The sequence below is a fragment of the Sciurus vulgaris genome (assembly GCF_902686455.1).
Source record: "Sciurus vulgaris genome assembly, chromosome: 1".
In the NCBI taxonomy this organism is placed as follows: Eukaryota; Metazoa; Chordata; class Mammalia; order Rodentia; family Sciuridae; genus Sciurus; species Sciurus vulgaris.
Genome location: NC_136461.1, coordinates 118419824 through 118564002, shown reverse-complemented (window position 1 = coordinate 118564002; position 144179 = coordinate 118419824). Strand labels below are relative to the sequence as shown.

General features: G+C 39.7%; 2 protein-coding genes and 1 long non-coding RNA gene across 3 annotated transcripts; 2 read left to right on the top strand and 1 right to left on the bottom strand.

The window, feature by feature from the left end:
* Positions 1 to 7445: 7445 nt before the first annotated feature.
* On the bottom strand, positions 7446 to 11608 carry LOC306658315. Its single transcript, XR_013763025.1, has 3 exons — positions 11450 to 11608; positions 10628 to 10774; positions 7446 to 7736 (listed from the first exon to the last, which is right to left on the bottom strand). It is a non-coding gene; the product is annotated as an uncharacterized lncRNA (long non-coding RNA).
* Positions 11609 to 21309: 9701 nt separating this feature from the next.
* Positions 21310 to 33899, top strand: CD5L (CD5 molecule like). Its single transcript, XM_079125666.1, has 6 exons — positions 21310 to 21492; positions 24604 to 24630; positions 27819 to 28142; positions 30115 to 30456; positions 31230 to 31550; positions 33369 to 33899. Exons 1-6 carry the CDS (start codon positions 21462 to 21464, stop codon positions 33371 to 33373), a joined length of 1050 nt encoding a protein of 349 aa, XP_078981792.1. The 5' UTR covers positions 21310 to 21461; the 3' UTR covers positions 33374 to 33899.
* Positions 33900 to 54404: 20505 nt separating this feature from the next.
* LOC306665089 (Fc receptor-like protein 5) lies at positions 54405 to 118672 on the top strand (the record flags this gene model as incomplete). The annotated part of the gene is given in 22 exon segments (XM_079146360.1): positions 54405 to 54459; positions 59299 to 59319; positions 61535 to 61819; positions 62922 to 63209; positions 63368 to 63646; positions 63935 to 64051; positions 65116 to 65143; positions 66114 to 66196; positions 66816 to 66887; positions 67123 to 67154; positions 68397 to 68464; positions 75115 to 75209; positions 97752 to 98069; positions 98270 to 98333; positions 98335 to 98552; positions 99355 to 99642; positions 100792 to 101070; positions 101755 to 101871; positions 114099 to 114126; positions 115098 to 115183; positions 115421 to 115486; positions 117478 to 118672. Coding segments are annotated over 22 exon segments (2967 nt in total). The 3' UTR covers positions 117558 to 118672.
* Between the last annotated feature and the right edge of the window lie 25507 nt (positions 118673 to 144179).

The window sequence follows — 144179 nt, the reverse complement described above, 5'->3', positions numbered from 1 at the left end:
TGTCTTAACATGGCAAATACCATCACATGGGCAAAGGGCATGACAGAATGACAAGAGGAGGGAAAAAAGAGATGACCTTGCTTTATAACAACTTGCTCTTGAGAAAACAGATCCATTTCAGTGAGAACTAATACAGTCTCACAAGAAAACATCAATGACTCTTAAAGGCCTAATAACCTCTTAAAGGCCTATCCCCCCAGTACTCCTACATTAGCAACCAAATTACATGTTTTGACAGGAAAAACTACATCCAAACCATAGCAATATGTTTGCAGGTTAGCAACTGTCTGTCAATTACTGTGCTAGGTTCTATAAAAAGAGCAAAAGAGAGGTATGACTGAACCCTGACTTTTGCCAAGATAAATAATCCTTAGGGAAAGGCAGAATCTTGGCAATGCTATAGTTTAGGTGACAGGAAAAAATTAATTATTTATAATCCCCTTATGATTTTCAGTGTAAATAAAAAATTCATCTTTCTTTAATATGCTTGAAAATGTTGCACTTATTAAGGGCATGTAAACCTGGCTTATCAGTTATCTATTCTCATGGAGCCAATCACTTTGAAGTAATCACTGTTTATTAACTCTTACAACAACCATTGTTTATTTAGTCCACAATTTTATAGATCAGCAATTTGGACTGGGCTTAGTTGAACAGTCCTTGTCTTAGGTGGGCTCATTCTTGCATCAACAGACAACTGTAGGACAGTTGGGTACCTCTGTTTCTAAGGAGATGGCTGACTGTCACTGGGGGTAAGAGTGGTGGGCCACAGGTCTCTTATCATCCATCATCCAACTCAGTGTTATTCCCACATGACAGAGTTCTCCAGAGCAGCCCTAAATGTGCAAGTACCACTTACAGCATGCTTATTACCATCCATTGGCCAAAGCAAGTAATAAAGGCAGCCCAGATTCTGGGGCTACAGAAAAACTCCATTTCTCAGAGGGAGAAGCTATCAAGACAAATGCCAGGATAGGAAGATTTGTGCCCAGTTTTGCAATCCACAATAGGTGACAACTAACGTTGATGAAAAACTATCTGTCTCTCTGTCTATCCTTCTACCTACCTATCATCTACCTATCTACCCAAGCCAGGATCAAGGTCAATGCTTATTTTCACCATATTGCAAATAAGAACATTAGGGAGACCCAAAATGTCCAAGGAGTATTTATTTTGCCATTTGTCGTGGGTGGAAGTGATATAATTCTTCTCTATTTTCCTTACAATATAACCAATAACAACCACTTTGTTCACATAAAATGTTAACTGTGATTTTACTGTGCATAGTATTGAGGTTTTGGCAGTCCTAGGAAAATAAGTGCCCGTCCAAACGTGTAGGAAAATAAGTCACAGACCATTTATGTAGCAAATGTTCAGAGATTAGGAAGCTGCTTTCTGCGCTCATGAACTTCTAGACATCTAAGAGAAGGCCAAGAATTTCCTAAAAATGGATTTGTAGTAAAGAATTCCTTTTAAGAGGGTTTTTATGTGTTCCATTTTCTCTTACCATCTCTCCTCAAACTAAATGATGGAGGCTGCAGAAAATCTCTTTGTGTGCAAAGATGAACACATTTTTTCTGCAGTTGAGAAGGCCCTGGAAATGCTATCTGACTTACATCTGAAAATGTCTGAATATGAGCAAATGGCTTGGAGTTCTCTCTAATAGCAGCATGAAAGCACAGCCAGTACATTCAGAGTGTGGCAGGAAAGATAGATGTTTCCTGTGTCCACTGTGAACCAGATGGCACCATCTTGAAGGTGACCCTGGGCGCAAGATTGTGTAGAGGATGGGATAACCTCCACAGAGATCTTATCACCAGCTTTTTTACCTTTATTATTTCCTTCATTCTACTATTTCGACTTTACATGAACTTTTGTAGATATTGAATTATAGATCTTTCTGTTCAAGCATTTCAAGCTATGAAAATTTCCTCTCAGCTCTACGTTAGCTGCTATCCACAGATTTTGACATGTGCTTTTAGTTTCTAATTCCCCTTGAGATTTTTTTCTTTGATTTGTGGCTTATTAAAAAGTGTGAATTTAATTCCAAAATATCATGAATTTTTCATTTATCTTTTCACTCTTGATTTCTAATTTAATTCCTTTGTGGTCAGAGAATTTTCTTTATAATGATTAAAATCCTTTGATGCCCATTTTATAGGCTATAAAGAGAATATGCCTTGAATATATTCTCTATATACTTGAAAAAAAATTCTGCAATTGCTAAGTGCAGTGTTACATAACATCTATTAGATCAAGTTAATTAGTTGAGTTGCTCACATCTTCTATATCCTTATTGATTACTTCGTGCTTTTTTACATAAAGTAATTAATTTTGTGGAGGTGGGAGAAAGGAAGATGATCCAGCAGAGGGAACAGCAATTAGGTTCCAAAAAGGAATGACGTATGTAAATAGACTTCTGTTCAATAACTCCATAGAAATGCCAAGTAACTGAATCCTACCAGGAAATGTAGGTTAACTTCTCAACCAAGAGATTCTTCAAATTCTATACACAATCCAGCTTCTCCACAGATGTCTACTGGCTCTCCAGTCTCGGTACACATAAGCAGAGCTTGAGATAGATAGCTCTCTGCCCTTCATCTGACCCTGTTTATGTGCCTGTCTCATTAGAGTGGTAACTTTCTCCAGGGTAGGGACTCATCATACTCTCCATAGAATTGCCACATCTTGGCATAATTGAGGGTACCTAGTAGATTCCCAATAAATGCTGAGTGAACTCATGAAACTCTGCTTACTTACCTAAGTCATTGGCCATGACTCAAACTATTTGACTCATTCAAAATCTTTATCTATTGAGAAAATTTGGGCAGTTTGTCAGATCTATCAAAAGACTGATCAAAATGAAACTATAATACAATTATAAACATTCATGTTCAATTAAGAGAGCTAGACTCCAGGCCTTGCAAAGAAATTGGACCCAAGCTCCAGGAGGTACAAGTGGAAGAGTCAGGTGGAACTAGAACTGCTTCTCTGCTCTTTTTCCCCCCTCATTCACAACAGGGGCAGTCTCAGGGACACTATATACTGTTGTGTGATTTGTGCCCTGTGCATCTCCTGTGTGGGTTGGGAAGGTGCCATTCATATTATGCTCAATGGGACTGTCTCCCTGGAGTTGTACTGTACACAATGACTGTATGGATGGCCTAGGAACAGGAAAAAATACCCAGCAGAAGCCTTGCCTGAGTAGGAGAACAGCTCAGCTTTCTCTTTCAAGGAAAAAAAAATAAAAGTTTTGTCTGTATCAGCAGAGGGCAGTGTACTCTCACCAATCCTTGAATTTAGGCAGGGCCAAGCTTAGAAACAAACATACCATCCTACCAGCTATGGAAGATTTAACGTTGATTCAGAAATATGTATGTGTTTTTCTCCCATTGTGAAAAACGTCAAACACTTTAAATTTTATTTGTTAGATAATAGGTTACATACTTACATAGTTTTGAATTAAAAATGTATAAGATGGCATGCACTCTTATCTTGAACTATTTAGTTCCCACCTTTGGGAGCAAACTGTCTTATTAATTGCTTAGATAATATTTTGAAGAACTTTTATGCATAAGCAGCTAAGGACACACATTTTCTTCTCTTACCTTTTAAAAATGGTAATATGGTTATGGTAATAGAAAATCTCTGGGAAAAATCCACACACATTGTAGTGTTTCTTATTTTCTTTCAACCGTAGCTCTTAGAGATCATTATAATTCAGTACATAAATTTTGCATTCATTTTTATATCAGAATACGATTTCATTGCACAGGTGTAACAAAATTTATTTAACCTTTCCTCTGATGATGAACATAAAGGTTATGTCTACTTGTTACCTGTTTTAAATAACAATGCAGTGAATAAGTTTGATTATTTGCTGACTGTCACATGAACTCCATTAGGGAAGGGGTTTTGTCTGTGTTATTTGTTATTCATTATTCAGTGCATGCAGAAGTACCTAGTGCATAAGTGGATGATCAATAAATGATTATGGAATCTACCCATTATTTCACATGCAGACACACATGTACACACATCCATATTTATCTATACCTGGATCTGTTTTGATAACAATGTGCCTATTCACCCTCTATCAGAGAACTCATAATCACACCAAGAAGTTCCCTTATATCCTTTCTGTGTAGTACACATTCCTCACCCTGGGAGCAACTTCTTTCTGACTCTTTATTCTCTTTCTGATACTATAAATTAATTCCACTGATGTTGGATATCATATAAATTGAATCATACAGCACATTTTCTTTTGTTCTGGTTTATTTCAATTCATAAAATGTTTGTGAGAATCATCCATGTTTTTACATGTATCAGTAACTGCATTTTTTAAGTTGCTGAGTACTGCATTGCAGTATGAATTTATTACAATTTATTTATATCTTGTTGAGCATTCGGGTAGTTTCTAGTTTGGAGCTATGATGAATAAGGTCATCATAGACATTCTTGTACAAGTATTTTTGAAGGCATATTTTTATTTATCTGGGATAAATAACTGGGAAGAGAATTTCTAGGTCAGGCAAGTCTGTTAACCTTGAACTTCAACTTCCTCTTCTGAAAGTCCTTGTAGCTTTAATGTTACTGTTACTATTCCTACTATTATTATTATATTAAGTGTGAAAGAGACCAAGTTTCATGTTTTCCATATACATAGGCAGTTGATCTGACACTATTTGTTAAGAAATCTTTTTTCTTCTCATTGCATTGAGTTTATACCTTGTTTTTTTTTTTAATCAACTGATGGTATTTCTGAACTCTCCGTTGTGTTCCATTGATATGTTTGTTATCCTTGTGCCAATGCCTCATACTGTCTTCTTTTCTCAAAATTATTTTGGATATTGGAAACCTTTAAATTTATATAAATTTTAGAACACACTGTTTGACATGTTCAAAAAAACATATACTGAAATATCAATAGGGATTGAATGAAATCTTTTGATAAATTTAGAGAGAAGAGACATTTTTAACATTGTTGAGCTGCCCACCCATTAATATAGTATAAGTCTTTATATATTTAGGTCTTTAATTTCTCTTAGAGATACTTTATAACCTTCAGTGTAGAGATTTTATACATATCTCATAAGATTGGTTCCTGGATACTTAATGTAATTTGATGCTATTTTAAATGATGTAATTTTGAAATGTTATCTTCGATATTTTCCCTAATATTTCAAGAGTCATTTGATTTTGTATTTTGGTCTTGAGTCCTCCAGTCTTGCTAAATTATTCATTTTAGAAGGTTTTCCCCATAGACTTCTATGAACATAACCATGTTGTCTTCAAATGCTTTTTTATTTTTCCTAATTTTTATGCCTTTTATCATTTTTGTCTTATCATATTGCACTGGCTAGGGCAGATGATGCAATGTAGAATAAAACCAATGAGGCAGAGTTCTTTGATTCTTTCCTGATCTGCATATATTAATATAGGATAACATTGTTATTCTTTATTAACTTAAGGAGATGTCTTTCATTTATAGTGTATTGAGAGTTGTTTTCTTTTGCTTTAATCACAGATAGAGGTTGAATGAGTGATCAAGAAGATTCCACTCTATCTATTTGTTCACTTAGAGTTTGTCGGTATAACGAATGCTTAAATTATGTTCTGTGAACTATATGCAAGCTACCTCTGTGAGCAACCTTACTGGTGGAAAGAGGTCAACAGACCTTAGTAGAGTGAGTTTTGCTTGTTCATTATACCAATTACTTTTCAAATGAGAAAACTGGACTCCATTGAGATTTTTTAACTTATCCAAGACCATATCCAAGACAAGTAAAATAAATATTTCCATACAATAGCTGTTAATACGTGGTATAATATCTCTGGAGGAAGCAATGTAAAAGCAGGCAAGGCTGAAATACACATATAGAAGAGAGTCAAAAGTACATATTGGTGGACACTTTCCCAGAAATCTGTACCAATGCTCCACTTTGCCTCCTGCTAGAATTTGGCTGTTATACTGAGCAGTTAAGGCAAAGCCAGGTAGATTCACTTGTGTTGTGCATTGTATACCAAGTTGTGGGTGATTGCTACCACAGTGTGCTGGAAAGAATCAAGATCCAGGGCTCGAGATGACTGTGCCACTATATCATGGTGTGACCTCTGCCAAGTCATTATATGTCTCTGACCCAGTTTCCCCTTGGAGAGAAAGGACTTGAATGAAACTAAGAACACTTAATCAATGATTCACAGGCTAGAAGCCACAATCAGGCTCCCTTCAAAAGGGTGCAGAATAGTTAGGAATGATCAATAGGGAGGACTCCTTGCCTCAAAAATCTCTTACTTTTTTCCTCTCTCCTCTTCTACCACCCTCCAAATTTCGATAGTATTTTCCTTCATTCAAGGCTGAACCCTGTTCTTCTTCAAATGGAGAGATAAATCCCGGAACCAGTTGATTTCTAAGTTTTCTTCCAACTCCAATTCTGAATATATGGAAGGATCTTCCCTTTGGGTCTTTTAGAAGGCTAGAAATTCTGTTGGTCATTTCAGTAACTTTACTTATCTTACAGTAATAAAGATGAGGATAACAAGTAAAACATCTCTAATCCAAAATTCCAAAATCTGAAATGCTCCAAAATCTAAAACCTTTAGAGCTGTGACCAATGCCACACATAGGAAATTCTACACCTCTTTTCAGGTGACAGGTTGTATATGTGCCTGCATTTTGGCCGCCACCTCTCACCTGAAAACAGGTTTCAGCCAAAATGTAGGCACACTAAAAATACTGTATAAAATTACCTTCAGGATATTAGTGTAAGGTATATATTCATAAATTAATTTTGTGTTTAGACTTGAGTTATATCCCCAAGATCTCTCATTGTGTATATGAAAATATTTCAAAGTCCAAACAAATCCAAAATCTGAGACACGTCTGGTCCCAAGCATTTCAGGTAAGGGATACTCAGCCTGTGCTGTGAAGTTTAAGTGAGTTGATTCATGCAGAGCTTTTAGAGTAAAGCCAGGCACCTGTTATGGACTTGATAAATATTTGTTATTTCTACTACTGTCTGCTTCACTATGACTATGATTTATTCATCAGGTTATGGTTCCAGATTTGCCATAGAAGAAACATAAAAGCCAAAGAAGAAAGTCTACTGGAGTAGGTGGAGTCCAACCAGTCCTTGGGGACACAGGTTGTTGGATCTGAGCTTCCACAGGTGGATCCTGCCCTGGGTGTGGCTCCAACATTGCTATGCCTCTGTCTAGGTGAGACTCAGGCCTTAAATGGACATTACTAACTCAAGATATGATTGTCAAAGCCCCCAAGTTTGGGCAGGATTTGGTGAGATCTGAAGTCCATTTGCTGGCTGAATTATGCAAGGTAGGCAGCACAGAACCTTAGAAATGTTCTCCATACAAGTGGGGAAAAGACTGCCCTGTTGTTACCGGCTGCCAAAAAACATCAACACCATTTCATGTGCATTTACAATTCAAATCATCATTCCCTGAAAGGATAAAAATGGTGTGTTTCTTTGAGTAGAAATTTCCCCCAAGATTTCCCTGGTAGTAGTTTTTTGTTTAATTGCAGAAACATGTAAATTGCGTTGTTATTCTTAGTTACCCAGATGAGAAGACAGTGTTCACTGCTGGTTTGCTCTCTGACTTTCAGATCAGACCTCTGCAGATGTGGCAAAAGTGGTGAATCTTCTGAGAGGGATTCAGGCTTATACTTTTTCTTTCATAAATAAGTGATGTGTGGGGTCTCCACTGCTAGCTCCAAACTGGAAAGAATAAATGTGTGATCAGAAAACTTTGTTTCCAGACCCCCACTGTCATGAGTTATGTCTCCCCACAAAGATATGTTGAAGTCCTGACCCCTGACCCACAGTCTTGCAAAGTTAATTAAGTTAAGATATCATTAGAGGGAAGCCTAATTTGATAGGAATTGTGTCCTTATGAGAAGGGGACATTTGACACAGATGGCAGGGAAAACACCAGGTGACAATGGAGGCAGAGACTGGAATGGTACATTTATAAGGTGAGAAACTCTTGGAGACACTAGATGCCAGAAGAGCAAGAAAGGATCCTCCCTTAGAGGATCCAGAGAGAGCATGGCCCTGTCAACACCTTGATCTTGGACTTCTAATCACAGAACTGAGAAACAATAAATTTCTATTTTTTTTAAGCCACCCCAGCTTGTGGTACTTTGTCATAGCAGTCATACGAAACTAATACACACACCGTCCTTATCCTGGGTCTCTTTACTTGCTTAGTTCTTCTTTATTTAAACCTTTCTTTGAAAAGCTCTTATCTGCCCCAGAGCCTCAGAAAAGAATGGAAACTAAACCTCACTTACAGTGAGGTAAGTGATCAAGAAATGACATGAAGTGGTAGCTCTCTCAGGCCACTGGCTTCTGAGTGTTGCACTGCTACACCAAAGCAATCAGTGGAGCAGTACACACATTACCTGGCTAGGAATCAGTTGACCCCTTTTGGTTTCTCAGTTTTTTAATCAGTCAAAGTTACATAAACTCAAAGATGTCTTTCAGATTTGACACGTTGATTCTTTGAGTCTATAAATGAAACTCCAAGAGTGGACTTTCAGATTTTTACCTTGATGGAGAGAATGATTTTTCTTTATCTAGGGCCTTCTGGCTCTTTTGACATCATTTTCAGTTGGTTCTATTATTTATCAGTTCAAGCCCTCAGTGTCTTTCTCCAGACTGTTATAATATTCCTTAAGGATATTACTTCCCTTGATTCTCCCTACAATCTGCCAAAGTTATAGTCTGGCTTAATTTGCATAATTTCTCTCTGAAGTCTATCACTAACAACTGTAGAGAAATCAACAATCAGAGCCCTTATGGAAGACTCTGTGGTGTTTGTAACCTAAGCTTTCTTTGTCTCCCGAGACTCCTTCCCCACCACATCCTTCACTTGACTCACATTTCTCACCTCCTCCTTCCTTATACATGCTTAAGCCTCCGTCCTGTGTGATTTGGATAAGGCCCTTCCTCCAGTGTGGAATACCCTGCTCTCATGTCACCCTATTGCTATTCTACCTATCCTTCAATGACAACTCCTAATTAGACTCAATGCCCCATTCTCTGTTTTGCACAAATACTTTTTAGCAGTGTCCCAAGTTTTCTTTTGCTATAATTTGTTATGTATGAGCCCAATCTTATCCACTATCTGTCACCTCCTTGAGGGCAGATTTGGTATTATGTTTATCTTTGTTCCTCTGTATTACCCACTGTACTGTCTGGAACATGGCATGTTTAAATCAACCTTCACTAATATGCATTAAATTTGCCAAATGCAGTCAGTTTTATCAGGTAGTCAAATGAAATGTTCTCATTGACCTGGAAAACTGTTTATTATATTTCTTAGCTAAAATCTACCAACAACTAAGCAGAAATAAACACAAGCAAGTCACAGAGGTCATAGATTTAGAAGTCTCACTACTTTTGTACCTAAACTTCACTTTTTGACTTTTCCCTGGATTTGAAAATGGGAGTCCTGCCTCATCATCTCTCTACCATAAGTCTGTGTTCATGAAGCTTCTTTGTGACTCTGCTTAGATGCTGTCAAAGCCAGAGGCTGGAGAACTGTGATGCAATGCTGCCATCCTAATCTAGGAGACGTAGGTTGGAAGAGCAAACTCTAAGCTCTGTGCCAGCCAATCTGACATCAGTTTCTAGAGAGTGTAAAGAGGAAGCAGGACAACTTAGGACAAAGTTCAGCTGAGCTGAGGGACAGACATGGCCCCCAAAACAGCATTGATGTTCAAAGTCTCTGAGCATGGGGCCCTCTGAAAATTTCTTCAATCTCATAAAAGTTCCTTTTGGGCTCAGCTCTTCTTTCTCTATTCTTATAATAAAAAAAAAAAAAAAAATGGTCAGGGCTGGGGTCGTAGCTCTAGCTCTGTGGCAAAGTGCTTGCCTCACATGAGTGAAGCACTGGGTTCTATACTCAGACCCACATAACAAATAAAATAAAGGTATTGTGTCCATCTACACTTAAAAACTCTCTTTAAAAATATGGACAACTTTTCCTATAAACACAGAGTAGCCGATTTTCTCAAATTAGTTGGATTTTCTAGAAGCCCAATATTTGTCCCTTTCTACTTGAGAACTCTCACTTATCTCATCTATAAGACACACAGTAAGAACAGAGTAGGGAGGTCGTTTGGTGAGGGAAATGCCCACCTTTGTCTCTCTTCATCCTCCCCTTCTTTCCATTCCCACCTCAGGCCTGGGGAGGCTTCATCTTTGAAGAATATGTATTTTTCTCACTAGGTTCCCAGCTGTGTGCCAATCTAAGACAGATTACTGTCTCACATAGTCACACCCAAGGAGATGACTGTCCTTGCCACATCCATCATGGCATCTGCAAGGCAGCACCATACCCTTGCCACATTCATCATGGCATCCACAAGGTAGCAGGTACAGAGGGTACTGAATAAATGGGCCAAGACAGAGCATGTCAGAGACCCAGGACTTCCAGGGATCCAGTAGGAGCACAGAGAGAATGGGAAAGCCTGTGCCCTGGCAGAAGCCTGTGGTTTGGGTAAAAAGACTACAGAGTATAAAACAAAGAATTATAATTTGAGGCAAATGTAGCTCTAACACATATGGGCAAAATATCCCAGTAAAAGATTGGACAGAATTACTCAGAAATAAGCAGATTCCAATCCAGTGTGTCCAGGGTTGAAATCAGGCTACCCAACTGCCAGGAACACAAGAGGAAGCTGCCTGCCCACAGGCCCCTCCATGCCAGAGGAAGGCAGCCCCTGTCAGATTCTCTCTTCTACTTCCACCTGTCATTTTAAGAAAGAAAACAAAGATAAAACAAGTCTTTGGGGCATTTAAATTTGGAATTCACTGAATATGTATGCAAAAGAGACTGAATTTGGATAAAAGAGACCATTTAAAATTAGCCAAGTCTAAGGTATATTCAATAGGCAATCATTTTCTTTTATTTAAATATTTAATTGGCATACATTTTCTTAAGACATCAGCAAGGGTAGAAACTCAAAACTAAGATCTACTTGGCCACAGATAAAAACAAAAGTTTAAATTTTTTGTACATCTGAGTTGTGAATAAGCAAAATATAATTTTACTCTGTCTTCTGCATATATCTGATATTAATACTCAAGGTAACCTATGAAATATCAAACCACAAATATTTACAAAACAAACATTTATTAGCCTAAGTTAGTTTTATTTTTATCTTGAATGGGAGTCCCACTATTATCTTCTTGTACTTTGTCTCCTTTTCACTTCCGTCACCTGGATGGTGGCCATCTCTGCAGCAAATGCTGTTCTCATACTGCCCAACTGGACACAGGACTTGTTTCTTTTTCTCATTCCCTAAGCAAACATCCTTTTCACCAAGCTGTATAGAGTATATTTGGTTTGCTAAAGTTCAGTCTATCGAATTACTTGGTAGGATGTAAACAGAAAGCAATTTTATTATTTCCCAATAACTTACCTTTTAACTTGTTTTGTTAAGTCATTTTATTTTCTATGACTAGTTGAAATCTCAAGCAAATGTTATAAGATTCCCTATCACTTTCAGGCATTAATAGGTAGACATCTCAAAATATGAAAGAATGAAGAGAAAAAGAAAGGAGATGAGATGAAAAGTAAGGGAAGGGGAGGGAGGGAAGAGGAAAAAAAAAGAAAGACAAAAGAGTAAGGCTGGTTCCTTCTAAAACTCGACCTCCCCAGTGACAGCCCCTTCTTTGCCCTCTTTTAGCTTAGGGCTGACTTCTGCTTGGAAACCTGAAGCAGGGAAAGAGGGGGTGCTGTTCATTTCTTCTCTTTTTGCTTCACTTCCTTCCCAACTCATGATCTGCTATTTGGTGGAGGTTCAAGAAGTGGGGACAGGATGGGAGTGTCCTCAGTGAGGGTCAGTTACAGTGGGCTGGTGCCCGCCCCCCGGCAAGGTCCACATCCAATGTCTGCCTCTTCCTCTTTCAGTCTTTTTGCAGCTTCTTTAGAGACTTGTCCACATGAACCTGCAGGTCCCAGATGCAGTGATGCCTCCCTTGCTCTCCTGGGTCTTCCTCGCTCCTGTGGAGGTCCCTTCCTAGATGTCTTCTCAGTGCTGTCACCTTCAAAATAATCCAGTTGGTACACGTGAAACCCTGAAAAACACACAGATTTCCCAGCTGAAATCTGAGTGCACGGGTTGCTTCCAGTACAGCTCCAGCCAGCTGCTCAGCCTCAGACATTTGCAGTTATGAGCCGAGGACCAGTCCACAGCCCTCCAAACTCCAGTGGACACGTGTAAAACTTTCTGATGGATGTTCTGAATTCCTCTCTTAGTTTGGGGGAATGAAGAAGAAAGTACACCGTACACTAAAAACTCAAATTAAAAATTTAAAGAAAATTTTACTTAAAAATTTAAAGAAATTCTTTGTTACAAATTTCCTATTACTTGATGAATTTTTGGCTTTGTATTATAAAGCACAGATGTGCAAGAGAGGCTAGTAAAGATGGCAGTAACCAGTTTGACTCTTTAATTATGTCTTGCACAAATGTTCTGTCACTTCTTGTTCCAAGTCTTGGTGCTTCTGCCCAAACTGAGATCCTTTGACTTATGACTAAGAGACACTAGTAAAGACTTTATAGTGGAGTTACGAGAACAGGTCAAGAATCTACGTTACTGGGGGCTGGGATTGTGGCTCAGTGGTAGAGCCCTTGCCTAGCATGTGTGAGGCACTGGATTCAATTCTCAGCACCACATAAAGTGAATAAATAAAATAAAGCTATAAAAAATACAATAACATTAAAAAAAAAAAGAATCTACCTTAGCTCCTCACAACAGTGACAAACATCAAATAAATCCCCATTAAGCATTTCAATTCTTTCCAAAGTTTATCTTCTCAGTTTCACTGAAATCAAATCTTGATTCTTTTCCTGCAAGATATAAGGTATCAGTGTCTATTCTTAGGTCTGTGTCTGAATCTATATCTAAATTTATGTATAGCTACAGAGATTTTTATCCCATGCCCCCACTTACAGATAGGACTTGTATTACTGTGCTAACTTTATGCCACTATTTGCAACTTACTGGTAATTTTCAAGTGACAAAGGTTAGTTAGTGGTGTATTACATATACAATGGAATATTACTTAGTCTTAAAGAAGAATGAAATTATGGCATTTGCTGGTAAATGGATGGAGCTGGAGAATATCATGCCAAGGGAAATAAACCAATACCCCAAACCAAAGACTGAATATTTTCTTTGATATGTGGATGCTAACACACAATAAGGGCTAGGGAATAATAGATGTACTTGGAGTTAGACAGAGGGGAGTGAAGGGGAAGGAAGGGACCTGGGGGTAGGAAGGACAGTAGGATGAACTGGACATTATTACCCTATGTGCACACATGATTAGACCACCGGTTTGATTCTACATAGTACTACCAGAAGAGTGAGAAGTTGTACTCCATTTATGTATGATGTGTCAAAATGCATTTGACTGTTATGTACAACTAATTAGAACAAATAAAATAAATAAAATAGAATAGAAGTTAAAAATAATAGAAATTATGTTAAACCAGTTAAATATCATTATATTATTTATTAATAATATTATTAACTAAATTGTGCATTAAGTATTAATATTAAACAAATATTAAATATGGATGCTGTATTAATAATTATAGGAATACAACAGGAACTATGGATACAAATTTTTCTTAAAATTCTTAAATTTATACTGTAACATTGAAAATATGGTACTTGGGTCTGGAAAGAAAAGATTGTGATTGATCTATGTCTAAATCATATCCTCCTCCTTCCTAGAGCCAAGGACAGTGCCTGATACAAAAGAGATAATTAGTAGCTATGGTTAAATTAATAATGCTTCATTGAAAATTTCATTACCAACTTGAAGAGTACTGAGAATAAAGCTGACAGGATGTTCACAGCCTGCTGTCCTTCCTCCTTTTCCTACATGCTTTTATATCCACAGACCAATCAGCATAAAGTTAGCACAAGTCCTATCTGTAAATGGAGGCATGGGATAAAAATCTTCCTCTGCTGAGGAAATCAAATGGGAAGTACTGTCTATTGGAGTCTTGTCAAGACAGACCAGATGATGCACTCCCAGGGTGGGGCTACTGCAGAGTTCAGTGGGGAGTTTCAGCAGCTGGGACTTAGCTCTAATAAGGTTGGGTGGTAACTATTCTAGAGAGATTAGATTAGCAGATCTAGATTGGAACCAGGCAGATGCTGATCTCTGCTGGGAGTCTGGATCTCAGGAGCCTCCCAAGAATTCTACTGCCAGAGGAGGGGAGCCATCCTCCATAGGTCTCCAGCATTCCACTACCCATGAATACAACCTACCATGGCTTAGTCCCCAACTGCACTCACACCCACCTGTTCAGTTTCCCCACCCTCTTCAGTGGTCACTGAATGGCCCCAGATTCAAAGGGCAGTAAGTTGCACTCCTCTCAGTATCTCTGACTTGAATCCCCATGGGTACGATCTTCTCTGTGCCTGTTTCACTCGTGTTCTTCTAGGTACACCATAGGCCATGCAGTAGGGGCCTCCTGGGACAATATGGTGATGTTTGCTGTGATCTCCCAGGCTTTTGCGGCAGCAAGCTGCAGCGTGACCTCCTCAGTGTGGCTCCTGCCCCAGTTCTCCACTTGCCAGTTGAGAAACACAGACACTTGTCAAATACCAGTTGACTGTGCAGCCTCTGGATCAGCTAAGTTCAGGCTGATTTTCTGTATAGGTTTTGCCATACCAAATTTGTTCATTGTGTTTCTCTGCGTGTGTTGTCCCTCCCCTCTGCAGTGAACCAGAATTGCTTGGCTGTTGCCACAACCAGCTTGGTTCCAATGTAATCTTTCTTGTTCTTTGTTCAAGGTACACCAATTTCGGAGTCTCTAAGAGACTCTGTCCAATACTGAATTCCAGTGAGTTCTGTCTTTCACCCACTTCACTGAGAAGTAGCATTCTCACAGCTTGATTTCCAAGCCCTGGAGCAACTGGAAATTCAGCCTTCCTCTAATCCATCATGTTGGATTCTTCCTCACCTACACGCTTTTAGACATCTCTATCTTCTCTTCCATTTCCAACCATACTTGGTTAATAAAAACAGAGTGAGGAGTTGGAAAGGGAAACTATGTTTCTGCCCAGGTCATGTGCAACAGGAATAATGCAGAGATGGAAGGGGATCTGCAGAGCCTAAAGAAGAGGAATCAGGGCTAGGTAGAAGAGAGATGGCCCACTTGGTCACACAGTTAGGAAAACCATCATACCCTGGGTGAAGAGGGATTGGAATTTCACAGTTCAGTATTCCCAAGGTTAGAGAGGAAGCACCCATAGGGGTGAGCTATGCATGTGACTCCTTAGGGAACTCTCGTTTCACCATTGGAACACCCCTCCCCCTACTCCAGGAAGGGGCAATATAGTGCAGTGATGTCCAGTAACCTCAGGGACACTTCCCAGTCTTGGGCCAGCTTCCCAGAAAGCTCCTTTTCCCTCTCTTCTCATGGCCCTACACTGAACCATTTATTCTGACATGATCAGAATAAAGACTTTTAACTTGGGGCTTTATCTTTCATTAGGTCAAAGTTTAGAGCAGCCCTGCCTTGGAGCACACAGGACCTGTGCAAGGCCAGGTCACCTTGGAAAGCAAGCCAGCTTCCCCTGCTTGGTGCTTCTGAGGTGTCAACATGTAAACTATTTGCTGTGCTGTCACTTTTGAATTTCCATTGAAAAGAGGAACATGAATGTGGATTAAGCAAGATCAAATTAGTTTAATGTGTATTTAGTAAAAGGCAGAAATGAAAACTGATCATCCTAGCAAACAGAAGTGTAAATTCTATGCAACAAGAGTGCCAAGAAAGGGCCAAAGTATCTTGTTTGAGGTCACACAGCTAGGAAGTGACTGAACTACAATTGGAATTGAGTCTCCTACCTCCAAAGCCCAGGATCTTGGCCTCTGTGCTTAATGCTTTCGTTTAAGGATAATCCCAGTTAAGTCTGGAAAAGTACAACTTGAAGTCCAGGATAGAACACGCTGGGGACATAAGGACAGTGAAGGAAGTTTTAGTGCCAGCAGAACATAGACAGCTAGCTGGATGCAAACAGGGTAGCCAGACTGATGGGTTTCCTCCCTGTGGACTCTACTCTCTGCACTACCATTACCTATCCTCCCTCCTCTTGGACCCCTCATTGCAAATACATGATGAATAGGAGACAATTATGAGTTTCTTGTGCCCCCGAGGGAGACCACAGTCCTGTCCTGTCTGTTCCTCATTATCCACAAGGGCCTCCAGACTGACAAAGGCCATTGCTGGAGTTATTTTTTTTTTTTTCAATTTATTTTTATTGTAAACAAATGGGATTCATGTTGTTTCTGTTTGTACATGAAGTACATTTACATAGGGTAATGGTGTTTGATTCATTCTGTTATTTTTTCCTTCCCCCCACCCCTCCCACCCCTCTTTTCCTTCTATACAGTTCCTCCTTCCTCCATTCTTGCCCCCCTTCCACCCCCCATTATGTGTCATCATCCACTTATCAGCAAGATCATTCATCCTTTGGTTTTTTGAGATTGGCTTATCTCACTTAACATGATATTCTCCAACTTCATCCATTTGCCTGCAAATGCCATAATTTTATTATTCTTTATGGCTGAGTAATATTCCATGGTATATATATACCACAGTTTCTTTATCCATTCATCAATTGAAGGACATCTAGGTTGGTTCCACAATCTGGCTATTGTGAATTGAGCAGCTATGAACATTGATATGGCTGTTTCTCTGTAGTATGCTGATCTTAAGTCCTTTGGGTATACGCTGAGGAGTGGGATAGGTGGGTCAAATGGTGGGTCCATTCTAAGTTTTCTAAGGAATCTCCACACTGCTTTCCAGAGTGGTTGCACTAATTTGCAACCCCACCAGCAATGTATGAGTGTACCTTTTTCTCTACATCCTCTCCAACACCTATTGTTGATTTTATTCTTGATAATCGCCATTCTAATTGGGGTGAGATGGAATCTTAGGGTAGTTTTGATTTGCATTTCTCTTATTACTAGAGATGTTGAACATTTTTTCATATGTGTGTTGATTGCTTGTACATCTTCTGTGAAGTGTCTGTTCATTTCCTTAGCCCATTTGTTAATTGGATTATTTGTATTCTTGGTGTAGAGATTTTTGAGTTCTTTATAGATTCTGGAAATTAGTGCTTTATCTGAAGTATGAGTGGCAAAGATTTTCTCCCACTCTGTAGGTTCTCTCTTCGCATTGCTGATAGTTTCCTTTGCTGAGAGAAAGTTATTTAGTTTGAATCTATCCCAGTTATTGATTCTTGCTTTTATTTCTTGTGCTATGGGAGTACTGTTGAGGAAGTCTGATTCTAAGCAGACGTTGAAGATTTGGACCTACTTTTTCTTCTATAAGATGAAGGGTCTCTGGTCTGATTCTGAGGTCCTTGATCCATGTTGAATTGAGTTTTGTACTGCTGGAGTTTTAAAAAGTCATTAGAGCCTCTTTCTTATGAGTGATTAGAATCTTTTGCAATAAACAACCCTGAAATTTGATAATTTAAAATAATAATAATAATCATAATCAACCAGTCATACGTAATGGCGTGCCTATTAATAGGTCATGTGATTGCAATATGTACAGTTGCAAAAAGCTATGGTCACAGTGACAACGCATTCTGTCTTCAGTTTTTTCTCACCATGAGTTAAAAAATGTTTTCAGTAGTTTCCATATATAATTGGTATTTTCTCAGCAATTCCACAGAATACATTTATTCTAAATGCCTGAAGACTGCTCATTCTCCGAACCCCAAGTCCCAGATCTATTCCTCATAATTTTGAACTCTCTTACCAACCTGGTCACTATGTGGGAAGTTGACAGGTTTAAAAATGAGAGAAACAGAAGGAAATCAATGCTGTTCTCCATCTGTGTCCATAAACACAGGAAAGAACAACCAAACCACCAAAATCATGTTTCTGGATCAATTGCTCATAGAAAATGACTGCAGGAGCAGTCCAATTATTCTGGTAAACATCTCAGGAGCAGGAGCAGGGCCAAGAGATGGCATGCATTTCTAGTACCTCTATAGACTCAGAGATGTTCGTTACCTAATCATTCATTCATGCATTCATTGAGCCATCAATCATTTAGTGCACACCAAGCACAGGGAATATTAAGACGGAACAACTCAGATATTCTCAACTGTTCTCATGAAGTCCACTAACAATGAACACTATTATTTGTCAAGGGATTTCACTTTGATGCCAGTTCAGCTGGACATGGAGCTTGCCCTTCATGATAGTATCACAGAGAATGTCTTCAGTTTCTGATGTGTGACATATGTTGATGTCCTCCAGACAACTGTCTACATCCACACAGCTTTGGGCTTCCCCAGCCTGTGTCTCCTCTCCCAGCTCCCTTGTCTGGGTAAATATCCTACTGATAACCTCTTCTCCAGTCCTAAACCCCTTCATTTCTGAAACTTCCATCTTACCTCTCTTCCAGTCTCCTGACTGAGCCTTGTCATGGCCCAGATTTGCTCCTCCTCTAAAACCTGGAATAGTGTTTTCCAGTCTCCCAGCAACTTCCCATACCTGACCTTCCTAACACTCTCCTTTCCCCCAGTCTTTCCTGATTAAAGTCCTCTTTTCCAGGACTTCCGTTTGCCCTTTGTATGAACCCACCTCCTGAGCTTCTCTAATCTTTGAAACCACTTGAGATGGTCCCTCAGCTTGAAGCTCTGGCTTTAAGAGCCTTTCACAGAGCAACCTGAGAGGATCTCACAACTGGGCACACTAATGCCACCCACAATACAGGTTTTTCGACCCAATGCTGAAAAGTGGATTAATTTTTCCTTGTCTTTATCTAGGACCCCTTTTCCTCTGAGTGCTTATTTCAGACCTTCACTACTTTTTAGAAGCGTCTAGCCCCATACAGACTCCCTGGCTCACATTAAGTAACTTACTTTCCCATTTCACCCCCAAACTCTGTGACTGTTGGGCAAGTCTCATACCTTCTGTTTGAGTCCTCCTACTGGGTCACTAAGTGTCCACATCCATTCCAGGTCCTCCTATGCGCTGTAGCCAGAACATAGGCTCTGAAATGCATAACACCCTTTAGTGGCTTTGTGTCCTCTGGGATTGTATCCCTTCCAACTGGAAAAACTTCCCTTCCTTAATTTTCTTGACTCTGTCAGTAAAATATTTTATTGGGGCAAAATGCTTTGTCTCCCCCTCCCACTTCTTTCACTCAATTGTCCAAGTGAGATGGGGGGGAATCTATTCCCACATCATGAGACCTGTTCTCCCCAGTGGACTTTTTACTCATAGGTCGAATTGATACTGCCGATTACCTTGATGAATCCTGCTTCCTCAGGTTTTTAAAGTATAAGGTCAGAGAAGCACACAGAGGCAAGTGTAGAGTAGAAAGTAAGAAGCTTTATTAAAGAAAAGTAAAAGCAGACGTCTCCCTGGTGGAAGAAGAGGACACAAATGCTGAATCCATGGGATGAGCAAATCTTGCTCTTTTTATAGGTTTTGTTCTCCTGTTCCTTCCACCTTATCTCTTTCCTTCCTGCCTACGTGACTAGGCCCAGTTTTGCAGATGAAATGCAAAAGGTGAGAGGCAGATGGGCAGGGGAAGGGCCAAAGTGATTCAGGCAAGTAAAGGCTGGGTGGGACATTAATTAGCAACTCCTTACCTGTAGTCCTCCATAAGGGCAGGTAGATTTGATAATCAATGGGCTCCAGAGATCCTTGACATTCCATTCTCCCAGGGGCAGTCTCCAACTCCCAGATGCAGATAGATGACTTTCATGGCTTCCATTTCCCCTATTTGACCCAATTGCCTATTTCTACACTAACTGCCTGTGCTCAGTTCTTGCTTCAGTACGAAGGCTTCCTTCCTTCAAGTGTGAAGTCAGTTGTCCACATGAGGTTCCTAAAGGTTGGAGGTAAATGCATAGGATGTTGAATTCTGCTTCCACCTAATTTGGCTTTATTAATAGTAAAGCTGCTATTTTTGAGCCTCTTCTAAATTCTGTGTCTGCTACTGCATCACTACAAAAACTACAGAGGGAAGATTGTGAATAATTAGCATTTACAAACCTATTCCTAATAGTCCTTCCATAACACCACTAAACAATAACCCATGACTCCTGACCACCAAGCAGGCTGTGATCCATTCATTCCAAACCACGTGTCATTAGATGAATAATGCTGCTTTTTGCATCTGCATTGCATTCATTTGTATATTTTTCCTTTCTGACAATATATTCTACTCACCTTTAACTCCTGCTCTTTGTGAAGTCTTCTTTAATTAGCCCCAAGCAGAGGTAGCCATATTTTCCACTGCGTCCTCAAAGTATCTACTTTCCAGTCTTACAGTAGTTTTTACCTGTGATTGCAACTCTGGTGTGCCGAACTATACCTCATTCATCCATATACTCCCTCTACCCATCATGTCACCTGGCACTCACAGCTGCTCCAAACATTTTCTTGAACAGAAGATAAGCAAATAAGAAGTACAGGCTTAAAAATGAATGCCTGCAATGAACCAAGCATTGTACCAAGTGACCTGAATATGACAAAGAAACTAAGATGTTTCACTGCAGAGGAAAAATTACCCTGCTTGAAATCACAGGGGCTGTGTTAGCACATGAAGTTGAATGTTTAAGCTAGAGTTGAATAACTCTTCAAGCACAGCTGTACTTAATGATACAACAAGGCAGAGGGGCCTGGCAATACTGAGGGTCTTACTCTTCAATCTCTTTCCATCATAGATGAAAAGATCACTTGAGCTGAGTTTAGTCATTGGGATGCCCATCACCACAGACACCTATTGCCACTCAGTTTTGAAAGATGTGCACAAGCACAGAGGAAGAGCAGATCTATGTATCGGACCCTCTGGCCAGCATGAGGAAAGCTGGCATGAAGGTAAGAAAGCTAGCTCTGTAGGCACTCATCGACACCTTGACTCTATTATGGCCTATGGGATGAAGCTCCAAGGGGATCTCTGCATTTATTTTATGGCCTCTGTCTTCCATATTTGTTAGGTACTTCTTTATGAAATAAATCTAAACTGTCCTATTTCCCCAAAAATGATCCTTAGAGACTAAGCATTATCTGGTCTTCTAATGAGAGATAACCACATTTGGGCACCTCCCTTTTTCTACAGAAGGTGAAGAGGCAGAAGTAGAGATGGCTGGAGCTCAACTTGCAACAGAACTTAGACATGACAGACTGTTTGTTTCAACATCTTTTTGCCAGTTACAGTCATATTCCTTCCTCTAGAACATGCTGAATTCAGCAAGTTCAGTTCTATCATTTGTGTCCCTTGAGTCCACTGGTTTCTGGTCATCCGATAAAACTCCTGCAGCACACAGGACGTGCCTCTCTTCCTACTCTGAGCACACTTGTGGCCAAAGCTGAATATTGCTGCCCGGGGGGCCTCTTAATAGCCGTGTTTCATCATCTTCAGCTGCCTGAATGATGGCTTTGCTATTCTTCTTGATCCTTGGTGAGTACCTCTGCTCATCCAGGTTTAAATTTTAGGGTTTTCTGGAAATTTTGTTAGGAGAATCTTTTCCCTGCCCAGATTCAAATATCTTTGAAGGAAGCTTTCTCCTTTGTTTCTACATCTGGCAACAATCTAAGCCCTAAAAAACCCTTACTCCCTACCCAATTGTTAATATATTTTAATTGCCAGATTTTTTCTATCTCCCTATATTTAGACCAATAGATTTATGACATTTTATCCCATTTCTCTTTTCATTGTTTCCCCCAAATATATTATCAATAAGAAGACAAATGAATGGAATGCTCAGTAGCAACAGGTAGATAGTACAAGGAAAGAAGGTACCGCTCTAAGACAATCACATTTCATTGATCATTTTGTCTGGTTTCCTCTGAAAAGTATTTCACATAATGTTTCTCTGATTTTCTTCAATTTCTGATTGCCTTGGTGAGTCTACAGATTAGCATGGATAATCTGGAGGTTTTAGTCCTGGCTCTTTGATTCTTTCCTTCCTTCCTTGTACAGGGAATTGAACCCAAGGCCTATGCATGCCTGACGAACACTCTGCCATTGAGCTGCATCCCCAGCCCTCCTGGCTCTTCAATTTCTTAGTTGTGTGAATTTGTAGATTATCACATGTCTCTGAAATCTTTCTCTCTAATCTATGGAGTAAAACTAATGTTTCTCAAGTTTTTTTTTTTTTTTTTTTTTTTTTTAAGGAGGTGTTTCATAAGATAATTAATATGGGGCATCTGACAACATCTGATAAAGCTCTACCCTAATCAGTCACACCCATTTTTATTGTCTTGAAGACCAAGGCATTACTGAATACCACATAGCACTTCAGTTTAGCACTCATGTGTCTAGTGCTTGCCATATTTAACATCCCTACATTTCCCACTGCTCCCGACAGCTACTCCTGCCTCTCATGATGCACTGCTGGCTCTCCCAGGCTCACCTGTGGTCCCTCTCCTCCATGGAGCCTTTGTGGTTTGCAGCTGCTGTTGCAGCTATTTGCCCTGCTGAGGAGCTCCCAGTTACTCATTGGCTACACCACATTTGCACCTGCACACTGGGCTTGACGGGTTCACTTTTCTTCTCATGTGTACTTTTGTGGGGGAGGTTATGCATCAGCTCACATATGTATAATATCTCCCTTGAGTTTTGCAGAGTTGTAGACAAGACTTCACCGAATCTGAGAGTAGTCACATTTGAAGATCAAGGGAATGGGATTCACAAGAAGGAGTCTGGAAACTAAGAGAAGGAAATATTGCAGGGATAACCACTGAACTTTTTGGATCTGCCTGTAAAACTGTAGGATGGAGGTCCAAAGATACTCTTTCAGAAACCTATAAGAGAGGGTGTGGGTGAATTCTACAGTAGCACATACCAAGGCCTCAGGGACTACTGAAGGTCACAGGGTTCAGGATTCTTTACAGCATGAGGAGGGAACCTAATGGACAGAAAAGTCCAACTGTACAGAGATCTCATAGGAAGAAGCCCCATATTCCAAAGACATACTGGTGCTAAAAAGTAGAGATTCCAAACAAAACATTGAGTTGCTTCTGACCCATTAATCTATAATCAGGGGTCAGTAAACTACAGCCTACAAGTTGAGAATGCCTTTTATATTTTTCAGTGGTGGAGAAAATTTTTAAAAAACTAATATTTTGTGACACATGAAATTTAAATTTGTGTCTCTTTAAGTTAAGGTGCATCGGAACACAACTATGTTCATTTATCCACATATACATGGCTACTGTCATGTTATAAAGATAGAGCTGAATAGCTGTGTCAGAGACCCTATGGCCACAAAGCCTGAAATATTTACTCTCTGGCCTTTTAAAGAAGGAGTTTGCAAACCCCAATCTGAACGCAGTGTCAGTGAACACAGGCAGATCCTGCCACTCTCCTCCCCTCTCTGCACTGCCTGTCTGGTACCTTTACTTTCCCCACCCATCTTCCCAGGGGCCTCTGGTGCTCTTTTCTCCTGAGCCAAGAGGCTGCATTACCACACTTCTACTTCAGGCAATTATAACCCATTAATCTGATAGGCCAGAAGAGAAAAACAAATCTATGCACACCTGGGGTTAAACAACATCATGTGAAATGGGAAAGGGCCAGATCAGTTGTCACAGAATTGGTCTCTGTGGTTTCTAGTCAGTGTCCAGTGTTCTTTTTTTTTTTTTTTTTTTTTATTTTTTTTATTTTTTTTTATTTTTATTTTTTTTATTGTAAACAAATGGGATACATGTTGTTTCTCTGTTTGTACATGGCGTAAAGGCATACCATTTGTGTAATCATAAATTTACATAGAGCAATGTTGTTTGATTCATTCTGTTATTTTTTTCGCTTCCCCCCACCCCTCCCACCCCTCTTTACCCTCTATACAGTAGTTCCTTCCTCCATACTTGCCCCCCTCCCTAACCCTAACTCTAACCCTTCCCTCCCCCCCATTATGTGTCAACCTCCACTTATTAGCGATATCATTCGTCCTTTGGCTTTTTGAGATTGGCTTATCTCACTTAGCATGATATTCTCCAATTTCATCCATTTGCCTGCAAATGTCATAATTTTATCATTCTTTATGGCTGAGTAATATTCCATAGTATATATATACCACAGTTTCTTTATCCACTCATCAATTGAAGGGCATCTAGGTTGGTTCCACAGTCTGGCTATTGTGAATTGAGCAGCTATGAACATTGATGTGGCTGTATTTCTGTAGTATGCAGATTTTAAGTCCTTTGGGTATAGGCCAAGGAGTGGGATAGCTGGGTCAAATGGTGGTTCCATTCCTAGTTTTCTAAGGAATCTCCACACTGCTTTCCATAGTGGCTGTACTAATTTGCAGCCCCACCAGCAGTGTATGAGTGTACCTTTCTCCCCACATCCTCGCCAACACCTGTTGTTGTGTCCAGTGTTCTTTGAGACCAGTTTTCAAAGGATGCTGTGACCCAGGACGAGAAGGTTACAAATGGACTGATCTCAGAGGTTCTATGTCTATGGCCCTAAGTTTGGCAAGGACCTTCTAGAGAGTTCTGTGTTTTGAATAAAACCCTGGGAATTTACTCAATGACCTCACTCATTTCCTCTATTTTTTTCCCCCCTCAGCCATCTGCACTGGACCTGGCCTCTTAGGTAAGACTTCACTGGGGCTGGGGGAGATTCCTGTAAGGGAGCCCTCTAGGATTAGGAGAGGAGAAATTCTGAAACTTCTTGGGTTATGAAGAGAGACTGTGGTTCAAAACATGCTGAGTAACTTTCTTTTCTGGTTTCCCATCCCACCCTGTCAGTCTTGTGTAGGTGAATTTCCATTTCCAGAACACAGAATGGTGTGAATGCTTTTATCCAGCAAAGAATCTCTCTCCCTGCTTGGCCTCTGTGGCCAGAGGAGCTTGACCAGCAACCAAATACAAGATAGCTTGATTTCAAGCCCAGAGGCATTTCACTGGGGCATAATTGGGGGATGAACTTCTTGTGCCATGGTGGATTCCAGCAAACCCAGGTCTTCCTGCCAGACTTCCTGGCGCTTTTGAATTAGAAATGCATCAGCTTCTGTGTAGTACATGGCTTCGCCAGAAGAAGGCAGGATGGAGCTCTGCTTCTACCAGCTGCCTCCTGGAGGAATCTGGGCAATACACCATTGTGCACCCAAGGAGAGGATGGGGCTGCGTAGAATGAGTATGTGGGAGTGGAAGACCATAACCGTCCAAAGTCAAGGAGGTTGTTTGTGGATTATCAGTTGCTTTTACACTGTTCCTCTAGTCTATGCTTTCACTGGATTGTAGCAGCTTTACCAGAGAGAGGCAGCTACAAAATCCTATTGGTGTGGCAGATCCTATGCCCTGATGGATGCAATTTGATTTCTTAGAGTGCTGTTTCTGGGATCTTGTCCAGAAACTCAAATTACTTGGTCTTTCTTCTTGGTCTCCAGGGCTGTCCCTCACAGTCTGTGCAGGAAGACAGCTGTTCTCTTCATAGTCTCCCCCTACTCTGGAATGTTGCTCCTCCACCCCTGGGTCCTGCTCTCAAGCTCTGAGCTGATAAAGTAGACTAAACGCCCTGCCTTGGGCACAGCTGAGCTGACGAGGCCCTCTACTCTTCTCTTTGCCTTTCACATCTTTTCTCAGTTCTTCTAATTCCTCAGGCTGAATTCCTTTTGTGCTTATTCTTTTTTTGCTTATTTCTTCTTTACTTGGAACAGCTCTTGTTTTCTACTGCATAGAAAATGGAAATTCATTGAAAGTGAGAATTTTACAATCAAAAATAAAACAAAATAACCTGTGCCTGATTCTGATAGCAGCTTCTTTCCGGAGTACATAATAATGACAATCCAAACTCTAATCTTAGAGTTTGTTAATCTAATCAACAACCCAAAAGTCATTTCTGGGTGACTCTTTTGAATTATAATTTATTCAGATATGTAAGCTTTAAATTCAAATGTGCAAAAGTAGAAACTTTTAAAAAGTTTTTTATGATTAAATTTTAATTTCTGTCTCAAGTCTCCATTTTTTTTTTTTTTAAGTACTAGGGATTGAACCCAGGGATCTGTAGCTGAGCTACATCTCCATCCTTTTAAAAATTTTTTTACTTGTTCTAATTAGTTATATATGACAGTAGAATGCACTTTGATACATCATACATAAATGGAGTATAATTTCTCATTCTTTTGATTGTACATGATATAGAATCACACTGGTCATGTAGTCATATGTACACAGGGTAATATGTCAGATTCATTCTATCCTTCCTAACCCTGTAACCCCTCCCCTTCCTTCACTCTCCTCTACCTAATCCAAAGTAACTCTATCCTTCCCTAGAACCCCCACTTTTTAATTTTTTGTGGGGGTACTGGGGGATTGAACTCAGGGGTGCTTTACCACCAAGCCATGTCTCACTAAGTTGGTGAAGGCCTTGCTAAATTGCTGAGACTGGCTTTGAGCCTGAGAACCTGTTGTCTCAGTATCTCAAGTCACCTGGATTACAGGCGTGTGCCACCATGCCCAGCCTTTTTAAAATTTTGAGATGGGGTCTTGCTAAATTGCTGACTCTGGCCTGGAACTTGACATCCTTCTGCACAGCAACCCAAGATACTGGGATTACAGGTGTGTGCCACCATTTCCAGCTAATCTCCATTCTTTATACCCGCCCCCAAATTAAGGAAATGAAGCAAAACCAAATCAATAAACCAGACAGAAACTTCTCAATGTAGTTTAAAAATCAGTTCATATTGGAGTTTTCTTACTTAACAACTACTTCTGGGTTGACTTCAAGTTCTGGGGAGTTTGTGTAGCGTTAAGCAGGAAGTAGGAAATCTGGTCCTCAGGAGTCATGGTCTATACACGGAGGCATTTGGGTCATCCTACTTGGCCCACATTGGCCCACATTGTTGTTCATATCCCATTAGGACACAGACCACCAGTCCAAATGTGACCTTTCCTGATACACCAGACATGTCTCTCAGTTAATGATCCCATTTCACAAAGCTGTGGCAAATTCAGCCCTCTGCTATCTTGCTTTGAGGCTGCAGTAGACTTGATGAGATTGTTTCAAGCCTCTAAATACAAGCTTTTTGAGGGCAGAAGTCCTCTCTGTCTTGTTCATCACTGTTCTCTGAGTTCATAAAGTAATACCTGAAACATAGTAAGTGTTCAGCAGATATTTGATGTCCGATGAGTTCTTCCCTAGCCTCTCTGCACAGACATTTCTCTTCTACTTCTGTGCTGCAGTGGAAGGGAAAGAATTTCTCTTAGTATTTTCCATACCCAGAATTCTAATCAGGAAACAGAACTGAGTACTTGATTCCTCAGAACTTATCTGGAGGCTCTGTGGTACCTCTCTCCTACTTGAACCCTAGAATCCTCTAGTCAAATTTTTGGAGCTGTTCTGTCCTGGGCTTTCACTATTGGACAGTGTGGCCAGAGGAGCATCACTTCCATGAAGATCCTTTCCCTCATTTGTGGAATACAGGGGTGGATGTGATGATCTCTATAGATGGTTCTGGCTCTGACCATCAGAGTCTCAAAACTGCTGGATCTTCAGCCAATCTTTCCCTTAATCTTTAATGTGACAGGCTATAGTCATGTCTGAGTACTTGAAGTAGAATTTCTTGGTAGGGTGCAATTAAAAGTGCAGTAGCACCAGAACTCAGAGATGGGGTCCTGAAGCATCTCTCCCTCCCCTTCTTTTCTGACCCCTCCTTTCTAGTCCTCCAACTTCCCCACACCCTCTGTCAAGGATGAAAGTGTTCCAGATTGACTGAGTATGTCCCTGAGCATCCTCTGTGCTCCTCCCAGATCTCTAGTTAATATCCCATCTCTTTTCAGAGTCTCCATCCAGAGTGCGACTGGTGGGAGGTCCCCACCGCTGTGAAGGGAGAGTGGAGGTGGAACGGAATGGCCAGTGGGGCACTGTGTGTGATGACGGCTGGGACCTGGAGGATGTGGCTGTGGTGTGCCGGGAGCTCGGCTGTGGAGCGGCCAGGAAAACCCCCAGTGGTGGTTTATATGGGCCATTGACAGAAAAAGGGCAAAGTGTCCTCATCCAAGATGTCAACTGCAATGGGATGGAAGACACCTTGGCTCAATGCGAGCAAAGTGAAGATGTTTTCAATTGCCATCATGAAGAGGATGCTGGGGCATTATGCGAGAGTAAGTCTGGCAAGGTTCAAGGACCATCTGCCAGCTGCCCATACCCCACATGGCCACTCTTGTTGGTTTTTATTCCCTGCCATGGACTTTCACACAATGGCTAATTGCCTTCCCATCCCTCACGTCTCACCCTCACGTCTCACACTTTCTAACTATAAACCCTGGGGAGAGACAATATCCTCACCTAGAATGTTACTATTACTTGGTTGTATTAATGCTTTTTTTTTTTAAGTTTAAATCAAAATGAGAACACGTTTCTCTTATTTACATACATGAAAAAAATATGCACAGATCCTGCAACCACTAAACATTCGTGTATCTTCTGTCTGGAGCTGGGTCTGAAGTCGTAGGTGACGAAATGTGCTCATGTGCTCCCAAGATGTAATGTGTGCTTTTATTTATTTATTTATTTTTTTCTTTTTTTGGTGGTGCCAGGAATTGAACCCAGGGCCTTCTACATGCAAAGCAAGCACTCTACCAACTGAGCTATATCCCCAGGCCTGATATATGCCTTTTTGATAGTTCTAGTTCTCAAGAAGTCTACCTCTGGTCAGGTGGACAGGAGATGCTCAGAGGAAAGCAACACAATCTCAGACAGATAGATGATAAACTGATAGACACATTCATAGATCTGTATTCCTTTACTCTCATATATATATATATATATATATTTGCTTTCTATGTATTTTTAATATTTTCTGCCTCTCTGTGTAGCCTTTTGCCTCCTGTGATTTATGAGAGGCTAGTCTATGTCTGCTCCTTCTTTGTCTCCCCACAGAATTTATCAGAGAAACAATCACTTTTTGCCCTTATTCTGTATCTTAGAAAGACTGAGGATTGGTGAGGGTAGGAAGCACTTATCTGGAATACTTGATTAATGTCAACATTGAACCAAAGGGTTTTTTTTTCCTACTTAAAAACTTTAAAAAAGGTTTTTTTTAACTATTATGTGTATATAATTATATATGGAATTATCTGTAATGTATGTATATGTACACATTTTACAGATATATGTGTATACATATATAATATATAAATATTTATATATAAATAGATGATAAATATATTTAATATATAAACAAGCTATTTAATATAGTTATGACACAGAACACATACATTATATATTACATATCATTATAATTACATATAATATATAAATACCAATATTTTTATATATTAATTGTAATATAAGTTCATTATATATCATGTATAGTGTAATTATATATATACATATTTTATCTATGTCTAATATATTTAATATAAATGCATTGTTTATACATAGATTTATATATTATAATCATAATATATATTAAAATATGGTATATTTTAAAATCTTACATATTTTATATATAATTATAATATAGAATGCATTATAATGATGTATTAAAATATATATTATATATTAATAATATATAATTTATTTTATAATTTAATATATAACATATATGATTTAATATATAAATTATATACTTGAATATATATTCTATTTCTCATATATAAAAAGGACTGGGGATATAGCTCAGTGGTAGAGTGCCTGGTTTCAATCCCCCATACCAAAATATATATGCTATATTTTAATATATAATATATCATGCATTTATAATATAATCTGCAAAAACATATTATGATCATAAATATATATATTATGATTGCTCATATAACATTATTAAAATAATTTAAATAATATATATACATTTATTCTGCCTCTGTCTCTCGTGAAGAACAATGAGAAGGTGAATGTGAAAACAATATGAAAGAGTACAATGCTACAGAATGATAATGACTCGACCTGGGATGAGAAACTGCATTCACTCCATTGATTTGCTCACTCATTTGTCAAAGAGCAGTGCTTTGCCCTCTAGCATACATTGTGCTAAACACCAGGAGCAGAGCCCCATGTGCAGTGAACCCCCTTTTCTGGGAACGCCATGAGCTTGCAGGGAGTGGACACTTCCTCTTTTTTTCTCCACAGACCCAGAGAGCCCTTTCTCTCCAGTTCCAGAAAGTGTGCGGCTGGTTGATGGCCCTGGGCGTTGCAAGGGGCGAGTGGAGGTACAGCACCAGGGCCAGTGGAGCACCGTGTGCAAAACAGGCTGGAACCTCCGGGCCGCCAAGGTGGTGTGCCGGCAACTGGGATGCGGCAGGGCCCTCCTGACCCAAAGCCACTGTAACAAGGCTGTCCAGGGCCAAGGACCCATCTGGATGAGTGAGATATCCTGCTCAGGACGAGAAGCAACTCTTCAGGATTGCCCCTCTGGGCCTTGGGGGAGGCACAACTGCACCCACGAAGAGGACACCTGGGTGGAATGTGAAGGTGATGGAAATGTGATGCTTATACATTCAGAGTCCAGGTTTATTCATAGATGTGATTCATGGAATTCCATTCAAACATTAGTCACCAGAACTACTCATGTGCTAGAGGATTATGGCAAACTTATTGTGCTGTCAATTCTTTTCTCTTAAAATGGCAATTATAATAACTGCCTTTTAGTTCTGGGCATGGTGGTTCACACCTGTAATCCCATCTACGTGGAAGGCTGAGGCAGGAGGATCCCAAGTTCAAGGCCAACCTGGGCAACTTAGCTCACTGTCTCGAGATAAAAAGTGAAAAGGACTTTGAATGTAGCTCAGTTGTAGCGCACCACTGGTTCAATCCCCAGTAACAAAAGAAAAAAAAAAGAAAAAAGAACAAAAAAAGTTTTTTTAAATAACTGCTTTTGTATGTGAAATACTTAAAATGTTTTAAGCAATATTATGCATTATATTAATATGAACTGTTAATATCCTGAATTATATGATAGAGCAGAGCAATTACTCTGTATCTGTTGAGTTCTTCAATTTTTAAAAAAAACTAACAGAAAGTCAATCAGAAATATTAGATTTATAAAATAGGTGGGGGAAGCAAAAAAAGATTACTTGGGCCACAGGGACTGAAACTTGATGGAGCAGGGGAGAGCAACTGCAGTCACAGAAACACACGTGGAGGGTTCCCAATGTGCTGATGGAGTTTGGTGAGGATGCAGATGATCTTATTTTTACTCTTTTCCCTTTTTCCCTCCAACTCCAACTTCCTCTTCCATCCTGCAGATGCCTTTGACCTGAGGCTGGTAGGAAGAGATAATCAATGCTCTGGGCGACTGGAGGTGCTGCACAAGGGCATGTGGGGCTCTGTCTGTGATGACGGATGGGGAGAAAAGGAGGACCAAGTGGTGTGCAAGCAGCTGGGCTGTGGCAAGTCCCTCTCTTCATCCTCCAAAGCCCGGAAAACCTACGGCCCTGGGGTTGGCCGCATCTGGCTGGATGATGTTCGTTGCTCAGGGCAAGAGCAGTCCCTGGAGCAGTGCAAGCATAGGTTTTGGGGGTATCATGACTGCACCCACAAAGAAGATGTGGAAGTGATCTGCTCAGGTAAGGCCTATAGACGGAGTTCACAGGACTGGCCTGGAGAACAATGAAGGCAGAAGGGTTTGTAGGGTGGACTCTGGGGATAAGGGTGGCTCCCTGTGCTGCAGAGCTGCTCACAATCATTACTTACTCTGTGTCTATTTGCAGGTATAGGGCTGAGGCTTTCTGATATGGTGTTTTTGTTTTGATTTTGTTTTTTCTTTTTTCTGGAGGAATTGGGCTAAGATATAGTAAAAAAAATATAGTTTGTGTTTTGAAAATTATTTGATCAACATCCTTATATTAAGTGTGAATAAAGTTATGAGAGGATATAAGTAACTTTTCAAAATCATCAAGGCATGGTGGTGCATACTTGTAATCCCAACAGCTCCAGAGGCTGAGGCAGGAGCATCGTGAGTTCAAAGCCAGCCTCAGCAAAAGCAAGACGCTAAGTGACTCAGTGAGACCCTGTATCTAAATAAAATACAAAATAGGGCTGGGGCTAGGGCTCAGTGGGCCCATGCCCCTGAGTTCAATCCTTGGTACCCTCCCCACCCCCCAAAAAATCATCAAAATTGTTTTCAAATCATATAGCAGAACTACAACAACCCATCTTTACTTTCAATCCAGGATTAGTTCTCTTACATGACTTCAATCCTCAAATGCTAATTCTATGGCAGATGGTCCCACCTCATTCTTTTGATTGTTACTCCCCAGATTTTATTTTCAGTGTCAGCGAGGCTATGGTAGGGGGCACTTGGAGAATGTCCATGAGAGTCTTATTGGAGAGGATAAGACCTGAAATAGACCCCTTTAGGGAGTATGGAGCAGGAAGCCCTGTCCCAACTTGGGCCCGGGAGTTCAAGTGTAGCCTCTGGGTGGCTGACTTAAGAGAGCCACAAATCTGAAGCCCATTCATGGAATTAGGGAGGAGACCCCACTGTGCAAGCCTCCTTGGCTAAGCTACTAACTCTGCAACTAGGTAAGAGCTGATATTTAATCAAGAAATGTGGGGAACAGTTAATGCCAAGGAAAGGATAGATTTAGTTAATAGGCCAAAGTTTAAATCTTGCTGTTGCTACTTTGAAATTGCTAAATTTTATGTAGCATCTAAATTACTCTGAACCTCAGTGTTTTCATCTGTAAAAGAGAAAGACACTGTCCCTTTACCTCAAAGACGTTTGTGTGAGAATAAGACATGAGTACAGTTAGCCTTCTGTTTCCATGGGTTTCATCTCTGCAACTATGAGCTGAAAATACATATCTGATGTGTCACCAGTTTTATTTCTGGTACATTTGGGCCATTTATTCCATATTGATGTTCCTTTGAAATATAATGAAGGATTCAACTAGCCTATTGAAAAAAAGAAATTACCTCCATCCTGAACAAGTACAGGATTTTCTTATCATTATTCCCTAAAAAATATAGTATAGTGTAACAATTATTTACATGCCATTTACATTGTCGTGGGTATTACAAACAACCTAGAGATTTAGAATATAGGGGAGGATGTGCTTCAGTTACATGAAAATTTTTACAATATCATTTTACATAAGGGTTTAGAGTCACCTGTGGCTTTTTTGGTATCCTTAAGGCACCAATTTTCTGTGGTTACAGAGGAACAACTGAACTGTTTGTGCCTCACATGGGAGCTGGTTGAATTTGTCCCTGGATACTGCATCAGATTCTGACCCAGTTGACATCAGTGTGGGATATCTATGTAGCTTAGCTCTTTCCTATTCTGAGCACCAGTCTGCTTCCTTAGCTAATTTAGTTTGAATAGAACAATTCCTTCCAGACCTGTCCCCATTCCTTACTGCATATTCCTCTTCTCTTTACAGGATAGTATCCTGGCCTTGATGCTTGACCTGGTTCCTGCTGGTCCCATGTGCCCCCTGCTTGTCCCCCTGGGCCCTGATTATCCTAGTGGTCATGCTGGGCCTCAGAGTTAAGCCACCACCCTCCTTCAGTCTCCCGGGAGTCTGAATGCCATGGAGACACCTTGCTCTCTCAGGGTAGAGCACTCGATGTGATGCCTTGAGACATGAGTTGTTGAGTTTCCCTGCTGGGAAAGATGAGTTTAGCTGCCCCAGGCTCTCCGCTCACACCTTGGCATTGGTCCTGGCCTTCTCTGCCTCTTCTCAACCTGCCTGGAATCCTCAGACCTACCACTCTGTCCAAAAGTGCAGGCCCTTACTAAGGCAAGATGAAAGGAAGGAAACAACTGAGGGAAAATTTTAAAGGAAGTGTGTGTAGAAAAATTTTTGGAACTGGGGTGGGGAGGGTGTGACAGAGACTTTTTGAAATCTTCTTCTCAAGCTTCAACAGATCATAACAATAACCCCTCTCACTTCTCTGCCAGCTCTTTAAGAGCGTAGCAGAGTAGCAATCTGTAGTCCTGAACTTTTTCACAACGTCACAAAAAAGATATTTCACCTTCTGACTGTTCCCATAAAATACTTCTGTCATCTATCCTGGTACAACCTGCCAATGCAGTTGGCATTTAACAAAAGGAATCTCAGAAATGCATTTTACTTTATCCAAGAAAAACTCTTATTGGTTTCTGGGAAAAGGTTGGGAGAGAGGCAGACAGAGGTTGGGAGAGCTACAGTTGTGTCTCATGCCAATCAGAAAGTTCCATTTTCATTTTATTAATGGAGATATGTAAACCTAAGGTATGTAATGACACTAAGGAGAGAATCAAGATTTAACTGTAAAAAATCAGCAACTGTGGACTCAGAGGCTAAGTTCATACTTACTTTATGGTGAGGATTACACTGTGTAATAAACCAGATCTTGCAGTTACCACAGTTGTCTGGGTGATGTGCTCTTTCTGCTCATGGGAGGCAGGTATGTCCTGCATTTTAGGCAGGATTAGGTAAAAGAGAACCTGCCTGTAAATGCAACCACATGTGTCATATAGCTCTCCTCTGGGTGGGAAACTTTTCTCCTCTGTCCTGCTCCAGCTTGAAGCTAAAAGTCAGTTCTGCCACTCTTGTACTTTTTGAGAAAAATATTTTATTTTGATTAATGTGTATTAATTGTACTTATTAGTGGACTTCAGTGTGAAATTTCAACACATGCATGCAGTATGCACTGATCAAATCCAACCTCCCTTTTATCCACCTTCCCATCCACTTCCCAACTTTTAGTAATCACTACTTTACCTTCAGGTCAACTGTTTTCAGCTTCCAACCTAAGAGAGAACATGTGGTACTTTTCTGTGTCTGCTTATTTCACTTAACATAATGTCTCCTTGTTCCATGTATTTTGCTGCAAATGACAGGACTTTATTCTTCTTTATTACTGAATAATACACTCTTCTGTGTGTGTGTGTGTGTATTTGCATATGTGTGTGCGCACATGCACGTGTATGCCATATTTTCTTTAACCTTTCATCTATAAATAGGCAACTAGACTGATTCCATATTTTAGCTAATGTGAATGGTGCTGTATCTCGTTGGTATGCTGAGTTCATTTTCTTTGGCTATATACCCAGAAGTCAGTAGCATTTTTATGTATCAATAACAAACTTGCTGAGAAAGAAATAATGAAAGCAATCTCATTCATAATAACTACAAAAAATAACTTTAACCAAGAAAGAAAAACATCCATATAATGAAAAACACAAAAACCATTGAAAAAAATTGAAGAAGACACAACAAAATGGAAAGACCCCACATGTTCATGAACTGGAAAAATTAATATTGTTAAAATGACCATAATACCCAAAGTGATTAAAGATTCAAAATACTAGCCAACATACACAGCAAAGTTCCAGTGACATTCTTCATAGAACTAGAAAAAATAATCCTAAAATTCATGTGGCAGCACAAAAGACCCCAAACAGCCAAAGCTATCAAGAATAAAAGGGAAAAGGCAGGAGACACCATAATACCTGATTTCAAAACACACTCTGAAACAGCATGGTACTGGCATAAAAGTTCCACTTTTGCACTCTGACTGACACATGTCTAATAATCTGACTTTGATGTCATGTTTTCTAATCCAAAATCTTGTTTTGCTTTTCTTCAAATCAGTGTAAGCATATTTCTAACCTAGAACCACACTGCACTCTAGTACCTGATGATGACTAATTCTACTGGAATAATTCAATTATTAAGACAAAAGAGCAAGTGGGAGGAGAGTACAGTGGAATAGAAGGAGAGTGGGAAGGCAGAGCCCAGCACCTGAATGGGAGCCAGGAGACAAGGCTGTGATTCCTGTCACTATCTGTCCTAGAGTACTCACTCATAGTCCTAGGTTTTATCCAAGCATACAAAAACACTGAATAGAGAAAAAATTCTGGCATGGAATTTCAGGATGAAATAGTGGGGTCTCATAAAAAATAAGTCTCCAAAGAAGTACATGGAAGTGATACCATTTGGTGACAAAGATTTGCTCATTCATTATGTTGAAGGTATGCTTATCATGTTTATTTTCTGCCTTACTCTGATAAGAAGTGTCAGAGAGGCTACTAACAGAAGGAAGCTAGAGTCTTCCATATAGGTTGTGGGATTCCATGACTGTTAATGATACTGGAGAGTGTTTTTGCCTCCCGACTAACTATTCCATTGTAGTTCAAATTGTTAAATGAATATTTAAGAACTAGCATGGGAAAATAAGTAGAGAAACATAGTTTCTTAGAAAAGAAAAAAATAGAAAACCTAAGCAGACATTTTGGGATCTATTCTGTTACTCAAATATACTTTTGTCTTTACATGATCAGCTCTTACAGGTCTTCCTAATTTTCCCTACAGACTAAAATCCTGTACCTCTAATCTATGAGCGTGCTAAACTGCCTTGATTGAGTCATTGAAAAGTATCTTTATGCTTAGTGGAGAAGAATGTTATAATTTCACAAAAATAATTTTGGTTTCCTTCTAATTTCTACAATAAAATTTGTTTAGTAAAATTCCAACCCATAAGACTCCTGGGAACCAACCTTAAAAATGCTTGTGCCAGAGACAGTGTTTTAGTTTTTTTTTTTTTTCCAAAAGACCTGACAGGAATAATTTTAGAGGAGGAAAAGTTTATCTGGGGTTCATGGTTTCAGAGGTCTCAGTCCACAGATGGCCAACTCCATTCCTCAGGGCCCAAGGTGAGACAGAACATCATGGCAGAAAGATGTAATGGAGGAAAGTAGTTGGGAACATGACTTCAGGAAGGAGAGAAAGAGAGAGAGAGAGAGAGAGAGAGAGAAAGGGGAAGAGAGAGAGAGAGAGAGAGAGAGAGAGAGAGAGAGAGAGAGAGAGAGAGAGAGAGAGAGAGAGAGAGAGAGAAAGACTGTCCTTAGCAGGGACAAACTATATACCCCAAAGGAACCTCACAATGACCCACCTCCTCCAGCCACATGTTACCTGCCTACAGTTAGCATCCTGTTAATCCCTATCAGAGAATTAATGCACTGATTAGGTTAAAGTTTTCATAACCCAATCATTTCACCTAGCATTTTCTTTCTCACACTTGAGCTCTTGGGGGACTTCGTAGCTAAACAATAACAGAGTGAATCTCACACTGAAAGCAAGATCCAATGGCATCCTGAGAGAGTGTTAGAAATTCTAATAAGAATGTTATCATCGTTGGAGGAAACTAAAAAGCTGAAAAATAAAGCTGGTGCTGGCCTGCAGCACTGCGCAAAGAATATCACTGCCCGGTCTTGGTGTCCAATGTGGAAATGGATGAAGTAGTCCATCAGAGTTCAAAGAGACGAGCATAGTGACACTACTGTGAAGGCTCACACGTAGTCATGTTCTCTTCTTCCTGGACACGCCACTAGTCTAGCTTCCCTGCTTTCTTGAATCTAGGTGGCTAGATGTTAAGTTCTCACAATGGAAGTGATTTGTGACATATTCACATCAAAACAGTTGGCAGACACTTCCCTTCACCATGAACTTTCTCTCCCTGTCTGCTGACTGACTGGAGAGAATTCCAAGTACATATAAGGGAGCTGAGCCCAAAGATGGAGGAGTCTGATCTCTGAATGAGTAGATGAAGCCAGAGTATCTCACCCAAACTCAGCCAACTGTGACACTAAGAGGAAAGAGACATGGTTTGTAATAGACCACTCAGAGATCAGGATGGTATATTTCCAGTATGTATACCAGCTTACTCTAACAAAGAGATAAAGATTTTTTGAAAAATCAATTGCATTGCTTCAAGGCTCACCAAATAACTTTCTGGTCATCATTTGACTTTCTTGAAAACCTGTAAACATATTTGCTAATCAGGAAATGTGATACCATTCCTATTTATATTTTCACTATAGATTAATTATATTTTTGATACATATTTATAGGTCTCCTAAGTCCACTAAAAACTATACCAACTACGTCCATGGAGAGATCTTCACAAATGCTTTTAAACGACCCAGTCCTCCCTCCTGGCAACAACTGGTTGATACCAAGAGTGGGCATCCATCCCAAGCTGGATCAATTTGTCCTTTCCAGGAACTGGGAACTGTGACCAAAATTAGATTCGTTTCTACAAGTAGCCAAATCTTTAATAGGTTAGCCTCAGAACTGGGGGAGGACATTCCTCACATTCTACATGGATCAAAGAACCAGAGGAAGTCTTTTCACAGAGATAAATAATAATGAAATATGTACAGAGAGCAACATGCACTAGAGACACAGACATCCTGGACAGTATTTCCATTTCTTTTCTTTTGCTAGGATTCAACAGCATTCTTGGCATTATGTTCTGTGCCAAATGGCTGGCTGTTTATAGTAATTTAAACAAATTTTTTTTGAGTTATGCTGGTTTTTGTGCTTCCAATCAAAAAAACCACAGCCAGTTTACTTATTTTTAAGTTAATAAAGTCATAATTTACCTATCTTTTGTAAGGTTGATTGTATCAACCCAGTTACTAGGAATAAATAAATTTCCATTACATTTATAAAATCAAACTTACAGATCTGAAAACATGAGAAACAGAGTCTACAATAGAGGTACCACTTCAAGATGTTATTCTTGAGTGCCCCTGGTTGTACAGAGGTCCAATCTATCTGTTCTACATAGGTGAAATTTGAAGTTCATCACCTCCATATTAAAAATAAATTGATTAAAGATCCAATGAAGTTGGGTTATAGAAACTAAACAACTCAGAAGCGACATGCTTTCTGCCTCTTCTGTTGGAAAGGTTCTCTTCAACTTTGCTATCTGGTGAACTTCAAGAGTGATTAGAAGTTGTAGTAATTTAAATTGGGTAATTAGAAGTTGATGTAATTTAAATCAGGTTACAAAACTTTGCTTAGATTCCTCTGAAAGCTTCCCCTTGTGCAAATGTCCTACTTTGGCTTAAGAGCCTCTGCATGACCTGCCCCTGCCTACTCCCCCAATCTTATCTCCTACAAGCATGCCTCATTTTACTGTGCTTTCCTTTATTGTGTTATCCAGATATTGTTTTACTTTTTCTTTGTACAAATTGAAGATCTGTGGCAACCCTGCATTGAACAAGTTCATTGTTTTAATTTTCCCAGCAGCTCAGATGATCGTTAGCATTTTGTGGCAATAAAGCATTTTTTATTAAGGCACATCCATTGCTTTTTAGACATACTTGCTATTGTATACTTTTTTTTTTAATAATGTATTTTTTTATTGTAAACAAATGGGATACATATTGTTTCTCTGTTTGTACATGGCGTAAAGGCATACCATTTGTGTAATCATAAATTTACATACAGTAATGTTGTTTGATTCATTCTGTTATTTTTTCCCTTCCCCCCACCCCTCCCACCCCTCTTTTCCCTCTATACAGTCCTTCCTTCCTCCATACTTGCCCCCCTCCCTAACCCTAACTCTAACCCTAACACTAACCCTTCCCTCCCCCCATTATATGTCATCATCCACTTATTAGTGATATCATTCGTCCTTTGGCTTTTTGAGATTGGCTTATCTCACTTAGCATGATATTCCCCAATTTCATCCATTTGCCTGCAAATGCCATAATTTTATCATTCTTTATGGCTGAGTAATATTCCATTGTATATATATACCACAGTTTCTTGATCCATTCATCAATTGAAGGACATCTAGGTTGGTTCCACAGTCTGGCTATTGTGAATTGAGCAGCTATGAACATTGATGTGGCTGTATCTCTGTAGTATGCTGATTTTAAGTCCTTTGGGTATAGGCCAAGGAGTGGGATAGCTGGGTCAAATGGTGGTTCCATTCCAAGTTTTCTAAGGAATCTCCACACTGCTTTCCAGAGTGGCTGCACTAATTTGCAGCCCCACCAGCAATGTATGAGTGTACCTTTCTCCCCACATCCTCGCCAACACCTGTTGTTGCTCGTATTCTTGATAATCGCCATTCTAATTGGGGTGAGATGGAATCTTAGGGTGGTTTTGATTTGCATTTCTCTTATTACTAGAGATGTTGAACATTTTTCCATATGTTTGTTGATTGCTTGTAGATCTTCTTCTGTGAAGTGTCTATTCATTTCCTTAGCCCATTTGTCGACTGGATTATTTGTATTCTTAGAGTAGAGATTTTTGAGTTCTTTATAGATTCTGGAGATTAGCGCTCTATCTGAAGTATGATTGGCAAAGATATTCTCCCACTCTGTAGGCTCTTTCTTCGCATTGCTGATAGGTTCCTTTGCTGAGAGAAAGCTTTTTAGTTTGAATCTATCCCAGCTATTGATTCTTGCTTTTATTTCTTGTGCTATGGGAGTCCTGTTAAGGAAGTCTGGTCCTAAGCCGACATGTTGAAGATCTGGACCTACTTTTTCTTCTATAATCTGCAGGGTCTCTGGTCTGATTCCGAGGTCCTTAATCCATTTTGAGTTTAGTTTCGTGCATGGTGAGAGATATGGGTTTAATTTCATTCTGTTGCATATGGATTTCCAATTCTCCCAGCACCATTTGTTGAAGAGGCTATCTTTTCTCCATTGCATATTTTTGGCACCTTTGTCTAGTATGAGAAAGTTGTATTTATTTGGGTTTGTGTCCATGTCCTCTATTCTGTACCATTGATCTACCTTTCTATTTTGGTACCAATACCATGCCGTTTTTGTTACTATTGCTTTGTAGTAGAGTTGAAGAGCTGGTATTGCGATACCCCCTGTTTCACTCTTCCTGCTAAGGATTGCTTTAGCTATTCTGGGTTTCTTATTCTTCCAGATGAATTTCATAATTGCTTGCTCTATTTCTGTAAGGTACACAATTGGGATTTTAATTGGAATTGCATTGAATTTGTATAGCACTTTAGGTAGTATGGCCATTTTGACAATATTAATTCTTCCTATCCAAGAACATGGAAGATCTTTCCATCTTCTAAGGTGCTCTTTAATTTCTTTCTTCGGTGTTCTGTAGTTCTCATTGTAGAGGTCTTTCACCTCTTTTGTGAGATTGATTCCCAAGTATTTTATTTTTTTCGAGGCTCTTGTGAATGGGATAGTTTTCCTAATTTCTCTTTCTGAAGATTCATCACTTATGTATAAAAATGCATTGGATTTATGAGCATTGATCTTGTAACCTGCTATTTTACTGAATTCACTTATGAGTTCTAAGAGTTTTCTGGTGGAATTTCCAGGTTCCTCTAAATATATAATCATGTCATCAGCGAACAGGGATAGTTGAGTTCTTCTTTTCCTATTCGTATCCCTTTAATTTCTTTGGTTTGTCTAATTGCTCTGGCTAGAGTCTCAAGAACGATGTTGAATAGAAGTGGTGAAAGAGGGCATCCCTGCCTTGTTCCAGTTTTTAGGGAGAATGTTTTCAGTTTTTCTCCATTTAGAATGATATTAGCCATGGACTTAGCATAAATGGCCTTTACAATGTTAAGGAATGTTCCCACTATCCCTATTTTTTCTAGTGTTTTGAGCATGAAGGGGTGCTGTATTTTATCAAATGCTTTTTCTGCATCTATTGAAATAATCATGTGATTCTTGACTTTAAGTCTATTGATATGGTGAATGACATTTATTGATTTCCGGATGTTGAACCAACCTTGCATCCCTGGGATGAAACCCACTTGATCATGGTGCACTATCTTTTTAATATGTTTTTGTACGCGATTTGCTAAAATTTTGTTGAGAATTTTTGCGTCGATGTTCATTAAGGATATTGGTCTGAAATTTTCTTTCATTGATGAGTCTCTGTCTGGTTTAGGTATCAGTGTGATATTGGCTTCATAGAATGAGTTTGGGAGGGTTCCCTCCTCTTCTATTTTATGGAATACTTTGAGAAGTATTGGAATGAGCTCTTCTTTAAAGGTTTTGTAGAACTCGGCTGAGAACCCATCTGGTCCCAGACTTTTCTTTGTTGGTAGGCTTTTGATGACTTCTTCTATTTCAGTACTTGAAATTGGTCTATTTAAATTGTTTATGTCCTCCTCGTTCAGTTTAGGCAATTCATATGTCTCTAGAAACCTGTTGATGTCTTCGAAATTTTCTATTTTGTTGGAGTATAGATTTTCAAAATAGCTTCTAATTATGTTTTGTATTTCAATCCTGTCTGTTGTGATATTTCTTTGTTCATTACGAATTTTAGTGATTTGGGTTTTCTGTCGTCTTCTCTTTGTTAGTGTGGGTAAAGGTTTATCAATTTTGTTTATTTTTTCGAAGAACCAACTATTTATTTTGTCAATTTTTTGTATTGTTTCTTTTGTTCCAATTTCATTGATTTCAGCTCTGAGTTTAACTATTTCCTGTCTTCTACTACTTTTGGTGCTGGTCTGTTCTTCTTTTTCTAGGGCTTTGAGCTGTAGTGTTAGGTCGTTTATTTGTTGAATTTTACCTCTTTTATTAAATGGGCTCCATGAAATAAATTTCCCTCTAAGTACTGCTTTCATAGTGTCCCAGAGATTTTGATATGATGTTTCTTTGTTCTCATTTACCTCTAAGAATTTTTTAATATCCTTCCTAATATCTTCTGTTATCCATTCATCATATAATAGCATATTGTTTAATCTCCAGATGTTGGAATAGTTTCTGTGTTTTACTCTTTCATTTATTTCTAACTTCAATCCATTATGATCTGATAGAATACAAGGCAGTGTCTCTATCTTCTTGTATTTGCTAACATTAGCTTTGTGGCATAATATATGGTCTATTTTAGAGAAGGATCCATGTGCTCCTGAGAAGAAAGTGTATTCGCTCTTGGTTGGATGGTATATTCTATAAATGTCCGTTAAGTCTAAATTATTGATTGTGTTATTGAGATCTATGGTTTCTTTGTTCAATTTTTGTCTGGAAGATCTGTCCAGTGGTGAGAGAGGCATGCTAAAATCACCTAGTATTATTGTGTTATGGTCTATTTGGTTTCTGAAATTGAGAAGGATTTGTTTGACATACATGGATGAGCCACTGTTTGGGGCATAGATGATTATGATTGTTATATCTTGCTGATTTATGCTTCCCTTAAGCAGTATGAAATGACCTTCTTTATCCCTTCTGACTAACTTTGGCTTGAAGTCCACATTATCGGAAATGAGGATGGATACTCCAGCTTTTTTGCTGAGTCCATGTGCATGGTATGTTTTTCCCCATCCTTTCACCTTTAGTCTATGGGTATCTTTTTCTATGAGGTGAGTCTCTTGTAGGCAACATATTGTTGGATCCTTCTTTTTTATCCAATCTGCCAGTCTATGTCTTTTGATTGATGAATTCAGGCCATTAACATTCAGGGTTATTATTGAGGTATGATTTGGTTTCCCGGTCATATGATTCATTTTTAAATTTTATTTATTTATTTATTTGACACAACTTGGTTCCTCCTTTATTTGACAATTCCTTTAGGATAATTCCTCCCTTTGCTGATTTGCTTCTTTGTTTCTCATCTCTTCCTCATGGAATATTTTGCTGAGAATGTTCTGTAATGCTGGCTTTCTTTTTGTAAATTCTTTTAGCTTTTGTTTATCATGGAAGGATTTTATTTCATCGTCAAATTTGAAGGTAAGTTTTGCTGGGTATAAGATTCTTGGTTGGCATCCATTTTCTTTCAGGGCTTGAAAAATGTTGTTTCAGGCCCTTCTAGCTTTTAGGGTCTGGATTGAAAAATCTGCTGATATCCGTATTGGTTTCCCCCTGAATGTAATTTGATTCCTCTCTCTTGCGGCCTTTAAAATTCTGTCTTTATTTTGTATGTTGGGCATTTTCATTATAATGTGCCTTGGTGTGGGTCTGTTGTAATTTTGTATATTTGGAGTCCTATAAGCCTCTTGTACTTGATCTTCCATTTCATTCTTCAGATTTGGGAAATTTTCTGATAGTATTTCATTGAATAGATTGTTCATTCCTTTGGTCTGTTTCTCTAAGCCTTCCTCAATTCCAATAATTCTCAAATTTGGCCTCTTCATGATATCCCATAGTTCTTGGAGATTCTGTTCATGATTTCTTTCCATCTTCTCTGTTTGTTCAACTTTGTTTTCAAGGTTAAATATTTTATCTTCAATGTCTGAGGTTCTGTCTTCCAGGTGTTCTATTCTATTGGTTATGCTTTCTATGGAGTTCTTAATTTGGTTTATTGTTTCCTTCATGTTAAGGATTTCTGTTTGGTTTTTTTCAATATCTCTAACTCTTTATTGAAATGATCTTTTGCTTCCTGTATTTGCTCTTTTAACTGTCGATTGGTGCGATCATTCAATGCTTGCATTTGCTCTTTCATCTCATCATTCAGTGCGTGCATTTGCTCTTTCATCTCATCGTTTGCTTCCCTGATCATTTTAATTATGTACATTCTGAACTCCTTTTCTGTCATTTCTTCTGCCATGCTGTCATTGGGTTTTATTGATGTAACATCTAGATTTGTTTGCGGCATTTTCTTTCCTTGTTTTCCCATATTATTCAGGTATCAGTGGACTGCTGAGATATTGCAGATTTCCTCTATTGACTTACAATGTCTTTGAAGATTTCTATATATATATCCCCTCTTAGCCTTCAGTAGGCTGAAGTCTTGGAGAAAGTTGATAATGTGGTGCGCCACAAAGAAGCTGCCTCTCTAGGAGTGGTGGCCTTCAGGTGGGGTATATTCCCTGCTAGTGGGCAGAGATGCCTCCACTTGTTGACCAATGGTCATCTAAAGGGGAACTAGGCTGCGGGCTGAGGCAAGGCCTGTTTGGGCCTGTGTCTCTGGTTTTACCGTCCTTGTGGGGAAACCTCACCCGGCAGGGAAGACTCACCCGGTGGGGAGGTCTCGCTGGTCAGTTCCCCTCCTAGAGGTTCCCCTCAATTTACAGCTACCGCCTGGGCTGGGCTGCCGTCCTCTGTAAAGTTCCCAGGGGCCCGGCCCTACCTCTTGGGCCTGGGAGCCTCACCCTTCGCAGATGAATCTCCTTAGGCTGCCCCTCCTCAGAGAATCTGCCCGCAGGCCTGGAACCTTCGCTCCGCCCTAAGCGTGTCTCTGTGCGGCTCTTCCACCAAGAAGCCGCCTAGATCCTGGGACCCTGCTCTGCACCTAATTGCCTGGCTATGCGGCCCCTCCTGTGAGCAGCCACCTGGGGGACCCGTACAATTGCTCTGCGTACCAGAGACCCGCCGCACGCCTCTTCCTCCAGACAGCCGCCCAGTATTTCGGTGGGGTCACTAGGAGTCCAAGAAACTCACTGCGTGCCTCCTCCTCCCACCAACCACCCGTAGCCCTGGGCAATCAATCACTCCGAGTCGAAGTGACCCTCCCCGTTCCTCCTCCTCCTCCAGGTAACCCCCCGCTTGTTCAAGAGTGGTCGCTCTGAGTGACTCTGAATCCACGTGACCCTCTGCACGCCTCCTCTGGGCAGCCGCCTGGACCTCTGGTGCAGCCACTCGAGACCAAGCGACCCACCGCGCTTCTCCTCCAGGCAGCCCCCCTGTGTTCAGGAGCGGTCGCTTGAAGTCCAAACAACTCACCACTCGCCTTCTCCTCTGAGCAGCTGCCTGGAGCTCTAATGCAGTCACTGCGAGTCCAAATGACCTGCCACGCTCCTCCTCCTCCTCCTACTCCTCCGGGCAGGCCCCGGTGCTCAGAAGTGGTCTGAGTCCAAACAGCTCACCACGCCACTTCTCCTCTGGCAACCGCCTGTAGCTCTGGTGTAGTCACTCTGAATCCAAGCGGCCACGCTCCTCCTCCTCCTCCTCCTCAGGGCAGGAGTGTTCAGAAGTGGTCGCTCTGAGTCCAAACAGCTCTCCTCGCTGCTCCTCCCCTAGGCAGCCGCCGGAGCCCCAGTGGTTGCTCCGAGTCCCAGCGCTGTGCTGAGCGGCCTCCTCTCCAATGCTCCCAGTTGTCCGAGTTCACTGCTCCAGCGGGAGGAGGGGCGTCTCGCCAGCAGCTCTACTTCACAAAGTTCCCTGCGTTCTGGGACTACCGCCCCATCCGGGACGCCTCCCCAATGGGAGAGACTCACCCGGCTCCTTTCAGTTGGTCCTAAGTCTCTCAATATCTCCTCTTTTGACTCCTGAGTCCTGGAGCAACATGAAATGCAGCCACCCTCTAGGCCACCATCTTGAAAACCGCTATTGTATACTTAATAGACTACAGTATAGCATGACCATAACTTTTATATGCACTGGGAAACCAAAAACTTCATGTAACTTACTTTATTATTACTTTTTTTATTGTTGTGATCTGAAACCAAACCCAAACTCTCAGTATCTCCAAAGTATGCCTCTTCTATCAGCTCATTCCAGTCATATGGGTTTTCTATCCCTTACTAGACACACCAGATTTACTGACCTGTGGTAAATCTTCCAGAGGAATAGGTTTGGGCAGAGCAACTATCAGAAGCTCTGTTTGAACATATTGAGTCTGATGCAGATTAAACCTCCATGTGGAGATGTTCATTAAAAGTTTAGGGGAGAAGTTTGACCTTGCAGATTAGAGTCTGAGAAATCTTTGTATTTACATGGTATTCAGAGTCACAAGACTGGGGGACTTCAGTTACAAGAAAATGATTGAGACTGAAAAGAGAAGATCCAAGGACTGAGCTGAGCCCCTGGTCATCACAACATTCAGCTTGGAGTCCCTTAAGGCATGGATTTAGGTGCTAGATTTTAAGTAGATAGTAATTCCAGGAAATACTTATGAGGGACTGAGGAAGTGAATAGGAAAGGAAAAATAATCCAGGGAAGTGAGCATTAATGAGCTGGTTACTCCTGTGGAGAACTGGGTCTTCAGCACACTGGAAGTCTTCTGAGGCATTGTGTAGAAATTATTATTATTATTACTATTATTATTATTATTTGTAAAACATGGAATTTTTAAAAAATTAACTATCAATGGATATTTTATTTTATTTTATTTATATGTGGTACTGAGTATTGAACCCAGTGCCTCACAGCCAAACAAACGCTCTACCACTGAGCCACAACTCTAGCCCCAAAATTATTTCAAAATAAACTACACCACTGTCTTTTCTGGGTCTACAGATCCTGCGACTTCTCGGCCTCCATAATTTTGTAAACCAATTCCTAATTTCTTGATTTTTCTGATCACCCCTTCAAAGCATTAGCTGGTATTTTGTGTTCTGGTATTTGGTAATAATGGCTATACACTTTCCTTAGTTGGAACACTAAACCTGAATAGTTAGTCAATAAAAATTTTAACTTATTTTTTAATGTTCAAAAATATGTATTTATACACATACGGCAAGCTACTCCAGGCAGGACCACTAGTGGCCCAGATTTCAGGAATGGAGGTTTGGGTTACCCTGCCAAGAACCAGCACCAGATGAGGTGCTTATTGAAGGCAAAGGGCATAAAGACTGGGTAGAGCAAGGAAGTAACTATAAATACCAGCTATGACCATGTGACCAGTTACTGAGCTGGGGAAGATAAATGTTTTGAACGCTCCCTCTCATTTTGTCATGAATATGTATTCGTGTGTGTATGTGTGTGTGTAAGAGAGGGAGGGAAAATAAAGATATTTGACATATACACAGTATCTCTGCTTTCCTATCATTCTTATTCTTTTATCCTGTAACACAAAATGTATTACTTATTATCACAATATTTAAGTATAGTTGAATTTGCATGAAGTTTTAACTCACTCAAGGACCTTACCTCCTCTTTAGAGTTAGAGGCTAGAGTGTTTTCAGTTTTTTGCAAAATACTTTTATCATGTTAGGTAGAATGAGGGCTTCATTATTGTCTTTATTTAGAGATTAAGTAAGGTTTAAGGAGATGTGCAGCTAAATTGACAAGGGGTAGACTTGTAGTGGTTGATTTTATGTGTTGACTGCTGAGAGTCATGGGGTGTCCAGTTGTTCAATTAAACTTTATTTCTGGATGTGTCTGTGGGAATATTTCTGGATGAGATAAGTATTTTAATTGGAAGTTTCCATAGAGCAAACTGGGCTTCTTAAAGTCCTTCCCTAAACTCATGTTTTCAAAGACATTTCCCCTCTCTCATCAGATAATTAGGGACTACCTCCGTTATTTTCTTTCTTGTACTTTGACCTTGCCAGAGCTAATCTTATGTGTTTCTGGTATGAATTCATCAATCAAGTAAGATGTCTCCTTGATGATTTTTTTCCTGAGATATGTAGTGAAAAATCCCTAACTTTTATGGAAATATGAGAAGTGGAGAATATGTAGTCCCTACAGTACATAGCAGAGATCCAATTTTAAAAAGACTAATACTATTTTGGAAATAAAATCAAAGTGATAGCGCATGCTAATGCCCAGCTACAAATGCATTGTGCGATTTTGGTAACTTTGCTATGCTAACAAACCTCACTGGCATCTCATGACTCATAAAGTAAACTTTCATTTTTTGCCCAGGCAAATTGAGTGCTGCAAATCAGCCAAAAGTTTTGATGAACTCTGCTGGCCTAAGTTGGCTTGGATCTAGGGTGTGGTATCTGTTCAATTTTCATCTGGATTGAAGCAGCAGCCAAGCCAAACCATGCAACTTCAAGTCGATGTCTCGTTGGATGCATCAGATGCCTATACCAAGGCATCTTTTTTGCCCCAAATATGTTTCACAGCCAAGCCAAAGGTCAGTGAATCAGGGACATATATTTCTCCTAAAGAATACTTGAGAAGGTCATCTGACAATGAGAAAACATGTGTACTTCTTTTATAGGAAGGGGGCCAGTAGTTGGGAGCAATAATTTAATCTATTACAGTGCTGAGAAACCAATTTCTACTCTGAGTCACATTTTATCCATTCAAAAATTATGGGACAGTTCATTAGCTTCTGTATTAGGATTCTTTGGAGAAACATAACCAATAAGTATATATTTACAGTAAGCTCCCTATATTCATAGATTCTGCATCCACAGATTGAACCACCAGTGGATGCAGGTTAAATCTGCAATTGAAAGATTCAGAATAAAAACTTACATCTGAACTGAAAATTGCATCTGTCATTGTTCCCTAAACAATATAACTGCTATTCATATTCATATAGCATTCATATTATAGTGGGTATTATAATCCAGAGATTTTAAAATATAAAGGAGGCTATATAAGGTTGTATGCAAATACTATGCTATTGCATACAAGGGATTTAAACATCTGTGAATTTTTGTATCCATACAAGTCTGGAATTAAACCCCTATGGATACTGAGGAACAACTGTATATATATAGAGAAGGTTTGTTTCAAAGAATTGTCTTATGTGATTATGGAGGCTATTAGGTACAAAATCTGCAGGGTGGGTCAGCAACTGAAAATTAGGGATGAGCTGATGTTGCAGTTCAAGTGTGAAGGGAAGTCTGCTGTCACTGGGGGGAATGCCAGTCTTTTGTTCTTTCGGGCCTCCAACTAATTACATGAACTTCACCCACATTATGATGGTCAATCTGCTCTATCTGATGTCCACCAATCTAAATGCTAATACCAACTGACAGTTCATTAGCTTCTGTATTAGGGTTCTTTGGAGAAACATAACCAACAGAGTATATATTTACAGTAAGCTCCCTATATCCATAGATTCTACATCCACAGATTAAATCACCAGTGGATGCAGATTAAATCTCCAATTGAAAGATTCAGAATAAAAACGTGCATCTGAAATGCAATCATGGAAATATCCAGGATATGTGACCACATATTCGGACACCACAGTTCAACTGAGATAGCATATAAAAGTCACATCACAGCTTCCCCTGCAGCAGGCAAGCCCCAGCTTATGAGATAAGGTCAATGGTACCTCGTTCTCCAGACTCTTGTGCCTCAGCTTAGACTACCTCTGTGTTCTTATCACTGAATCATGGAGCAAAAGGTATGGCTCTTCCATGGACCCTTCAGATACATCTTCTGATGAGAATTCTTATCCTGATTGTGGGCCCCAGGGATGAACTCTGCTCACAGTCCTCTTCCCTGGGTGATGCTCTTATACTTGTTACCCCCAGAATCAGATTTTATCTCCATTTACTTCATCAGAATCTTAAGCAACACAGTTTCCTCTTTGTATAATTTATTTCATTTTCTCTAGAAACTTTTTATCCTGTTTGAAAGCTATGATGGATACACTATCCTCTAACGTGATAGCTACAATATAATATACCAGGCTTGGCTGGAACCTCTCTGGGCCATTTCTTCAAGCTCCATTTTGATGCCAAAGTCAGATAAAAACACTGCAAGAAAAGAAAGCCACAGAACAAATTTATTTTTTTGAATAGATATATTTTTAAAATCCTTAACGTAATGCTATGGTTTGAATATGGTTTGTCCCCTTTTTAAAACTCACGTTGATTTTTAATCCCCATCATACAGTATGAAGGAGGTGGAAACATAATCTAACTGTGCTGTTTAGAGTTGGGGTCTTTGAGAGGTAATTAGGATTAGATAAAGTCATCAGCATGGAGCCCCTTGTTGGTTTTGTAAGAGGGAGAGAGATCAGAACACACACACCTGCACTCCCCATCTCTTGCCATGTGACATTCTGCACTGCCTCTGGATTCTGCCAGCAAGAAGGTTGTCACTAAATGCAGCTTCTTGACGTTTGGCCCTCCAGATTTGTGAGCCAAAATAAGCCTCTTTTCTTTATAACTGTACAGTCTGTGGTACTGTGTTATTAGTAGCAGCAAACAGACTGAGACACACAATATTAGCAAAACAAATCCAACAGTACTTAAACAAGACAAGGTATTAAATCTAAATTACATTTATTCCAGGATTGCAAGGTTTGGTTGATATTTAAATATCAATATAATTCACTCTATTATAATAAGCTGGGGATGAAACTCAGTGGTAGGGCACTTGCTTAGCATGCACAAGACCCTGGGTTCAATATTTATCACTGCTCTGATAGAGAGAGAGAGAATACACACAGATGTATACACACACACATATATGTACAATTCATCCTATTATCAGAATAAGAGAGATAGTCAATACCTGCATCAGAAATTATTTGACAAAATTTTGAATTAATTCATGATGAGAACTTTGAATAAAGTAGGAATACAAATGAACTTCCTTAATTTGATATTTGAAGTCTATGAAAAACCCACAGTCCATATCACATATAGTGGTGATATGTCCATCTTTGGAACAAGACAAAGATGTCTGCTTTCACATCTTCAATTCAACATTGTGCTGGAAGTCTTAGCTCAAGCAAAGAGGCAAGAAAAGTAAATTTAAAGGGACACAAATTGTAAACGAATGATTAAGACTGTCATTATTTATAGATAGTATGGTCATATATGTAAAGATCCTAATGGAATCTACTATAAAGCTTCTTGAAGTTAACAAAATGGGAGGTTACAAAACGAATATACAAAATTAATTGTACTTATATATACCAGCAAGAATTAGAAATTGGAATTTATAAAACATTATCAGTTGTAATATAATCAGATATGAAAGACCTGGGGCTACCTTAAATAAATTTTGAAAAAAAATGTATATTGAAAATTGCAAAATACTGAGAGAGATGTTAAAGAACATCTGGATAAATAGACAGCTGTGCCTTGCTTGTGGGTCAAAAGGCTCAAAATAGTTAAAATGCGAATTCTCAGTCCAATATGGTGGGGCATGCTTGCCGTTGCAGTGACTAGGGAGGCTGAGTCAGGGCGATGGCAAGTTTGAGGTCAGTCTGAGCAACTTGATGAGACCCTGTCTCAAAATAAAAAGTAAAAAGGGCTAGGGATGCAGCTCAGTGGTAGGGTGCCCTGGGTTCAAACTCCAGTATAGAAAAAAAGTTAATTCTCTACAAATCTTTCATACCCAAGGGAGGCAAAGATATCTAAGGAATATCAAAACTAATAGCAAAACTAGCTATCAAAAAAATAGCAAAACTAGTATGAATCCTCAGAGGAAAAAGAATCAATAACTTGAACTTTATCAAAATTACAAAATTCTGCTCTTTGAAAACCAGCATTAGGAAAATAAGAAGTCAATTCGCACACTGGTCCACAATATTAATGATGTATATATCTGACAAAAGGCTCTTTCCCAGATTATACGATGACACAATAATTGGGCAAAAAGCTGTATTAAAAATAGGAAAATACTTGAAGAGATACCCAAAGAAAGAAAACATATAAAGGGCTAATAAGTATGTGAAAAGTAATCAGCTTGATTGGGCAAACAAGAAATGCAAACTGAGCTTACAAGTTATGCCTGTCCACGTACCAGGAGGACTAAAGATGAGCTGGTCAGGACGTGGGGTTCACATTGTTACTGGGGTGCAATCACTTACGGAAATAATTTGTGGTTTTTTAAAATTAGACGTATTATAACTCAACAATTCCACTCAAATATTTATCCCATGAACTTGTACATGAATGGTTATAGCTTTATTAATAATATATGGATGAGCCAGGTGCAGTGACGCATGCCTGTAATCCCAGCACTTGAGAGACTGAGACAAGAGGATTGTGAGTTCAAAGCCAGCCTCAGCAATGGCAAGGTGCTAAGCAACTCAGTGAGACCCTGTCTGTAAATAAAATACAAAATAGGGCTGGGGATATGGCTCAGTGGTTGAGTGCCCCTGAGTTCAATTCCCAGTATGACCCCCATAAAAAAAAAAAAAAAATCAATCTCGAAAATACTACTCTAAGGAAAAGAATGCAGAAACAAGCTGGGAGCGATAGGGTCAGTGCACCCCTATAATCCCAGTGACTCAGAAGGTTAATGCTGGGGGATTACAAGTTTAAGGTCAGCCTGTCTCAAAAAATAAAAAGGGTTGGGGATGTAGCTCAGTGGTAGAACCTTTGCCTAGCATACACAAGGCCCTGAGTTCAAGCCCCAATACCACAAAAATAAACTAATCAAATTAAATTAAATTAAATTAAAAGGGCTAGAGATGTAGCCCAGTGGTAAGGTTCCTTGAATTCCATCCCTAGTATGGGGGCAGGGGACAGAGAAGAATATAGGAACAAAATAATAAACATTGTACATTTCCATTTGTAGTAGAAAAGATTTGTCTAATTACAAATCTAATCTGTAGTAACAAAAAGCCGCTGATCAAGAATCACACAGTTCTGGGAGCAAGCCATGTTGAGATGATACTTTCTAGTAGTGATTGTGATTGTACATATGTCAGTGTATAACTGTCGAAAACCATTCCGTCACCTATTTATTATGGGTTTCCTTTGGTATATGTTAATCGAACCTCAATAAACTGATTTTTAAGAAGCCTTTAAGTCTGTGGAGAAGGAGAGAAAACATTTTTAACTGCAGAAGTCGTGAAGTCACTAGAGCAGGACAGACATGACCACAGGAGAAGAGATGCAAAGCAGTGTGTGCAAAAACTGCTTTTCATCCTGGGTTTACCCTAAGGACTCCACAATCTCAAAGAGGAGACTTTTGTGTTGGCCCTGACACTTTAAATGTGGAGTTCTTATCTCCACACAAGTTTCTCAAGCCTAGAAGTAAAGCTGTGGGCACACCATCTTGTCTCAACCATTTTCCTGGGACCGTTAGTAGAGTTCCCCACATACTCTCTTTTCCTCCATTCTTGCACATCACTGACCACTCTTTTTTTTTCCCCTCTATCTTCCTCTTTGGATTCCATACCTGGACTCAGATATTATTACTGGATAACACCTTTCCATGTCTCTTAATGGCTTAACTTCCTTTTTTTTTTTTTAGTCTGGTTATTCTTAACCCTAGATACTCAAAGATTCAAGAAATTGAAAATTAAGATAGTTTATTCTGTAATCCTTAAGCTGAATTACATAGGCTTCAGATACCAAGACTGGTAGTTCAATGTGATAGAGAAAGCAATGAGAAGGATAATAGATATGATGATTTGGGGTGAAGAAAGGAGAAATATCACAAATGCCAGTTAGAGTAAATGGTGATCTCTTCTCAAGTGTTCAGAGGCTAATTTGCATATGCCTATTTTCTGTATTTTTTTCATGTTCTGTAATATTTTGTTATGAATTGTAATTTCCCATGATTTTGTTTTTCAGCTGTTTCATGCTCATTTGTTGGTACAACAAAAGTTTAAGTATGAAAACTTGTAAGTGCGAATAGCCTGACCCTGTACAGATCATCATATGCAATGACTGTCAGATGTAGCCTGGTGGCAGCCCCATCAATCCTAGCTTAATGATGTTTGCCTAGTGTGACTTTTCTAGAGACTGCTGAGAAAGAAGGATGTGTGGATGAGACTGTGGAGGAGACGTCTTTATCAAAGATGAAAGTGACTTTGCATTTCAGCAGGTCTGTACCTTGATGGGTCTCATCAAAGTCAGAAACTGTCTTTGAGATACCTGATTTCTCAGAGAAGGCTCTCATATGTTGATGTGTAGTATCTCTGAGTTATGGAATTGAACCAAACTACAGAAAGGAATATTTTTAATTTTTCTCGGCCTTCATAGGAGAATTGATTCTGGCAATTAGAGGGCTCTTCTTCCTTCTTCTATTTCTGTAAACGTGTGCTGAAGGGTAAACTTCCGATCCTGACTTCCTCAAACCTCTAAGCTGTCACCTCTTGACCCTGAGGTGTATTATTTTTGTATAAGAAGCATCTTCATTAACCATTCCCACTCTAGTCCTCATGCGGCCGAGGTTCTTGCTGTTGATCTGTGGTGAGTCGGACAACTTGGAGCGGGGTATGGGAAGCCATAGTACTGGGGCTCCGCTTGCTGACAAAGTTTTGGGACGAAGCTTCTGCCTGGTGATGCTTAGGGATGCTCAGCAAGTCTCAGATCTGTACTTCCAACAGAGGGCTCAGAGTCAGGCATAAAGTGGTGATACACTATTGTAAAGCCAGATTTCTTCTTCCTTCCTTCCTTCCTTCCTTCCTTCCTTCCTTCCTTTCTTTCTTTCTTTCTTTCTACCAGGGATTAAACTCAAACTCAGGAGCACTCAACCACTGGACCACATCCCTAGCCCTATTTTGTATATTATTTAGAGACAGGGTCTCAGGGAGTTGCTTAGTGCCTCATTGCTGAGACTGGCTTTGAACTCGCCATCCTCCTGCCTCAGCCTCCTGAGTCACTAGGATTACAAGCGGGTGCCACCAAGCTGGGGAGAAAGCCAGATTTTTTTTTAAAATCATCATTTCAGTTCACAGCCTTTCTTTCTTTCCGCCATTAATTCTGTCTTTGTTCTTGATGCTTTCAGTAGTCACACACACACACACACACAAATCTGTATGACAAAAGCAACTTTTCATTTCCTTTCTTTTTAATATTATCAGCATTATTTTTTTCTCATCCCTCTTTGAGCTCCAAACCTTAGAACTTATCATCACCCACTTTTCAGTATTCCTCTCCACACCATTCTATTTTTAGGCCACTTTCTCTAACACACTATCTCCGAAGTGCCTTTGACTCCCCAGCATTGCTTTTTCATTATCGATGATTACCCATCGTGTGCTCAGTCCTCATTGGACTCAGCTTAGATTCCCCAGCCCATCGCCACAACACTCCTTAGTCTCTCCCCACAGCACTGTCCTGCTCAATACATTTTTTTTTCTTTTTTTTTTTTTTTCTTTTTTGGGCATTCTTTACACAGGTGCCTGAGCAGCTGCATGGGACTTTAAACAAAAGGCACAGTTCTGCTGACATCTCCATTTAATGAGAGACCCTGTATTTCAGGCAGCCGTCTGCACTGCCATGCACTTCCCTGCACTTTTCCGGTCCTATTCTCCTCTCCATGATGACCCCCGTTTCACACCTTTTTCACCTTGAATTGATCCCTTTTTCTCCCAATTTATACCCTTGCTTCACAGTATATTGATAAAATAAAAAACAACCAGAAGAAAATGTCCTTATACTTCTGCTGCTATATCTAATAACCCGCTGTCCTCTGCATTCCAATATTCTGCCTTCTCTCCCTCTATCATGAAAATATTATCTCTCACCCTATCCAAGAAAGGCAGGACGTTCCAGCGAACATTGGGCCCAAGACCCTCTTCCTTTCTCAAAAATGTTGCTCCACCATTGAAGTGTTTCTGTGTTCCAGATTATTCCCACAAATATACAAACATACTATAATATCTTTTATCTTAAAATTATAGGAATACGACCTGATGGTCTCCTCCATTCACCACACCATTTCTCTGTCTCCCTTTACAGATTTTCAGTGAGTTACTTACTGTCTTTGTTTCACTTCCTTCCGTCTTTTCTTTAAACTCCATATTTGATCTTTAATTATATTAACATTTGCTTTCTGGAAATATTATCTGTACTTTTTGACAAAGGTTGAGTCCTGTGACCATCAGTGCTTTTAAAATATGTAGTTCTATCACTTCGAGCATTCTCTCACGCCCTCAATCTCTTGGGGTCAACTATTCTCTTTGTGATCCCTAAAAACTGATAAATTGTTTCAGGTCTCTGTAGTCATTCCTTACTCTTTCTTGAACCTGTTTTAATTGGTCTTTCACTCCTTCTACTCCACAGAAACTGCTTTTGCTAATAAAAATCCACTACTTCCATGTGGCTTCATCCAGGAGTCAGTTTCTATTTTCCATTCACTCAGCCTCTTGGGGCATTCAACACTGGTGACTACTCCTTCTCCTGGAGACACTTTTCAAACATCTGGCTTCCAGCATACTATATTCTGCTGGTTCTCTTCCCCAAATTATATAATTCTGTTGCTCTATGAACCATTTTAAACTTAAACTCAAACTTATTTCTTCAACTTCAACTTCTTCATTAAGCACCTTTTATGTGTGATTGTCATTCAAGTGTCTAATAGCATCTTTTCTTTCTTTTTTTTTTTTTCCCCCCTTTGGTGCTGAGGATACAAGGACCTCACACATGCTAGACAAGTGCTCTGCCACAAAGCTAAACCCCCCAGTCCCCTAATAACCATCTTAAACTCAATCGGCTCTCTTGATCTTCCACCTCTATTCCCCTGACCACAGACATAACCAATGTCTTCCCACATCTTCTCCATTTCAGTAGCTATCACTACTGTTCTTGTTAGATCAAATATTTGAGGTCAAATATTTGAGTCATATTTAATTCATCTATCTTTTTTATATGTTTTATTCAGCCCACTAGCAATTCATATTAATTCTACTGTCAACATTATGCTAACATACAACCACTTTACAGCGTCAGTAATGCCTAATCAAGCCATTATCTCTACTCTCCTAAATTCCCATGAATGTTCTCCTGACTTTTGCACTTCGACAACCTGTTTCCCTTTCAATGTCAGAGTGAACTTGTAAATTGACCAGAACTGTTCAGGGGTCCCCATCACATCTAGATTAAATCTAAAATTGCTCTCAAGACCATAAAGCTCCCCATGGCTGGCTCCTGCCTACTTCTTTCACACTGATGTCTTCCACTGTCCCTGACTTGGACAGCTTCTCACTCCTCCCTGGCCAAGCTCATCCCCACCACCCCAAGGGCTTTGCATTTGCTGTTTTTATCTCTGCTAGGAATGTATTTTCCCATATATTTTGAAGTCTTGCTCCCTGATGTCATTCGGGCTTCTATTAAATTGAAGTCTATCAAAAGTCCAGACCATTCCAACTTATTTCTGTACCTTATTTCTCTGCTTTATTTTTATTATGTCACCAACCATTCTATGAAATCATAATACATTTATTTTTTAATTGTCTCCCTCCCAGAATATTGTAAACTCTTGACACCTCAGACTCTTGTTCATATTCTTTATGGTAAACCTGGTGCCATGCACAATGCCTGGCATATGGTAATCACTCAAAATTATTTAAAAAAAATACCCCAAGATTAAAACAAACAAACAAACAAACAAACAAACAACAAAACACTTGTGCAATACAACTTAAAGAAAATTTGGATTTGTCCTACAAGGTTTCGATCAAAATTTACATACCAAATAATATAAAGCAAAAAAACAAAAACTCTAATTTCCAATGGCTTTCTAGAATGCACTAATGCATTCAAGGTTTGCATGAAATTAAAATTAAGGCTTTTAAAAACTATTTGTTGTCTGGATGAATGCCTAAAATATGATTCCCTTTTCCTACTTGAGAAACTTATTATTCAAATAAGAATTTAATCTTAAAAAAAAAAAGGCATCTCAGACTAAACATAATAGCGGAGAGACAATATTTATTGGACACTCAGTAAATTCCAGGCTCTACTCTAAGCACTTTGTGGGTATCAACTCATTTAATCCTCACAAAAATTCTGCCAGGTAGTTACTATTATTATCTGCATTTTATAGAAAAAGAAACCAAAGCACAGAGAAGGAGAAACATTTTTTTCCAGGGTCACACAGCTTGTAAAAGTAAGTGAAGATTCGAATCTGTGCATTCTAGTTATAAAGCCTGCATTATCTCTAAAATTTTCCTTTCTTGACCTTTATGTCACAATAGTGTGGTGAAATCCTTGGGCTAGAGGAGAATTGGGAGAAATGTATATCTATTCTCTGGCCCTAAGCTTCCTCTAATCTTAAGTTGATAAAACAAGGGACTCTATCCCTTGCTTGATTGTGTTATTGCCCTGGGGCAGTGAGTCCTGAACTGTATCGTCAAGACTTTTGACGGGAAGTACTAGAAATGAGAATAAGAAGTTTAAAGAGAAAGAGATGTTAAGTAATTAAGAGCAAAACCTTACTGAGGAACGAAATTGACCAAATTACATTGTCAATGTAATGGTGCACATACGAATATGTAACAAGGAATCCCTCTATTATGTATAATTATAGTGCACCAATTGAAATAAACAGATTTTTTAAAAATAAAGGTTATAGTGCACTAATTTAAAAAACTATACATAAATAGAAGAAAGACCATTAGAGGAAATGGAAGTGAGGGAGGGAGAAAGGGGACATATTAAGGACTGAACTGGAGCAAATTAAATTTCATGCTTATGAAAAAACGAACTCCAATATTATATATAATTATACATAATTATAATACACTAATGTATGATTATAATTATACATTATAATTATAATGCACTAATTAAAAATTTAAAAAACCCAACAAAGTTACCATCTCCTAATCATAGATGACAAAAGTTATTGGAAATTATGATCATGGAAAAAACAGCGTTTTACTTTATTTTGCTTTATTTTTTGATTCATTATACACAAATAAAGTACAACTCTTCATTTCTCTGGTTGTACACAAAGTAGAGTCACAATGTTTGTGTAATCATACATGCACATAGGGCAATGATGTCTGTCTCATTCCACCATGTTTCCTTCCCCCCCTCACTTCCCTCTACACTACCCATCCTTCCTCCATTCTTCCCTTACCACACCCCCTGCACCCCGTTATGTATAAAAAAGTATTTTCTGTGGGTGATAAGGATTGTCCGTAAAGGAGAAAAAAGAAGGAAAGAAGGCAGGAAGGGAAGGGAGAAAAAGGAGGGAAGTGGAAGAAGGAGGGAGGCAGCATCCAGGAGGGACGGTCTATTGCTGGAAAAGCTCTAGCGGAGTCAAACTTTGTCTGCCTGTAGGACTTCCTGCTCTGTACTAATCCCTCCTGAATTCTCTTCCAGCTCTACTCTGTGAACCTGCCGGTGAGTTGCACTTCCTTTTCTTCCTCACAGTCTGTCTCTCGGGTCAGCACAGGAGACCTGTGGATGACCCTCTGAGCCGCCCCTGCCTGTCCAAGACACATCTGGTGACAGCTGCTGAGGGGTACAGACGTCAGTGGCTCCCCGAGCCCAGACTGCTCTGACACGTGTCCTCTTAGCTGGGTGACCAGGTCTTGCTCTGACCTTCTTCTTCCTTTCTGGGAAGTCTCACCACAGGGAGGGAGAGGCTGTTTGCACAAAAGAGGCAGAGGGTGCCAAAGATTGATCTCAGAAGAGTCTCTGTCCTCTCTGCCTGAGGGGCTTCAAGTCCCCTGGGTACTGGGTGGTGGAGGAAATACTAATATCACAGAGCCATGGAGAACAACACTGCAGTCAGTCCCCAGGCCACCTGCAAAATGAAGTAGTACTGTGCCTCCTTCCTATTTTTAGCTCCACTCTGCAGCCACAACTGATGCCCTCCCCCACTTCAGTTTTTTCTCTCAGGCTGGTTTATGCGAACGTACTTCATTGTTCTGATCCTGATTCAAAGTCTTACCTTTCCCAGAAGAGGGGAGTAGGAAAGCTTTCTGTCATGAGAAATCTTTCACTAAAGCATGTTCAAATCTAACATATGCAAGAATCCCTTTCTTGTACATAAGATACTAATCAAAAGGTTAAAAGAGGATGTTATGCTACCTCCAGAACACAGAATCAGGAATTCCTGTGACCAGAGAGACCAGAATCAACTTGGCCCTCTGGGTTCCTCACCTGATATTTGTCCAAGTCCAGCTACTGCTTGGTGTTAATGTCACACATGCTTTGTACTTGGTCTTTCCTTTACCCTGAAGCTCAGGTGCCAAATTCTAACCTAAACAAAAATATGTAGTCACACCAAGGAAAAAGAAACAAAATTTCCAGGTATTTTCCAGGCTATCTCTGCTGCCTGAGAATTATAGGCAACAAGATTGAACTGAAGTCTGAGCTCCAGGCTCTTATAGTCAGCCCTGTGTGGCTTCCGACTCCACCAGTTCCCTTGCCCCAGCCAGAAGCGTGAGTGGGTTATACCGTTGCCTAAATGCCTTCTGTATTTCTCTGCTGAGTTCCAAAAGCAGTACTGCTCATCTATCCTCTGGGGACCACAGTTTTCCAAGAACAAAAGTACAGGGTAATCCACACCCCAGGACAGAATTCTCGTAACCATGGATGGAACTAAGGCTAAAGAGAACTAGGGAAAAGCCTTCCTGTACACCGGCTTGGAAATGATAGATATTAGTCTAGGAATCATCCCTCAGTGATCTAGAGCGCTCATTGCCTGCATCTGGTGAGGAAAGGAAGAGATTTCTTTCAGGAAAAAGAATTTAAAATCTCCCCCATGTCAGAGACTCTAAGGGTTGGGTAAACAAGTGCCCAAAACCTTGAGGCTGTCAGGATTTGTGAGATTTTGTAGACTGTTGCAATTGGGAGTGATATGGGGAGAGGTGAGAGTAGAAAGCATCTTCAGCATCTTTATCCAGAAAGAGCCCCTAAGACCCAAAGGGATCTATCCCTAAGGCTTAAGGCATGGATTAAATCTTCTCATATGACTGCAGCAGAGGTCTGTGTAGAAGTCCCAGATCACGGGAACTGGACTGTCTGGATGTGCACAGGGCATTTCCAGGCAAGTACGCTTCCTTTCTTCCAATGGAAATAGCAGTGATAGGGACAGGAAGTAGTCAACAAAGGGATTTGAGTTTCTCTGTGTTGTTTCTACTCTGATCCTCAAGGTTCACTTTCTGACTTTGAAAGAGCACATGTCTGAGATGGGAGAGGAAAGGGAACAGATGAAAATAACAGAAAAATATAACCAATATGACTTATCACAAGGTTGAAAGAAATGTATTCACTTTTATTAAAACTTGAAGCTTCACCATCTCCAATGCCAACTGCAGTGACTATCTTCAATATTCCTGCACTGGCTTTAAAAAATGGATTTTTAGTTCCTGGGTAGAAACTTTAAAAATAATAAGACTCGAGTCACAGGTAGAGGTAGCCTTCGGGAAGTGTGCTATGGCACAGGGGCAGGATGTATGAGGATGAACAGGGTAGATCCATGGTGAAGGGAAGCCCGTGGGCCCCTGGGGGGAACATAAGGGGTATTGTGTGACTTGAGACAGAAAGTCTCTCACCAGGAACTTTGAACCTCATTGCTCTGGACTCTGTGTTTAATTATTCTCTCTAGAGCTGCTTCCACGTCTTGTGTTGATAGCCAGGCCTTCCAAGTCCATAGAGGGGAGCTCAGTGACGCTGACCTGTAAGACCCATCTCCTTCTGCAGACATCACATGCGCAGCTCCAGTTCTGCTTCTTCAGAGATGGCCAGACTCTGGGATCAGAATGGAGCAGCTCCCCGGAGCTCCAGATCCCCACCGTGTGGAAGGAAGACTCAGGGTTCTACTGGTGTGAAATGAAGATAGCGGAGCACAGAATCACAAAAAGGAGCTTAATGTCCCCGATACGGTGGCAGAGTGAGTGTCTAAGGGACTGTTCTACCAGTCAGCTGTGGGGAGGAGAGCAGATCATGACCTTTCCTGTCCCTGGGATGGTGGATATAGAGGGAGGATCCAGCTATACTGATATCTTTCCCTCTTCAGGAAGGATGGCAAGGTAGCCAGAGAAGGCTTTGTGGAAATGTGTGAAATAGACTATTGGAGAAGGTTTTGTGGAGGAACTTGATTTTGAAAGATAGAATACAAAAAGAAAATTTTATTATTATGAACCATGTTATACCATATCAGAATTGACACTTATGATATGATCTCCTTAAAAACCCATTGTTTAGTCAGGTGCCGGGGTGCAAGCTTATAATTCCAGTGACTTAGGAGGCTGAGTCAGAAGGATAACAAATTTGAGGTTAGCAAGACCCTGACTCAAAATAAGAATTAAAAAGGGCTGGAGGTATAGCTCAGTGGTAGAGCACCTCTGGGTTCAATCCCCAGTACAGAGTTGGAGGCGTGGCCGGAGTGGGAAACCCTTGTCTACTACCTCCAGCTAGTAATAGTCCTAGACTTCTAAAAATTCAACACTGGTAAAACAAAACCTTCTGCCATCTTCACCACAGGAAAAACCATTGAGCAGCTCATACACAGCAAGTGCCATTGTAGTGCTTCACGTGTGGTTTAATTGAAGCCCCACACCTGGCAGGAGATAACTATCATTGCCCTCTCCATTTACAGATGAGAAATTAAGTCTTAGAAAAGTAATTTGATCAAGCATGCACTGCAAGCAAGAGTTGGAACCAGTATTCACACCTAGGCAGATTGAGTTAAAGTTTGGACTTGTAATCACTATACTACTGTGCCTTGAAAAAGGAAAGTTTGAGACTCAGGGGAATGGGAGCCAAGCTGTCCTAGGGAGAGAGACGATGCCATATTCTCCATGGTGATATTATGGTATGTTTCTAATCCTATTATCACCAACCCAGCCAAAACTGATTCCAAATCAGTAGAGTCTTCCCCTCCAGTTAAACTTTACAAATCATGGACTATGCCTGCAGGACCACATACCTACTCCCTATCCTCAAAATTCTCCCTATTCAGGGTTCTCCCACATTATCTTGTGTTTGTGCAGGAATCCCCGTCTCTGATGTGAGCTTGGAGACTCAGCCCCCAGGGGGATGGGTGATGAGGGGAGAAAAACTGGTCCTCATCTGCTCTGTTGCTAAGGGCACAGGAAACATCACCTTCTTCTGGTACAGAGGGTCTTTGGGTTTTAACCTGGAAACAAAGACCCAGCCTTCACTGACAGCAAATTTTGAGGTTGTACCAGTGACAGAGAGTGATGCTGACCAATACTACTGTGCAGCTGACAATGGGTATGGCCCGAGCCTCAGCGGACTGGTGGACATCACTGTCAGAAGTAAGTTGCACTGCCTGCAGCTTGACCAGCCCTGCTCCATATTCCCCCGGGGTGCTTTGAGGAAGTTCCATGGAGTGGAGCCCCTGGGGACAGGCAGGGATTATGGGATCTACTGCACCATTAGAGACATATCTCTGAGAGTCCACTGTCTCTGTCAGTTCCAGTGTCCCGCCCTGTATTCACCCTCAGGGCTCCCAGGGCCCAGGCTGTGGTGGGGGACGTGGTGGAGCTTCACTGTGAGGCCCTGAGGGGGTCTCCTCCAATCCTGTACCAGTTTTATCATGAGGACGTCACCCTGGGAAACATCTCAACCCCCTCTGGAGGAGGAGCATCCTTCAACCTCTCCCTGACCGAGGAGCATTCTGGAGACTACTCCTGTGCGGCTGACAATGGCCAGGGTGCCCAGCGCAGTGAGGTGGTGACTCTCAATTTCACAGGTACAGCTTAGGTTGTGGGATTGTCTCGATCAACATCTTTCCTGGCATCCCAGGAGAGGCTCATGGACAACATAGCACTTCTGCTGTACCACTGAAGACAGGGGGTCCTGCAGGAGGACGTGGAGGTTGGGTGCCTTTCTTCTTTCATCAATGTGAAAAGCTGCAGATCCCTAGATAGAAAAGCAAATCCGTCCTGGGAGAGCAGACCTTGAGCACAGCCCATACCAAGATGTCCCCCAGCACCAGCCCCTTCCCTACAGCAGCTCACACCCAGGTCTCTCCCCTCAGTGCCTGCCGGACACAGAAGCGAGCATCTTACTTCAGGAGTCATCCAGGGGCTGCTGAGTAGCGTTGGGCCCATCGCAGCAGTCCTATTATTTTGCTACTGGCTCAAGAGAAAAATAGGTTAGTATTTATAGAGATGGGTATTTTATATTTATAGAGATGGGTATTTCTGATTTCACTGAAATAGGCTCGAATCGTAACGTGTATACTGCAAAGGACAAATATACACTTTTAGCCACCTCACTATGGATCTGCTCATGACCCCCTACAGCCTCTTAAAGTGTAATATTTTTAGTAAAATTCTTTATCTCCCCATATGTCATCAATTGAGGTTCAGCTGATATCAAGTTCTGTGATTTAATTTTTTATATAAAAACATAATACTTTAAAATGATTAATGAGACCCTAAGAGAGAAAAACATTGAACAACTCCAGATATCCTGATCCTCTCCCAGTTCTAAAGTCAGTGCATCAAGTCTTATTTATCTTTCGGGTTTGCCAAATGCTTTTCCTATCCCCACCCCTGAAATGCTTCCCACAGTCACATGTTCTAGATATTGCTGGAACTTTTTCACTCTTCAGTGGAAATGCCATTTTCTCCAAGACACTTCAGCTGGTCACACAGCCGACAACAATTCTCTTCTATTATGAATTCCTAGTTACTTAGTTTCCCACTTTATCACAAATGGAAATTGCATATTCATTGGTATATTGAACTCCAGTCTCTTTTTCTCCACTGAGCAAGAGGGAGATGGAGCAGGAGAAGACAATGTAAGAATTTCATTTAAATTCTAGACTTTTCCGGCATCTTTGGTCACCTCACTCCATCTACAACATGGCTGTTGGCAGCACCTGCCTGTGAGGACTTTTGGCAGGAAGAGATTGAGAAGTGTGATTGAAAAACCCAAAACAAAGCATATGATAGACATGAGGGTTCAGAGACATGGGCTCCATCCCTAGCTCTGGTACTTTTTGGTGTGGGGTAGCTCATTTATACTCTGGAACTGAGTCCTTTCATTTGTGAAAGGAAGGCTCTGTAAATAATTGCCAGGATGTCCTCTTGGCACAGAGTGGCATCCACAATGGGCATGCTGGCAAGAGGTGCATCCCTGTGTACCAGGGCTATAGGGAAGCAGAGAAAGAGGTTCCTCCATTGACGGTGCACTCATTTGTTTGACTTTCAGAAAGATGCTCAACCAGAGACCCACACAGGTAAGGCCTCTGCTTTTTCTGTATGCTAAGAATGCAGAAAAAAAATTCTTTAACTCTAACTTGTCCTTTTTGTGAGCTGTTTTCCTGTCCTCTCATACCTAAAAATCACAACTGAGTTCAGTGTACATTGATTTTCTACTTTTCTTTTTTTAAGTTTCATATAATCACTAATTAATCATTTTTCCTATCTATCCCTTTCAATACATCTGCGCAATAAGAAAGTTACATTGCTTTGACCAGTACTGTTCATTTGTTCAAGCAGTCAATGTCTCAGCCAATATCCAAGGGTCTATTGACTGCAGAGACATATGAATATATGGAAAGACCTTGAGAGTCTTAAAGTATTTTAGGGTAGGTAAGATATATACACATTTCTGTAACGCAAGACCAAGTAATAAACATACTGAAAAATTATTGACAACATTCTTTAGAAGTTTAGAGGAAGAAAACATTTTCAAATATTTCCTTCTAGAGATACCAATGTTTATTTAATGTATTTTATAGTGTTATTGTTTATGTCAACAATAAATAGATTTTTTTTTTCTGAAATCAGAGTAACTCTCTTATAGTGGTATATTACATGTATGACTATTTTCTTCTGTCCCTTCTCTAAGTTCCTTATTCTGGTCAGCCACCTTCTGGGGTGAATCATTATTTCTTTATCCAGAATTTACTGAACCCTTATAATGTAAATGACATTATTTCAGGTGTGGACTCTCCCACAGTAAAACAATCAGCTAAGACTTGTGGAATATGTGCGGAGGGTGATTCTGCAGTGCCCTCCTGAATTCACATATAGGGCCACAGCTCAACCCTACTGCTGTGCCTTCCAGCTCCCTGGACTGTTATTCTGCCCAGGACTCTTCCTTAAAGAGCTTCTCTCCTCCACTGTTTCACAATCTCAGGTAGTTAAGTCTGGGACATCTAGAATGCTATTCTAGATAGCTAGCATGTGTTTCTGTGTTTGCAGGAGCCCTTCCAGTCCTGAACCCCAAGAATCCAACTATGTCAATTCACCAGACCCAGTACAGCTACAGCCTGTATATGAAAATGGTAAATAACTTGGGCCAAAGTGGGTATAGCATTTTAGTCAACTTTTTCATTCCTGTGACCAAGAGACCTGACAAGGACAATTTTAGAAGAGGAAAAGTTTATTTGGTGATTAGAGTTTCAGAGTACTCAGTACATAGATGGCTGGCTCCATTCCTCAGGGCTCAAGGTACATCAGAACATCATGGCAGAAGGGTGTGGCAAAAGAAAGCAGCTCAGGACATCACATCAGGAAGCAGAGCCAGATTCCCCTCACCAAGGACAAAACATATACCCCAAAGGCACAGCCCCAAGGACCCACTTCCTCCAGTCAAAACTTCCCTATCAGAGGATTAATGCACTAATTAAGACTCATAACCTAATCATTTCACCTCTAAACTTTCTTGCATTGTCTTACACATGAGGTTTTGGGGGACACCTAATATTTAAACCGTGACAATGAGCTAAGGAACTGGGCCAAGGGATGACATCTGCTGGCCAAACCTTATCCTGTTGTGCCTCAGCCTTCTCTCCAAATAAATGATTCATCAGCCTCAGTGGCTGGAACAGGTGGTAGATATGGAGTAAGCTGAATGACTGGAAGAAGGGACTTTGTCATGATGTCTCCATTCTTCTCTTGCAGTGAATGTTGTATGTGGGGATGATGTTTACTCACTGGTCTACCATGTCCAGCAGGAACGGGAATCAGGGGCAGGTGAGACTTGAGGCTGGGGATGAACTTTTCTCTGACTTTTGTCTTTCCCCTGGAATCAAGAAGATAATCAATTTTTTCTTTGGATGCTAAGATAGTCATACTAGATAGAGAATCAATAAAATAATAATAATGAAAATCCAAGGGAAATACTTAGGAGATGAAGAAGACTTTATTAAGGGGAATTTAGTGAAAGACTTTAAGTGGAATCTCACAGCACTTACTTTTTCTTTCACAGTTAAACACATGAGGACACAGGTGGAGAATAAGGTGAGAAGGGTCCCTCTTGTTCTTTTCCCCATGCACATTCCTCTGAGGACTGGTTCTCGAACTTCTTAAATGATAGCCAGTTTAAAAAAAAAAAACAAAAAAACCCTCATGCTCTCTTATCTACCATCAAAAAGGAAGAATCTCTGTACAAGGAAATTCTGGAGTCTCGTACATTTACTTTAGCAATAAGCTTACTGCCATGTGTAGTCAGCTATTTTACCACTGTGAACAAAAGACTTGACAAGGGCAATTTTAGAGGAGGTAAAGTTTATTTGGGGCTCATGGTTTCAGAGGTCTCAGTTCATAGATGGGCTCCATTGCTCTGGATCCAAGTGAGACAGAAGAGTGGCAGAGGAAAGCAGCTCAGAACATGGTCGTCAGGAAGAAGAGAGAGAGACAGCTTTGTTCACAAAATATATACTCCAAAGGCACTCCCCCAGTGACCTACCTCTTCTAGTCACACCCTCCTGCCTACAGTTAAAGTGAATCTATTCAAGTGGATTAATGCAATAATTTAGGTTAACGCTCTCATGACACAATCATTTCACCTTTAAACTTTCTTGCATTGTCTCACACAAGAGCTTTTGGGGGCACCGGCTAGCTAAACCATAACAACACCGAATTTTAAAAAGTTCTATTTATTTGAAAATCTTTTTCTTAAAATAACCGGTAGACCATCAATCACTTAGTCCTGTTAAGATTAATGAAACAATGTACAGCAAATTAAATTAGTATTGAACCAAATTAAGCTAAAAGTGATTTCTGTTATGAAATATCAATAATTTGCATACCTTGAATATTTCAAGATATCATTGATGATTTCTGAAAATTGCAGGTATCCCAGTTGTGCAAGGACAGTAGGTGCTTAACATTTTCATCTAGCATAGTGCATCAGCTAGATATCTCAAGACAGAATTCAAGTTTGTGGAAAACTCTGATGCTTTGCTAAATTTAGTTTTCAATTCTGAAGTCTTTAAAAAATGATAGCCCATGACAATGGTCCATAAGAATGAGAGGAAGGTCTTGTATGTTTGGATCAGTTTGCAGCTCATCAGGAACACCTCTGTAAGCCTCCAGTGGTCTGTAGGCCCTCTGAAATGCTGATGGAGGGTCACTGTCTTCTAACATGCTGGGTGGTGCCATGATAGGATGCATTCAGGTCGACTAGGGAAGAGGGATGGTGGAAGGCACGTGCTCCTTGTCTTTCCTCCTCTGGTCCTATCCATGTGCCTTTGCTTCCAGGTCTCCGCAGACATCTATTCTAGGCTGAGGAAGGCAAATATTGCAGATGTGGACTATGATGACACTATGTAAGGTTGTGGAAGATTCTGCTCTTCAAAAACCATGCACCCTGAGCTTCAGACCTAATATGATCTTCAGAAATTCTGGGGAGTCAGATTTCTGGTCTACCTCACCCACGTGAGACGATTCCTTCATCTTCTGCAAAGTGAAGTTGGCACAGACCCTGAAGAAACCACCCATAGACCAAGGACAAGGAAGGATTTTGTTACCAGAACCTGATTCCTGTTGTTTTGGGGTGGGGGAAGGGCTTTAATTGTGAATTTACCTCTTTTTGCAAGAGTAAACAGGGTCAAATAAAAGAAGTGAAATATTGGAGAGGAGGGTCAGTGACATTTAAAGTGGATGCCAAAGTTAGTGATTTTGCAGGACTGCTCTGTAGAGAGAGCATTGTCTGTTGTTTTATACAAGTGCACACAGTACAAAATTCCATCCTGCCACTTACTTTAACCATGCTCTTTCCACCTAAACTATCTTATTCAGTGGATTTTGAAGCACCATTTTCCAAGTAGAATTCAAACATATTTACAAAAAAATTTATTGCAGTTACACTCAATTTTAATGACATATTTTGCATAACAGGCCAATCTGAATACCTCCATACTCATGATAGTCTTTGAGTTTGGTATTTGTTGTAGCCTTTAGATGCTTTATGAACACAGTGCTACTTCTCTCATCCTCACACTCTTTGAAAACATGGTAATATACTTTGAAACCTGCAGGTGCTCACTGGTAAATTAAACCAACAGAGATACACGAAGTAAAAAAAAATTAAAGCTTGCTTTATATGCTAACACCACAAATGGCAGGTTTTGTTTTTGTTTTGTTTTATTTTTGCGTGTGGTTCCAGTGATTGAACCCAGGGCCTTGTGCATGCTACTCAAGGTCTCAACCCCAAGCCACATCTTTATTCCCACAAATGGCAAGTTTTTTATTAAAACTTATATGTCTCTCCAGGTATACATACATATAAATACCTAAAAGCATGCCTATTTAATAAGCTGTATATACCAAAATCTGAATATATATATATAGTGCCATTTTAAAAGTCTGTATAGTATTCTGTTTTATAGATGAGTCACAATATGCATGTTTTTTTATCACAGAAAATATGGATATCACGAAACTGATCATTTCAACAATTTTTAAGTGTATAATTCAGTGGCATTAAGCATTGTCATAATACATTTAATTCTTTTACTCAGTGATGAATATTACAGTGATTTCTAAAATTTTATATTATTAAAAAAAAGTTCAAACAAATGTCCTTATACAAGCATTCTGGATTATCTAAATTTGTAAATCTGGGACTACTACATTTCAGATTATGTGCATTAAATAATTTTTGTTTCCTTAAATTTCTTTCCAGTGAGACTGCACTAATTTCCACACCCACCAACAATGTATGAGAGAATCAATTTGTGGGGAAATATGTCATTGTTAAATTCAATTTATTTTAAAAAATTATTTATGTGGTTGGGCATCTTTCCATAAATTCGCCATTAATTTGTAGTTCTTCTAAGACCTTCTTGTATTCAGCTTTTGCCTATTTTTATGTATTTTTTCTTCTTCTAACTGTCCTAGGAACTACCTATCAAGGCACAATTTATGTGCAGTGAAATGCACATATTGTATGTGCCTACTTTGACAGATGCACGCATCTGAGACATCCAGACCTCTATCATGATATGGAATATTTTCATCCAGAAAGTTTCCTCATTCTCACTCCCAGTCAATTTCTTCCCCTCTCCAAAACAACGACTGAATTGTGTATCTTTTGGCCATTTCTCCATTGCGTGTGATGCAAATGTTTTTGTGTCGTCATTCACTTCACGATTTGTTTATATAGAAGGCTAGTTTTCCTGCACCTATTCTTTTTTTTTTTTTTTGATTCATTGTGCACAAATGAGGTACAACTGTTGTTTCTCTGGTTGTACATGAAGTAGAGTTGCACCATTTGTGTAATCATACATGTACTTAGGGTAATGATGTTTGTCTCATTCTGTTATTTTTCCTTCAGCTGTTCTTACAGAACTAGAAAAATCAGTCCTTAAATTCATTTGGAAGAATAAGAGACCCAGAATAGCCAAAGCGATTCTGAATAAGAAAAGTGATTCAAGAGAAATCATAATACTTGATCTCAAATTATACAACAGAGCTATAGTAACAAAAACAACATGGTTTGGCATTCAAGTAGACATGAAGATCAATGGAATAGAATAGAAGACAAAGAGACAAAGCCACATACTCATAGTCATCTGACAACTTCACAAAGTTGCCAAATATATATTTTGGAGAAAAGATAGCCTTTTTTCATTTTTTTACTTGTTCTTTTTAGTTATACATGACAGTAGAATGTATTTTGACATAGTATACATACATGGAGTGTAACTTCCCATTCTTGTGGTTGTACATGATGTGGAGTTACACTGGTCATGTGCTCATGTATGAACATAGGAAAGTTATGTCTAATACTATTCTCATCTTCCTTCCCTTCCCTTCATTACCCTTTGTCTAATCTAATGAACTTCTATTCTTCCCTCCTGGCCCCTTATTGCATGTTAGTATCTGCATATCAGAGAAAACATTCGACCTTTGGTTTTTTGGGATTGGCATCCATTTACTGGCAAATGCCATAATTTTCTTCTTCTTTGTGACTGAGTAATATTCTTTCATATATATATATATATACACACACACATACCACATTTAAAAGATAGCCTTTTTAACAAACGGTGCTGGGGAAACTGGGTATCTGTATATAAAATGAAATTAGGTCCCTGTCTCTCAAACTACACGAAAGTCAAATCAAAACTGATCAAAGACTTAGGAATTAGAAACCTTACAACTGCTAGAGGAAAACATAGGGTCAACACTCCGTCATATAAGTACAGGCACTGACTTCCTTAACAAGACCCCTAGAATAGTTACTTTATATAAGGTAGAGGGGAGTGAAGTGTGGGGAAGTGGTATGGGGGAAGGAAGGATAGTAGAGTGAAACAGACATTATTATCTCATGTACATGTATGACTGCATGACTGATGTGATCCTGCAATATGTATAATCAGAAAAATAAAAGATTATACTCTATTTATGAGGTATCAAAATGTATAAATGCATTCTACTGTCATGTACAACTAATTAGAACAAATAAAAAATATTTTAAAAGAAATAAAACCAAAAATCAATAAGTGGGGTCCCATCAAATTTAAAAACTTCTGCACAGCAAAGGAAATGATTGAGTAAAGAAAGAGCCTACAGAATCAGAGAAAATCGTTGCCAGTCACTCCACTGGGATTAGTATCAAGAATCTATAAAGAACTCAAAAAACTCAATGCAAACAAAAGAAACTAATCAATAAATGGATGAAAGAACTAAACAAAAGTTTCTCAAATGAAGAAACACAAATAGCCAACAAATAAATAAAAATATGTTCAACATCTCTAGCAATCATAGAAATACAAATCAAAACTACACTAAGATTTTGTTTCACTCTATTTGGCTATTATCAAGAAGATGAAAAATAATAAATGTTTGGTGAGGATGAGGGGAGAATGGTACACTCATAAATTGTTGGTGGGGAGTTAAAGAAATAGCTCCTTTCGGAGAGCGCTCGCCTAGCATGCGCAAGGACCGCGGTTCAAATCCCCGGCAGCTCAAATGAGAAGAAAAAAAAAAAAAAAAAACAAAAAAACCATAAATTGTTGGTGGGACAGTAAATTAGTACAACCACTTTGGAAAGCAGTGTAGAGATTTCTCAGAAAACTAGGAATGGAACTACCATATGACTCAGCTATCCTACTCCTTGGTATTTATCTAAAAGAACTAAAATTGGAATACTACAGTAATACAGCCACTACAATATTTATAGAAGCACAATTCACAATAGACGAATTATGGAATCAACTCAACTGCCTGTCGATAGATGAATGGATCAAGAAAATGTGGTATATATACACCATGGAGTTTTGCTCAGTTAAACTATGTATAAATGTAATAAAAAATAGTGGTAATAAAAATCTGAGGTAGGGATCGAAACATATTTTTTCAGACATATAAGTTGTCCACTTACTATTTTTTAAATAGTGTGGGGTTTTCCCCTTTTAATTTTATGCTGCTTTATCTCATTCAAATTAAACCCAAGTCTGTTTTGGACTCTACTACTTCAGATCTTTCCACAACACATCCTCTTACATAAAAGCGCTTCAATCACATTTGCCTCAGTTTTTTAAACACATCAGTTGTAGTCCTGACTCAGGACTCTCTCCCATGCCTTGAATCTTCTTTCTCTTGATGTTCTTGCTTTCTTTTTTCCTTCAGTTGCATTTTCTGTTTTGAGTTTCTGTTTCTGCCTATGAAAATTTTTTATTTTCCTATTTTAGGTCATTTTGTCTGCCACTGCTTATATTTGGACTTAGGGTGGTGGGGGAAAAAATCAAAGAATGAACTTGGACCGTTGTGTGAGTAGAAGTTTGAATATCTTTGTATGGTCGTCCCTTTACCTTAGTACTTAATATTAGCCCTACGCATGGCTTTGTACATTTCAGTCTTTATCTGATTTCCTTCTTCATGAATTTGGAACATTCTAGTACCATTTGATGGGGTATGTCATTTAATTTGTCTAAGAAGTCCAAAAGTAGAATTTAAGATTTATAGCTCAGCTTTGTTCTCAACAGTTTTAACATTTTATTCCATGACTTTCTGGCTCCTATAGTTACCTTTTAGAAAACTCCTACTTTAATTACTCCTTTGTAATTAGTTGGTCTTTTCTCTCTGCTTATGTTTAAGACTTTCTATCATTGGTATTATACAGTTTCTCTGTGATGTGTCTAAATGTGAATGTTTTTTGCTTGAAATTAGTAACTATTAAGCCTCGGGTTACATTTCTTCATGTTTAGAAACTATTTGATTATTATCTCTTTATTATTCTGTTGCCTCAATATTGTTTTAATTCTCTCCTTCAGAAATTCACATTTCTCATTTTATGCTCTTAACTTTTAATTAGTCTCTCACATTTTTCATTTCTTTATTATCTTTGTTGCATTCTAGGCAAATTCTTAATCTCTATCATGTAGTTTACTCATTCTCTTCATCTGTACATATTTTATTGTTCAACCTCTTTCCTATTTCAGTAACCACATTGTTCTTGTAAGACATATTAATAGCAAACTGATTAAATGCATGGTCTATATAGAAGGATTGTCTGGATTCATATTTTGCCTCCACCATTTATTATCCCTGAAGAGTCAGTCAAAGAAATCAATCTCTGGTGCTTGTGTGCAGAATTGGAATAGCAATTGTGTGCAAACATAGGGCTGTTTTGATAATTAAGCAAAGTTACTTGACTAAATGCTTAAAATGGTGACTACAACACATAAAATATTCAAAAAATCAATTTTTGCTACCCCTTTTTACTATTATGGGCTTAATACTTTATGATTCTTACAATTTTAAAATAGAACATACTTAACTTGTAATACTTAGTTAATCATATTATCTGAAAGTTTTTAATTATTTAATCTTGTGTTTATCACATAATTGATGTTCATGGTAGTTTGGTAGATTCTGTGATTTTAACTGAGAAGCTTACTGTAGAGTGTGGGAATTTCATATGACATGGGTTTCCTTTATTTAGCTTTATTAAGTTTAACTGACAAATTGACAAATAGAACTAACAAATACACTGACAAACAACTGAAAATTATTTTACATATGTAGGTGTACAATGTGGTATGTACATGCATATATTGTGAGATGATTAAATTAAGCCAATTAACATATACAACACCTTATATACTTATCATTTGTTTGCAATGAGGATATTTAAGATTAAACTTTTTTCAGTATTCAAATATATAATACATTATTATTAACAATAGTCACCATGCTATGTAATAGATCTCCAGAACTTATTCATCCTAACTGAAACTTTGTACACTTTGACCAATATCTCCCTATCCCCATTCTGCCCCTGATGAGGCAGGAAATTAGACCACCCATAGACAGTTGGGATAAGGGCCTCAGAGAAGGGAAAGAGGGAATGAGACCATGCCATCCTAGGACACATCAGACCTGAGGAACATCCTGTCATTGACCTTGACAACTTCAACCACAACACCGCCTCCTTAGCTAGAATATCTTGTCAGTGTTCCTAACAACCTCAACCACAATAGCTCTTCCTTAACTACCCACCCTTACCCCTAGCAATGGCTGACCACCAAATCTACATTTACCTAAAGTACTTCCACTCCTTAACAGACATGCCAAATCACAAAGTTGGACCCATTCTCTTAATTGCATAAATAAGGGATTGAAATTATGCACTTCTGATTGGCTTATTAAACTCAGATATTGAAGAACTTGATTGGTACATGATAGTATCCCTCACTCCTATGCTGAACCATCAGATATGCTTTTAAAAATCTCTAGACAACAGACACATGTTGGCAACCCTCTCTTGGGACCCTTCCCTCTTTGGTAACTCTGCCTTCTTTCTTTCTATTACTCTAATAAATTCTGTTACTTTGCTCTTACCCTTGTGCCCATGGATTTCATTTTTCAAATTTATGAGACAAAGAATCCACTCATTCATGCTCCATGTTACATTTATGGAAATACAGAAAAGGGGGCTCTCATTTCTGTTCTCTGTGCTCTTTATTAGTGGACAAGCTGTCTTTAAACACTGGGTACCTCTCGACCAGTTAAAAGTGACTAGTATGGCTGCCAGTCTTAAGACTCAAGTGACAGGCTTGCTGGGTAGGAGGGACTGATTTCTCTTTACCTAGGTGTTGGGAATGTTGATCCTGACTTGCTTCAGTGCCTTTCTATGGGAGAGAATTGGTGTGTGGAACTGAGGAAGGCTGGAGGTAATTGAAGACAGAAGACGACAGGCGTGCCTCCCCCATGATGCACAAAGGTCTCATGTTCTGAGTCTGACCTTGACAGTCCTCAGGGGTACCAAATATCAAGCACTGTCTGTCTTTCTGTTTCTGACTGACTTTACCTGATGGTAAAGGGCACCAGTCCCTGACAAGTCTTGGATCCTGGGATGAAGACTTAGTCGGATCTAAATTCTTTGGGAAAGAGGAGACCCATTAATCTACATAGCATGAACCAAGGAGTGTCTCTCCTTCTCTTCAAAAATGTTTCTTCCCCATACACACCCTGGTGCTCAGGTTACTCCCAACTACTGTATGTATCCTAATGACCCTCGATTCTCTTACCTTCTCTCTATTAAGTGCCTAAATAAAGTATCTAGGGACTTGCAAGTTTTCAAGTACTTTCTGGGACCCAACCCCCAAACCTTTCCCTGGTGTCCCCTCTTAAACAGGAACCCATTGCAACAGACTACCAAGATAGAGCTCCCCTAGATCCAAACTTAGACTATCTTCCTCAAACACTCACAAGACACCTTTTATTTTATATACCCCTTCATCCTGCAGGAAAAAGACCAGAAATTCTATTCACAGAGAACACTTATCAGGTGTTCCTCCTTGTTCAAATTGAGAAGGATAACAAAAGGCCATGGTCCTATGAGCAAGAGGACCACAAAAGAACCAAGGGAACATTGAAGACAAATTTTAAAGGCACAACCAGCTGGCAAATGCCCTCCCTTACCTCAAATAATTATCAAGAAGTTAATATCTTCCATTCTGATTGAGGCCCAGTTTTTTTTTTTTTTTTTTTCCAAACTGGTGATTGGCTCAATAAACAGATCTAAATTGTTTCAATTAGGAAATTATTCAGTTCACCAGAGGGAGTTTCAGATTGACTTACATTGGTAAATGGGGACAGGCCAATAGCACCCCATTGCTCTTCGTGAGAAAGAACATGATAAATAACCTGTTGCTATGCAGTAACTGGTACTGTGCATGAGGAGAACGGGGGATGCTCTGGCTCATGAGAGACAGAGAACACTGAGGGATGCTCCTACTCTTCCCTCTGTCTCATAGATAGGAAACTGGGTTTCCATCCCTCTATAATGTGTCAAAAGGAATTGTGCTAAATTTGACACAGACCTTAAGGAAGAAAGGCCTAGGGTCTTTCTGCACCTGAACCTGTCCCGATTACCAGTTGAGGGACAGAGAAAAATGGCCTCTGGAGGGAAACATAAACCATAACACCATCTTGCTGTTAGACTTGTTTTTATAAAAAGGGAGAAAAAAATGATCTCAAGTGCCCTAAATACAAGTTTTTTGCCTCATGTGCTCAAAATGTCAGTGTTCCTTGTTTCTTAGCTGCCTGTCTGGTATCCATAAATGTAAGCAGCATGAGCAATTTTTTATCATATAAATGAGAAAAATTTGAAGAACAAGTACTGGAGGGGGGTTTCAATGTGGTAGAATAAAGAAGATCACTTTCTTGGTTGCTCTGTGGCATGAAACAAAGAAAGCAGATAGGAAGCTTCTCATCAAGGTGGGTTAAAAAAAAAAAGGTGGGGAACTTTACTGGCATTTAATACTGGACACTCAAAGCAGATCAGGGACTCCGGAGGTTGGATATACTAAAACAAGGAAGAAATCCCCAACACCGCAGCCACTGCTGCAGTTGGAGTTACCAACCAGAGAGCTCCCTCTGCAAGCAAAGCAGAGCGATAAGGAAATAAAAGAAACCCACATTTTTAAAAGGCCTGAGGCATGTCTGGGTACAGAGAGTTCAGATATCAAAGACGCTGCCCAACTAAACTGAAAGGCATGCTGCACAATATCCCTGTATGGGAAAGAAGCCACATCTGCAGGGAACAGAGGAAGGAACAATTTTACAGTCATGGCATGGGGGCCAACACCTGGGGGAGTCAATTCCTGTCAAACCCAGCTTGGCCCCAGATACAGGCCTGGCACTGCATGACGTAGACTGTGCCTAAGTGACCAAGAGAAAAATCAAACACAGAAGTTTATATAGGGGAATACTGGTTGTAGAAACCAACCTGGCTCTCCTCCTCCTCCTCCAACAGAGCTGCTTGCTGGACTGGCTGGAAGATATGCACGTGGTCAGGATTTGAAAGCCTGGGGTGGGAGAGATTGAGTTTGGAGACTGAACCCAAGACCAGCAAAAGTGTGTCAATAGATAATGAAGTGGACTAAGAATTGACTCATCCACCACAAGTGGAACTCAGGGGAGATTCCTGGGGTGCAATCTTCCAGCAGGGACTAGCAATTTCTGGGCACCAGACATATGCTGATTTAAATCCCCAAACCAATTGTCATTCAACAAAGAATCTGGAGCCTATATAAGCCTAAACCCTACCTCCAGGAGTTCCACCTATGGTATTCCCTTTTTCACTCCAGCAACCCCACCCTAAGGGTGGAGCAAACATCACACTCCAGAGGACCCCACTTAACAGCTGAAAAGGAAAACTGAGAATCTTTTGAACTCCAATGAAAACAATTCATTAACTTTTGATTGAGACCTTTATTTTTCTTTTCTGTGTTTAATTGTGACCTTAATGGTTCACAGACCTTTATACATATTCTATACATATTCATATTTGTTTTTTCTCATTTCTAGCATTTTAAAAATTATTTATTCATTTATTTATTTATTTACAGATTGCATTTTGATTCATTGTACACAAATGGGGTACATCATTTCGTTTCTATGGTTGTACATCATGTAGATTCATATCATTCGTGTAATCATACATGTACATAGGGTAATGATGTCTGTCTCATTCCACCACTTTTCATACCCCTCTCCCTCTCATTTCCTTCTACATAATCTAAAGTTCCTCCATTCTTCTCACTTCCCACATCCCCACCCCCATTATATAACATCATCCACTTATCAGGGAAAACATTTGGCCTTTGACTTTTTGGGATTGGATTATTTCACTTAGCATGATATTCTCCAATTCCCCTCATTTATTTGCAAATGCCTTAATATTATTCTTCTTTATGACTGAATAAAATTCTATTGTGTATATATGTGGAGTATCCTCAGAACACTTGGAATGGACCCACCTTTTGACCCAGTTATCCCACTGCTTGGTTTATACCCAAAGGACTTAAAATTAGCATACTACAATAACACAACCACATCAATGTTTATAGCAGCTCAATTCACAATAGCTGGATTGTGGAACCAAACTAGATGCCCTTCAACAGATGAATGGATAAAGAAACTGTGGTATAACTCTAGCATTTTTGAAACCAGTTATTTTTCATGGATCAGAATTTTGAGGACTAGGGTGTTTATTAGTGTATTTCAGTTTTGTTTAGTATTCTTTTATTTTTATTTTTAATTTAAAAATTTTTACTTTATATATTTTTTCTTTCATTTCTCTGTTTACCTTTATTCTCCTTCTCTCTTTTTTTCTTCTAACAGCAAATCTGTATTGTTCTCTCTTTTACTCTTCATTTTTTACTTGTATATGTTCTCCTCCCTCAAAATCATCACATCCTACATCAATTCTGTGTGCTTCCTGTCCAAAATAAAAAACTGTAAACACTTTGGCAAACTTACTGTATTTACAGTAAACAACAAATAATCATTTCTGTTTATTATAATAATATTATAGATGTAGTAGCATGAACTGTTTGGTTTAATGCTGCTTATTTTTTGCACTTGTTATTATTTGTCTCCCCATAAACAGTGAGGTATTGGAAACCTCCGTGGATACTATACGTCCACAGGGTAGAAATTCTACTGCCTCAGATCCATTCTCTTAGATGGGTAGACACACAGAAAACATAAAAAAGCAAGAGAACAAATCACCCCAAACCAACCAAGATACTTCAATAACAGAATCTATTGAAATCACAATGGAAGAAATGTCAGAGAAGGAGTTTATAATGTACATAGTTAAACTGATCTGTGAGATAAAGGATAATGTAAGGAGTGAAATCAGAGAGAAAATATAGGAAGTGAAATATCACTTCAATAAAGAAATAGAGATTCTGAAAAAAAAAACAAACAGAAATTGCCAAAATGAAGGAATCAATAAACCAAATTGACTTCTTGGGGAACATAGTTTCAAGCAATGAAGACAAAATATATAATCTTGAAAATAAAGTCAACCATGGAGAAAAGATGTTAAGAGACTATGAACAAAACTTCCAACTAATATCGGATAACCAGAAAAGACCAAATATAAAATTTATTTGGATAGATGAAGGCTTGGAGATACAAACCAAAGGAGTACACAGTATTTTCAATGAAATAAAATCAGAAAATTTCCAAAATCTAAAGAACGAAATGGAAAACCAAATATAGGAGGCTTAAAGGACCCCAATTATATAAAATTACAACAGACCTACACCAGGCACATTATTATGAAAATGACTAACAAACAGAATAATGATAGAATTTTAAAGGCTGCCACAGAAGAATAACAGGTCACATTTAGAGGGAACCAATCTATTTCACAGCTGATCTCTCAACCCAGAACCTCAAAACTAAGAGGTCTTGGAATAATAATACTAAGCTTTGAAAGAAAATGGATGCTAACCAAGAATACCGTAACCAGCAAAATTAAGAGTCAGAATTGATGATGAAATAAAAACCTTCCATGATAAACAAAAGTAAAAAGAATTCACAACTGGCAAACTGGCACTACAAAACATACTCAATAATTATTTCATGAAGTAGACATGAAAAATAAAGGTGAAAGCCAGCAAAGAGAGGAACTATACTAGAAGCATAGTCAATCAAAGGAGAAACTAATGCAAATTAAAAAGCAGAAATAAATCAAAATGTCAGGGAACAAGATCATTTCTGAATAATAATGTTGAATATAAATGCCTAAACTCATCAATCAAAAGACATAGACCAGCAGATTGGATTAAAAAACAAGACCCAACAAAATTCTGTTTCCAAGAGACTCACGTCATAGGCAAAGACCACCACAAACTGAAGGTAAAAAGATGGGAAAAACCATATCATTCATGTGGATCTTGTAAACAAGCTGGGGTTTTTATCCTTATTCCAGATAAAGTGGACTTTAAGTCAAAGTTAATCAGAAGGAACAAAGAAGTTCATTTCATACTGCTTAAGGGAATTATACATCAGCAAGACATAACAATTGTAAATATGTATGCCCCAAAAATGGAGTATCTATATAAAACAAACAAACCATTCTTAATTTCAAGAATCAAATAGACAACAACACAATACTACTTGTTGACTTTAACACACCTATCTCATCACTGGATAGATCCTCCGAACAAAAACTAAATAAAGAATCTACAGAATTAAAAACTACAATTAATAATTTAGACTTAACAGACATACATAGAACATTTCATTGATCAATGAATGAATATATTTCCTTCTCAGAAGCACATGGATACTTCTCTAAAATAAACCATATCTTAGGATCACAAAGCAACTCTTAGAAAATACAAAAAAAGATAATGCTTTGCATTCCATCATATCATAATGAAATAAAATTAGAAATCAGTGATAAAATAAAAAATAGAAGCTACTCTAACACCTGGAGAGAAAATAGTATGCTATTGAATGACCAAAGGATAGCAGAAGAAATCAGGGATGAAATTTAAAAAATACTCAGAAGTAAATGAGAATAACAACATGACGTATCAAATTCTCTGGAACACTATTAAGGTGGTTCTAAGAGGAAAGTTCATTGCATTGAGCTCATTCATTGAAAGATTAGATAGTTACCAAATAAATAACCTAACATTATATCTCTAAGCCCCAGAAAAAGAAGAACAAATCAACACCAAAAGCAGTGTAAGATAAGAAATAATTAAAATCAGAGCTGAAAATGAATGAAATTGAAATTTAAAAATTCAAAAAACAACAAAACAAAAAGTTGGTTCTTTGAAAAAGTGAATAAAATTGATAAACCCTTAGCCAAGATAATGGAGAGTGAAAACTCAAATTATTAAAATTAATGATGAAAAAGGAAATATCACAATGGACACTACCAAAATACAGATGATAATCGGAATCTATTTTGAAAATTTATACTCTAATAAAACAGAAAATATTCATAACACCAACAAGGTTTTAGAGACATATGATCCAACCAAATTGAATCAGGACATAGTAAACTGAAGCAGATCAATTTCAAGTAATGAAAATGAAGATGCCATCAAAAGCCAATCAATAAAGAAAAGTCCAGGACCAGGTGTATTCTCAAATAAGTTTACCAGACCTTCAAAGAACTAACACCAATCCTCTTCAAATTATTGCATGAAATAGAAAATTACTCAATGACCCTGATATCAAAACCAGACAAAGACACATCAAGGAAAGAAAACCTCAGACCAATATCCCTGATGAACAAAGATGCAAAAGTTCTCAATAAAATAGTGGCAAATCACGTGCAAAAACATATTAAAAATATAGTGCACCATGATCAAGTGGGGTTCATCCCAGGGATGTGAGGTTGTTTTATCATACAGAAACCCATAAACATAATTCATCACATCATTAGATTTAAAGACAAGAATCACAAGGTTATTTCAATAGATGCAAACAAATTATTTGACAAAATACATGAATGGATATTCATGTTCCAAACTAGAAAACCTAGGGATAGTAGGAATATACCTTAACATTGTAAAACATTGTAAAAGATAAACACAAAGTCAACATCATTCTAAATGGAGAAAAATTGAAAGCATTCCCTCTACAAACTGAAATAAGACAAGGATGCCCTTTTTCACCACTTCTATTCAACATAGTCCTGGAAACTCTAACTAGAGCAACTAGACAAAAGAAAGAAATTAAAGGGATACAAATAGGAAAAGAACTCAAACTATCTTCTTTAAATGTTTGGTAGAATTCAGCCCTGAAGCCATCAGATCCTGGGCTTTACTTTGATGGAAGATTTAAAAATTATTACTGAGTCAGTCTCTTAACTTATTATTGGTCTGTTCAGAGTTTCTATTTCATCATAATTCCTTCTTGAAAAGTGGTGTGTCTGTAGTTTATCCATTTCTTGGAAGTTATCTGATTTGTTGGCATATAATTGTTTAGTCTCATGATTCTTTGTATTTTTGTGGTTTCAGTTGTAATGCCTCCTTTCTCAGATTTTATTTATTCCACTCTTGTCTCCTTGTCTAACTAAAAGTTGACTTCTTTCTTTTCTTTTCTTTTTTTTTTTTTTTTTTTGGCAGCTTATTGGTCCCTGTTTCTTTGGGGTCAGTTACTGAAAATCATCGTGTTCTTTTGGTGGTGTTTCGTTTCCTTGTTTTTTCATGTTTCTTCCGGCCTTTCTTTGTTGTGTGCACATTGATGGAACATTCCAGACTTTATGGATGGGTTTCAGTGGGGCGGGGGAAGCCTTCCCCGTTGGGTGAGTGTGAAGGCACCAGCTGGGTGGCATCCAGTAGTTCTGGTTCCCATAAGGACCTGTCAGTATTAACCTCCATGCATTTTCTTAACTGATTTTGATGTGAACAAAAATCACAGGTGTTCTCAGTAGCCAATAACATGGAGTCCTCAGTGCCAATGAGTACTGTTGGAATTTTCAGTAGTGGAGGTTTCTGTGGTCCTTTCAATATCCTTTTCCCCCACCAGGGTAATCATGGCTGAGAGGATCCCTCCTGAGTTTCAGATTCAGCTTGAGGGCATGAACTCCCGGGTGGTGGCACCAGAGTTTGTGTCATGCCCATGCATCAGATACAGGCACGGGCATGTGTGGAGGCATGCGAAGCAGGGGAAATCTGAAGAAGCCAAGCTTGCTTTCCAACAACTCATTCTTCATGGCAACTAATTCAGCTCCACAAGAGTAAGAAACAAGCTCCATCAAGAAAGGCATTAATCCTTCTGGATTACCTAATCACCTGTGAAATGCCTCACTACCTCTCAGTCCTATTTTGTGGGGGACAAATATCAACATGAGTTTTGGAAAGGACAAGTTGTATCCAAACCATAAACTTGTCAATTTCTCTTTTTTTTTCCTTTCATTTTTAAATTTTTTAATTACCTACTTATTTTGAAGGTAAAAGCTGATATTTCTCAGTCTGCTGTCTTGCTGATGTTACTCTGTCCTGTGCTTCTGTGTCCTTTAAAAGCCATCTTGCACTTGTTTCTTCTAAGCCCTAGAAATGTCATCAGCACAGGATCAAGTTTTATGGTGACTCCTTACTTGGGTCTTCCCAGAACACACCCATGAATGTGGCAGTCAGAGGTTTTTGCTATTGCAGGGGAAACTTTCTATTTCCCCCAGAGCTCATAATAAACACAAACTTCCTTGTTATTTGTTTGGATTGCGGTGTGGCTTGTCCCCCCACCAACCACTCATCCTGAGTGTAGACTTTATGCTGGTGGTTTTGTTTAAGAGTCCATATTTGAAAGCCCAAATATTTATCTCCTAGTTCCACTTGGACACATGTGTCTATATAAATTACCTAGAATAGAATTTCCTCTCATACCTCCTGTTGGGGGAAGGTGCTAATGTCATTTTACATACTTAACTCTCTATTTTTGCATCCCGTTTTGTCTGTATGGGGGAATTTCCTTCTTTCTTGCATGTTTAGGTATGCACTTAAAATTATATACTATTTATTCATCTTTTACAAGCATTTAAAGTGGGAGGATTTTCAGGATTTTTAGACTACCATGATTTCCTGGAACCAATATTCCCCGCTTCTTGTTTTTCCAGTGAGGGTGTGGTTCTGATTTCATTTTCATTTTTTCCACCTTTTAATGAGACTCTGAAAGTAAGGAGATGTAAATATCAATCGTAGCTTGCCATCTTGGAACATGGAGTAGTTATAATGGAAAATAATAATAAATCCTAAAAACATTACTGCCTAAAAATAGAGGCTTTCTGACAATACTGGTGACCTTTAGCATTCTCTGTGTTCATGAGGTTCTATGATTCTGAGTGTCTTTCTTTTGTAACCAGCACCTTTTAATCTCTTGCAGTACCATGTCCATCAGTCCAAAATCATATTTTGAAACTTATTTTTAGCCTCCAATGTATCTGATGCCACATAAAAGGAAAGTTTTAATTAATTAGAAATTATTGGAAGGAAACTCTAACTTCAGTTACACAGAGATGTTGAAATTGTTAGAAGGCAGCTCTAGAACTAATCCTATCCTTTGCTCTCTCCTTGCTCACCTCTGGATTCCTCATTCAGCGGGGCAATTTATAATTTTGTCACATACATTATTATGCCTAGTCCTCTTGAACAGGTCTATAGTAGGTGGTTTCTTTCCCTGAGGGGGGAAGCTTCCTGTAAGTCACAGACAAAGCTGTCATTGTGGTATTCAGGCAATAGCAGGCTGAGTTTGAGCAAGATGATTGAAAGGAGGCTAAAGTTGAAACAAATATCTGAGAAACTGGTCAGTCAGAAAGAGCTCTGCAAACTTTATTTAACAAGATTGCAATTCATGTGGCTACAGGAAGTCTAGAATGTCTTCCAAGGGGAATCTTAGGAATTAAAAACAATTGGGGGGAAAAATACCTCAATCAAGGAAAGAATCAAGATCAGGCCACATTTTAAAAAAAACATGGCAAATTCATAACTCAGTAAAATCAAGGTCCAGGTGCCTGAATTCTGATTTTCTTCTCACACCCCACATCTAATCAGCCACCAAGTCCTGTAGATTTTGACTCTCTGACATTTCTTGCATTTACCCTCTCCTATCAGTGGCCACCCAAACACTCCATTTCTCTCTAGTTGTTCCCCTAAAGTCCACATCATACCCAGTTCTTAAAATCCAAAGTAATTTTGTCCTGATCATAGTTAAAAGGTTCCTATTAGTCTCGGAATAGTTAGGAGTTTATGGAGCTTCTTACCTACATCTCCCCTCCAGTTTCTGAACTAAGTTGAGAAATAAAGTCACATTGGAGGCAAAATATCAGCTTTATTAGACCATGCTGGACTGGATCATGAGCTTTGGATCTAAGCCAAATGGAGGATTTTCTACTTTTCTCAATAGACTCTGAGACTTATTTGTTAAGACAGTTGTGGTCAACCTGAAAGCAGAGGGAACTGACTTCTCTGACAGCATATTGAAATTCCACATGGGAAAATGAGTTGGAAAATTACTTTCTGCCTGAGGACAAGCAAAGAAGGAGAAAGAAACTGTGAGCTGGTATCTTCATTCCAACTCAAAAATCAGGCTCTTCCCTCATGCAGAAGAAAAAGTAATAGGGATGGGGCATCCTTGGCAAAGAAACACCCAAAACTTTTAACTGTTCTTTTCTGGGAAACAGAGTGGATGCCTCCTCTACCCTGTGGAAATATGGGGGTTCTCCTAGATTTTCAGCATGGTTTGCAAGGTGCTCCCCCGTCTTGCCCCTGACCACCTTTGGAATTTATCTCCTTGTACTGATGCATCTGCCAATCTAAAGTAACCGTGGTCCATGAGAAGCCCAAGTTTGTCCCTGTCACTTACTTGGCTTTTGCTGCTTTCCTGGCCTGGAAGCTCTCCCTCCTCCCAAGTCGTATTTGTTTGATTAAAACCTACCCATTCCTCAATATCCATTTCTTTTTTTAAATTTTATTTTATTTTTAATATCCATTTCTTTTGAAAGCCTTTATTTCTCCACTTCTTAACCTCCACTGTACAGTACTCCACCACAGAATGTGACACATGAATGTGCTATCATTTTAATGTTGTCATCTATTACTAAACTGTAATTCTCAGAACGGTAGGGACCATATCTTTTTATCTGTGCATACGTGGTGCATTAGCAGAGTGCTCAGAAAGTAGGCAGCCTTGAATAAAACTTTATAAAATAAATGAATGAATGCATCAGTCAATGATTTAATGCTTCCTCTCTTAGAAATCATATGCTTGTGAACTGGAAAGGAGTTGTTCACAGAATATGTCAGAAGAGTAAGCAAAAAACTATGGGGGAAACCAATACTGAAAGCCAAAAGTATAATCTGGATCTTGGTTCTTGACTTATCTTTTTCCACAACACAACTGATACTTACATGCTTGCCAGGAAGACACCCATAGGAAACTGTTGTGGGTGACTCTCCAAAAGGGTTGTTATAATCAATGACCCATGGACAGCAGTTACCCATAGTCATCAACCTTCCTTTTTTCTGAAAAACCCACACAGGTATAATTAAAACAGAAAGTAGAGAGCTTCAACTGAATTTTCTTTGACCCCTATAGGGGTCCCTCTCTACCTGCTATCCCCAGGGAGTGCAGCCCACCTACCAGAGGCGTCTTCACCCACAGAGGGAGGGCTGTTCCCTGCTGCAGATGCGCAGTAATGTCTTCCAAGAATCTCACTATATCTTCTTGCCCCTGCCTCTCCTCAGACTCCAAAACTGGATTCCCCTTTATTCCTCACCTCAGGAATAGCAATGCCTGTTTGAACCAGCATATCTTCTAAGCTATTGAAGGAACCAATACTCTTCATAAAAAGCAACACATATATTCTGTAAAACTCCAGTCAATACAGGAGTCATTACCTGAAAGCACAGCTTATTCTTGTCATTCTCTGATTTATTGGAATAAATGTGCAAATGTGTTTTTGGAACTAGATCTCTAGGGCATGTCCTTTCCTTCTTCCTATCTGCCAGAGAGGTAGTGAATGATAGCTTCCAGCCATTCTTACACAATTCCAATTCCCTATCATGTATTTGGTCTGTTGCAGGTCCCCAATGTAGCTCTACAAATTAATGAATTACACTGTAAGGGATCTTCTAGGGAGAAGGGACTGAGTCTGCCTGAATAACATATAGAGAGTGTCTATGTAGATAATATCTGGATTTCTACTAGCAAATTCTGCTCTGGGAGTTCTCTAACCAACAGTATCACCTTTATTGTAACTTCAGAAGTATATATTTATTTATAACCTTGAACATGACATTCTTAGGTCAAGCCCCATTCAACAAAGACCCAAAATGTTGTTCCAGCAATTACAGTTAACTGTCAAAATTACTATGACCACCACAATGACAACAACAATGATAATCATGATTATGACTACCTCAATTGCCATTTATGCAGCACTTACGATGATAAGTGATTTATACATATTATGACATTTAATTGTGTCATAGTGGCCTTGAACCTCAGTTCAACTAAAGGTATCTAGAGATCTCTGAAGTTAACTGCATCATTTTTTAACTTCAACTGTAACTGTCCTAGTAATTAACCTCTTGAAGTGGGAAATGTGATTTGTTTTGCTCTGACTTACATTTCCTAAAGATGCTATTTGTTTCTGTCTCAAGCCTGATGTCCTCCAACCTGGCATGGTTATTTTGTATCCTATTCAAGATATTGAACCTGGTTCATGGAGAAGGCTATTTCTCTGCATCTGGCAGAGTATTCTTCTGTATGCCACCAACTGTGGAATCTCCAAATTAAGGATCAACCTGGTGGATCTAAGGGGCTTTTTTTTTTTTTTTTCATTTTTCTAATGCTGATTTCCTTTGATATCTGTGACTCCATTCTATTAGTAGCTAAATATCCTTGCACACGAAGTATTGTTTTCTCTCACTTTAGCTAATTTCTACATACAAAATTTCTACCACTTATAACCTTAATCATTAAGTTGCTTTTTCCTCTGGGGAACAACCTCAAATCTCTGGTTGTGGCTCTTAATTTGCATCCAAGTTTAGGTATGCTTTCAAGCTATTTCTGTTCATCTATAAATGTTTACCAGCTACCTACCAGCTGACAGTAATCAGATGTCTTGTTGTCACCCTTGTTTCCTGCCCAACTCACTATGATAGCATTGGTCTCTGACCATTGGTCTCTTCTCTTACTGAAACACTCCTTTTAGAACCAACCATGAATTCTACCTCATGACATTCTGTAATGCCTTAGGAAACATGAATTCTCAACTGAAGAGGCCACATTTTTATAGATGGCATATCAGAATCAGTGAAGGACATCGATAGTTTGAATAATCTCTTCAGATTTCTATGAAAAATATACACTTACCACCAACTCTTCACCATCGTCTGCATGTTCCTCTCCATATTCTCTTCCTCAATTTCCTTCCATCCACCAGAATGCTATGCCTTTCTGGCTGGTGAGATTGAGAGGTCTAGAAGCCTAAATCCCATCCAGTAGGCAGAGCCTAATAAGGTAAGTGACAGCTCTGGCCCCAGGGAGAGAACAATTTGCTCTCTTCCAATGAATGATTGCCCATTCTCCTATGCAGAATGGTATTGTCTAGTATACTTTGAGGTGAGAAACCATAAAACCCAGCACTTATTTTCTACAAATCTTTCAAAGACATACACAAATAGCATTTTTTTAAGAATACTATAAATCACTAATAAATAGTGATAAAAATAAACATCACTTTTAATTCCATTATTCAGATATATTTACACTATTATAATTATATTAATTAACATATTGTACAAGATATCTTTCTTTATGTGGGGTTGACAGTAACTGAATTGCATTCTGTAGCCACTTTTCCTTAATTACATATCCTAAGCATCATATTTTTTATTTTTTATTAGTTCATTATAATTATGCACAATAGAGGGATTCACTGAGCCATGTTCATACATGCACATAACATAATTTGCTCAGTCTACTTCCTGGTGCCTCCCTTTCTCTCCCGTCCTCCATTCCCCAGTCATTTGCATAACTCTACTGATCTTCCTTCTATCATTGTTATTATTATGTTAAGCATCTTATCTGACTGTTAAATTCTCTTCCACAGAATCATTTTAATGACTGCTTGGCGTTCCACATAACTTTGACACACCTTTGTTGTTTAATCTGCCCTTCTAGGGGCATTTTTAGTATTTTCTCTTTTACTATTATAAACAAGGCAATGATAAACATAAAAACATTGTGGAAACATCAGTTTTCCCCAAAGTGAAACTGTATTTATAATGGGTAATAAAATGTTGAGTGTTCACTTGGGAGTGGTGGTGCAAGCTTGTAACCAAGCAACTCAGGAGGCTGAGGCCAAGGAATTCCATTGAAGCCAGCCTGTGCAAATAAGCAAGACCCTGTCTCAAAATAAAAAAAATAAAAAGGGTCTGGGAGTGTAACTCAGAGTTAGAACATTCCTGGGTTCAATCCCCAGTACAAAAACAAAACAAACAAACAAACAAAAAAGTTAAGTTTTCCCCTGAACATATGACATTGAGTCTATGAATACTTCACCATTGGTTGGTCCCCTCTATAATTTTATGATCTAAAGTTTCACGCTGCTTTTGTTCCCAAAAGCAACTTGCATTTGTCTGGACATTGATGCTGAGCAGATGGTCATACAGTAGACTCCTGATCATTCACGGAGGATGTGTTCCAAGAACCCCAATGGAGGCTTGCAACTCTCATGGTTCCAAACCCTATATGTTCTAGGTTTTTCCCTATATATACATACCCATGAAAATGATAAATGTACAAATCGGGCATAGTAATAGATTAACATCAATAACTTGAAGTAGAATAATTATTACAATATACTATAATTAAGTTGCCAGCATCACTACTCCTACTTTAGAGCCATTGGTAAGTAAAATAAAGGTTACTTGAACACAAGTACATGATATCACGACAATCAATTTGACAACCTAGATGGCTATTAAGTGACTAGTGGTGGGTAATATATACAGGGAGATACTCTGGACAAAGGAATGATTCATGTTTTTAGTGAGAGTTCATCATGCTACTCAGAGCAGGAAACAATTTAAAACTTACAAATTATTTCTGGAATTTTTCATTTAATATTTTTGGACTGTGATTGACTGCAAGTAAAAGTTATTGTGAAAGGTCAAGTCATGAATAAAGCAGGACTTCCATATGTAGCATTTATAAGAACTACATCTAATCAGAATGAGAGTGATAATAGGTCCTGCTGGCCTGATTCATGCTTTTCTTATAGCTGCAACAGGACCAGCCTGCAGTACAAAAAGCAATATGGCTACAAACAGAAAAGGGGACAATTTTCAAAAGATATAGTGCAAGTGCTTTGGACCTTAGTAAAATTCCACTCTAGAAAATAAGAAACTAAGGAAAACACCTAAGAAATCTGAGCCTCTAAAACAATGACTTTGTTATTTTAAGGAACACGGAGAAGCAATATATCATACTAATATATCAGGGTTTAAGAGCCAGACTGTAGAAATAGGCTGCATGGGTTTGAGTCTTGGTTCTGTTTCTACTAGAAATTGATCATGTTGTTCTTGATCAACTTACTCCTGCTCCAGTCTGAATACTTATGTTCCCTGGAAATTCATATGTTCATTCTTAATCCCCAAAGCAATCCTATTAAGAGGTAGAGCTTTAAGGGGATGATTAGATTGTAAGGGTATGACTCTTATGAATGGCATCAGTACCCTTATAAAAGAGGCATGAGAGGACTCACTTGCCCCTTCTACCATGCAAGGACACATAGAAGGTATCATTTATGAGAACAGACCCTCACCAGAGGCCAAATCTGCAGATGCCTTGGACTTGGACTTACCAGCCTCCCAAACTATATGCCATTGCTTGTAGATTACTCAGTCTTTCTGTCATTGTGGCAGTTCAAATGGGCTAAGTCACTAGGCTTTATTGGTACTCAGTTTCCACAATTGTGTAAAGAGGATTGTGCTTACTGCAGAAGTTTGCTGAAGGTTTGAAATAACTGTGAGCATAAGGCACTCAGAACTGTGTCCCACTCAGGGAGACTCATGTGTAAGTAATGGTTAATCATTAGTGTCAAGAAGGGAACTTTTTCTGGCATTGAAAGGATCACTCTAATTCTTTTAATGCCACAGGATGAAAGACTGTGAACATCCACTGCAGGGCTCTTCTACTTCCTTTTTTACTAATTATACCAAACCTATTCTGTAAGGTAGTTTTCATCCTCTGCTCACAGGCCCCAGATGGTAGCTGAGAGATCACTTCTCAGATAGCCGGATCACACTCTCATGCTGCTGTGGACACTGCTGGTCTTCTTTGGTGAGTTCAATAATTTGAATTAGGTCAGAGGTAGAAGCAGGAGATTTCCAGCTTCCAATAGGTCTGAGGCTTATCAGAGCCCAGAAAACAGTGGAATGCTCAAGTCTTTAATTCCAGCTTTGATTTTAGAAGCAGATGCAAAGCTAGGGCTACATGAAATTGCAGGACATTCTAATCCTTACTGTTCAGGCTAGGCAGTCTTGTCATTTTTTGATCGTAAATATGTTTTAATATCTTAGGACTCATCAAGGAATATGATACATTCATAAATTGTTCATGATTTTAGTGCTTAATACTCATCCTCTCCTATATAAAAACCTATTATTCACACATTAGCCATAAAATTTTGGTTCAGAAGGTGCAATGAGACCCTTTGTAATTGTTCTTCTCCATTTAATCAAGGGCTACATGGGGGATAAGGGATGCGACTGGGAAACAAGATTCTTTTTCTCTAACTTAGTAGACACTAAATAAATACTTGACATTGATCAAAGGGCTCTAACAAAAAATATGGTCTGAGGAAGGGGGCTGATTTAGAATGAGTTCAACTCTCATAACTCTCCCCGTGTATATTTCCTGTGAACACTTTGCGACTTGGGACTGCAGTGGCATATGGCAATGTGGTGCTTGGATGTAAGAAGAGTCCTGGGGTGGGGGAAGAAGAATGAAATAAAGAACAGAATCACTAAACACCCTATGTACGTGGGACTTGTTCCCAGTAATTCCTTTAGTCAAGGGATGAGCTTGCAACTTGACTTGTTTGTTGTCGCTGTTGCTTATTTGGTGTTGGGGATTGAACACAGGGTCCCATCCATGCTAGACAAGAGCTCCACCACTGAGCCACATCCACAGCTCACAACTTGCCTTGTGATTGTACTATAAATGCAAATTAACTGTATGTTTAAGAAAGACTGAACTATCGGTTGGAAGGGAGTAGGAGAATAAAGAGAAAGGTGGAAAGAAGTTTTTGAGCAACTTACCAGAGTGATCTCAATTTTTAATTGTGAAGATAAATGTTCTGTGCTAACCTTTGGCTTTTGCTTCCATTACAGGGCCATTCAGTGACTGAGTGGGTGAGTACCCTCTTTTACTTCTCCATCTGGGGCATACTGTGCAGGCATTCAGATGTTACTACTCCCCTGGACTGACACGCTCTGTGATGATGTGGCCTCGGCTTTCATACTGCCTACCTGCCCAGGTGATCATGCCCCACCCTTTAAGAGTCCAGGTGCAGGGAGAGAGGTAACATCCCAAAAAGGACCTGCAGACTGGATAGAAGATCAGTGTGGAGAGGAGTGCTCTCCTGCATCCGGATCCATATATAACCCCTCAGTATTGTCTGGTTGAGTGCTAAATGCACTCACAGCTCTGAAAACAGTTATTCACAGAGAAAAGCTCAGGATTAAAACACTTCCGTGGGGTCAGAACCAGTATGTGCCAACAGTGTTTATCTAGTGCTGGGTTGGGAGTCAGCAAACTTCTGTAAGAAACCAGAGAGTAAATAGTTTAGGCTTCTCTGATCTCTAGCCTAACTTCTGGACCCTATCCTCCTCACAGGAAAGCTGATAAGGATCATATGTAAACGACAGGGGGTGTGCCTATGTCCCAGTGGCACTTCATTTACCAAAACAGGATATCAATGATTCACAGGCCACAGCTTACCAACCCTAGATTCATTATTTAGTTCTGAATTTTTAAAAAACCACATAGTGATTTTCTAAAGCTGTATGACTAATTTCATCTCAATCCTTTTGATTTAAAGCTGGGCTCAATAAAGGAAGTAGGTAAGGAAAATATTTTATTCTCTATATATAGAATCTTTGCATGAGCCAAGACTAAATCTAGAGAAAAGCAGAATTCTTCCCTTGCCTCTCCAATGATAGTACCCAGTAGAAGGGGCTCTTTGGGGTCTCAGGAACTGTTCTGGGATAAGCAGATTCCCAATTACACCCTGAATGGAATAGGAATGTCCAGGGACAGCTTCAGAGTCCTGGCCTGGCCTTCAGGATCAAGTCTCATCTCTTGCATTCATTTTGTCCCACATAAGGCCCCCCCATCACTCTACTTCAGGTCTGGGTGGTAATGAGAGGAAGTCTCAGTGCTGAGCTGGTTTCTGACAAGGAGTCTCAGTGTGACACAGAACAGACTATCTGAAGTGACTCACCCACAGCCATTCACAGAACAGGGCGACAATCACTTTACTTTCTTTCCTTCCCTGTTCTCAGAAAACTGGATGTTCTTCAGAACCTTGAGAGCTCTCCCTTTAAAAAATGCAAAGGAATAAAGGGGAACTTAGTTCAGCATGATGTGGTGTAAAGAGTAGGAGTCAACACAGCCTGAGAGACCAGATTCAAATCATGGCTTGTTGAGAATACCAGCCCCTGCAAAGGGAGAAAAATGCCACTCAATGTAACCGCTAAAAATGTCTTTCTCTCTCCATACAGGCCCTCAAGGTGGCCCCCTCTCTGCCCATTTTCTCCTTCTGGCTCCACCCCACAACTTGCTCTACCACATGGGAACTTCCCCTGGCAGGCAAACTTTCGAGAAATATCATTTGCCTTTTGTTTTTGCTGCTGCTCTGGTGAAAATATTTTTTCACGGAAACTCTTGCCAAAATATATATATTTGAGGTGATGAATATTGCATAATAGTACTCCATAAATAATATATAGTTAGCTCTATATATCTTGACCCTAGTTATACCTTTGTGGTCCCATTTGTTTGTTCTACCTAAGAATTTCCCTGTTCATGACCTAAGCTCCCCATTTCTCTCACTATTGTTCTCCCAGTGCAATTCTCTCTTATACTCCAGATGTTGGCAGGATCCCTGTTGGGTGCTTCTGATGTATAATCAATTTTTCTCAGCCTGACTGTGCTGTATCTTTATCAATACTGTTACTGGGTGATGGGCTAATTGGTTCTTCTGTTCCAAAAGAAAGATTTCAGTCAAGAGACATCAATTAAGAATTATTAAAGGATTTATTTAGCAAAATGAAAGTAAAAGTGGTTTGTAAAATCAAACTGGGGTAACCAGATCAGAGGATGGTAACCAGAAAACAGACCAGATGTGAATCAAAAAGAAACTTTGTTGCAGGATGGCTCTTGGGCGAAGTTCCCGGTCCAGCAGGGTGCTGGGCGGGAGAAGTCGCACATGGCCCCTGCGTTTTTCTAACTCTGGGGTGGAGGAGGGGAAACTTGAGGACTCCATGTCCTCCTGGGATTGGCTGGGGTCGTCTGTTAGCACCTGACTGGTTGCTCCTTTGGGCATGCACAGGCTACATTGTTTCTCTGAGCATGCGCAGGCTGCTTGATGCCCTGCCCGGATCCAGTCGCTCTGAACCGCCCTAACACTGGTGACTTTTGGGTTGTGGGTATTTATGGACTGCTTAGGATCTTCCCACTTCATGAATTACTCATTTGGGGGTGGTTACAGCCATTTCCAGCCTAAGTTTAGTGAGCCAATTTCCGCATGTTGGCAATTTCCCCAGCATGGCCTGCACCCATTTTCTTCGGATTGACAGGGAGCTGTCTAACTGCAAGGAGGTGGTCCCTGGGCAGTTGTGTGCTGACCTAGGGTGGAGCCTGGATCTCCTCTCTCCCATCTCCCTTACTTATATCCATCTAGTAGTCTAACGCTCGTTGCCAGAGGTTTTGGAAGTCCCTGAGAATGAACTGTCAGCATTAAGGCTTCACTTGCCGCCCTTCCAAGGCCTCTGACTCATTCCTGTCCACTAGTTATTGCACACAGAATGGACCCACATGAGGACAAAGGACAGCCAGTCAACTTCTGCAAAGGCTTCCTAATGGCCAGGTGGGGGGCATCTGAGTAGTCACAGCAACCCTGGAAGCAGGTGGATACAGACTTCAACACCATGCTGACTCTGCAATTTCCCGATGTAAGCTGTGTTCCAGCTCAAGCCCACTCCTTACAGTGCCACTCTAGAGGCTCGATTCAAGTCCCCTTCTTCCCTTAGACTCCCCACGTATACTACCCATCCCACAGACTTGAAACCCATTATTCTGGTTGCTTGTGAAGTGCAGCCATGATAACCTCTTACTCTCCCTCAGCCATCATTAGTTTCAGCAACAAACATATTCCTTCTTATCTTTATTCATAGTGGTCCATAGAGGCAAGTGCAGTTCTATGCTCATTTCACAGAATCCTTACAACATCCCTATGAGAGGCAAATATCTTCATTGTTCAAACTGAGGTTCAGAAAGCTAAAGTGCCATCTTCGAGATCATTCAACAGACTTGGATTCAGTGACCTGACACTTGGCCACTAGGTTCAACATTTCTGAAAACTAAGATCGCTCTGTTATTCTTGACAATGAAGCACACTTACTGCAACTTCGCTTCTTTGCCTCCCATCTGCATGCCCTCTACCCACTGGACTCTTCTAAGGGCTGTGGTGGGCTCATCCTGCCGCTCCCACTTACTGGTCTTCTGTTATAGATTTAGCATCATCTAGTCTTTAGTACTCTGTACCCTGTGGCTCACTCTTGGGGTGTTTTGACCTTAAGGAGCTTGAAATCATGAATCAACTGACCCACTTAGCAGCATCCCTGAATCTGTGAGACTGCCCATTATATAATTTTGTCAATAGAATCCTTAACCAATGACACAGAATTTTTCCTCTTCTCAAGAACTTTCTTTCTCCAGGGAATTTTTTCCCCAATTTTTGAAGGAAGAGTGTACTAGTGGTTTAAAAGAAGTGATGGATGTTTCAGGTGATGAATATGCTAATTACTCCAATTCAATCATTGCGCAGTAGTTACTCCATAAATAAATTAAACCCACTTACAAAAATTTGTCTTCTAAAAGTCCAACAGGTCATTCTGGTTCTCCTGGAACATCCAAGAATAAAGCATATACTTTCTCAAATCCCACAGGCCTCCTGTGGTATGGTGGCTCTGGCTCTGCAGTGGTATTTTATGAATCCTCACCTCTGCTTCCTTCCACTGCACACCCAGAGACTGGCCATCATGATACAATTGCAGAGTGCTAAGGAAAATTTTCTATTTGAGATACAACTTAGTGATTTACCTTAAGGTCAAAATTTGCAACTATAATCCTAAAATATTATGGAGATGTCTCAAACAGAGAATATAGTCTGGTAGTGTATATAAGTGAAGCAATGGGATAGAAATTAGAGAATCTGTGACCAATGAGACGTAAGGAGAACCCCACCTCATTATACATTGAATGAATGAATGAGGAAAAGTTTCTCAAGACATTCAAATGGGAAGTTCTGAGAATTAAGGAGATTGGACCTTATTGGAGTAACTGGCCTACTTCCCAGGACCACTTTGTGGTTCAACTGAGGAGACAAGAAGAAGGGACAGGATCAGAATTTATGACATAGTCCTAGCATCTCTAGGACTGGATAAAGGCAGGGGGGATGGGAAAAGTAAAGTGCCCACTGAGAACAATGATCCCCTGTATGATATAACCAATGTAGAGGGCTCAGGATAAGGACTTTTGGAAAAACATTCCATCCATGTATAAAGTTATGTTTATCTCCTAAAATGGACTGAAAGTTTTTGTCCCCACTACCTCCACCAAATGTAATCCCAATGTGATGGTTTGGGGAGGTAAGAACTTTGGGATACAATTAAGCATGAGATTGGAGACCTTGGAAATGGAATAAATACCCTTTTAAGATGAATCTAGAAACCCAGCTAGTTATTTTTATCCTATGTGAGGATACAATGAGAAGTCAGCAAGTTACAGCCTACAAGATGCACTCTGACCTCAGATTTCCAACCTCCAGACGTGAGAGAAATAAATTCCCATTGTTGATAAGCCACTCTGTTTATGGTGTTTTGTTACAAAACCTGAGCTAAGATACTCCTGTTTTGATTTGAATCTGGAGTGTTCACCCAAAAGCTCATGTTTTTAAAGCATGATTCCCAAATGCAACATGGTTCAGAGGTAGGGCTTTGAGGCAATGATTTGAGCTCTGACCTCATCAGTGGATTAATCCAGCAAGTAAATTAATCTGTAGATAGCTAATTGGACTACTGGGTGGTAATTGCAGGCAGGTAGGCTGTGACCAGAGTAAAACATCACTGAGGGAGTGACTTTGGACTGTATCTGTTCCTGTCCCCCTTAGCGCCCCCTCCTCCTTCTGACTGACATGAACTGAGCAGCTTTCCCCCACCATGCCATTCCACCATGATGTTCTACCTCACTTTGGTCCCAGGACAATGGAGTCAGTCATGTACTCTGACCTCTGTAACCTCAAGCCAAAAAACCTTTTCCTCCTCTAAGTTGTTCATACCAGGCATTTTGATCACAGTGTTGACAAGCTGATTAACACACTCCCTCAGGAAAAATGGGATGCAACACTTAGTAATTAAGGTCTGGCTTTGCACCTTCATCTTTCTAAAGATGTAGAGGCTCCACCTGATACTTCACTGCCCAAGAACAAGGGCAGATATCTGAGCAGGGTCAAAAATGGTAAATATCATTTCCCTCTTTCCTTTGCAGATGGGCTGACTCTCCTGGTGCCCTCTTCTGTCTTTGAAGGAGACAGCATAGTTCTTACATGCCAGGAAGAAAAGGGCTGTAAAATAAAGACAATGAGTTACTACAAGGATGAGAAAGAGTTATTTCTTCCAAATGGAGTCTCAAGCTTCCTTATACAAAGTGCAGTTTTGAGTGACAGTGGCAAATATTATTGTACTGCTACTTGTAAAGGCTTCCGTCAAAAGAAAAAATCTTCAGAAAGAGTAAATATCACAGTGCAAGATAAAACCTTCACTCTTGTGGGAGATGGGCTGGGCAGGAGATTGGTGGCAAAGCAGGGTGAGTATCCGGCAGAGGAAGCTGCCCACAAACCAAATATGGGCTAGAGTGCTTGCTCTTTAATCATGCAAAGGAGATGTGATGGGGAATATGTGTCTGGTCTTGAATGTCCTGTTTCCTGGGACCACTTCTCACCCAGCGCTTTTCAGCAGGAACATGAATCTCACTGCTCTGTGGACTCTTGTGATTCTTCTCCCTAGATCTGTTTCCACATCCTGTGCTGACAGCGAGCTCTTATCAGCCCACTGAGGGAAGTCCAGTGACTGACCTGTGAGACACAGCTGTCTCCACAGAGGTCAGATGTCCAGCTCCAGTTCCACTTCTTCAGAGACAGTCAGTCTCTGGGGTCGAGCTGGAGCAGCTCCCCAGAGCTCCAGATGCCTGCCATGTGGAGAGAAGACTCAGGGTCCTACTGGTGCCAGGCAGACACACTGAGTCACAGGATCAGAAAAAAGAGCCCTCAATTCCAGATTCTTGTGCAGAGTGAGTATCAGCAGGGTTGAGCCCAGGGAAAAAAGCACTGTAGTTTGGACTTATAGTCTTTTTGTTTCTTGTATAACCCCTGTCCTTGTAGAAAGCAGGAACCAAGATCAAGACATTCCAAATTGCTCTTGACATCTCTCTTCTAAGAATCAGGAATAGACTAATCTTCTTATAATTTTTCTCTTCTTTATTATCAAAGAACGGTTGTCTGGGTACTTTCAAAAAGCAAGGCACCTGCTGTCCATTGACTTTTCTAGTGCCCACATGCTGGGATCACAAATTTGAAGGCTATATGGTACTACAGCCTGTGGGGCTAAATGAAGCATCAGAGAAAGCAGAGATCAAAGTGAATTGAAGTGGTCAGAGGAGAGGTTATGATTTCAGTCTTAAAACCAAGAATAATAGAACAATTTTTATTGGGATTGTTATTAGAGAAAAAAATGATTTTCCAAAGTGGAACTGATGATACCAGTGTCCCTCTTCATTTTTGTAAGAGCAACTGTCTGCAAAGTGACTCATCCAGAAAAAAAATTCAAGTTTCCCATCTCATGAAGCAGATGATTCATCTCAAAATCTTTAATTACTCTTACCCATGAAATTAGCCAGGAACGGGGTTAGGACATACAAATATCTATATCCACGTTCTTCAAGGATAATTTTCATGGACTCCCCATTGCTGTAGGATTACATATGTAATCCCCATTTTCCCCCTCCTTGCATTGGAGAGTGGAATCACTTCATCAACTGTTCTCAGAGTCTCCTGAAGTCAGGGTTTCTCACATGTAACTTTATATCCACCTAGGAGTCCCTGTCTCTAACGTGAGCTTGGAGACCCTGTCCCCTGGTGGACAAGTGTTTGAAGGAGAGAAGCTGGTCCTGCTCTGCTCGGTAGCTGAGGGTACAGGAAATATCTCATTCTCCTGGCACAGAGAGGCCACAGGAACCAGTATAGGAAAGAAGACCCAGCATTCTTTTTCAGCAGAGCTGGAGATCCCAGCTGTGAAGGAGAGTGATGCTGGAGACTATCACTGTAGAGCTGACAATGGTCATGATCCTGTCCAGAGCAAGGCAGTGAATGTTCTTGTGAGAAGTGAGTTATGTTCTCATTCATGCTGGACATGCTAAAGCTAAGTTCATGGTACCCAGGTAGCAAGAGGAAATTCCATGTGGTTCCAGGGATCAGCGTTGTAAAAAACCAAAAGCAATTTGAAGATGAATTACCATGCAAAGTAAATTGTTGACATCTTTCTTTGTGCAGAAGGATTGGTGTGAAAAAAAAAACAACAGTAAAATTAGTATAACAGATCACCATATATCTAGACAGTACCACAGATATTCCTCCAAATCTCTAAATACAATTGACCCTTGAACAACATGGGTTTGACCTGGACATTTCTGCTCATACACGGATCTGGGTTTTTGTTTTGTTTTATTTTTTAGATTTATAGCAATTTGAAAAAAAATCCACAGACCAACCATAAACTATGTAGCCTAGAAATATTAAAAAAATTTTAAGTTAGGCATGCATAAAATAGATGTAAATAATAATCTGTTTTATGATTTACTATCATAACATACAAACAAATCTGTTATAAAAAACTAAAACATGTCAAAACTTACACAAAACAGATTGTACCATTTGCAGTGGAGAGAAATGTAAACAAATATAAGGATGCAGCATGAAAGCAAAATTGCATAAAATTAACTGTAGCGCATACCGGAGGGCTATAGTAACTTCAGAGCCACCTCCTGTTGTCATTGTGGGAGTGCATGTATTGCTAAGTGTGCACTTAAAATGCCCTGTACTGCCTGTCACCTCATGAGCAATTCATCTCTCCAGAAAATTGTGTATCATAGTATAAAAGTGATCTCTCATGGTCCTGGCATGTTTTTCACCATATAAAATACATATAACATACAAAATAAGTGTTAATTGGTTGTTTGTTGGTAAGGTTTCAAGTCAACCATAGGCTGTTGGTCGTCGATGAATTTTAGAGTAGTCAAAAGTTATGTGTGGACTTTTGATTGCTCAGGGGTTGGCACCATTAACCACCACCTTGTTTAAGGGGCAACTGCTCATTGTTGAGAAAATTATCTATGTTTGATGAGGTGAACTATGAGAATGAAAGGAATAAACAATGATCAAGAGGCCAGGCCTTCTGCTGCAACCCTAGCATGGAGTGTGGGAATCTACTGATGCTCCATAAATCCTCTCTGATAGTCCTCTTGTGTCTTTCAGTTCCAGTGTCCCATCCTGTCCTCATACTCAGGGCTCCCAGGACCCAGGCTGTGGTGGGGGACATGGTGGAGCTTTACTGTGAAGTCCTGAGAGGTTCTCCCCCAAACCTGTACCAGTTTTATCATAAAGACATTACTCTGTGGAATATCTCAGCCCCTTCTGGAGGAGGGGCATCCTTCAACCTCTCCCTGACTGCAGAACATTCTGGAAACTACTCCTGTGAGGCTGACAATGGCCTGGGGGCCCAGCACAGTGAGACAGTAATACTCTCCATCTCAGGTGGGTTGGTGGCCCCTGGATACGTGAAGTATTATGATCAATGACTCTGCCCCACCTGCCCTCATTGGTACAGTATTGGGATTTCAGAAGACAGGAGGTGATCTGGGTGACCTGCTGTTTGTGGAGAAGGCGGAGGGGGAGTCTCAGTGCCTAGATGCTGATTTTCTTCTCCCTAACCGAAATAGTACAATCTAAACTTAAATGGTCTTTCACGTGAATTTGTATCTACCTGTTCTTTTTTAAAATTATTTTAAAATTATTGGTTTTTTTAGTTATACATGACAGTAGACTCCATTTTGATATAATTATACAAGCATGGAATATATCTTATTCTAATTCAGGTCCCAGTATCTTTCCTTCCCCTTCCTTTTCCCCTTCCCCTGCTCCCTTCCCTCTATTGATCTTTCTGCCATTTACCCATAGTTATTTTTTCAATTAATTTCTTGTGGATGTACACAGTGGTGAGATTCACTGTGGTGTATTCATATAGGTATATAGGACAGTTGTGTTAGATACATTCCACTGTCTTTCTTTTTCCTATTCTCCCTCCCTTCCCCTCATCCCCCTTTGTCTAATTCACTGAACTTCTATTTTCCCCCATCTACTGTTTCTACATAGCATTGATAGGGATCCAGGGCCCAAGGTTTGACTTTCTGAAGTTGAAGCACTGATTTCTTCCCTCAGGACCTGATGGATATAGAAAAATTCTTGTCATAGCCAAAGTTCTGGGGGGACTACTTGGTGCCCTTGGTTTCACTGGTGTTGCTCTGCTATGTTACTGCTGGTCCCACAAGGTATCAGGTTGGTATCTATGATTTGTTTGGTTTGCTTTTCCTTTATCGCTACTACATTTCCTATTACTAATACAGATTGGATTTACAGAACAAGAAAAAAAAAAAAAAAAAGACAAAGAAGAAAATGAAGAAAAAAGAAAAAAAGACAAAGAAGAAAACCCAACAATTTCTTCCCATACTCCACAGTTCTGCAAGGTCCCCTGCAGAGGGTAACACAGCCACACGACTGATTTTACAATGGCATCTCCAATTGTCACTTGAGATAAAAATGTGAACACAATTGTCCATGCTGGACTTCTAAATTGAAAGTCAAAGTATTGAATATCACTTCATAATTTTTAATAGGCATAATTAGTTTACACAAAATGGAATGAGATATAGTGATCTAAAGGAACTGAAACAATTTAGTGTGATCATTTCCCTATGATTGATCCATTTCTTACTAGTTACCCTACTCTCCACAACAGCAGTGGTTTCTTTTTGAATTCCTGTATTCATTATGTGAGTCATAAGGAGACAACTTCCACCCACCCATGTCCGGTGGTTGATGCTAGCTTTGCATTGGGATCCCAGCTGAGACCGTTCACTAGAGCACATGTGGGTGACCTCTCTATGGATTTCTTCACAGCAACATGACTTCAAGGTACTCATATTTTCTTCATGGCAGCCTAGGCTCCAAAGTCAGTGTGGGATGAAGCTTCACATAGTTTTGAAATTACGATGCAGCGTCACTTCTGCCACCATGTTATGGTGTGCTAGTGCCCCACAAATCCCACAAATTTGGCCCAGATGTAAGAGGAGAGGGCACAGAGCTCACCTTTAAGTGGAGAAATAGCAAAGACTCTGCACCACCATACATTCCACCCCATGACTATAATCCCATCTCCTAACCCCAAATGACTATGAAAGACACAAAACTTCTGACTGCCCTCAAGAACCTGCAGATGTTCCATGAAGGAGGTGATTCCAGGAGCCTCCCTGAGACTCTCTCCTTCCCAACTCTTGTCTCAGTATTTCTTCATCATCCTAATATTATTTGTTTATTTACTTATTTTCGTGATACTAAGGATGGAACTGAGGAGTGCTCTACCACTAAGCTACATTCCCAGCCCTTTTTATTTTTTATTTTTTTAAATTTTGAGACTGGGTCTTGTCCTCCAGTGGCTTCTTTTTAATGCTCTGTCTCCGCCATCTTGGAGTCCCTTAGCTACAGTAGGGTTCGTTTTGATATCACACGTGCATGCAATATAATTTGCTCCATTTCAGTCCCCAATATGTCCTTCCATCTCGCCTTCTCCCTGCCTCTTCTACTCCCCAGGCCTCCCCTCCTCTACTCCCCAGGCTTCCCCCCATATCTATTTGTTGATTTTATAAATTTGTACTTTATAGTAATACATAAAGATGGAATTTCACTGTAGTACTTTCACATATGCACCCAGCATAATTTGGTCAACTCATTTCACTGGGCTTCCCTTTCCCACTCCTGCCTCCTCCCCTTCCATCTCCCTTCTCCATTCCTCTGATCTCCCTTCCATTTTCATGGTGTCCCTCAACCTGTTTTTATTTTGCTCTAGCTTCCACACATGAGAGAAAACATTCAACTCTTGACTATCTGAGTCTGTCTTATTTCACTTAACACGATGTTCTCCAGTTCCGTCCATTTACCAGCAAATGCCATAATTTCATTCTTCTTTATGGTTGACTAAAACTCCATTATGTATATAGGCCACATTTTCTTTATCCATTCATGTGCTGAAAGACATCTAGACTTGTCCCATAACTTGGCTATTGTGAATTATGATACTATAAACATTGATGTACCTGTATCTCTATGTTATGCAGATTGTAATTCTTTTGGATAAATACCAAGTAGTGGGAGAGCTGGGTCATATGGTGGTTCCATTCCTAATTTTTGAGGAATCTCCATACTGCTTTGAAGTATAAAATAATTTGTAGTTCCACCAACACTGTATGAATGTCCTTTCCCCCTACAGCTTTGCCAGTATTTATTAATTTTTGTATTTTCTATGGTTGCCATTCTGATTGGAGTTATCAATGTGACTTTGATTTACATTTCCCTGATTTCTAGGAACATTGGACATTTTTTCATGTATTTGTATGTATTTCTTCTTTTGAAAAATATCTGTTCAGTTCTTTTGCCTGTTTCTTAATTGGGCTAGTTTCAGAGTATTGTTTTTTGAGCTCTTTATATATTCTGAATACTAATCCCCTGTCAGAGGAGTAGCTGGCAAAGATTTTCTCCCATTCTGTAGGCTCTCTCTTCATCTTCTTAATCATTTCCTTTGCTGTGCAGAGGTTTTTTTTTTTTAACTTAATTTGATGCTGTTCCATGTATTGATTATTGATTTTTTTTTTTCTCTTGAGCTTTTGGGATCTTTTAAGGAAGTCAGTGCCTACACCAGTATGTTGTAGTATTGAATCTGCGTTTTCTTCTAGCAGTTGCAAAGTTTCTGGACTAATTCCTAGGTCTTTGATCTACTTTGAGTTCACTTTTGTGCAGGATGAGAGACAGGGGTCATGTTTCATTCTTCTACATATAGATAAACAGTTTTCCCATAACCATTTGTTAAAATGGTTTCTTTTCTTCAACATATGTTTTGGCACCTTTGTCAAGTATCACATGACTGTATCTATGTGGGTTTTTCTCTGCATCTTCTACCCATTGGTCCTCATGCTTGTTTCAGTGCCAATACCATGCTGTTTTTGCTACTATAACTCTGTAGTTTAATTTGAGGTCTGGTATTGTGTTGTCTATAGCATTACTCTTCTTGCTCAGTAACGCTTTGGCTATTCTGGGCCTCTTATTTGCCAAATGAATTTTAAGATTTTTTTCTAGTTCTGTAAGTATGTCATTGGTACTTTGATGGGGATTGCATTGAATCTTTATAATGCTTTTGGTAATATAGTCCTTTTGACAATATTAATTCTGCCTATCCAAGAACATGGGAGAGGTCTTTCTATCTTCTAAGGCCTTCCTCAATTTTCTTTCTTCAGTGTTCTATAGTTTTCATTATAGAGGGCTTTCACCTCCTTGGCTACATTTATTCCCAAGTATTTTCTTTTATTTTTTCAAGGTTATTGTGAACAGGACAGTTTTCCTGATTTATTTCTCAGCAAGTTCATTATTGGAGTATAGGAAAGCAATTGATTTATGCATGTTGATCTGATATACTGACACTTTACTGAATTTGTTTATCAGCTCTAGAAGTCTTCTGGTGGAGTCTATTGGGTCTTCTAGGTATGGCATCATATCATGTGAACAGAGATAACTCAACTTCTTCTTTCCTATTTGCAGCCCTTTCATTTCCTTCTCTTGCCTGATGACTCTAGCTAGAGTTTCAAGGACTGTGTTGAATAGGAATGATGAGAGGGGGCATCTTTGCCTTATTCTTGATTTGAGAAAAAATGCTTTTAGTTATTCTCCTTCTGACATAATGTTGACTTTGAGTTTGTCATACGTAGTCTTTATAATATTGAAGTAAGTTCCTTTTATTCCTAATTTTTCCAGTGTTTCTAACATGTTTGGGTATTTAATATTGTCAAATGTTTTTTTTCTCATCAACTGAGATGATAATGTGCTTCTTTCTTTTTTCTCCTTCCAACTGATTTTTATTTATTTATTTTTATTGTAAACAAATGGGATACATGTTATTTCTCTGTTTGTACATGGAGTCAAGGCATACCATTTGTGTAGTCATAAATTTACATAAGGTAATGTTGTTTGATTCATTCTGTTATTTTTTCCTTCCCCCTCACCCCTCCCACCCCTCTTTTCCCTCTATACAGTCCTTCCTTCCTCCATTCTTGCCACCCTCCTTAACCCTAACCCTAAACCTAACACTAACCCCTCCCAACCCCCATTATGTGTCATCATCCGCTTATCAGTGAGATCATTCGTCCTTTGGTTTCTTGAGATTGGCTTATTTCACTTAGCATGATATTCTCCAATTTCATCCATTTGCCTTCAAATGCCATAATTTTATCATTCTTTATGGCTGAGTAATATTCCATTGTATATATATGCCACAGTTTCTTTATCCATTCATTAATTGAAGGACATCTAGGTTGGTTCCACAATCTGGCTATTGTGAATTGAGCAGCTATGAACATTGATGTGGCTGTATCTCTGTAGTATGCTGATTTAAGTACCTTGGGTATAAGCCAAGGAGTGGGATAGCTGGGTCAAATGGTTGTTCCATTCCAGGCTTTCTGAGGAATCTCCACACTGCTTTTCAGAGTGGCTGCACTAACTTGCAAACCCACCACCAATGTATGAGTGTACCTTTTTCCCCACATCCTCGCCAACACCTATTGTTGCTTGTGTTCTTGGGAATTCCCATTCTAGTTGGGGTGAGATGGAATCTTAGGGTAGTTTTGATTTGCATTTCTCTTATTACTAGAGATGTTGAACGTTTTTTCATATATCTGTTGATTGCTTGTAAATCTTCTTCTGTGAAGAATCTGTTCATTTCCTTAGTCCATTTGTTGATTGGATTATTTGTATTCTTGGTGTAGAGTTTTTTGAGTTCTTTATATATTCTGGAAATTAGTGCTTTATCTGAAGTATGAGTGGCAAAGATTTTCTTCCACTCTGTAGGCTCTCTCTTCACATAACTGATAGTTTCCTTTGCTGAGAGAAAGCTTTTTAGTTTGAATCTATCCCAATTGTTGATTCTTGCTTTTATTTCTTGTGCTATGGGAGTCCTGTTAAGGAAGTCTGGTCCTAAGCCAACATGTTGAAGATTTGGACTTACTTTTTCTTCTGTAAGATGCAGGGTCTCTGGTCTGATTCCAAGATCCTTGATCCATTTTGAGTTGAGTTTTGTGCAGGGTGAGAGATAGGGATTTAATTTCATTCTGTTGCATATGGATTTCCAGTTTTCCCAGCACCATTTGTTGAAGAGGCTATCTTTTCTCCATTGCATATTTTTGGCCCCTTTGTCTAGTATGAGAAAATTGTATTTATTTGAGTTTGTGTCCATGTCCTCTATTCTGTACCATTGATCTACCTATTTTGGTACCAATACCATGCCATTTTTGTTACTATTGCTTTGTAGTATAGTTGAAGATCTGGTATTGTGATACCCCCTGCTTCGCTCTTCCTGCTAAGGATTGCTTTCGCTATTCTGGGTTTCTTATTCTTCCAGATGAATTTCATAATTGCTTGCTCTATTTCTGTAAGGTACATCATTGGGATTTTAATTGGAATTGCACTGAATCTGTATAGCACTTCTGGTAGTATGGCCATTTTGACAATATTAATTCTGTCTATCCAAGAACATGGAAGATCTTTCCATCTTCTAAGGTTTTCTTTAATTTCTTTCTTTAGTGTTCTGTAGTTCTCACTGTAGAAGTCTTTCACCTCTTTTGTGAGATTGATTCCCAAGTATTTTATTTTTTTCAATGTTATTGTGAATGGGGTAGTTTTCCTAATTTCTCTTTCTGAAGATTCATCACTTATGTATAAAAATGCATTGGATTTATGAGCATTGATCTTGTAACCTGCTACTTTACTGAATTCACTTATGAGCTCTAAGAGTTTTCTGGTGGAATTTCCAGGTTCCTCTAATATATAATCATGTCATCAGCGAACAGGGATAGTTTGAGTTCTTCTTTTCCAATTCGTATCCCTTTAATTTCTTTGGTTTGTCTAATTGCTCTGGCCAGAGTCTCAAGAACGATGTTGAACAGAAGTGGTGAAAGAGGGCATCCCTGCCTTGTTCCAGTTTTTAGGGGGAATGCTTTCAGTTTTTCACCATTTAGAATGATATTGGCCATGGGCTTAGCGTAGATGGCCTTTACAATGTTAAGGAATGTTCCCACTACCCCAATTTTTTCTAGTGTTTTGAGCATGAAGAGATGCTATATTTTTATCGAATGCTTTTTCTGCATCTATTGAAATAATCATGTGATTCTTAACTTTAAGTCTGTTGATATGGTGAATGACATTTATTGATTTCCTGATGTTGAACCAACCTTGCATCCCTGAGATAAAACCCACTTGATCATGGTGCACTATCTTTTTAATATATTTTTGTATGCGATTTGCTAAAATTTTGTTGAGAATTTTTGCGTCGATGTTCATTAAGGATATTGGTCTGAAATTTTCTTTCCTCAAAGTGTGTCTGTCCGGTTTAGGTATCAGGGTGATATTGGCTTCATAGAATGAGTTTGGGAGGGTTCCCTCCTCTTCTATTTCATGGAATACTTTGAGAAGTATTGGAATGAGCTCTTCCTTAAAGGTTTTGTAGAACTCAGCTGAGAACCCATCTGGTCCCAGACTTTTCTTTGTTGGTAGGCTTTTGATGACCTCTTCTATTTCATTGCTTGCAATTGATTTATTTAAGTTGTGTATGTCCTCCTGGTTCAGTTTAGGTAACTGATATGTCTCTAGAAACTTGTTGATGTCTTCAGGGTTTTCTGTTTTGTTGGAATATAGATTTTCAAAATAGCTTCTAATTATGTTTTGTATTTCACTCGTGTCTGCTGTGATATTTCCTTGTTCATTCCGAATTTTAGTAATTTGAGTTTTCTCCCTCTTTCTCTTTGTTAGTGTGGCTAAGGGTTTATCAATTTTGTTTATTTGATAATGTGCTTCTTATTCTTAACTTATGGGTAAATTACATTTGTTTAACATATGTTGACCTGCCCCACATTCCTGGCATTAAACACACTCAATCATGATGTACTATCTTCTTAATGTGTTTTTGAATGCAGTTTGCTAATAGTTTATTAAATACTTTTGCATCTGTTTTCACCAGGGACATTGGCCTCTAGTCTTTTTTTTTTTTTTTTTTTTTAACCCAGGGCCTTGCGCTTGCGAGGCAAGCATTCTACCAATCGAGCTATATCCCCAGCCCACCTGTAGTCTTCTTGATGTGTCTTTGGTTTTCATATCAGTTTGGGATTATCTCTTCCCTTTCTATTTCATGGAATAATTTAAGAAAATTGACATTATTTATTCTTTAAATGTTTGGTGGAATTGTGGTTCTGAGTTTTTCTTTGTTGGAAGTCTTTTTTAATAAATTTTTAAAATTTTATTTGTTCTAATTAGTTGTACCTGACAGTAGAATGCACTTACACATTTTGATAGGTCATATATAAATAGAAAGTGTAATCTCTTTTTTCTGGATTATACATGTTGTAGGATCACATCAGTTGAAAGTCTTTTAATTGCTGCTTCAATCTCATTGTTTGATATTGTTTTGTTTAGATTTTCTATATTCTCATGGTTGAATTTGGGTGGTCATACATATCTAGAAATTTGTCAATGTCTTTCAGGTTTTCCTGTTTATTGAAGTTTAAAATTTCAAGATAGTTTCTAATGATCCTATGAATTTCAGAAGTATCTGTGGCAATATCTCTTTTTTCATCTCTAGTTTTGTTGATTTGAGTCTTCTCTCTCTTTCATTTGATTAATTTGGCTAAGAGTTTAGCAATCTTGCTTATCATTTCAAAGAACCAACTCTGTTGCATTGATTCTTTGTATTATTTTTGTTCTCAATTTCATTAATTTTGTCTCTGATATGAACTATTTCCTTTCTTCTACTGATTTTTAAAGTAGTTTGTTCTTCCTTTTTTTAGGGCCTAGAGGTGTAATATTAAATTATTTGAGTTCTATTTTTTAATGTAGGCCCTCAATTCTATAATCTTTCCTCATAGAACTGCCTTTATATTGTTCCAGAGGTTTTGATATGTTGTTTCTTTGTTCTCAATTGTTTCTAGGAATTTTTTTATTTCTCCTTCAATTTTGTCTATGACTCATTCCTCCTTCAAAATGTATTATTTAATCTCAAGGTATTAAATGATTTGGTTTTATTTTGCTATTAATTTCTAAGGTAACACCATAGGATAGAAGGAATTATCTCTATTTTTTTGTAATTGCTAAGACTTGCTTTCTGTCCTAAAATACGGTCTATTTTAGAGAAGGTTCCAGGTCTAAGTGAGAAGAAAGTGAATTCAGTTATTGATGGGTGGAATATTCTGTAGATATTTGTTAGATTCATTTGATTAATAGCATTGTTTAATTCCAAAGAGTCTTGGTTTACATTTGGATGACCTGTTTATTGGTGAGAGAGGTGTGTTGAAATTGGCCAATATTTTTGTATTATTGTCTATTTGATTCTTTATATTTAGTAGGCTTTGTTTTATGTAAGTAGATACAACTAATGCCATTTTGACTTATTTCTGATGCTTTATCCAGACATGATTCTCCTTTAATTGCTTATTCTTCTAGTGAGGTTCAGCTGTATGCTGGTTTTAATATTTATCTTTCATTTCTTCTGTGTGAAATATTTCATTGAGTATACTTTGTAGTGCAGACTTAGCAGTTACGAATTCTTTCAGTTTCTGTTTATCATAGAAAATTTCATCTTTATCGAAGGATAGTTTTTCTGGATATGGCAATCTTGCTTGGAAATTGTTATCTTTTTGTGCTTGGTATATTTATTATTTGGTTTTTAGGTACTGGGTTGAGAAATCAGTACAAATTATAATTGGCTTAACTTTAAATGTGGTTTATTTTTCTCTTGTGGCTTTCAGAAGTCTATGCTTGTTTTGCATATTAGTTAGTTTAGTTATAATGTGTCTTGGAGAGGGATGTTTTTGATCTTATTTGGAGTTCTAAATTCTTGTTGTATTTGGTTTTCCATTTCATTTCTAAGGTTTGGAAATTTTTCTGGTATTATTTCATTGAAAAGGTTGTGCATTTTTATTTGAATTTCTGTTCCTTCATGTATGACAATGATTCTTAGATCTGGACTCTGAATGTTATCCTAGATTTCTTGAACATTCTGGCATGGTCTCTTCTTTATTGTTGACTTTATTTTCATGGTTACATACTTTGTCTTCAAGGTTTGTGAATCTGTCTTCAAAGTGGTCTGATTTATTAGTGATGCTTTCAACTGAATTTTTAATTCAATTTTTTTTTGTCTTTTATTTCCAAGATTTGTTTGTTTGTTTTTTCAGAATCTTTTTCTTTGTTGAAATGTTCTTTCACTTCCTGCATGTTCTCTCTTAGTTCCTTCCTTAGGTCTTCTTTTAGTTCCTTGAACATTTTAATTCAATTTTCTAAATTCTTCTTCTGGCATTTCCTCTACTATGTTGTTCATGGGGTCAGTTGTGTTGTGAGGTACTTGGGATAGCTTCTGCTCTTGATTTTTCTTATTGTTAATATTTCTACCCATCTTCTGGGATGCCTCTTCTACTTTTATATAAGGGACTTTTTAGTGAGTTGCTTTTTCTTAACTGTGTGTCCTGGGTTGACCAGATGTCTTGATGTCAGTACTGTCACTCAATTTGAATCTGCTACTGTGTTCAGTCTCTAACACAACATTGAGAGGAAATACTGGTCCCCAGTAATTATAACCACTTCAGAGCAATGCTTTCTACTAATGCATCTTTAGAAAATACTTACTAATAATGTTCTTTTGCAGCCCACTGAACTATTGTTCTTGGTCAGGTTTTTGAAGTATGGTCTTTTGTTTTGGGGGTTTCAGTTGTTGTACCATTTGTTTATTCTCAACTCTAATCCAAAGGAGTCAAACTTGTGAGGGAAGTCTCTACGTAGTTTTCCTGCAGGGTTTCACTCTCCCCCTTTCTGGGAGTCTCAGACCATGTGCTGGTTATGAAGCCATATTCCTGTCATTCAAATCCCAAACAGCAGAGCAAGTGGGAAGTGCCTCCTTCCTCTACTTTGCCATCTTGACAAATCTTGAAAACATTATTTATTTCATGGTTTTCAGGGTGCCCATGGTTTTCCCTGTGGATCTTCCAGCACAAGCATAGTAGAGAAACTTGGGTTTCCTGAGCAGAGATGCCTAGAAAGAATCTGATTTATTTTCTTCTTAGTGATTTATGGTATATTCTCCTACTGAATATATTAACCTTTTGTTATATAATAGTAAAAAGGTTTTGCAGTGTGGTACTTTTCACTGACTTTCATATTGGTATTTTTGCTATACAAAAAAAATGGATTTTATGTAGTCTAATTTATCAGACTTACTTGTGTGAATTTGGGATTTTGTAACATGTTTTAGTTCTCTCCATTCTTAGATGATAAAAATTCCCCTATTTTCAGACATTATTACCCTATATACATGTATTATTACACTATTGGTGTGACTCAGCACCATGTACAGCCAGAGGAATAAGAAGTTATACTCCATTTGTATACAATGTGTAAAAATGTATTCTACTGTCATGTAGAACCAATTAGAACAAATTTTTTAAATTGCTGTAAAAATTCCCCTATTTTTTGTCAAAATGTGTTGTAGTCATATTTATGCTTAATTTTTTTTATCTGTCCAGAAATATTTTTGAGTATATAGTATGGTCAGAATATAATCTGCTGTTTTTCCAGACAGCTACATAGTTATTCTTTTTTATTTATTTTTATTTTTTATTTTGAGATAGGTTCTCACTAAATTGCTTATGGTCTCACTAAATTGCTGAGGCTGGGCTTGAACTCATAATCCTCCTGCCTCAGTCTCCTGAGTCACTGGGATTACAGGCATGGGCGACCAAACCTGCCTTCAGTTTGTCTTACATCATTTATTTCATAAAACATCCTCTCTATGAAGTGATGCCTTTATAATATACTTTCAGCCATACTTTTCAGATGGAGTTAATTACCAGCAACTAATGAGATCAGTCAATTATGCACCCATTTTCTTTGAACATCAACTTTAGAAAACTTCCAGTTGTAAATTTTTTCTCCGCATCTTTGAGCTAAATCTCCCTGCCCCTTGCCAGTTGTACAACCCAGGAATGTTTATCTCAGAAACTTGAGAATTGTCCATTTGGAATTTAAACCAGAAAGATATGACCTCTCTTGCCTACGCTGTAAATTTCTTAGAATTACTTGAATTTGATCTATCGATTTTGCTTTATAATTCTAGAATTCTGCTTTTACCTTTATTAGATACTGCCTTCTATTTTCTCTCTACTCATTATTTTGGAAAAATGCATATTTAATTTGCTTTCCATTTTTCTTATATATTACATATTTATATGTATATTTAATTGCCTGAGATTTTATTTCTTTTGTTTTTAAGTATAGGCAGAGCTGGGTGCAGATGGTACACACCTGTTATCCCAGCAATTCAAGAGTCTGAAGCAGGAGGATCCCGAGTTTGTAGTCAGTCTCAGCAACTTAGTCAGATCCTGTCTCAAAATTAAAAAAATCAAGAGGGTTGGTAATGTAGTTCAGTGATAGAGTGCCCCTGGGTTTCATCCTCAGTACCAAAATAAAAGTTATAGACACATCTAGATTTTTATAGTTTTGTTATGAATTACCAGTTTTGTTATAATCAGAGAATATTTATAATATATCTATCTACTTTTTGGAATATTTTAAAATCTTTTCTGTGAAACAGCATATCATCGGTTTTTGTTCTTATGTGAATGCTTAGATTGTAGGCTGAAGTTCATTTTAAAAATAATTTCTTCAAGAAGTTGTTAGAAACATACACTAATTTCATAGATGATTTAAAATGTCAAGCCTGATGCTTGAATAACAGTTTTGTTTAGTAGACAACTGAGGTAATTTTTCAGTTCCTTGAACAATAGACAAACTATAAAGTTTCTCTTCCTTCTAAGTCAGGGGAGCTCCATCCATGTGGCCATCTATATGGAGCTATTAGTCAGAGGTCCAGAAAATACCTGAGAATACATACCTGATACATCTATGCTAATAGGCTGTTTCTTGTTTTTCATCTCTCTGCAAAGATTAGTGGCCAAGATATAGACTAATGGATCTTATGAATATCAATATCAAGCTCAACTCCAAGACCACTGCTATAGATTGTTGCAAATATCAAAACACTTAAAAATTAAGAAAATGGAAGAATAGCAAAGTAGCACCAAATCCACTAAAAATTAAAATATATCTTAGAATAATTAACAATAGTATTGTACAGGGAAATGCATAGACAAAGAGACAGTAGGACAGAATAGAAAATTCATCTACTAATGGATGCATGTAGGATGCTCCATTGGAAATGGCATTTCAGGTCTGGGGCCAGGGGGAAAGAATTTATCGTTCAAATAATAACTAAAAGTGTTGGAATAAATAAGTAGTCATTTTGATGAAATACAGTTGATTCATTCTTCTATAGCTTACGTTTTACTAGCTAATTATACACAGATGGCATGTCAAAGCTTTAAGAGAAAAAGCTTCTATTCTGAAATGAATGTTCTTTTTCTATTTTTCAGGAGGAAGTTTTGCCATTAATGCACCCAGGTGAGAACTTCCTCGTCAAAATTTCAACTCTGGAGAATTCCCTCACTCACAATTTCGAATACCTATGAGTTTTCTGTTCATCATAGGGACCAAGGCTATTTGATCACAAGGTGTCTTCCTGTAATACTCTTGTTTCTACTTTATTACATTTATGCTATCAGAGCACTGTCTTAGGGTGATCCACATGACTCCAGGTGTTATTTATAATTAAACATATCTTAATTGATGTACTAATTTAGATATTAATGATTATTAATGTATAAGTAAAATATGATTAGATAGAGGTATGAAATAATAATACTATTATAATTGTAATAATAATACTTATAATTATAAAATGTATAATTATAATTTATATTTTATAATAATAATAACTTATTATTATTAATATTATTATTATTATTTGGTAGTACTGGGGATTGAATCCAGGACCTTGAGCAATAGACAAACTAATTATAAATTTTCTACTCCTTCTAAGCCAGAGGTACTCCTATAACCATCAATGTGTCCGTCTATATGCAGTTATTAGTCAGAGGTCCAGAAAACAGCTCTTCTGAATTCATACCTGATAGGCAGGTGCTCTACCAGTGAGCTATATCCCCAGCTCCTGGAAGGGTGAATATATGCATAGAATAGAGTTCTATTTCCTCAAGGGACTTAATGTCTTATAGGAGATATAAGATATGTGTAGAGAACAAGAAAGACAGAGAGTAAGAGAAAGTAATGAGAAAGATGCTGGTTAAGTTCTGTGAGAGTTTATAAGAGAAAAAAAATAGATCTAGGGAGAAAAAAAACAAAGATGAGGAACAGAAAATTGTTGCCAAGTCAGAGCAAATAGTCTATACAAAGGGCCATTCAGTCACCTAAGCAGAGAGTCATGCCTGCCTGGCTTCTATTCACTCTCTCCCCAGCCTCTTTCCTCTTTGTTCTCACTCTCTACTCTGGGGACTAGTTAGTTCACTTTCTCACAGAGGTGCTGCTAGCCCAAATCCCCAAGAGTTCACCCACTCCAGCTCACTTCCAGGCACTGAGGAGCTGCAGCCAGTGTATGTCAATGGTGAGTCTCCCCACTGGGAGGGCATCCAGCACTGACCCAGGAAGGGAAGCAGGAGAAGAGACAATGAGGTGGTCTTGCCTCCCCAACCTCAGGAGGGCCAGTCACTTCAAAAAATAAACAAATTCCTCAGAATCATGTCAGGGGTGGAAGGGAGGGTATGATCATAAAGCACAAGACTGGGAAGATGTGGATGATGTTCACTGTGAACAACAGTGAACTCTTGTCTTCTTCCTGCAGTGATCCCTGGAGATATGGATGTGGTTTATTCCCAAATCTGTAGCAGCCAGCCTCTCGGAGGCTCAGGTGAGAAACTTCAAAGTGATTCCTGTCAGATGGATCTTCCCATGGAAGTTGTGCATTTTGTGCACTACAGCCTTCAATATATCACTCACTCTTGGGATGATCCAAGAAGGTTCAAGAGGTACCTGGAGGTGGGCTTTTGTGGACAGGCTGAACTTAAAAAAAAGCAGATGACCCAATAAGTCTTCATTTGGATAGGACTAGATAGTCAGGGAGAATCCAGGATATAAGGAAGAGAGAGGAAATCAGACAAGAGTGAGAATTTTTAAAGCTATAATATCCAAAGTCCAGGAGGAATTCTCTCAATTGGAATGGGTTATTTCTATGCCTCCTTTTTTAGTTTTAGTTTTTAAATTAGTGTGTTATAATCATAGATAACTGTGGGATTCAATGTGCCAGATTTGTACATGCATATGTAATTTGATTAATCTCATTTCTCATTACCTTCCCTTCCCCTCCCATCCTTCTTCCCCATCTATCTGTTCTCCTCTATTTACCTCCTATTTTTAATATTATTATTATCATTCACCATTATTTTAATTGGTGTATCTTAATTTATACACAAAGGCAGGATTTGTTGTGAGAGACATAATTTGTTAGATTTTGTCCCATAGTACCTCCCAATGCTGATAAATGGATGGAGATGGAGTACATATAAAGTGAAATGAGCTATGCCTTTCATATATATATATATATTTTTCATATATATATGCCTTTCATATATATTTTTTTCATATATATATATATATATATATATATATATATAAAATTGTAGGTGGACACAATACTTTTTTTGAAATTTTTATTTTTATGTGGTGCTGAGGATGGAACCCAGGGCCTTATGCATGCTAGGTGAGCACTCTCACTACTGAGTCACAACCCCAGCCCAACTATGCCTCTCTTTAAGGATCTGAAGTCTTGGGATGACTCAATGAATCAGCCTGATCTAAAGAACTGTCACTTTGACAGGTAGCTTTGCAAGAACCAAGATGACAGTTCTGTTGCTATGTAGAGCTCTGTTCTTCCAGCTGTTGCCCTGAAACTTGCCCTTTGTTCTGTGCTCTTAGCTGCCTCTTAGGAGCCAGCTGCTGTTGGTAGCTTGGTCAATTTTCTGGTCTGTGATCATCCAACCTCTCTCCTCTGAACCTGTGAAACTGGGTCCTCTGTTAGTGTTGCTTAGAGTAGGGCCACTGCTGCTTCTTTTAGAGAGCTGACAACCCTATCATTCTTTGTCCAGCAGAATAGAAAAAGCACAGTAGTCTCCACTTGATGCTCATCTTTCAAGCCCTTGAGATGCTGATCTGCAGTTAGGGAAAAGCAGGAGATTCAGTCCTACTATATACTTTGAAAGAAGGGTGAATGAAGCAGACAGCACTGAGTAGCCCCTGCAGCCAAACTCAAACTTCTGGGTGACTTGGATCTGTCATCTCTTATCTGTACCTCTAATTTCTTTCTCTGTGGTAAGGTGCACCACCCATGGTTGGTTAAACATAGAGGAGTGACAGAAAAGTGAGCCCTGAAAGGATATTGTAGTAGACAGACAAAAAGAAAAAAAATCATGAGGATAATAACTTATAGAAAGTTGCATGAGAGAGGAAGAGCTTTGTTAGTAAGTGCTGGTGGAGAACTTGGAGGATGAAGTCTTAGAGGAGCTTTAGAGTATGCAACATGAAGGGATGGATTTACAGAACAGGAAGGGGTGGATTTCCATAAGTTAAACATAGCAGTTCTATGCCCAGGGACACAGAGTCTGGGTATGAGATATAAGTAGAAACCCAAGAATTCAGAATTCAGTACCATTTTTTTTTCTCCATAGCAAACACCAGGACATCTTCAGAGAATAAGGTGAGCTTGAGCTAGAGTCTTTGGCAGTTCCTCCATTTCGCCTTCCTTCATCTTTTCTTTCTTTCTTTCTTTCTTTCTTTTTTTTTTTTTTTTTTTTTTTGTTTGCCTTCATCTTATTCCTTCTCTTGTTTATGCATGTTCTCTCCCAGGACTTCCAAGTCAGCTACTCTTCTGTGAAGAAGGCATAAGATTTGGCGGAATTAGAAGGGAAGATGGGCAGCATGAATAGAGCCTCACTATGAATTTTATTAACCCCTATAAAAATGCTCAGAGCTGACCCCCTGTCACAGCAAGAATGAGCTTCAGGGACTCCAGGCAAGCCACCTTGCGTCATGATTTTTTATCCCCATCAATTTCTCTCCCCAATATTTTCTTTTATTCATTAAATATTTACTGAAATGCTACTACATCCCAAGCACTGTAAAAGAAAATTATTTCTACTCTCTTCTCTTAAATTATCGATGTGAAAAGAGTTGAGGAAAGAAGAATGAACAAGAGAGACAAGGTCTCACCTTCCAGTCTGTAGTGATAACTATAGAATCCATTTATGGACTTCTTTTTCCTTCCCAAACTAGGACTCAGGTACTCTTGCCTCCCCGGAGTGAGGCAGTTTTAAACTGAATTCTCTTTTGCTTTTCCGAAAGCTTATGATTGACTCTGGGGAAAACAGCAGCCTGGGTTAGCTTGCCATATTGTTCAGGCTCTTGAATGTTTAATTTTACATAAATGTAAACTAACAGAGGTGTTTATGGGTTTTTTTGAAGTGTTCAGTGTTTTACACTGGTATTTGTATTAATACCAGTAGTTTAATGAATGGCAAAGAAAATATCACAAAGGAGAGAGGTCTCCACTTCCAGATTATTATCATTATTTTTATCCTTGTATTGAATTTTCTTTCTCTTTATATCACAATTAGGATGACTGAAGAAACACAAAAATTAGGGGAGAAATGTATTATCAGCACATGCCACAAATAAAACATAAATTACTACAAAATATTGTGTAGGTGAAAGGAAACAAATAATAAAAATGCCTACGAGTGTGCCTAAGATAGACCTGCCTATTGGAAGCTGTGAATGAATTATGGGCCTTTGAACTGCCCAGAGACGAGATGATGCCCCTCTGGAGAATTCTTCCTGCAAAGGCACATGTGGAGGCGGCCCAGTTGCTGTGGTGACACCCTGTTCAAAGGGGAATTCCGTGTTAGTCAAGGAATTTTATCAGTTAATAACCTTAGTTCCAGTGCCTGCATCCTGGAGGTAGAGAGTTTTGGGCATAAGTTGATAAACCCTAATTGGGCTGTTTCAGTCACAACTTAGGTTTTGTTTATATTGAAAATTCTTTCTCACAATAAATTCTTTTGATATTTAAACCTATATAAAATGTGTGGAGCTTGCTCATGGTCAGTCTTCCTCAGAAGTTGGCTGAACCACCAAGCCCTGGCTTTTTCTCCACTTTTGTGTCTGTTTGTCTTTTCTGAATCCCCTCATTGCCTAGTTTGGGAAACTGAGTAAACTGCTGTACAGGATGTGGCACCTGCCTATGCAAGGAAATAGAAATCAGATGTGGGGGAAGTCTTTCCTTTCTTGCTTTCAACTTAGTCAAATGTTCCAAAGAGTAGTTTCCCATCCTGCCTCTTGTTACTTTTGGGCAAACCCTGTCAAGTCAATTGCTGAGATGGTCCCCTCTCAATGGCTGAACTAGGAGGCCTTGAGGTGCTGTCTTGCTGTTGGCATTTGTGTTGGACCACCTGGAGCAAAATCTGGAGCAGCAAGAGGATGGGGACCCAGCATCTAGAGATCTCTGGGACTTTTTCAGAGCCTGCCTCTGGTCAAGGCCTAGCAGGGAGGCTGAGTCTCACTTTTAGTATCTACTCTTCCATTTGGGAGTTGAGAAAATGAAAAGACCTAGATTTCCAAGAAAATATAAAAGTGATCCATTCCAATTTATATTAGGGAAAAAAGTATCTTTGTAGTGAATTTCATTCTGATCTCATAGGTAATTTTATAAATGATATAATTGGTTTCTTCCCAATACCAAACTCCAGTATTAAAAAATGACAAAATAAAAATCAACACTAAATAAAGGATTAAAACTCACAATAGGTTCTGAGACCCCTTGATGAGATTTTACTGCCCAATAGTGGATAAGAGAAGCTGAGAACTTTGCTAAGGAATTGAGATTCCTTTCTCTGTGCTCAGACATTCTATTAATAATTTTAGAATGAAGAAATTAATTCTTAAGCCAAAATTGACCTGAAGTTGGGAAGAGGGGACTTACACTTCCTCCCCAGTACATGAGAGAGACCCTTCTCTATGTTCTGTCCCTAGCCCGGGGTCTTACATCATAGCAGGGCCCTGAAACAGTGGAAAAGAATAAAACCTGGAGATGCTGAACATCTTGGAAAAGGGAGTGGCTCTTGACAATGGGGCAGAGCACATGTTTGAAACTCCCTCATGCATGTGAAATGAACTATAGGATGGAGTGTTGTGGGGAGAGGTATGACTTGGGGGAGATGTGGAAGATGGGAGAGAAAATTTAAAGGGAAAAAAGAGAAGATGGGTACACTGGTGTTAAGAGAGTCCTCAGAATTACAGACTGAAAAGAGATGAGAGGGCTGCTCTGTGCTCATGTCCCATTCTTCTCTCTCACAGCTTCAGTCAGTAGACTATTTCCTTACAGGTCCTTCCTCCCAGATTTGAATGACACTGTCTTCTGAGCAGCCCTGGAAGTGCAGAGATGTTTGCTGCCTTAGACACAGACTGAGGACTGCCAGACATGCAAATGCCCAGGGGTTTCCTCAGGCCCTGACTGTTCTGTTTACTTACAACATCTGCTCTGCAAAATATGTTTACTGAGGGACAGACGCTATCTGACTTTTTAAAGCTCTCCAATCCTTTACCTTTTACACCAGGGTCTCAAAACTGGTGGTTTATGACCTGTCTCTAACTCAAAAACTTGTTTGATTTCACCATATATTTTTTTCATTAATCACCTTCTATTTGTAAATAAGATGGTTTCAGGCTTTCTTAGAATGAACCTTGGAAAGACCACATAAACAAAAGCCTGATTGGTGCCAGTCAAAACTTTATACAAAGATATTTATATAAGTTACATAGGGAGACAGAAATGTAAGGAAGCAGAAGCTGCTTAGAGAAGAGGCAGATTGGAGGTGAGGGAGTGCCTTCAGGATGAGATCATTTCTCTCCCCACTCTCGTTCTGAATGGATCATTCCCTAATCCAGCAATTATTCTGCCACCCATGGTGGGGGAGTCATGATAGTGCAGCACTGGGACTCAGTCACTATGGGATGTGGATAGCAGTAGACTCAAGTGAACTTCCTATCCTGAGAATTCCCCACTACTGTCCACAGCTCAAAAACTGAGTGATTGTCACTGAAAGAGGGAGAAAAAATCTTGGGAAGAAAACAATGGCCAAAGTAGATGTATAAAGGACTAATCCATTGGGGTGGGCAGATGGGGAAAGACTGTCCAATTAGAACTCTAGAGGTGTTCTGCCTGAGATGATTCCTCAACATTCCCTAGAAGCACCAGGCTGCAACAAGTTAAAGAATAAGCAATTAGAGATAATAAACGTAAGAAGTCTAATCATCAAAATAAGTAAATCAATTAGGACATAAAATAATACTAAAGAAAAGAAAATGATAGTGAGCTTGAAGATCAGGAAAAAACTCTCCTAAATATATCAGGAAGTGCTGAATGTGGTAGTACATGCCTATAATTCCAGCAGTCCAAGAAGCTGAGGCAGGAGGATGGCAAGTTCAAAGTCAGCCTGGGCAACTTAACAAAGTCCTAATCAACTTAAAGAGACCCTGTCTCAAAATTTAAAAAAAAAAAATTTTTTTTTTTTTTTTTAAGGGCTGGGGATATGGCTCAGTGGTTAACACCCCTGGGGTCAATCCCTAGGACCAAAAAAAAAAAAAAAAAAAAAATCAAGAATTGAGTAAAGAGTTATATGGAAGCTATAAAAAGAAAGTTAGGAACAGTGTCAGTATCTGTATGATGAAAGTACCACAGATAAGAGGAAACTTGTGGAAAAAGTAAGAAAGGATTTTACAAAATCAGAGAAAGATGAAAGATTTCACATGAAAAGCTGTAATAATTTGCTAAGTTAAATAGAAAAAAATGCTAAATGCTAAAGGAAAATTTAGGTATGTCAAAGACCAAGGGATAATTCTGAAATAATCAAGAGGATACAGGTATTATCTACAGATCACAGAAATTAGAATGACTCATTAACAATAACATTCAGTGCAAATGACAAATAATGTTTTCTAAGTGTTCAAGGAAAAAAGTTAAACCAATTTTATCTATCTAGACTCTCATTTAACTCTAAGGGTGAATAAAGATATTATCTGATGTAACAGGTTTCAAAATTTTAATACACAATACACACCCATACACACACACACACACACACACACACACACACACAAAACACAACACATAGAGGAAGTCTCCAGTGAAAAGAAAAAATATGTGCAGAAATATGCCACAAGACACCGAAAGTGAGTTTCAGTACACAAACAGTAGGACTTCACTTAAACCAACAGTGACAAAATACACCAGAAGAACGCAACGAAATAAATAAAATTCTATTATTTAAACTCAAGAGTTTGGTAACATGATTGAAGGGTGGGAAGATAATCACTTAGAAGAAACAAATGGACATCATTATTCATTTTAGTAAGTTAGCAATTTCCACCAGAAATGAGAATAGAATGTGCAACTTTCAGAGCAACATAAGAAAATTCAACCTTGACCCCACTGAACTGGCCACCACCTTCTCTGAGCTGAAGATGACTGTGCCTCTCACCTACACAATCTTGACAAATCTGCCAGGGATGTCCTCACCCAGGGCTCTGGGTTTGACCTAATAAAACTTGATTTGAAAATGAAATCTGAGTACAGAATGGAATTCACAAGCTAAGTCTCAACTACGGCCATCAAAATGACAGATGGTCTGGAGATGGACCAAATATGCATAGTTCATGTGGTATGTGTAAACAAGTGGATCACACAATGGGCCCTGAGTTTACCAGGGAAGATCAGTTGGCACATGGACTGAAGCCGATCTGTGTTTCATTTTTGCTACCTAATGCTAGGGAGCAGGGAGAATGCCAAAATCAATACACAGGACTAGTTGGTGCTTATCAACCTGGTGGGAGATGTGGATCTTGACACGTCTCAGTCTTCAGTACTCTGATGTTGAGTGAGGAGGGCTGGTTGTCTGGCTACCAAATGAATTTTAAGACTGTAAAGTCCCAAGTAACCCAGAACAACTTTATAGTTTGCTGGAAGACTGGTGAATTCTAGTTATACTAAAGTGATTGACAGGACAGAGTTTGGAGAATCCATCTACCAGAGGTGAACAAGAAGTTAGAGACAACTGCCGATGTCCTGGACAGCAGGAAATAGCTACACTCACCTTGGAATAGCAGCCAAAATCAGATGATCGATCCCAATGTACATTTCTTAGCTGAAGTGAGCAACCACAGCCTGATAGATTTAGGATACACACAGATTCAAAAGTCAAGTATCAAACCAAAAATGTTAGGTTTACTGACTGAATGTCAATGCTGGTGGTTATAAGCTTGGTCTATGACTGGAATCTCAAGCATAAATTAACACTGCATTATCACTTAAACTATGTTGCCACACAGTTACCTTCATAAGTTAGTGTTTCTTTTAACATTGAACATCCAGAAGGCCTTAAGTATCACTCAACATCATGTTAAACCTCCAGGCTAAAGATGACTCAGCTTTGAGGTGTTACCCTTTCAGAAGTACAAAGCAAATCCAGTTTCACCGGTATACCTGGGGAGAACTGATGGTCCCTCCAGAGATGTCAGGTTGCTATTTTATCTAGAAATAGCTGCAAGTGGTAATATACAGTCACTTTGTAAATTCACATTGAGTAAATGAATGAAATTGTGACTTCTGGAGAACTGAACCTTAGCTTTCTATCTTAATTGAGGAGAGGTTCACTGCTTCTTGGTGTAAAACTCTCCCAAAAGGGACTTTTTAAGAAAAATCCTCAAGATCTGTTTCTGCTTCAAACACTGAGTTCATCACTACACCAAAAGTAGTCTGCAGGGCATGGAGACTAATTCATTGGTGCCATTTTGAAGTCAAGAGAGTGAGTGTAATGAAGCAAAAAATGAAGGAATTGATTCTCTCTGATGCTGCTGTCTTTCGCCCTTGCTCCAAAGTATGAAAGAGCCACCAGGAGCTCCAGCCACAAGCTGAGAAGTGTCCCTATGACTGTAATAACACAGTAACAATGCTCAGAATCTAAATTGGACTTCTGCTGTATTCTCATCATTCAATTTATTTTTTAGCAGTTGAATAGGTTCATTTTAGAGTCTTCCATCTTCTGTGAAATTAGATCCCTCCCTTCAAATGGTGTAATTAGTAGCATTTAAAATAAAACTTGAATGAAATATTGAGACCACAAAAAAATTGAAAATTCAACTTCTGGAATGAAAACTGGAGGGCGAGAGGAAAGAGAAATAAAAATAAAATATGAGCAACAGAAATGAAAAAATAAAATGGCAGAAACTAGGATCCCTATAGCACAGTAATAACAATTATTTTTAAAAGGGCTAAACTTAAAAGGTATGGTCTCTTAGATCATATTTTTTTGAAAATTTAACAGCATTTATAAATATATTTATAATACAATACTATTTTAAACTATATATAATACAATACTATATTAAATTATACTATTTCAATTCAGTTTAATTTGATTCAAACAATGCTATTTGGATTACTCATTGAAAATAAAACTATTGTGGTCTTTTACCATTTAAGTGAATTTTGTGTTGATAAAATTCTCCTTCTCTTAAAAGGAAATTCAAGTGAGTCTCATGGTTTTTCTTCCCACTCCTAGGTAATAGGTAAATTGCATATTTAATGCTCTAATTACAAAACAGAATGTTAAGTACAAGGTATTAATCAAAATTCAGATTGTCCCCCTTTTCTCAGCATTAAATGATCCCCTCTCTCAGTCTACATCAGTTTCATGCTGACGACCTAAGAGTGTGGACTGTGTTTAACTTCATCTCTTTTTCTCCATTCACCCCAAAAGGACTAGCACATGAGAAGGCAAGCCTGGAAAGGAGCAGCTTTCAGCTCATTTGAACTCATGGGTATTAATGCTGTGGTCTTTCCTTTCAGGAGATGTAGCTGGCTCTTCATGAATTGTGTTTTTCCTCTTGAAATGTTCTTGACCTTCTTACCTAGTTGGTTTTTTGTTTGTTTGTTTGTTTTTTGGTTTTGTTTTTTTATGCTGAGGATTGAACCCAGCATATTGAACCTTGATAGGCAAGCACTCTACCAACTGAGCTGTATCCTCAGCCCCACTAGGTGGTAATTTGTGACTCTTTTTTCAGTCCTGGGTATTTGCCTCTAGTTTCTTACTTATAGGATCTCTCTGCACCTCTAAGTGATCCTATTAGACAAAACCCCAAACACTTGCTCCAACCTGGTCTTTTCTGCTGTCCTGGGAGGTCCTTTTCTGAAACGTTCACCTTTCTAGTACAGTAAACTTTGAGAAAGATCTCCTCCCATGCCCACCAGCCCTTAGTCTTTTCTTCCTTTCCTTCTGAGTTTCCCAGGAAAGAGTCTGATCAGAGGAGACTGTCCTTCTCCAAATACAGAAAACACATGTCGAAGTTCTCTGAGACACCTTAAAAAAAATTTCCAGACCCAAGGCAAAGATGCTATCACCCCCAACCTGTCCTCCTATGGTGGAAAATGAGGAGATGAATGCAGCACAACTGGCCCAAAGAAGCACATTCCTCAGCCTCCTCTGTCTCTCCCATCCTTTGCATTCCTCAACCACATAAGGAGTTCAAGAGTCATGGAACAGATTCTCAGAATCTACTTTAAAAGTCACTTATGACCACTTGGCAACTAATTATGGAATTTTACAGCTATTGAATCAGGATGTCTAGTCAAAACTTTTAATAATCTGTTTACATGAATCTGAAAATTTATAGTCTTTGGAAGTACACATGGAACATTCAAATGAATAAATCACAAATTTAATGAAAGGCCAACATTATGTTTTCAAACCTTGATGCAACAAAATTCAGAATAGATTTAAGCAAATAGTGAAAACAGCATCATGACTGGAGAAGAAAAAAGAACTTACTCAAAATAGCACTGTAGTTGAAGAGGAAATCATAAAGAATACTATAAAATCATTAGGATGGTAATGCAAGTATAATGTGAAAAATACAGAACACAGCCAGAGCAATGCTTAGAGAGAGTTTTATTGCATTAATTAACATTTATTTATTGAACTAATAAAGAAAGATTAAAGTCAAGAGTCCTACTATTCAATTTAGGAAGCTACAAGAAACAGCAATAATATTCCCCTGCCAAAATGGAAGCAAAGAAAATGCAAAAATAATAAAAGGATGAAAAAAACAGAAATCATTCAATCCAGTAACTCCTCCTATAAAACGATGGAGATAAACAACATCTAGCAAGACTTATTAAAAAGAAAAGGAAAAGAGAAAATGAAGAGACACAAAATACAGACTAATAAAGGGTAACCTCCTAACAAAAGATACAAAGAGTAATTGTGTGTTAAAAAATGAGGGTATTACTACTGAATATGAGGAGAGGTGCCCTGCAAAAACTCTCACCTCCACACACACTCTTCTCCATTTCCTTCATGTCCTAGCAGCCATATATCTATCTTGAACATACTAATAACTAATTCCTGCCAACAGTGGGACTGTTTGCTTCTTTGTTTGCTCTTTAGCCTATTGGTCCATTGGTATGAAGGGCCCCACACTGCCAAGCTACAGTTTCCAGATCATTGGAGTCATTGTTCAACACTGAGTGGAAGCATCCTCTCTTCTAAGACCTCTCAGCAGAGCGTAGACACATGAGAATGATAAGAAAATGTGTTAAAGAGGGTCATGAATCATATTAGTGAGAGATATCATGTTATAGCTCACTTCCACTTAGGTCTCAGACCTCTATGTCTGACAATAAGGGACTTGCTTCCAAGTCTGAAGTGGGACAAAAGCCAGCCTTCCACAATGCTGTCTCCTAGGAGGAGCTGTAAGTCTCCCAAATGCTATGACATTGCTCCTAGGTGATGAATAAGTCATACAACCTGAAATTTGGTAGAGACTAGTCCATGCCCTTATTTCTGTCATTGTGAAATAAGCTGCTTGGTGAGAAGAAATTTTCTGTGTTCTTACTCTTACAGTCCATCCATGGCGTAGTTGGCACAGATGACAAGTCCGTAACCAGAACAACAATCTGTTCCATAGTGTAGTTGGCACAGATGACAAGTCCATAACCAGAACAACAATCTGCTCCATAGTGTAGTTGGCACAGATGACAAGTCCATAACCAGAACAACAATCTGTTCCAGGGAGGACAAGGTGCTTCTCCTCCATTATTTGTAATTGATTTGCTACCAGTTAACTAGCAGGAAACTTCCCTACTCTCTACTTCCTCAAACCAGATTATTGGATTAGCTCATTTTGTATTACAACAATGAAATATTGGAGGCAGGATAACTTTATAAAGAAAAGAGGTTAATTTAACTCACAGTTTTAGGGGATCTAAGTCCAAGGTCAGACAGCTCCATGGTTTTGGCTTCCGGTGAGAATCCAATAGTAGATGGCCTCATTTCATGGCAGATGGCAATGGTGAAAACAAGTGATCACATTCTCAAAATGGAAGCTAGAGAGAGACCTGAGTCCCATAGTTCCTTACAAAGGCACTCCTTCAGTTGACCTAAGAGATCTCCAACCTCTTAAAGATCCCATCTCCTTACCATGGCCACTAGGGATCAAACCTCCAGCACCTAGATCCTTGGGTTGGGGTTCAAATCATAGGAATTGTCCTATTGGCAACTCCTTCAAAAGAAAGAAAAGACTTTAATATGAGAAAGGAGTCACATTATGGTATCATGTAATGAACAAGGTCAAAATCAAGGTACTGACTGCATGGGCTTTTATTGGAGGTTCTGGCATATTTTCAGTTAGGTACACTTGCAGCTTACTTAGGATATGACAGAATTTAGCTCCTTGCAGTGACAGGACTAAGGGGCCCATTTTGTTGCTCATCATCAGACAAGGGCTCCTCTCAGTTCTTTAAGACCACCTACGTTCCTTTCTACATGATTTCTTTAGTCTTCAAACCAGCAATGGTACACTAAGTCCATGATTTTCTAGTTTCTCTAACTTTTGCTACAAATTGGGAATATCAAATAACTTGAAATAAATAGTGCCAAGTCTACACAAACACTTGGGAATATTTGGAAAAGGTGGAACATTTCACAAGTCATTTTATGAAGAAAGGATCATTTTTATATCAAAACCCAATCAGAATGCCATGGGGAAAATTATAGGCTAGTCTCACTAATAAATACAAGGGAACTTCCTTTCTCTGAAAAAAAAAGGAGAAAATAATTTATGGGGAAAAAAAAAAAAAACCAAAATCCTGCATTAAGCATCGTAGTTGCAAAATATTGCAAAAGTGCCATCAGCACTCTTATGAATATTGCCTAGGATTGTTTTTACTGCAAAAAGGAAGAAGAAATTTTTAAAAATAGGGATGAAACAGGAAGAAAAAAATCAGTATTACTTATAAATGATGTGATTGCATACATACAGCAAATCCAAAAGAACATGTGAATAAGTTACTGAAATTAACACAAAAGTTTAGGATTACCAGGTACAAAATAAATTGAAATCAACATCTTTATCACATCAGCAAAAATAAAGAACAAAAAATATCATATGTAAGAGTACAAAGTTTCCTAAGAATAAATTCTACTGTATTATTACACCAAGGGATAATTATAGCTAACAATATTGTGGTATTACACAAGTGCAGATGCATAAATATATCACACTTTATCCCATAAATATGTAATATTATTATCTGTCAATTGAAACTAAATTAATATTTCTAAAGGTACCTAAGAACAAAGATAACAAGACATTCACAACATCTACAAAGGAATTATAAAAGCATTAGAAGAAATTAAATAAGATCTAAGAAATGGAGAAACATTTATTTAGTGGTTAGAATTTTCAATAATATAATCATCTCAATTTTCCCCACATTGAGCTATGGATTTGATGAAATCCCAGTCTAAATCTTAAGATGTTTTTAAAAAATTTTTATGGAATTTAACAAAGTGATTTTAAAATCACATGATACCCAGTTAATATGTAGACTATTATGTTTTATGAATCAGTTTCTTAAATAAATTAAATTTTAATTTTAAAAAAGCTCAAAGCAAATTACTATGCAGATATAAATGCAAAAGGCAATGAATAGCAAGATATTTCTGACAAAAGAGAACAAAGTGGGAACACTTTATCATATTAATAGGTGTTTTGAAGTTGTAATAAGTGGGAAAGTGCTGGCTGGGGATGTAGTTCAAGAGGTAGAGATCTTGCCTTGCAGGCACTGGGTTCAATCCCCAGCACTGATCGGTAAGAGACACATGCAAGTGGTGGGAATATGAGGTTAAAGGGACTGGTCCTGCGGTGCTGATCCACATGCTTTCTTTACAAAAGCAACCCATCGGCCACCCTTCCCAAATTAAGTCAATAGGACATGTTATATTCCTCAGCAAGAACTTGTTATCTGCAGGAAAAATGCAGGCCTGAAAGCCTCCACCCTACCAAGTTACCCCGAAGAAGTGAACTTTTGAGACCCTTACACAAACCAGATCCCAGAACTCAGGGAGATAAGGATAATTTTCCCTAACCATATGTATTATGTCAGGGTTCTCTAGAGGAACAGAATCAACAGGACGTATGATTATAAAAAGGGGATTTATCAGATTGTCTTACACTGATACTGCCGTTTACTGGTGACGAGTTCTGCTTCCTCAAATGTTGAAGTATGAACATTAGAGGAGCACGCCAAGGCAAGCATATTAAGCAAGTTTTATTTAAAGGTAATAATACAGACTTCTCCCGGGAGGGAGAAGGGGGCCATGGCTGATGTTCTAGAGTCCCAAGAAGTGAGCGCGCCTTACATCTTTTATAGGTTAGGGTCTTCTTTGTTCTGTTCTCTCTGCCCTTATTCTCTCCTTCCTGCCTAAGTGACTAGGCCCAGGGGTTGCAGGGTGACATAGCAAAAAAGGTGAGAAGCAGATGGCAGGGGGAGGGCCAAATGGAGATTCAGGTAGGGGCCCAGGGGACATTAATTAGCAACTCCCTGCCTGCAGCTTTTGGGAAGTGGTAGTTAGGCAGGTAACCTTGGTGATCAAAAGGACTCAGTAGACACTGACTTTCCAATCTCCTGGGAGTGGTCTCCAACTTCCAGATGCAGACGGCTTTCATGGCCTCCATTTCCTCGATTTGACCCGATTTCTTATTTCTACACTAACTGCCTATCCCCAATTTTGACTTCAATATGACCAGAAGCTGGATAGTCCACAATGACTGTCTGTAGTTGGAGAGCTGGAAGAACCAGCAGCTGCATAGTCCAAGAAGCAGAAGCCCCAGAACAAGAAAAATCAATAGTACTACCCTAGTCTGAGACCAAGGCTTCTGGAAACTACCTGGAGAATCACTGGCAGAGTCTGCTTAGAGTGAAGAAGCGAGAGTTGGATATCCTCAGATAATGGAAGCAGCAATCAAGAACCTGGTCAAGAAGAGTTGAGCTTGCATCTGCATCTGTTTCCTTGTTCTTCCAACTTTTATTCCATCCAAGCCACCAACCTATTGGGCAGTTGTAATGAGACAAGGAAATAATAGGAATTGCTATAGTTTTGTGTTATGTCATAATAATCAGCTGTATTTGGTATTTGCCTGAACTTATAAAACTAAAATAAAGGCGCCTAGTAACAAACTTGCTGTGTGGCAGGATGACACTCCTGAATAATGCCGATATGAACCTTTATCTATGATTTGAGTGGTGGCTCCTAGTATAGTTGTGTTCTGGTCTTTATCAATGAAGACCAGAGCATGACTGGGCTGAAACTCACTATTTAAACCCCTGGACTTTTGGAGCAAATCGTCAGTAGCACCGTGACCAGAGGACTCCACGTCACCCTGTCTCTTGACTGCCCCAGCTGCTGTCCACTCCATCACTGATTGCTGATCGACTATTGTCACCGAGGCCAGAAAACTGACCACCTCTCCTGTGGTGACAAATGCCACCCAGCCTCTGGCTTATCAGACACCCAAGGTCATCCAAAGACATCCGAGGAGCTGAGAGAGGTTATGGCTGAGAAGAATCCCCTCGGTCTTGCTGACTGACTTCTTGGCTAAGAGACGTTGCATTGAGTAAGTCCATGGGGATTGGATTCTAGGTGAACAAAGGAGTGAATCTTCAATGTATTTGTGACTTCCTATTATTAGGAATGTTAAGTTGAGTGTGCATTGTGTGAATAAAATCCACTTGTTGGAACCAAACTTGATTCCTCTCTTACTGCTCCTCCCTGCCCATGCTTAGGGAGGGTCTCCCCTTCAGTTCACTTTCCCACATTCCAGTCATTCCTAGACATGTCCTCCTTGACACACCCAGAAGCCTCTTAATCATTGGCATCTCTTAATCCAATCAAGTTGACACTTCAAATTAACCATTACACCATAAAATCTGATAAGAGTCAGTTCCAATTAGAACTGGTTTGCATGGGCCAAAGTGATGCAGAATTGCCTTGGCTCTTTACCATGCACACTGGGGATTTGTAAATCTGAATCAGTTCTACTGTCAGTAAAAGTCAAGAGGTTGACCTGGTGGGGGTTGGGGGGACTCTCTGGAAACTTCTCTGGGACCCCCCCAATAAAACTGGAAGGCAGAAGGGAGACATCATCCTTCTCTGAGAGGACCCACTCTCTTCTTTGAGGATGTCCCCTTTTTCTCCATTTCCTATCCTTTCTAAGTCTATTCTATTTTCTATTCTTTACTAAGTCTTCAGCCTGGTCTAGAATCCTCTCAAGCAAGAAGAACATAACAATCTGGGGCAGGGACCTCCACTGCTGACTGGCTCCGGCTCTGTGGGCAGATCTCCTCTGCAACAGCACTGACACAAAGCTCAGCAAAACAAAGCAAAGCATGATGTAAGCACAAAGACACAAGGACAGACTAATCAACTGATGCCACCATATAGAGAATCCAGAAACTAAGGTAACTATGCAGAGTTGCTTACATGTATCTGTCATAAATAGCACAATAGTGGGGAACAAATGAGCTTTCTATAATTGATTCTGAAACAATTAGATATGCAAAAGGAGAAAAAAACAATTTTAATCTCCTCATACTCGACAATAAAACTTATTCCAAGAGAACTAAAAAATTAATATGAAATGCCCAACAGATTTTTAGATGACAATTTAATACAAGATCATTGTAATTTAGAGAAAATTTCTTAAACAAGACTGCAAAAATAAAGGAAAAGATTGACAAGCTTGACTGTATTAAAATTCAGAACTTCTGTTCTGAATTTTAAGAAACAAGAAAGTGGAAGGCTGCTGCAGAGTGGGAGAAGATATTTACATTAACCCAACAAAGAACTGCAAGTCACAAAGAGCTACAGACCCATAAAGAAAAGACAGACAGCTCAACAGAAAGATGATCACCCACTCCACCAAAGAAGAACTGCAAAGAAAAAATGTGGTCAGCCTCAGTAATAAGAAGAACACAAAATAAAATGAGGGCGAGGTTATCACTGAATAGGTAGGATAGTCAGATAGTAAGACCTAGGCAGGCAGTTAGGGAGATGGGCCCTAAAGGAATGCTCTGTGGAAACCTTCCAAACATTCCAGCCACCAAACCTTTTGAACCAGAGGAGTGGAAAAAGGCAAGGCCGGGCAGACCTGAGTAGAAGCTATGGAGAATTCCAAACTCAACATCTGGAAAAGTCCAACCAATCAGACAGAAGGACCAATGAACAAGTCACCTTCCAGATACCTAATTATCATAAAACTTAGGCAACACCCCAAGACAGGTAGATAAAAATAAGGTAGGGAAAACAGTGTCCGAGTAGGAAAATGCTGAGGGTCCTTAAGGAGGGACCCCCATTTGAGGAATGCTCCACGGCTTGCTGTGCTCCTCAAAGACTCCATTCTTACCAAAACATAAGGACGCAGTTCAGCCTGAGCACCACACACGACAATTAAAATCTCAAGGACAGGTTACCAGGGGGTCAGTCAACTTCCCCTCATGTACGTTTAAAAGAAAGGATGTCAAGAGACCCTGGTGGCACGCTTACCCCTCCCACACTCTCCCTCGGGAGCTTTCTTACACTTCTGAACCTTAACCTCCTCTGTCATGAATTTCTGCTTGCTTATCTCGGCCTTCGGCTTCCCGGTGTTCATTCTTCCACTCGGTGGAACACGGAACTGATCCTGATTTCTACCAATAGCAAAAGCCCCGAGGCCCAGCTGTTTCTCAGCAACCCCCTATCTGGACCCCGACCTGTCTTGATGGGAGTTTTGTTTCTTTTCTTCTTGCTTGAGTAAACCTTATTCTTTCGCACTCACTCTCCGTTTTCTCTGGATTCCATTCTTTGAGTTTGCGAGACAGGAACCTGGAAGGAATCACTGGTGGTCTGCTGCTAGCAAGCATTGCTTTCTATGGAGCTGAAAGAGCTGTCATACAAACAGGCCTGCAGGCTGGGATCATTACAGCAGAAAAGTAGGAGGAACCTACTGTCATAAATTTTCTAGTCTAAAACAGTACATAATTGGACACAAGGTTTCAAAAAACAAATGAGCGTGTCCAAGGATCTTAGAGTGGGAACGATTACAAAAGGAGACTGTGATAAAGGAAGCTGGCTTGCAAGGTCTTGTGTATCTCTAGCCTTGAGCTGGGAGCTTCCACAGGGGCGTGGTTAGGTCTCAGGTGCTAATTAGTTCTCCTGAAGCCCAGCTGGTGGGAACAGGGGAGGCGAACTCTCACTCTCCGGGGTAACGTCCTCAGTTTACCTTATATCCAGGCCTGGGTCAGTTACCCACTACACACTTTTCCTTTTTCCATCTTATGCCTCTTACTTATGCAGGTGGGTGGCTGAATCCAGGCAGCTGAGATCCGGCAGAGTTCCTCGGCTAAGATGCCAATAAACAATCTCAGAAATCATAACTCACATTCATGTTCAGGACCAGCTCTGCTCCTGTGGACATCTCATGGGACTACTGGTGAGCAGTGATGCACAATTTTCTGAGAAAATTCAGAGAAAAATAAGTGTTAATTTTATGACTTTTGAAAAATTCCAAAACCATTAAAACTTAAATTTGTTTTTTTAAGAGATAAAAGTCAAAAGAACTCATATTACCTACAGACCCCTGATTTCTTTTCTTTTCCTTTAAATTTTTTTTTATTGTATTAGGGATTGAACTCAGGGGCAGTTTACCACTGAGCTCCATCCTCAGTCCTTTTTATTTTTTTTATTTTGTGATAGGATTTCACTTAGTTGCTGAGGTTGGCCTCAAACTTGAGATCCTCCAGCTTCAGCCTTCCCAGTATCCGAGATCACAGGTGTGCAGCACCACCATTGTTTCAGGTAACAGACTGAAACACAAGCAGCACTTGGAGAAAAGGAGAACTCCAAATTTTATTTTACACCAGGGATGGTGGGGTGGAAGCCCAGAGGAGAACAAACTGCAAATTCTGAACCCTGACTCACAGTTTCTCACATTTTTCTCTCTTTAAAAAATTCCTGATTTTTAAGTCTTTGTGGTGGTGGTGGGGTGGGGGGCAGTACAGAAACAGATAAGAAATGACTCTTTTTCCCAGTCATCTGTTAAATCTCTTGAAAGGCCTTGCAAGCGTCCCACAGGATGTTTACATTTCAAAAGGGAGTAGCCAGCCTCCTAGAGACAGTTATTTACAATCCAAAAGGTAGGGACCCATGGTTCATTAAGTTTCCTGAAGAAAGTCTCTCAGAAGGGGAGGGGAATTGGTCCTTTCCCCAGGCATTTGTTTCTCAAGATAACATTCTTGTAATTTCATTTTATGACTGGGTCTGGTTTTGCTATTTCACCACCGTACTCAACCTGACTCCTGGTTTCTTATTCTGGTTAATTTCAGCTAAGAAGGGCTCCATGCCTGATGGAGCTAAGGTCATTTTAGCAATTACTATTTCTGCAGACTGTAACAGAGATCCATTCATCTATGAAAAAAAGTCATTGAATTCTTTAACTTCAACAAAATGCCAGTCAGTTGATGCCTGTTGGCTTAGAACCCTTGAACTTAAATATGACTATGAGACATCTCCCAGTTCAAGCTTAATATTCACAGTAAGTGTTTACCGCTTTGGAGTTGGGCGGGAACCCCTTATTTGTGCCTTTCTTCTCCATTGAATCAAAGTCTGTTTATTCTCACTTCCTCTTCCAGTGAAGTGCATCTAACACCTTGAAGTATGAGCCCAGTAAGCGATCTCTTAAATAATAAAGCATCTGTACCCTTGAGCAAGCGGAGGGGCTTGGTTGGTCTGGGATTGCATTGTTCTCATTAGCCAGCTTCCTGGGGAATATTTTCACCTTGCCCCACTTTTGTTTCAGCTGGAAAATATATCTCAGCCCATTTCTGAAATGAAAATGCAGTGTAAGTTTCTGAAGATTGTTCCATAAAGGGTCCAGTGAGGCCCAATCCTTCCCAGTGCAGAAACAGGTAATTCCCTTTTGAATTGGATTTATCAGCCACACTCCTGTACAGTATATGAGCTGGACCTGCATGCCCATCTAAAGTAACTATACAATCTTAAAGTCTCTCAGTAATTCTTTAAATATTTTCTACCCTTGAACCTAGAGAACACTTCAGGAATTCAAGAGTGCTTTCTCTAGTTTGCTCCTTGGGACTGAATGCAGGGTGTATTGGCATCAGATCTGCTATTTTGCTGATGCCATTATTCTGCCTCCCCCACACCACTTTACAACCCGGATTGTTAGCCCATGAACCTCCTAGCAGTGAAATTCCACTACTTAAGAAAGCTCCCCCGCCATTTTCTCTCTCCTCCTCGTTTTCTCTCTAATAAAATCTCTTGCGTGAGTTCCCGTGTCTGGAGTGGTTTCTGGGTGCTCTCAGGGTGGATTTGGGGTGACCGATATAGGGATTCTTCCAAGGCTCTGCCACTGTGACTTAAAACAGACAAGTTCTTTTCTCTTCCTCTCTCCCTAATCTCTTCTCCCTAATCTCAGGGGAAACAGGTTTACCTTTCTTCCCCATCCTAGGCAGAGTTCTTGAGCACACACTCACCACAGGAATGAAGTCATTTAGATTTTGGGAATGGCACTAAAATATCTCAGAAATTACTGTCCACCAAATTAATGAGTGAATTACAACTCCAAACAGAGAACACATGGAATGTAGCCTTTGAATCACCTCCTTAAAACCCCCTGCTACCCTTTATAGGCAGAATCACCGCCTTTCTTTCCTTTTTTTCAAAACCATATCCCTGTTATCGGATTGGCATCAGGGGCAAGGACCAAGCTTTCGGTAACAGCCCTAGTAATTTTTAAAGATATCTTTATTGGTGTTTTGTATCAAACAAAGAATCTTACAGCTAAAAATATGATCATAGTCATTAGAGACACAGACTGAAATTGGGCCCCTCTAAAATTGAGAGCAACTTCCTCTTGGGGAATGCCAGGGAAGCCCAGGGGCTGGTGTCTGCAGGCCCGGCTAGTCCAGTCTAACTAAATCTGCATATGTGTATTCCCTTTCTTTCCTACCAGTTTTTACTGTCTTTTCTTTTTGAAGGTTTTCTCACTCAGAGCCTCTCAAGATAAAAATTTGAAACTAAAGATGGAGACGGTTGGCAAGTCACCAGAGAAGTCCGCTTTATTACAAGATGAGGCTTACATATATACTCTTGGGGCTTCCGGGTTAAGGGAGAAAGTGACGTGTGGGTTTCTGATTGGTCCGGCTTGCCGCCGGCGGGAAAATAGGTGGCGGGAAGCCGAGACTTATGGGAAGAAGAAGCCGCTCAGGGGCCATCTTTGGTGTGGATCGGACTGCATATGGAACCTTACATTCCCCCCTCTTTGGTTTATGGGAATTCGGGATGTTGAATTTCAATCTGGCTGCTTCCTGCTGATCAGGGGCGTCGTCAAGGGGCCCGGGGCAGGGGGGTTGGTTGTGAGGGGAGAACAAAGCGTTGGCTATTATATTGTATAATAAGCCATGTCAGATCAGAGTAATATATTACTTTGTCCCCTGTAAAGTCCATAAAACTCCCTTGGAGCCATAAGTCCTCAATTTGGTCTAGGAATTCATTATAGTCATTAGTCGGGTGGAGGAGCCATGCATCAGTGTCCAAGGTCCGTAGAAAGGATATTAGCCTCGGAAGAAGTTGGGGGAAGTCCATCATAGCAGGACATCACCAGGCGTTGTTCCCATTGGGTAGCAGTTGATAGTTCCTGAGAAGCTGGTTAAAGACTTGGTTAGAAATTTTTTGTACTTGGTCTCTAACGAGCCTTATGAGACAGGGGAGGAAGAAAATGATGCAAAGAACTCCAATAAGTGGACCTAATAGAGGGAGGCAACTACATAATTTTTCCCTGCGGTGGTCACTGCTCCCGGGGTTGAGGCCCCTTTGCAAGTTGCACAGGGTTGTCCATATAGGGTTTTAATGAGTTCCAGTTTGTTGACAGGTGGACCAAATCCAGCTAGGGTCAGGGAAAAGAAGGGGAAAAAAGCAGAAAGGTAGGAAGTTATCATTCCTCCTGAATGGGTGAGAGGCGCGAGAGACGGAGTTTCAAAGGATTAGAGGGATCCACGGAACTGGTGTAGATGTTCGGCTTGCCCGTATTTATAAGGTCAGGATCCAGAGGAGTAGGGGGTGAGTCTCCTTGGTCAGCCGGGCAGGGTTTTAACCTGGAAATATGGATCCAAGGAGTGCTCTCGTTAGAAGGTAGGATGAGTTTAGCTGCGGTGGGGGTACTAAGGATTACTGGGTATGGTCCCAGCCATTTAGGAGATAAGGGTTCAGGTGTGGTTGGTGGAGTATAATAGGCAAGATCCCCTGGGTTCAAGGAGGGAGGAGGGGAGGTTGCAAGAGGACGGGGAAGTAACCAGTCTTGATGTTTCCAACGTTCAGCTCTAAGGTGAGAAAGGAGAGGAAGGCTGAGGGTATTTGGGATGTTTAGGGAGGTAGGAACGATTCCGGGGGGTACAGGAGATCTTCCATACATCACCTCAAAAGGGGACAAGTTGGTAGGTTTCTTTGGAAGTAAGCATAGTTTAAAGAGTGCCAGAGGGAGGAGGCGAATCCAGGCTAAGTGGAGTTCTAGGGAAAGTTTGGTGAGAGTCTCCTTTATGGACCGATTTGCTCTTTCAACCTTACCTGAGGCCTGGGGACGATATGGGCAGTGTAGATGCCAGGGTAAGGCTAGAGATTGAGAGAGAGATTGGATTACTTGAGCTGTGAATTCCGGTCCGTTGTCCGATTGAAGGGAGGTAGGCATCCCAAAGCGTGGGATGATGGAGGTAAGGAGGTGATTGGCGACAGTGGAGGCCCTTTTGTTGGTAGTAGGAAATGCCTCAATCCAGCCACTAAAGGTATCTAGGAAAACTAGGAGGTACCGGTGTCGGCGAACAGGAGGCATGTGTGTGAAATCAACTTGCCAGTCTGCCGCCGGAATGGAACCGCGGGCTTGATGTGAGGGATATGGGTAAGGAACTGTAGTGGTGTTAGGGTTGGTTCTTGGGCATCCGAGCCGCGTGGGTAGTTGGGACGCTTGTAATAGCTTGTGAATTAGGTCAGAATTGGTAATGGTGTTCCCACGAGTTGTCATAAATCCTCTCTCTTTCCATATTGCCGAATGGGAGAGGAGTGTGTGGAACACATGTTTAGAGTCGGTGTATAAGTTTAGGGTTTTCCCTTCGGCCAGAATGCATGCTCGGGTTGCCGCGATAAGTTCAGCTTGCTGATTGGTGGTACCCGGAGGGAGAGGTTGGGCTTCTATAGTGGCCGTTAGGGAGACTATGGCATAACCAGCTTTGGGGGCTGTTGGACTTCTATATGAGGATCCATCCGTGAACCAATTGTGATCCGCATGGGGTAAGGGGCCCTCGACAATGGTAGAGGGAGAATGAGTTAAGGATTGTAATGTTTCTAGACAGTTGTGAAGTGGAGGCTCTGGGGTAGGGTGAACAGGAAGAAGAGTGGCTGGGTTGAGAGGAGAACAGGATTGAAAGGATATAGAAGGGTTTTCTAAAAAGGAAGTAATTAGGGCTAAAACTCGTGAGGGGGGTAAAGTATGCAGGGACTTGTAAGCTAGGAGATCCTTTAGATGGTGTGGAGAGCATATAGTTAAGGGGGCTCCAAAAGTAAGTTTAAAAGTTTCCTGCTGTAGTTTTTGGGCAGCTGCAAGGACCCTGAGACAAGGGGCCCATCCCCTTACTGTGGGGTCAAGTTGTTTTAATAAATAGGCTACTGGGGCAAATGTGGGGCCCTGCATTTGTCCCAGTACCCCTAGGGCCTGTCCCTGATTTTCATGTACATAGAGGAGGAAGGATTTTGTTAAATCTGGTAGGTGTAATGCAGGGGCGGATAGGAGTTTGAGACGTAGGTTATTAAAAGGCGTTTTAGGGGAGGAGGGGAGTGGTTCATTTGGGTCTCCTTTAGAGAGATCGTAAAGGGGTTTGGCTAAAAGAGAAAAGTTAGGGATCCAAGCACGGAAATACCCTGCTAAGCCCAAAAAAGAGAGAATTTCAGCCTTGGTTTTAGGTACGGGCCAGGACGAAAGGGCTTGTTTCCTGTCAGTTGTAATGGATTTATGTTGTGGTGTGAGTAAGAACCCTAGGTAAGTGACTTGGGAGGCTGAGATTTGAGCTTTAGAAGGTGTCACTTTGTATCCATGTTGGGCCAAAAAGTTAAGCAAGGCAGCCGTGTCCCCTTGAGAGATATCCCAAGAAGGGCTACAGAGAAGGAGATCATCAACATACTGCAAAAGTATGGAGAGAGGACAAGTGGGGTAGAAATTTTTGAGGTCATGGGAGAGGGTCTGTCCAAATAGATGTGGGCTGTCCCTAAAACCCTGAGGAAGAACCGTCCAAGTGAGCTGTTCGGAGTGTCGTGTGTGGGGGTCAGTCCATGTGAAGGCAAAAAGGTCCTGTGAGGAAGGGTCTAGAGGTACAAAAAAAAGAAGAAGGCATCCTTCAAGTCCAGAACTGAGAAGTGAGTGGAAGAAGCTGGGATGAGAGAGAGTAGAGTGTAGGGATTGGGAACAAGAGGGTGGATGGGTATGACAGCGGCATTTATGGAGCGGAGGTCCTGTACCAAACGGTAGGAACCATTGGGTTTTTTTATACCCAGAATGGGGGTGTTATAGGGGGACTGAGTGGGACGTAGATATCCTTTGCGAAGAAAGTCAGAAATAATGGGAGAAAGTCCGAGAAGGGTAGAGGTGGTTAAGGGATACTGAGGCTGATGAATAAATTTGGTAGGGTCCCGTAATTGGATGGAGACTGGGGGGCACTGAGCTATGGAGGGATTGTCCGTGTCCCAAACTGAGGGGTTAACAGGGTGGGAGATACGTGGATGTGAGGAGGTAGGATCCTGCAATAGGGCCATAAAAAAGGAAGTAGAGGCATCGAAAAGTGGGAAGGAAATAGACGCCTTGAATTGGGAAAGAATGTCCCGTCCCAACAAGGGAATTGGGCATTGAGGCATGACTAAAAAGGAGTGGATAAAATGTGAAGAGGAATTCTTAAGGCGATACAGAAGTGGGGGAGTTCTGAGTGGATATATGCGTTTCCCTCCTACCCCGACAATAGGAGTGGAACTAGGAGTGGTGGCGCCATGGAACTCTGTCAAAAGTGAGAAGGTTGCTCCTGTATCTAATAAAAAGGTGACAGACCGGCCATCCACTACAAGGGTTACCCTAGGCTCGCGAGTGGTGATATTGAGGGTCGGGTGTGGCCCAGGGCTCCGTCAGTCCTCCTCAGCCAATCCCACTATCGGAGGACAAGAGGGGGGCATTCTAGCGATTGGCCCTTCACCCCTTCGGGAGAAGGGGCAATCGGAGCCCCAATGTCCTGTTTGTTTACATTTGGGACAGGGTTTATTGGGGGGCCGTGGCTGAGGACAGGAGCGTGACCGATGACCCTCTTTTCCACATTTAAAGCAAGCTCCAGGAGGGGCCCTTGTAGGGATCGGGAATTTCTGTGAATGGGGAACAGGATGAGGAGTCCCCCTGATCATTTGAGCAACCATTAGTAAATCAGTTTGCCTGGCCTTATGCCTTAGGCGTTCTTTTTCGTCATCTCGTCCATGGAAAACCTTAAAGGCCAGCGACAGAATCTCACTTTGAGGAGTTGCCGGTCCATGTTCCAATTTTTTTAATTTGGCCTTAATGTCGGGGTAGGACTGAGCTAGGAAACTGGTCATAAGGATATGACGACCCTCATCTGTGTCCGGGTCCAGTGTGGTATATTGCCTGAGGGCCTGAGTAAGCCTCTCTAGAAACTCAGTGGGGGTTTCATCCTTTTTTTGGATAAATTCCTGGACCTTCTGAAAATTAACTACTTTGCGGGCTGCCTTCTTTAGGCCCACAACGAGACACGAGGCAAACCGATCTCGGGCTTGTATGCCTTGATTTGTATTGTAGTCCCATTGTGGATCGATTTCTGGGACCGCTTCAGGCCCTAAAGGGAAAGTAGGGTCTGTGCGATGTGTTTCATTCGCATGAGTTTGAGCTGCATCCCAAACTCGTCGCCGTTCCTCGGTCAGGAGGGTGTTGGCAAGGAGCATAAATATATTTTTAAAAGTTAAGCTGTAGGCTTGTAAAATCCATTGGAATTCCTTTATGTAAGTGGTAGGATCGGAGGAATAGGAGGCCAGTTTGCGCTCCATCTGAGATAAATCAGCCAGGGAGAAGGGGACGTGGACACGGACAATACCTTCAGCTCCAGCTACCTCCCTTAATGGGGCCATAAAAGTGGGAGGGGCCGGAGGGGGTCCATGGGAGTGCGTGAGCGGCGGGCTGAAGGAAATAGGCGGAGCGGTGGGTGTAGGAGCTATGGGTGCAGGAGCCAAGGCGGCGGGGGGGGGGGGGGGGAGGAAGGTGGCTCCGGGAGTATAGGGTTGAGAGGAGGGGCCCTATAAGGGGGAGGCTCATTGGCCGGGTCAAAAGAATCAAGAGAGGAGGATGGGGGAGGGGAGGACAATGGGGAAGCAATCTTACATTCCAGAAGAGCCTGGGAGGGAGAGCAAGTAGTGCAAAGTGAGGGGTTTTGGGATAGTAACCTAAAAGTTTCGACATAAGGGTTCTCCTTCCACTTATTCAGGCACTGGCAATAGTTGAAAAGGTCCCTTAAAAGATTTGGATCTAAAGAGCCTTCAGGGGGCCATTTGTTCTGGTTATCTAGAGGGTAATGGGGCCAATCCTGAGTGCAGAATTTTGTCAATAATTTGGGTTTGATGTCAGGCTTAAGGGAAAGAGGTCCTAAATTTTTGAGGAGACACTGGAGGGGCGTGTCTGCCACCGGGGAAGATGGGGAGGTCCCCATGGTTAGAGGGAAGAAGGGTGTAGGGAGCGGAAGACCTCGGGCGAGGAGGGAGCAGTCTGCGAGGTAAAGGGCGTCCCCAATGCCTCGAGAGAGACCCGGAGGGGGATCAATCTACAAGGTAAAGGGCGTCCCCAATGCCTTGAGAAGGATCCGGAGGTTCCGGAGACGGAACGGAAGGGAAAGCGCGATGGAGATCGTCACCTCGATCGCTATTCCCAAAGGGGTAAGGAACCCGGATGGCCACGAGGTTACCAGTACTGGATTTAGGCAGTTGGAGAGGAAAGGTGACTGGGGTTCCCCGGGGGTAGATTAAGCTCCTCACTCCTCATAAAGTGTCTTCTATTGGCCTCTTTTGTGTTCTGACGGAAGGGCACAGGGGTCCACTGTGACCATGAAGGTCGTGGTGGGAGGTTGTCCCCCCTTAACTCAGCGTCGGGAGGCTACCGGACGGTCACGGCTAGTACTCCCGCGTATAGCGGAGGTAAGGTGTGCTCTTCCAGGGGGAAACTTACGAATTTTCAAAGCCGGTGTTGAGTGTCGAGAGCTAGCGCCGGAGCAAGAGGACGAGGGTGGCCTGCCAACAGAGGAACGGAGTGCCGTTGAAGGCTAACTCCGTCCCGGGTTTCGGCACCAATAAAGATGGAGACGGTTGGCAAGTCACCGGAGAAGTCCGCTTTATTACAAGATGAGGCTTACATATATACTCTTGGGGCTTCCGGGTTAAGGGAGAAAGTGACGTGTGGGTTTCTGATTGGTCCGGCTTGCCGCCGGCAGGAAAATAGGTGGCGGGAAGCCGAGACTTATGGGAAGAAGAAGCCGCTCAGGGGCCATCTTTGGTGTGGATCGGACTGCATATGGAACCTTACAGAAACAAAAGTTTCTTCTGTTTTCCCTTTGAATGACTTTGAATGAAACCTACTTTCCAATTTGCAAAGCCACCAGCAATGTAAAAGTGTGCCTTTTCCCCCACATCCACACCAACATCTATTCTTGTTTGTGTTCTTGATAAAAGCCATTCTAACTGGAGTAAGATGAAATCTTAGAGTTGTTTCAATTTGCATTTCTGTAATTACTAGAGATGTTGAACACTTTTTCATATATTTATTAATCACCTTTATGTCTTCTGTAAAGTGTCTGTCCAGTTCCTTGGCCCATTTATTGATTGGGTTCTTTGTATTTTTGGTGTAAAGTTTTGTAAATCCTTATAAATTTTGGAGATAAGTGCTCTATCTGAAGTGCATGTGGAAAAGATTTTATCCCACTCTGTAGACTCTCTCTTCACATTATTAATTGTATCTGTAAGCTCAGGGGCACAGTTAGCAGCCAAATAAAATCGGACAGAAAGTGGCCGAAGCAAACTTTATTGGAATTTGACTCTGGCAAAATTCCCAGCCCCCGGGGTACAGGTCAGGTAGGGAGCCAAAGGAAATCGCACGTGGCCCTGGCTGCCCAGGGTTTTTATAGACCGGAATGGGCAGGGGTGCTGCTGAGTGACCGGTGGAGTTAAGGGTCAGTGGAGTTTTCCTGTCCGCTTGATTAGTCACCGTTTGGCACACTCTGCTCTCCCTCCTACAGTCGCCCAATTCCGACCTAACAGTATCCTTTGCTGAGATAAAGTTTTTTAGTTTGAGTCCATCTCATTGGTGCAGTCACTCTGGAAAACAGTGTGGAGAATCCTCAGAACACTTGGAATGGGCCCACCTTTTGACCCAGCTATTCCATTGCTCAGTTTGTACTCCAAGGACTTAAAATCAGCATACTACAGTGATGCAGCCACATCAATGTTTATAGCAGCTCAATTCACAATAGCTAGATTGTGGAACCAACCTAGATGCCCTTCAGCAGATGAATGGATAAAGAAACTGTGGTATATATACCCAATAGAATATTATTCAGCCATAAAGAAGAATAATATTATGGCATTTGCAAATAAATGGATGGAATTGGAGAATATCATGCTAAGTGAAATAAGCCAATCCCCAAAATCCAAAGGCCGAATGTTTTCCCTGATAAGTGGATGATGATATATAATGGAAGTGGGATAATGATAAGAATGGAGGAACTTTAGATTATTTAGAAGGAAATGAGAGGGAGGGGGGTATGAAAAGTGGTGGAATGGGACAGACATCATTACCCTGTGTACATATATGATTACACAAATGGTATGAATCTACATAGTGTACAACCATAGAAACAAAATGATGTACCCCATTTGTGTACAATGAACCAAAATACAGGCTGTAAAAAAATTAAAAATAAATAATTTATTTAAAAAAAACTTATTTTCCTACCAATTTGAATCTAAATATCAGCAGTGTAGCCAAGCCTCTTCCCTTGGGTGGTAATAGTGGCACTTAGTAACACTAGTGCC

Bases quoted from the DNA above. Each gene is read 5' to 3' on its own strand.
- CD5L (XM_079125666.1), top strand. From the start codon at position 21,462: ATGATGGCTTTGCTATTCTTCTTGATCCTTG. The intron at 28,143-30,114 runs GTAAGTCTGGCA...TTTTCTCCACAG, and splicing joins TGCTGGGGCATTATGCGAGA to ACCCAGAGAGCCCTTTCTCT. The intron at 30,457-31,229 runs GTGATGGAAATG...TCCATCCTGCAG, and splicing joins CACCTGGGTGGAATGTGAAG to ATGCCTTTGACCTGAGGCTG.